The sequence below is a fragment of the Diachasmimorpha longicaudata genome, chromosome 2 (assembly GCF_034640455.1).
Source record: "Diachasmimorpha longicaudata isolate KC_UGA_2023 chromosome 2, iyDiaLong2, whole genome shotgun sequence".
Classification (NCBI taxonomy): Eukaryota; Metazoa; Arthropoda; class Insecta; order Hymenoptera; family Braconidae; genus Diachasmimorpha; species Diachasmimorpha longicaudata.
This window is the reverse complement of record NC_087226.1, coordinates 4,661,055-4,805,233: the sequence shown is the minus strand read 5'-3', so window position 1 is coordinate 4,805,233 and position 144,179 is coordinate 4,661,055. Positions and strand designations below refer to the sequence as shown.

General features: G+C 37.0%; 1 protein-coding gene and 4 long non-coding RNA genes across 5 annotated transcripts; 3 read left to right on the top strand and 2 right to left on the bottom strand.

Moving 5' to 3' along the window:
• Nucleotides 1-22,171: 22,171 nt before the first annotated feature.
• On the top strand, nucleotides 22,172-28,890 carry LOC135172645 (uncharacterized). The gene is made up of 2 exons (XR_010301154.1): nucleotides 22,172-22,345; nucleotides 28,787-28,890. It is a non-coding gene; the product is annotated as an uncharacterized LOC135172645 (long non-coding RNA).
• Nucleotides 28,891-51,273: 22,383 nt separating this feature from the next.
• On the top strand, nucleotides 51,274-53,211 carry LOC135172731 (uncharacterized). Its single transcript, XR_010301165.1, has 3 exons — nucleotides 51,274-51,572; nucleotides 52,058-52,194; nucleotides 52,271-53,211. It is a non-coding gene; the product is annotated as an uncharacterized LOC135172731 (long non-coding RNA).
• Nucleotides 53,212-61,490: 8,279 nt separating this feature from the next.
• On the bottom strand, nucleotides 61,491-142,044 carry LOC135172636 (uncharacterized). Its single transcript, XR_010301141.1, has 3 exons — nucleotides 141,767-142,044; nucleotides 135,468-135,510; nucleotides 61,491-62,106 (listed from the first exon to the last, which is right to left on the bottom strand). It is a non-coding gene; the product is annotated as an uncharacterized LOC135172636 (long non-coding RNA).
• LOC135172818 (uncharacterized) lies at nucleotides 96,278-103,584 on the top strand. The gene is made up of 3 exons (XR_010301180.1): nucleotides 96,278-96,379; nucleotides 102,596-102,752; nucleotides 102,835-103,584. It is a non-coding gene; the product is annotated as an uncharacterized LOC135172818 (long non-coding RNA).
• LOC135170299 (uncharacterized) lies at nucleotides 118,936-123,800 on the bottom strand. Its single transcript, XM_064136007.1, has 6 exons — nucleotides 123,542-123,800; nucleotides 123,234-123,449; nucleotides 122,354-122,527; nucleotides 122,052-122,246; nucleotides 121,366-121,808; nucleotides 118,936-121,134 (listed from the first exon to the last, which is right to left on the bottom strand). The coding sequence occupies exons 1-6, from the start codon at nucleotides 123,798-123,800 to the stop codon at nucleotides 120,784-120,786; spliced, it is 1,638 nt and encodes a 545-aa protein (XP_063992077.1). The 3' UTR covers nucleotides 118,936-120,783.
• Nucleotides 142,045-144,179: the final 2,135 nt, after the last annotated feature.

The following is a 144,179-nucleotide window of genomic DNA, read 5'->3' as shown; positions in this document are numbered from 1 at the left end:
TCCATTATTCCTTCGGGAGATAGCAAAGTTTTCCTGAGTAAGAACGATATAACATCCGCATTGTCCCCAAAATATGATGAAAGCATCAAAATTGATTTCTCTCCGCAAAACCCAAATCTAGGAAAAGTACAAAAAATTGTGAGCAGGCAATTTTTCCGAGAATTTTCCGATTTTTCCTCATTACGATTAAAAATTATCCCCTGAATTTTCCTGTACACTTCCCGGAAATATTTAACACATTTAATTTCCTTTCAAAATTCAACATTTGTCGTTATTGAAAATCCAAAAATTCCAGGAAAACTTATTGATGACGATAAATTCCAATTTCAGTCCTATTTATTTCAGAAATTACCGAAAATTCAGTGCAATTCGTCGCGGAATATGTGAATTCTCTCAGAGATTCCCACCGTCCGAGGAATTCTCGTTTCCATCCTATTCAAAATTCCAGGACTTCCTCGAGTCTCCACTGAAATCCGAAATTTCCCGATCCCTCTCCCCTGAAATCCTATTGCGTTTCCCGAACCTCAAATTTCCTTTCTGATCCCTGAAAATTTATTTTTTCCAACCCCAATTATTTATATTTTTCCCACTGAACATATCAGGAAAAATATCATCAATCCCTAGTATTTTGTCCTCTGTTTTTTATTATCCATGATATTTCTCTCGAGAATTTGCAGTTCTAGTGTGCTGGAGGAACATTAACCCTGGCAGCCTCATCATCAATTCCCTCCGCTTTTCGGTGGGGGTTGCACACAGCCAGAGGTATTGCCTGAAACCGAGCTCTCCCGCGGAAATCAATAAACTCTCCAGGCATGTCTCTTGCTCATAACCATTCCCCAATATTTTTCAGTCCAAAGTTCCGGATGACATCCCGCCAGCGCGGTCTCTTTCCTCCAAAAATCGCCGCTAAATCCCAAAGAAATCGACTGAAAAAAATCGTCATGAAATAATGTCCCAACAAATTATAACTGAAATTTCCACCCCCAACTAGCTGACTCATCACTATTCTCCACGATTTGACGCACTATCAAGTGTATGTCTCAATGGCCTCGACTGGACAGTCCGAAATGTCTCTAAAAATCGCGTAAAAATGAACGTAAAATAATGGGAAAATTTTCTCTGCCGGAAAATCATCCCCCGGGGAACGGTGGCGTCATCCTACGAAGGGTGGAATAACTGTGGAGAGTAGCCGACAGCCCTCCTGCATCACCGACCGAATCCACTGGCAGACAATTCGCCAACCCTCCCTTACCCCCGTACACCCCGGTGAATCTCACTGAAAAGCTCTCGTGAAATACCGTCAGAGGTTCATAGTTCACCGAAATCTCACCAGAGTGGGGCTAATTTTTTAGTGATTTTGCCCTCAAAAATTATGGTTTTTCGTTAGTTACGAAGATGGATAATTTAATTTATTGTATCTCTAAGGAAATTTATTGTAAATTCTTGAGAAAATTTGTGACAGGGGATCGCGTGCAGGCCGTCAGTCAATTATTTAAATTTTGGATAATTAATATTAATTGATTGATATAAAAAAGAGAAAGGGTAACGTTGGTCGTTACGTGTTTCTTTGGGGAGATTAAATATGATCAGATGCAGGTATTTGTTACCGAAATTGAGGGTGTGGAGGGGTGGTAGGGTATAAAAGATGAGTGAGCAGGGGTAGAATTTTTTTGTTGAATAATTTTGTTTAATATAATACAGGAAAATTCGGGAGAGACGAAAAATTTTGTATTTGAAAGATGACAAATATCAAGGTCAATGAGATTTCAAATTAATTGAGATGAGGATTCAAATTAGGGCGCGAAGATGTTAATTGAGATACCCTTGTCCTTTTGTCCAAGGACTGATACAAAGGACTATGTAAACATGAAAATTACAACTTAAAGTTGAATTGCTCTGAATATTTGTTAACTTAATTATTTTATTTTTAAGTTATTTTTATGGAGAAACTGAGATAAGATTCGCATTTTGTATTGAACTTCATTTCCTGCCATAAATTCATTGTTCATCTCTTCATTAAAGTTTTTTCTCTTAATGGACTAAAATGTAACAAAAATATTAAGAACATTTTTCGAACATTCTGAGGAAAGTTTCGATGCAGAACTCTAGAATTTCCTGCGATTTCCATTGTAATTTAAAAATTTCAATTTTTTATAAAATAAAACGCCCAAATAATATCTTAAATTGAACAATGCACACATTAATTATCATTATCATATACTTTCCTTCAAACTTCTGAATTCAAATTTAGAGATTCCCTCGATTTTTACAGCGATGAAATACTATAGTAATTAATTTAATCTAATAAACGAGCAACACAAACCAAGTAAACTCATACAACTGCAAAAAACACAAATTTGAATAAAAAAAGCATATTTTCCCACCACAATACCAAAGAAATAGTTTTCATTGCATTTAAATTCTGAATAAAAATGTAGGGCATCAATTCGATTGCGAGAGCGAATCAAATTAATTAGAACATGTCCCGCGGTGAGAATATAAAACGAGATTGAAGATAATTTTTATGTCAAGAGTTTATTACGCATCGCAATACCCTGGATAAGACCGGGAAGACGTAAAGAAACCAATGGGACTTGTCCGAGTCTTTTGAAAAGTTGCAAATGCGCTTGAGCGCTGGGCGTGACATCTTCCGCCGATTTGCCAAAGCGAATTCATGAACTTTGCTCAGTCAACAATGCAGTTCGTAGTCTAATATTCAACTACATAAACTCTTATTGGGAGAAAAAATATCGCAGATTAAACGAAATATATCTTATTCGATGAATAATTTTTTACCAAAATAAAATTCTATTGCATTCAATGGAGCGCAGCTAATAAAATAGTCCGTTGAAAATGGGTGATTACTTCATTAAAAATTTCTGGTGGAAATGTTCCATAGTAATCATTATGTGCGATTAATAATTATTCTGGAGAATAGTGCTGGTGTCTTAATATAAATAATCGTATTATATATGACACGAAGGGCGTTTCTCACTTGTTACATTTGATAAGTTGTTTATTGCTCCCCCGTTTAAAAAATTAGCGCCCAAGATACATCCTATCGACAGAGGAAATGATCATGTTGGAGACGGTAATTATCAGCGACTGAAATCGAATCAATTGATCGGAACATATCATTATGAGCTGATCCAATTAGTCGGGCATTGGCGGCTTGTTGCTTTTATCATTTCATAATGCTCATACTTTATCGGTTCATAAATGTATAGTGTACCTTAAAAATCGTATTTACTTCCACAAAGTATAACATTTTTATCGAATTTTTCAACTAAAAGTGAAACATTTTTATAGAATTTTTTAAAATAAAAGTAGAATATTTTTATAAAATTGTTTTTTATAGTTTACAAGACACAAAAATACTAGAGAAAAAAACCCTTTAAATGATTAAATAAATCTAGCATTCTCCAGATCTCCCAGTGTCATATGATAATTTAATAATAATTTAACTGAACTTTTAATTTAGGTCAGTAACAATTTATTTGCGAAGACGCAATTCGAAGGCCTTGTAACATCACTCTATCTTCCTTTTACTCTTTATTCACATTATTATTGTTAAATCTACCTCCAAATTCGGACCAAATGTCAACTGAAACAATTTCCGCGAATTCCACGTTATTTCACACATCTAAAAATCGAGTTCTCGAATAATTTCATCGAATCGCCTCCACTTCACTGTAATTACCGCCAAAAACTACTTCGAATACGAAGGATAACATAATTAAATGTTACCAAAGGATAAAATCATTATATTTCAGAGTCACGAATGAACCCCTTTTCATCCTGAATTAATAAGCATTAAACGACTGTGTACACCAAAAGCTGGTAGTTTTCAACAGCTATATCGAGAATTAAATCGAGAAACTCAACTGTAACCGTACCTGGCCGTGAGATCGAGCGTTGGGTAGAGTTGAGAAAGCAAATTTGCTTGAGTTCTAATTTATGAAATCCATAAATTATACCCTTGTGTTATCCACCCGCCGAGGAAGGCTGTATCAACTAAAACCAATAAAATATCTCCCTCATTCAGGATCAACCATTGAATCAGTCCTTGGAGATGCCGTCAGCTATAGTCAGCCATGAGATCATGATCGTATTCAATTCAAGTTATTACAGACTGGCTAAATTTCTGTCCACCTCCTCTGGACATTCGATCCCCGAGAGGTACGGAAAAACTTATTAAAACATAGAGTTGGTGGAGGGGGAGGAGAGCCTATTGGGTGGTCTCAGTTGCTATTGGACATTCGTAGTCACGTGTCTAGAAATAATTCGACGACTATTGTAAAGACGATGAAAAAAAAATTGTGTGTCGAGAAAAGTTGAATAAAAATGACATAAAATGAGTTTCCACTGATTTTTTTGATAATTTTGAACTTTCGGTGAAGAAATTTAATAAGTTTTGGAAGGAGCTACTGATTGATAATAAATTGTTGGAAGGATACCGCGAAATTCAATGAAAAATTCATGTTTTCAAAATTTTGCGAGAAGAAATCATTCTTATCATCTCTTTTCATTAATGATTTGAGAATTTTTGAAAATTCTAGATCTTGGAATAAAAAAATTTGGGAGTTCGCTAAATTATTAGAAAAATGACAAAAAATGAATGAATGAATAAAGAACATTTTAGGATATGGAAAAAAAATTCTGAAGTGAAATATAATTGACGGATAAACGACTGGGTTATAGAAAATATTCCGCTACTCGTTCGGTAATAGTACAGTACGCAACAAGTGCGGTAAAGGTTTTGGGACGAGTGCGACGACCGGAAAATATGTATACGTCGTGCGCAAAAGCGAATAACACAGCTGCCAGCGTGCGTAATCGGTAGTTTCCTACACGGAGTGACATCAAACAAATAAATAATAAATCAAATTTATCATTCCCCCAGCGTCAGGAGAAATTGCATATTTAAATCCACCTGTACGGAAAGGGAATACTTTCCACCCAAGAACGTAAAGTTCTCTCTTTCGTTTCACATTCGTTTCGGGCAACCAAATGCCCCAAATTACGAAATCGATTTCACTCCACAATTGCTTGACTTACTCAGCAATTTTTTTCCAATTTTTTTTTGTTTCAAGCCAGAAATAATTTCACTGGCATTGCCAAGGGAGGAAAAAAAACTCTAGTTTCTCGAGTCCGTGATTTTGTAAATTACCGGTCAAATGCCATTAAACGTTATTTTATGCCACCCTAGAATCCTGGCAAACCAAGAAAAACCTTAAATGCAAATGTAAATCGTCGAATATTGCTCCAAGTATCTTCTCTTCACCAGTTACTTTCCACATCTTCCCCTCCCCTCCCCGCCCCTCCCTCGCCACTCATAAACAGCAATCAATACGTGAGAGAGTTCTCGTGGGAAACTAACTGCGGTCACTTTTATCTCATAAATTGCATTGCCGAGCTGCATACCAACGAATTCAATATCCACTAGTCGTCATTGAAATCAAAAGACCACTCGAAGACGTGTACAAAACAATTCGACGGGTGCTTTCAGCCATCCTGGTCACGATTCTGGTGGGTGTTGAAGTTCAATTGCCTCTAAACGGTCTACAATAAGTTGAAAGATTCAAGAGTATCATTGGACCAGGGCCAGCGTCCAGAGGATTTATGTCAGCCAAAAATATCATTAGAAGAGCCTCAACAATTCTGTTGCCATCACCTCCGCATGGGTCGCAACGGCGTTCAATATTCAGGGAAAATTGTTGAATGAAAATCTGTATCAACCTGTCTTTGGAGAAAAACATGGGGGTCTCGAGCGATCGGAACTATAGCTGTTTTCATGAGTCAATGATCGTGCACTGAATTTTCTTGAAGATCGCCCAAGAAGTAGAAGAAAAAGGCGCGGAAATAAATTTTGGGTAAAAATTAGACCTTAAGAGGGTGAAACGTGGGACAAAATGATAATCAACGTATTTTAGAGCCAAGTTTGGTTGAAAAATGAGAGTTGGGAGGCTAATTTTTGAGATAAAAATAACCTTCGTCCCTCCTTCCCCCCCCTGGAGGTCTAATTATTACTTAAAATTTCTTTCCATGTGGGTGTTATTCCCAAAAGACGAATGAAGGAATGAAAATTGTTCTAATAGTTGTGATCTGAATATTTTTAGTCTTTTAAATTTTGTAAGTCAATGGGATAAAAAAAATAGCCTCTATCGGGAATATTTGGATTAAATTTTCCAAATTATTTGGATTTTCGCCAAGTTTGATTTTTTAAAATAATTAATAGAACTAGTCTGCACTGCAATTTTTGGATTTATTCATATCTGCAATAATAATGATGATAAAGGTGTACATTCACCCCCGGAAATATTCATTTCTGTGTTTAGATTGTTGCTACCTTATGAACACTCCCCGACAGGTTTCCCCGAAGATGAGAAACGGGTCACTACTGGCTGACAGCTGGCCGAGTGTTGGGCCAAGACTGCCAGCTCCAACTCGTTCCTGATCTTGTACCGATCTTCTATCGAATTTCGACATTCGATATCTCTAAAATACCGCGCCCCTTTTTTTCATAACTCTAACGACGTTTATTTTGCGTTTACTTTCTCACAAATCAATTATCAAATCATCGATTATGACTACGAAATAATCGATTATCGCCATGAATCCGCCATATCCGCGCCATCTTCCTCATCTATCGACATTTTTTATCGATATTCTCGTTAAAAATGGAACTCACTTCCGTTCAAATATAAAAAATACTCCAAATAAATATAAAAAAAATTTCTTCCACCTATTTTTTCGTGTTTCCACCCCTTAAAAAACCATTCAATCTCCCCTTAGTTTTGAAATGTTGCGATTTCCACCGACAACAAAAAATCAGTAATTGTTATCCCAGCTCAGCAAGAACAATATCTCCAGCTCTCATTGCTCGCAACTTCCCTTTACATAATGCAACGGTTATCGTGGCTAACCGAAGCCCCGGGTCGGGCTGCGTGCCTCTTCCCAGACCATCATCAAGTGCCCTGAGATGTTGTATGCGTGCACAAACAACATAAACCCTCCCGTCTCCGACCTCTCTGAATGTGACATACCCTACAATGACACCAATAGCAATAAAAACATCCTCATCATCATAATCATTTACCTTGTCTCAAAATACTCGGAGACAGTTTAAAGGTGTCACTCATATCCTCATTATTCCTCCCTAAATGTCGAATGCTCGACAAAAATCTAAACGTGACCAGGGTGAGTGTAGCTATAAAAAAAAAGAGGGCTCCCGACGGGTCGTGGCAGTTACGACAGTCAACTGAGTAAAACGACGAGGAAAAGAAGTTGCCGACGAGGGGGGTGGGGAGGGGGTGGAAGATGACATAGGAAGAAAAGAGATGGAAATGGCGAACGGTGGCAGAAGATGTCGATAAGGTTGGGAACCCCGGGGGATTTACGATTCTAGCCGGTGGATGATTACTCGCGATTGTCGTATAATGCACGGCCTTGTGTCGTAAAACGACACTATGGACACTGTTGAAAGTTTCAACATTTTGTGAGTCGGTGAATTCGTCGGTTGGGATAAGGACATGTGAGGAACATCTTGACTGTGTCAGTGGGACATGAGCTGGCCACATGATGACACTTCCGGATCGTCAAATGGAAGGAAGACGATGGTGGAAAAGAAGGGGAAAATTATAATTCGGAGTGAGGGGAAATATCATTTTGGTTATATCATCATTTAAAGAGGAATACATAATTACGTGCGTGTTGTGTAATGAGATAGTCAAAACCATATTCGATCAAAATTACGGAACAGTTACGCACTTTTTCAGTGAATTGTCAGGAAAAAGTCCAGAACGTTCCGAAATGGATGGAACGTTCAGTGAAAACATGTGTCAATGTTTTAGGTAATTTTTAGTGAATACTGTTTTCACTGGTAGATTACGGAATATTGTGTGTGTGGTGTCACACGATGGGGAACGTGGTATAAATTTCCCGCGTACATGTGAAAAATGTAGAACGCCGATGGCGAGAAATAATTCAGGAAAAATTATGAATTTTCTGTACATTACGCAACAAGTGCGGTAAATGTCCGACGAAGGCGGCTCGAATGACTCCGATAAGGCTCGAAGAACGGATGACAGGTGCTAGATGACAACGTGCGCAAAAGAGTACTAACGCATGCGCTTGTTATCGCAGGGAGTCATGTAAAATACATAACAAAATTTTATGAAAATAAACAAGAAAGTAAACATTTTATACCAATTAACCTACGGTCAAGGGCTAATGTCCTCATCAGATACGATTTTTCATTTAAAAAATTACATCTGGAGTCTCGAAAAAGTTTGAAAATATAATGTACTTAAAATATAATATAATATAAGGGCCTCAAGAGGGCCAAAAATTTTTACCATCGGGTCCCAAGCAGCAGGTGAGGCTAGAAATGGCTTCACAAGGATATAAAATCGTCGCATCAATTTTTTCATAGCTTTAAACAAAATTCCAGTTTATTATTTTTTTGTTAATTCAAACCATACTCGAAACAATTTAAATCGATCTATTTTTGATCGAAGACCCCTGCAATCGCTTTTGATTGGTCAGTGTCACTTGCACAGGTTAACCGCCTATAAACGTTATATTTGGATGAAGTCGAGTAACTAAACTTCATTGATCAGTCATGAATCGGCCAAATGGCCCTCGTTTATTATTACCACTGAGTCAACACCGGAACGTGTCAAGGTCGGGGCTTTGATCGTCACTCTTCGGAAGTTTAATTCGATGAGAGAGGGGAGGGCGTAAAATATACGGTTGCTGAGATGTTTTTATGAGTTGAAATAAAAGTTGTTCAAACTGCTTTCCTCGGGGGGTAGGAGGGTGTACACTTGTACTCGTGTTATTTCGACGAGCGTATTAAATATTATGATTTTAGGGTCGTCGTTTTAATGTAAATGGTGACAATAAACCAGTCCCTGTAAAATTACTCAACATTGCTGAGGAAAAGTGAAAACAATTATTTTTCCATTTAGTTTTCCAATTTTATGTCTTTAGTTTATTAATTTTTTGTTGATTTTTAATATTAAAGGATAATGTATTGGTGTTTTCAGTATTTTGGAACGAAATGTTTTCATTTTTACTGAAAATTTAAATAACCTGAAATACTGAAAATAAAAAATAAATTAACAACTGTGGAAAAAATAGGAAAATTTGATGGAATTCGGAATTGTCACTTTCCGAAGTTATTTTTTTTCTCGAGTTGGTTATATCGATTTCCCAACAGAAGAATTTTCAAATACTAGGATATGTCCTAGTTTCTCCTGTAAAAATCAATATTTTTGTTTTTAGTTAATAATAAAAATATGAATTTTTCATCATTTTTATGCAAAAAAAATGATTTCAAGACTTCATAAAAAATAATCCACCTTTTAACAGACAATTTCTAGTGTTTATTTATAAGAAATAAATGTTTCAGTGACGTAAAATTTCTTTTGAATTGATTCAACGCAATTCATTTGCTAAATTAAAAAAAAATTAAAAATATGCGAAAATCCCGTAGCTTGTCCACAGGATAGTCTTTACTAACAATGTGATATTCCATTCATTTTGTGAATATTAAACAATTCATAGAATTTATCCAATTGAATCTAAATACTAAAAATTTATGAACAAATTCTCAAAAACACGACCTCAAACCATTCAATTTTAACAACAACAAAAAAAACAATAAAATTGTAGAAATATTTTCTTTTCTATATTATTACCAAATTGTATTGAATAATCATGAAAAAATAATTTTTTCTGCGTTAAAAAAATACAAAAAATGTTGAAAAAGTTGAAACTTTATGGCAGCATATTTCCTTCGATTAAACGAGAGAGAAGAGCTGGAGGAAAATGTAGTCTGCAGTCCTGGGTTCCGTTGAGTTGTACAAAGAGAAAAGGAAAGGCCGGGTTACCGGATTGGGGAGGTTGGGCGTGGTGCTACGGCTTTCCCCCTCTTCGAGGCACGTTACCATCTCTGTCTCACCCAGTGGGGAGCCCAATAGGGGTTCCTCTCTCCTCTCCCATCGCCCGTTGGTCGATACTTGAGACTGGGTGCCCCGACGGCGTCGCGACGCTGGAATCCAACGTCATGGACTCCGTTGTGATAGCTTCCCCCGAGACTTTCAACTGACCCAACTTTCCGTTAATACATTCTGTATGAGCATGGGGAGGGGTAAATGTGGTGAGTGATGGGATTATCCGTACGTTTTGCGTTGAAAGTCTTTTTGGAATGTTCGCAGATAGTTTCAGCACTTCTATTGCGATAGTTGATGAATTCGAGATTTACTGGCTGCGATGATGGATAAACGTTGGGCCTACGGTGTGACGTAGGGGTGGCAATGCTGGGGGGTAAACATTCAATAAAATGAAACTGTCGCGGAATTTTCAGTTCGCGATGTATTGGAGTTTACATTTCGAATGATTGTCAAAAATTAATTTTCAAATGGAATGAACAGGTCTTTGTACGATTAGTATTTCTGTTATTCTGGTGTTTCACTTGAGAGTAGAAAACATTTTTATGAGAGAAAATTCTAGGAAGTTTGGGGGTGATGTGTATGCTCTGTTTTTTGAATGTATACAGAGGTGAGGCATGAGAGGGACTATTGTTGATGAGAGACATCAGGTCCAGGGTGTTGTATCCCTTTAGTCTTTAGTTAGTTCCTTTAAGGAGACGAAGCAGAGCGGTTGTGCCTTTCCAGCGTATAAAATAAAAGAGTTAAAACGGGATTCACACATCTCATTATTGAACCATTATCATATTTGCAAAACGATGAAAAAAAATGTGGCGTGAGCCGGAATCAATTAATTTCTGTAATTCTATTTTCGTAGTGTCTCGAGTATTCCAAATACCGGATTTCAAGACAGATATTTTCTATCGTTGTACCTCATAAAATTTTAGGACAATTCTCGAACCTTCGATAAATGGAGGGATTTAAACTGGTGCGCTACAAGAGAGTCTAACACATTCATTCGATGTAAACACATCTTACATACGAATAAATATCTTTATTTGGATAATATGACACTGAGTCCCATTCGTGTTTTCAGCGGAGGATGCGAAGATAAATAAACGCATTAGCCACTATAATAGTAGTTACGTGGAAAAGTAATTTAGCCAAGAAGAGTAAGCCGATGAATGAGACAACACAAATGGTGGTATGCAATTGTGAGGTAGAGCATAGTCTAAGGTATCATATTAATGATGATTAGGAGGCAACTTAGGATGCTTTTTTTTTTTATGACACCGAGTTATAATTTCCCCCAACCCGTGACGAATCCCACAATTCTGTAAAAAAAATGAACCAGAAGAGGACTTGGGCTGTGATTTTCCCGAAAAATGTTTAAAAATGACATAGAAATAAAGAAGAAGGCGGAATAAAAATTCTGGCTGATGACAAAAATAATTTTGGGGCGCATTTGTTTACCCCACGGTCGTTATCAAACCCTATAGCACGAATTTAATTCTCCATTTTCCGGCCGGGGCCAATAACCTGCGTTTTCCTTTAACGATTTTTTTTTTCATCATACAGAAATTTTGTTTGGCCCTCTTTTTCATTTCTATTCATTTTGAAAAATTTTTCAGGACAAACCATTACAGAAAACTTTTTCTTGTCGCATATGTTACACAAAATTGTTTTCCTTTTTTCAGCAGATTTTATAGATTTTATGAAAATAACAAAAGCTTTTATATTTCATGGACTTTGTTTTTATTGGAAATGAGTTATTTAAAATAATAACACTGGAAACAATTGTAACTTTTCTCTACTTTATTACATAACTCAAATAATTATGCTTAGAAGACCTATTCGCTCAGTACCAATTCCTTAGAGGAACGAACTAGATTTACAAAGGGAAACAACACCCTGGACCTTTTAGTCACATGCTCTCAAAGAGTCCTATTCATTCCACTTTGTCTACATACTTAACTTCAAACCTAAACACCATACCTCATATTTGCCAGAATTCTAATTCAAAAAAATGTTTTTCGTTTTGAAGCATAAACCCTCAGAAGAAAATGACATTGATTTTTGCTTTCTATTTATTTATTTCATGAAAAATCCAACAGTTAAAAAAAATTTAACTTAAAAATCAATTGAACCTATTTAAATCCACTGTTGGTAATATTTCAATGTCGTACGTACATTTGAGGCTCCAATTCGGGTGGGTCAGTGCCGCCAACCCCATCAATTGATTCTCCCAATTTTATAATGTGAAATCATGAGAATGAGAATGTGGGCCATTGCTATGTACATATTTTCTTAATTATCGATCCGAAAAATATGAGAGATGTTCCATTCAAAGGACCATAGACGCGTTTAGTACGGCAACTAACGGCAATATTCTAATTTATTGTCTCTCGCTCAAGATAATATTGAGTGTGCTTGACATGTGTGGACAACAATGACTCGTCTGTCTATATCTGTTTTCAGTCGATCTCAGTATGTTATAGTTTTTATAGTTTTTCTCTGAATAGTACCGAAATGTTTATAATGGTTTTAATAAATAGAACCAGAGAAGAAACAGAAAGGAATGAATGAACAAGGGCTTTTAGTCAAATGGGTCTAGAGGGTGAAATCTTTGGTCACTAAGAGTCAGTTGATCTGGAGACATCATACGAGAAAGATATACCTTTTGCGTGCGATAATAAAGAATTAAAGTTGATAGTTAAATCGTTTTTATATTATTGAGACAATCCCTATCCATAATCCAATAGATAACTATTAAAAAACATTTGGAGCTAGTGGAGGGGGTAGTTGTGTCGTGTATAGATACCGAGCAGCACTTGGCCTGAGTCGGCTAGAAATGGACCTTGTGAAGCGGAAATACAGCATTTCGATCACGTCCTATGGCCTCTTCTAACTGATTTTAAAATAGATAAGAAAATCTTTACCGGAAGTGTTTTATTTTCGGACATTTATGAACCAACTTAGCGTCTTAATCCCGGCTTTTCTGCATATTAAAAAAACTATTTCCCCTCCTCCTTCAATTCCGTAAATACCATTTGAAAATGATATAAACTCATAAATGTTCTCGCACCAACTAAAAATTCACATCTCCACAGTGTCGCACAACGATAAAAATCATTCAACCAGCAGTTATGACAATTCAACTGCCTGAGAACATCCAAACTAGTGTAATTTAGATACCACAAATTGTTATGTCGTCGACTGTCGCCTCGAGTGCCATCTTATTACCCGTATATTACAACAAAAATGACATACGAGTAAACAACTTTAAAAAGAGAGATAAACTTCTTGGAAATAAGACGGTGGGAAGGGAGGGGGTGGGGTGGGGGATCACAATATCGATTCACGGTTCATCGAGCAATGATAATTTAGCAAAAACCCTCGTTCTCGCATAATTCATAGACTTCATTAAATTCATTGAATTCAAGTAAATCGGAGTCATTAGCACACTTTCGCTCATTTCATCCATGTAAAGCATAAATCACGGGATAAATGAAGCTTTAAGATACCGTAATCGAATAAAAATTGTGTTTGTCAGTAAACAAAGTACAAAATAATTTAATTCATTGGAATGGTCGATAAACAGGTGAAATTAATGTCTTAAATGGCCTTAATTAACACCAATTCTGTGGCGAAGTGGTAAAACGAGATAAGTCACTTTTGACTGTTGACCAGTTTTTGATGAATATCGCGGAATCTAGGGGAGGGAGGAAAACTGTTATCATAACCTTTTTTGTCGGGTATATTGAGCACTATAACAAATGTTATAACAAAAAATCCGGTATTTCTCTTAAGCTCGGAGTTATTGCGCAAAAACTAGGCTCGGGGATCAGTCAATTTATCTCGTTCTGCCGGTGCAGCACTGAATTGCTGTCGTTGAATTGAATTTTTTTTTCGAACATTTCAAATTGGAGCAGAAGATAAATGAATGTTGAAATTTATCACACCCTTTGCAGATATTCTTCAACCCTCACAAGATCAATTTAAGACAAAGTCGCGCCTAATCGTCTTAACTCGTGTTTGAGAGTCAGGAACATTTTTATGTTGTCCATACTCACTAGAAAAAAAATATAAAAGTTATGTAACAGAAACAATCAACGAAAACTGTGAGGGAGAACTGAAAATCCCATTGCTCGTAAATTCTAGAATTTCTTTTGGTAAAAATTATCCACTAATCTGATAACCATCGCTCTGGGGACGCCAATTCTTTGCGTCATTTTTCCCAAACCATTTAAAAATCCTCCTAAACTCGCAGCTCATCAAATAAATACAAATATTATTACAAAAATATCCGCATAAACAATAAATCTATTTACTTCATTTTTTAATTCACCTCTACTTCAGTAGAAGTCATGTGAAATCGTGTGAATAACCTCGTCTTTTAAATTTGCCAGTATTAAAAAAATATATAAAACAAAAATAATGTCTTAAAATTGGCTACATAAATGTCTCGGAACAATTTTTCATGTCCAGCGTGGTGAACACGATTGTAAATACATCTCAGTAATTTACTAAAAACCATAATGTCCATTTGATATTCCCCTGTCAATATAAAATCGAGGAGACCGTGCACTTCATTCACAACATTGATTCACGGGCCATCGAGTAATGATGATTTACCATAAACCCCTCATTCCCGTGTAATTCATGGATTTCCATTAAGACATTTAATCTCTGACGAATGGGGTCATTCCCTCCGATACAACGAGACCATCTTGTGTCAATAACAGTAAAAAAATATCGAAAACCCGAGAGTTGTAAATCAAAAATCATTGGATGACTTTCGTGAATTTTCTACGTGCAGAGCACAAATGACGAACAACCAATTGTTTGAATACGAAAATTCGCGGGAAATAAATCACTCCATGGCGCATGGCAAAACTAGAAGGACGAAAATGTGAGAGAGGAAGAGGCAAAGCAGAAGGAGGAGTCAAGTTGTTTATTTGATGGCGCCATAAAAGGCCTCTTTACGTTTATCTCCCGTTCAAAACGTTCCCATAAAACCGACTGCACACACAAACCATCAAATACACATAAATCATCTCACGAAACGGGCACACGCGGACTCTCTATTTTGTTCGCGTGCGCAATCTTCACTTCTTGGTGAAGATTCCCGGAGAACCGACGGGAGAACATCGGTGCCTGTCACAGATGAGGTGTCACAAGGAAGTGAACGTCTTGGGAGAAGGAATTTTCAGTTGGTTCAAGGCTTGACCTTGTGTGGAACAACCCTTCGGAGGGGAAAAAAATTATCTGGCGCGAGAAAAAAATTCGACGCTGAAGGGAGTCGAATGGAGTTGAAAAAACGCGGTTGAACCGGACGAAGAAGAACATCCGAAAAAAATTACGAATCTTTTCTGTAATTTTTGTGTAACTGTCCCAAAATTTCTCTTAAACATTCCGTGATTTTCATGTGGATGGACTCTAAAAAAATACTGTCAAGTAAATTTCCCCCAATCGATTCCGTAATCGAAGAACAAATTGCGAGGTCTGTAATTCTGACTGAATATTTCTGGTAATTTAAGGTTTAGATGAGTTTGTCGATTAGGAATTGTAAAGTTTCATGCTATCGGTTTTGAAAAAATTACTTTGCCCCACTAGAGAAGGGGTGGACGTTCCCCAGCGATTCAAATAAAATTATAATTTCAATTTGACAAACCTCCACTAATATAAAATCGCAGAGAACGTGCACTTCAGTCACTGCATCTGGAAAAATCAAGTTTCGGAGAAAAAAATATCAAGCGATGGGTCTAGGGGTTGACCTTGCACGGAGCAACCCTTCGCAGAGGGAAAAAAATCCTTTGACAGCACTTCGACAGGTAAAAAAATTGAATATCGGGAATGGCCTTGTCGGGTTGTAAAGCCGTTCGTCGTATTTACGGAAGGAATCGTGTATTTTTTACAAATTCCATTAGTCGACAGGTAGGTAAAAAAGTGAATACGGCCTTGCGTTCAACGACCGCATCACCCCTTCACAGTTTTTTACCCAGCAATGTCCTTGACTCGTCCCAACCCTTACCTTGAGTGCTTCGAGACTCACTGGAACGTTAACGTTGTAACAACTCAGTGGGGGAAAATTATCAGTTTCCAGAAACCAATCGCTGCACCCAAAAAATTGATTATTTTTCGATTCGAAGAGTCACTTCAATTTAAAATTCAATTGTCAGTCCATTTCGGGATAATAAAAAGGTTGTGTTATCGAAATTGCCCTTAAGGAGAGTCTTGATTTCAATAAAGACTAACTTCAATAAATAAAGCAGTTAAGTAACTTGAATAAGTAGGAGAACTGACTTTAGTGATCGCACATTTAAGTTTTTATTTGCATCTCATTAAACTTTAAATTTTGTGATATTTTAATATGTTAATTTATCATTCAATTATTATTTTCATTTGATTTTATTATTCAAATTGAATACACGTGAATGTAAATCGTGATATGGGATCGTGAGACAACATTTGGAAAATTAAAAAAAATTTAAAGGTCAATTTTCACAGAAAATTATTGAAATGCTTTGAAAATTGGCATTTTTTACATTACGAGCACTTTTCATATATAATAATTTATAAACCATAGATTAATCTCAAATGTAATGAAAAACAGCATCCGAAAGTGTAATAAAATATAATTATTTATTTATAAATATTAAACGCTCAAAATAAATAATTCTTGAACCCACCACCTCTTTAAATAAACGACGAAATTTTTTGCTGTACCTCCAATTATAGTAAATTGACGTAGAAATCTCCCGAATGGGAAAATTTTCAGAAATTTGAAATTAAGAAATTTCCGGTAAAATGTAAAAACTTTTTTTTCCTCATAGAAGTACCTTGGAATCCTCTGGCCACCTCGTTTTCTCATAGCCCCGAGTTGACTTGACTATATAATATTATGAATTTATTCGTTGAATTATTCCTCGGGGTGCAACGAGTACCACTCGTACCGGGATTAAATTGGACGCACGCGGAATTTATCCGATATTTTTTCTTCGTTGTTTTTCACAATTTCCCCCTTTCGCCCGGTTTTCATCCTCTCTTTTTTTGGGCTCTGGTTCTCTCGCGCCGCGACGACGACGCCACTGAATATTCATTCGCACGCTTCGTTTCCCGGATTTAATTAGATTTCACGCGTGAATTATTTCTCGCGCGAATCGGGATGGAATCTCGGGGGGAATAGAGACTGCGCTGGAATTCAGAGTGAGGTTATATACAGATTTTCATTTCAGGGAAATGATCGCCGAGATGTGCAATATTAATGGCTTGAATATACTTCAATTGAGATATTTCGCCGACATTTGTAGTTCGACGATTATTAACCCGTATTCTAATCTCTATTTTCATTATTTAGTTTTTAGTTTTTGTGACCTTGTGGCATTCATTCTTAGACCTTATTTAGCGCTTATTGTCCAGCCCTTATTCTATTTCAATTTATTTTGTTGGTTATTTTAAAATCCTTAGTCAATTCTTTTTCAGACAATTTAGTTTCAAATCTTAATGAGGTCCTTAATTTAAACCCTTATTTCAGATATTACTGTGACCTTTTTAATGTGACCTTTACTTCACACCTTTTGTAACCTTTTTTATCCTTTTTCACGCCTTATTCTCAGATCTCATTCATCCTTATCGTGACTTGGCTTCGAGTCTCAACGAAGTTCTGAATTTAAACCCTTATTTCACATATTATTCTGACCTTTTCAAACCTTGTGACCTTCTTTAGCCTTTTTCGCGCCTCATTCTCAGATCTTATAGATCCATATCCTCCCTTACTGTAACCGTTTCTGGATAATTTAGCTCCAAGTCTTAATGAGCCCCTGATTTTAAACCCTTCGTTCACCTATTATTCTGACCTTTTTAATGTGACCCTTATATCGAATCTGCTGACTTTTCCTATCCTTTTTCGCTCCTGATTCTCAGATCTCTGGATCCTCATCCTCTCTTACTCTAACCTCCCCCGAGTCTTGACCTCTTTTTCTTGAACCTTCGACCCAAACTCCTGCACGAAGAGAAAATTGACACAGAAATTACCCTATCGTTTTACAAGACCTTATCATAAATAATCGTGACCTCATTTCTATCCCGAAAATCACTAAAAATTAGTGTATAATAATTATCCGAGAAGATCGTAATTTTTTTCTCAATATTTCGTCATTAAATTCCAGCCTAGCTTCGAGAGCTTAGGGATTTTATTGTAATCATTATACTATTTTTTGTAAACAATTTCCCTCTTTAAATTTTCACTTTCTGAGTCACAGGAAATATTCTAATTTTCCTCTGGATTAGTCCTTTATTTAAAAATATTTTGAGAACAGATTGTTTATGAGGAAAAAATCTGCCTCAGTGCCACGAAAAAAAATATTACTGAGCCGTTAAAGTTAAAATCGAACGCAAGAAGCCAAAAAGCACCAACAAAAGGTGGTATATAAAAACTTTGAGTTGAAATAGCTCCAATCTCATGGAATTGAATCGGGAAACTCCACTGGTAGTTTGTGTGCGCACGAAAATCCCGACTTTAGCGGGGCAATTACTCGAAGCTGTGAGAGAGTAGTTACCTCTCGTATGCTACGGCTCGAATGTATAAGGAGTCGAAAGTCATGCTGCGATCATGGAGCTGATACTAACCATGCAGGTGGAGGATAAGCGGCACATTTTAACGAGCAAAGTTGGAAACTACTCGGTGAGTTAAGAATATATCAAGACGAGGGTCAAGCGGATAAATTGGATTTTCGGTTGGGTGATGGGAGACAAAAATATTGTCACTCCGGGAACGAGCTCAGCCCTTTATTATAAATACGGAGAAATGAAAAATCAGGAATTTTCAATAATTTTATTTGTCGGCCTTTATTTATCGTATTGATGAGTTTAATGAAATATATCAATTTTTATGTGAAGAAGGAGAAAGCTGATTTTGATTTATTCAATTGGTGGAATTTTTGAGGAAATCAGACAAATCAAAACTTATGCAAATGACTCGAATTTTTGGTGGGTATTTACCCACCAAATCAGACCTTTTTCCATCTTTGGAAATTAAAAAAAATCGCCTTTTAAGGGATTTTTCAACTAGTGAAACATCGTTAAGTTCGACAGGTTCCTGAATTCATTTCCCTCTAAATAATTTCTCCCAAAAAAAAATTCAGTACAATTTTCTTTCTCAAAAAAAAATCGCTAAAGAGGCCGTTATAGTCTGTAGACAAAAAAAAAATAATTTCTCCAGAAAAATATAAAATCGAATGAGTCATCCTGGGTAACATTTATTATCTCAAAGTCAGCGATTCCTAAACATTCTGAATAATTTATAAAAACCTTAATAAAAAAATTTGTCACCGATAAAGAACCTCCGAGAAGAATTCTCCGCAGTGAAAATTGGCGACGGCAAGCAAAGTCACACCGATAGGCTTCGAATGACTAGTGGAGAGGTAAAAATTCCAGGGAATTTACCCCAAAACCTTACCAGAAATCCCCCGAAATGTCGTCTTAACAGCCCCAGATCCTCTCCAAACCGAAAAATTTTTTTATATTCCGACACCCGAAGGATTAACATTTTCTCCAGTCCTTGAACTAGAATTTTCATAAAATTTTTTTTTCAAAATCCCAGACCGTCTCCAGAGTGAGCTCATCCGCGCACCGACTGCCATCAATTGCCCCAATTTTTTCACCGCCTAGACAACTTCAAAACTGTTTTATCTGTGTCTTCCCTCTGTCACTCGAATTCATCAGCAGCTGCAGAATTTCGTAGAAATATCTGGTTTATAGCCCCGAAAAATAATCCCCCGACACTTAAAATTAGCCGTCACATGTTGCCACGTCGCCGCTGGTCGGTTTTTTTTCGGAAGGACTTGGTGGCCACCAAGGTTACCACCGTTTCAATGACGGAACCCTTGCTTTTCCGCATCCCTTCGACGGCCTTCACGTCATCCCGAAGGGTTGCTAACTGTTCCAACCCCGAAGGTCTCCTCGGCGACACTATAAACGCATTTTTTTTTTAAGCATTCCATCCTCAGGTAAGAATAGGACAAAAAAAGGAGTATACGCACGTTACCGGAAGTTTTTACGACGGGTTGAAGTGGGGGCGGTGGAGCCCCAAAGTCCCGGGACCTTGGTGTGCCATAAAAGGGGTAATCAGCCCCCATCGACCAAGACCTTGACTGTAATGTCTCTACTCCTAGCGTAAACCTTGGTATCTGTCTCTGTCGCAAGGCTAACTACTTATCTTGTCGATGTGAGGAGACCCTACTAGGCCATCCCCAGCTGTCATTCCATCCTCAAAGTTTGTCTACGAAACAACTCACCCACGCGATCGTCTCCTTCTGAGATTTGATACACAAATTTCGATGGCGAAAGTGCTTCGTAAGGTGGGTCAGTTTCCCGTGACGAAGAGCGCGGCCGGAAAATGTGATGGTGATGATGTGAATTGTGTTTTGTGAATATTTGTGGAGTATTTTATTGGCGGATATGGTGGTTGAATTGAGGATTTTTTGGGGGTTTTTTCAGAATAATTTTGTGCAATTTTTGGGAGAGTTTGTGGGCAGAGGAAATCGACTTTTCAAAGGGGGAGAAATATTCGGGATAAAATTAGGGGGATCGGAGGGCGCTGGCCTATCATTGAGGTGATGGGGAAATTTTGGGTGGAAGTATAATGATTTTTCATGGAAAATGGTGGCAAAAATTACGGAACTTTCAGTGAATGTTCTCTGAAAGTTCCGTAATTTTCGGTACAATTTTGGAGAATTGCATTTTGTGGTGGAATTGCGGGGAAGATAGGGAAGTTTGAGGGAATATTTATGTGTGTTGATGGAAGACTATTGGACAAGACCTTGGTTAATTAATCAGAGGGAGTAAAAAGTTGAATTCGCATGGAGAGGCAATCGAAGCGGTCGCGTAATCATGATTTTGTGAAGAATTTTTCTTCGAATCTATTCGATATATTTTATATATTCTATCATTTTACGTAATGAGAATGGATAAGATTGGAACTCAGGTTTGAGGGGATGATACCGAAGGGTCGTCGACTTTTAGTTTTTTATTTATAGATTTAAAAATGTTTTCAATGTTGCTTTGACGTAAATAAAACAAATAAAACTGACGGCCCTTCGGTATGATGTTGTCATTTCTAGGCCTGAATTGTAGCCATTTTTATTAGATAGAACGGAAGCAAAATGGTTTAAAAAATCATAATTATGTGACCGTTTTTTTACTCCTCAATAAAAGCTGTTTTCTCCATTTTCTTTCAATGATTTTCCATAATTTCTTTGTAGGAATAAATTTTCGAATTTTTCAGCACTTTAATGACGGAAAACGGTGAAAGAATTCAATAGAAATTTTTTAAAAGTGATTTAATATTTTCTAGGAATTAAAAACTATCCAATTAAACTTGAATATTTTCATGATTTAAAAATACTACTATAACCGCGCAATATAATATACCAAATTGAAATTTATTAAAATTAAAATTTGAATTTATTCTCTGAGATGAAAAGATCGTCGCACAGCAGATTAAATTTTTCTCACCAACAGTTTAAACTCTTCAAAGCTTTTGAAAATTATTGTTACATTTTTTGTGTCAAATTCTGCAAATTGTTATTACATTTAAATTTCACAGCAATTTGAAAACACCATGTTACCAAAAAATCCCAATTTCTCGTGATTTACCAGTTAAATTATGTACAAATCAATTCAACCCTTCAATATTCACCTCAATTATCTCCGAAAAATTCTTAAAAACTACTAAAACCCCCGGAAAATTCATGTCCTTCTATTTCCGCAGCTTCATACTCCCCTACTAATCCAATAAAGTTCCAAAATTTTTTTCACTAACGCTGAAACCCCGTGAATTCCCTCCAATTCCCCTAAAAACTTCATATTTCATAACTCTGGCTCCACTAAACCCACTCCAACATAACATTCACGAGAATCCCCCCGCGGTTTCCCTAAAATTTCAAAAAATTCCGCCGATGTCTCCGTATTTATGAACCCCCGAAAGGTCATTCTCGCCCAACCCATCAAATTCTAGTTCCATCACTGCCTCAACCATCGTCGCACACAGTATTTTTCTCACCAAAATAAAATTTTTCTCTAAAAGAAATCTGTTCCGAAAAAAAAACCACCAAAAACACTTTGAAATCACGAAAAAACATTTTCCCCGTTTAAAAAATCGTGAATATTCCTCAGTGACTCAATAAAAATCCTAATGCCCACCGATATGACTCCACAAATATAAAACCAAAGTGAACGTGCACTGGGTCGTTGAATCAATAATCGATGGGCCGGCCATTTTGAATCAGGGATTCCTCAGCGCTGGTACGGCATATGTGGACGATTCACGTTGCGCCATCGACGCTCTCCGCCATTTAAAGCAGTTCCACCATTCTCTCACTCTGGAATATCAACAAAAACTTTACGAGGTAAATTCTTAATACATTTTTTTTTTCATCCACCAATTTTTTCCCCTCCCCCATTTTTTTTCCCTCCGTAATTTTTTTCCCTCCGCGAATTTTTTTTCCTCCAAAAAAAAAAACCACATTTCTCCAACAACTGGAAACCCCATTCATCCTGTTTCACTGGTACTTTGCTATCGTAACTCGGGTGCCAATGGTTTTATGTATCTGCAGAGAACTCATTGCGGTTTACGTTGTTTGCGCTTGAATTCCTCTTAACGCTCCAGTAAATAGCTTGCTAAGCGAATTTATCAGCTCGGCGAACGAAATCTCAAGTGATTTCAGGAATTTTTAGCTACTCTTTCGACTGTTCTTGGCTGTTTTATTCTCAATTCCCCGGATTTTTCCACTGTTTTTATTCGAATATACTGCAGTGCATAAAATACTTTGGAGTGAAAAGAAATTCTGTAACGGCTCATCGTGGGCAGTAACAACCGGCCGTCTCTATCTGACAAACTTCTCGTCTCTCATTCGTAATGGTGAAATTATATTGAGAGCAATGTTGGCAATCGACAACATTAAGTTTTATTTTTTTTTATTCTGCCGGACTTTTTGGTCTTGAGTGGGGTTTTTTAATTGGGTGAAGATATGGCCGAGTTATGAAGTGCGATGAAAGATGCCGAAGTTGTAATCTTTATTGATTCGTTGACTTAAATCGCGTCGATTTGAGGATATCTAGTACTTTGACTAGTTTACCTCTGCATCCCATAATTTTCTACTTTTTGAGTCAAATGCGTAGCATTCGCTGAGTCCCTTAAGCTGTAATTTTTTGAAAATTTTGGGATCAATTTTTAGAACGATTTCATGAAAAATTTAATTTCACGCTCCTGACACGGATTTTCGCCTGTGACTGTTATTATTATTTTGGGTGGTTTGGATTAGCGTGATAATGCGAGAAAAAAGGTGATGGGCCCAGGCCCTAGTCCTGCAAAAATTTAATTTATTTATTTACTTTCATCGAAAGCTGTCGCAAGTCCCAGGGAACTCATAACTGGCCGTTACCTGGGGCCTCTAGTCAAGAATTTTATTTATATTTTTGACGATTAACAATTAATAGGAACGTCTCGATGGCGGATAATGACATGAAGTTTTTAATGTGCGGTGTCATATCATTTTAGTTCGTAACTAATTATTTTGGGAATGTTAAAGTCTATTTCAACAATTTTATTACTGAAACTTTGCACATGTGCTTAACGTGTTATAATTATGTGCAAAATGGGAGTTTAATGATGCTAAATATTCGGTTTAGTCGCCAAAGTTAATGATTGAAAAAAATTTAATTTAGGTTTTATGCGATAAAGAGTAATAGAAGCGCTTCCAAAATTATAATTTTCAACATAATAATTTTTCTTCGATTTTATCGATTGAAAATCATCACAATTCTGATCTGGGATTGAGAATATCATAACAGAGGGACGTCAACTTATTTTAATTTATGGGCGAGACTAATTTCCTACAATTTTTTCTTCCACAAATAAAAAAAATACAAAATCAGTAGCTCAGTGGCAAAATGAGATAAGGTGACTTATTTTTGATTTCAGTTGATGAGCAATATCTCCAAATTTAAGGGAGATAGCAAAATTTTTGTTATAACCTTTGTGGTAGGCCTCCCTTCACTCTACAAAAAAGGTTATGATAAAAATTTTCCTGTCTTCCATAGATTTCGAGATATTCATCAAAAACTAGTCACTAGTCAAAAGTGTTTTGACCTTCATTAAATTGCTGTGAATCGCTGATCAAAATTCTCTCATTTCGGGTTCAAATGGCTCATTTGATTCTAACGAAGTGCACTCGACTGAAATAAATAATTTTTCTGAGTGCAACATCTTAACTCGAGACGCTAAAAACGGCTAAAAGTCGCGTTCACACGTCTGGAAAAAGGAGAGAAAGGACATATCATTTTAAGACGTCCTGAATTAAGCCCCGAGTCATAAAATACTTTGTGACGGTTGCGCATGGGCAGTAACAACCGGTCGTCTCTATCTCAAATCCTTCGCTTTTTCCTCTCAACAGCGAAAAAAAAAACATTGAGAGCAACGCTGAGTCATCGGAAACATTAAAGTATTTCTTTAACTTTATCTGGAGTATATATTCACGGGCATTTAGTGACACTGCGGTAAGGTAACGAGCACGACAGGCACTGTAATAATAATGAAAAACTTATTTTCACCACTTGAAAATTACTGGGGTTGTCGTGATGATAATGAGCGAGTCGCTCTCAGAATGCAATCACTGGGCATATTCCGTCCGTCGCGTCGCGACGCCATGTCGTGAGACAACGAGCCACATACCCATGAGGAACCAGTGTCTCAGGTCGAGTGTACGTATATTTCCAGTTTAGTTGTCCCAAGAATAAGTTGTGAAAATGGAAAAATTATGACGCTAACGTACCGAGTTTATTGAATTCATTGCAGATTATCTGGTACAAAGTTATTCCAACCGCCAGCCGACCGTTAAATTAACGTGTTTTTTTTATTGAGAGTTATTAATCGGGTGATTATTTCTGTGATTTGACTTGAAAAAGGTCCTCCTTTTTCAAGGTCTTAATTTAAGAAACGATTGGTGAGATAATATTTGACAATTTTGGGGGAATTTTCCATAAGCGAAAATCCATTCGTCTCGAGATTGACATTTCAAAAGAGGTTTTCAGGTCTTAAAATGGAGTTTTTTTCTATTTTTAAGACATTTAGGCATCATAAATCACTTGTAATTATTATTCATTAATAAAGTTATCAATTATTATTATCATTTATAATTTTAGTATGTGAAATCATTGTGTGACGTTAGCACGTCTTAAATTAGGGCATTTGGAAACAATAGCCCATTCCAAAGATCAATTAGTTTCTAAACAACTGAAAATTTATGAAAATAATCCAAAGATTAAATATCACTCGCAAGAAACCTAAATGCGTCGACTTTTAAGACGTCTTAAATTAAATCTCCAATTCAAGAGTCTCTCCGGAGTCAGTTTGCAATGAAGGCACCATAAAAATACTAAAATTATCAGATAAAAAAATTAAAAAATTAAACAAAATTATCAATAATTAGAATCAAAAATGTAAATAACTCCCAGAAGTCGACTTTGAAAAAATATTAAATTAAAAACTTCCAAAAGCCGTAATTCATAAAGCGATCAATTATATTCCAATTAACATATCAGCGATTTATTGCAATTATCCCCAGTCAGAACGAAAAATAATAAAAGTATCTTGAATTCCGGTAAATTAATGGCCAAAGATGTCTTAAAAAAGGCTCTTGGAATTTACGATCCTATTTTCATCATCCATTTTCCCGTTTTCAACCAGTGCGTACATCCAGTGAGTGCTAATTGCGCCAATATCACTAACAAAACTCGTAAACTTGTGCAATTAATTGAGCAGTCCATACCTCTTTTCCAATGCTAATCATGAGTGGTAGTTGAATATCCCGACGATTGAGCTGTAATGAATTCTATAACGTTCCCACAAAATTCATGTCGATAGGCAATAATCCGATAATCACATATCGTACAGTTACTACCACAGATGTGCAGTGGAAATTGTCATTTCGGTATAACGTCACTGGACCCTGACACGATAATCGTGATATAAGACGATGGCCCCCATGAATAACGAGCTGCTGTATCATCCCATGTCTTCGTGACAATGGGGTCAGTTTATCCGGTAGATGCGGTCTGATTTGATCGACTTACGTGGCGTGAATAAATCCTAGTTGAATCATTGAGAATAACGAGGAAAAATTAATTCGAAAATCTACAAACAAAATATTTGCTGGTCGTCGGCCATTTTTGGGGTTAACTATGATTTTCATGGGTAATAAAGAAAGGGAAAGATTAGGCTGTCCAAGAGTTGAAAAATAATTGATAATGAGAAAATAATGAGATAATAGCAGGGGAAATTATAAAAATATTAAAAAGTTATAAATCACATAATGAATTATATTATATTAAATATATGATTTATATTGATATATTTCATATGTAATATAATAATTGAATATTTATGCACATATATTATGTATATCATATTATATTATTTGTTTATTCTTCGTTGATATTAAAATATTTTGAAATTAAACTTGTTTAATTCAGTTTCAACCATTTTTATTTTGAACATTATTGAACATGGATTAAATAAGAGGATCGATGGATCGATGACTAAAGAAAATAATATAGAAGTATATAAAATATGAGTTGCACTGGATTTTTTTACAGGGGGAGGACTCACATAATTGCTCTTGTGTGGAACATTTCAAATTTGATTAGAAACTTATTTCAGTTTTTAATAAATATCTCGAAATCTGGGGAAAATAACAAAATTTTCATTATCACCTTTTTTATGGCGTAATTTCAGAGCTACAATAAATATCATTACAAAATTTTCGCTATCTCCTTTCAATTCGGAGATATTATACAAAAACTCGATTCGGACATGAGTTAACGCGCCTTCTTTTAATTCAGAAAACAATAGGAAAATATTCTGACCACTTTGAACCTTGTTAAGTCATTAAATAATGACAAAACAAATAAACGTTATATTTTTTCAAGTCAACCCCATTGTAAATTCGTCAGAAAAACGAAGAAAAACGGAAAATTTGGCGAAGAGAGTAGAAAATCCTTAAAAGTTTGATATTCTAATCATGAAAGTGTTAATTAAACTCATTTGTCTTTGAAAATATTATGAAGATGCCTCACCTATCGAATCCCTTCGCAAGTAATCATCTTGTCTAACGTCCTAAATTAAGACACAATTTTTTTACTCCGCATAGGAGACTCAATTCTCCGCGTGCAAAGGCTCTAAAAAAAGTGCGAAGTGGGGATTTAATGTACCGGCTGTAAACTCACTCAGAATGTTGTACACTCGTGCTGCATAATTTACACGTTTTTACACTCTTCCACCCACACCGACATTTTGGCAAGAGTATCAGACACTCGCTAATACAATATAAATGGAGTAATCCAGTCGTCACATTCAGTGCGGATAAGAACAGTGTCAAAGTTGTAAAATGATGAGAGAAAAAATAAAAAGATGACGAGCAATGAAACTAAAATGTTATGAATAAAATAAACAAATAGACGTTGTGGTGATAACAGCCGTTAATGTCAGGCATAACAGTGAGCAGTTAAACGCTCGTTGAACACTGATTTAATGGGCAATACAGTGTGGCGTTATGGTTCTGCCCTCGGTTGCGTGGTTCAACGTCATACGATTTGGTAATTGCTGATTAATGCCAAGAGGTCGTGGCACACCTTGCTGAACCATCGGAATTACCTATAAAATTATCCGACTCTCTCGTTATTTTATGCATTTCGAGGGGGATAATAGGGGGAGAATGGGGCTTTTAAAAAAATTTCCTCTCGAACTGGGTTGGAAATTGAACTTCTATTAGGGTTAGATGGAATTCTATGATTTCATTGACTCACGGACTGACTAATGGATGGAGTTTTGAATTTACGTAATTGGTTTGCGCCACTGGAATCTGGAATTTACGTCTGCATGGAGAGAAATTTCGTAGAAAAATTCGGCACTGCACGGGAACAATATTCAATGCAAATTGAGTTGCATTTCCGTAATTAAGGAGCAATATCTAGGGGAGGAAAAATTTAAGGGATTTTATTGGGAACGTTTTGTAATTTTTATTGAATATTTCTCGTTTCTACTGTTAAAATTTCCCAGGAATTTTCACTCAATGGCATTAATTTTTTTTATAACTAAAGGATTCCTTATTTTTTCAATAATTTTCATAGAATTTATATAGATAATGTCTGCTCGTGTTAACATTTAATCACTTCTGCATATGCAAAAAATCGTATGACTATTAGTTTCCTCGAAAAAAAATTATTTTCCTTGTAAATTTCAAATAGAATTTTCTTTTCTTTGAAAGCGATGTGGAAAATTTTGATCTTGCATTTCCAAAGATTTCGTTTGTTACTGCATCTATTGTATTTTCATGTATAGTTTTTATCTAGACATTTAACAGACAATGTTAATATTGAATCAATAAAAGATTTAAGATCTGAATTGATTGCATTCTCTCCTAGAATCACCGAACATCTTCTCCTTTATCTGCTCTGTTCCTTCGTTTGCTGGACCAACCCAAAATGTCAATGGAAACATCAAATCCTTCGGTTGAAATCTCAGAAATTTGTACAATGTTGAATTGTTTCAACCAATTCGCATCGACATTCAGACGAAAGGGTCAAATCGTCCGGATAAAATTGGCCGTCCATTTATTTTCCGTGAAATGTATCAGCCAATAAAAATTTTATAGGCGACTAACAAGCTAAACACCTTGGCAAGTGTCTCCTAAAGTCCATTAGCCTCCCTCGGACACAGAACATTTCAGTCGAATGATTCATTCGACTTTACAAATACCCCCGTGGTTGACAAGATTTACGATTAATTTCAGGTGCAGATGATGGAATAGTTTTGGGATTTGGAAAGGAAAGGGGCTGAGAATAGAATGGCATGACATCTACGAGGATCAGTAATTAAAGTGCAAATTTTGACGGACATTTACAGGCTTCAATTAATTATTCTCAAACTATATCAAAGCCAATGGCCACAAAGGTGACGGCAGTTCCTGGTTTCTCCTTTGGAGCATTTCTGTCATCCGTCAATAAAAAAATCAAATGACAGCCCTTTGCTTTGCGAACCTGGCGCATGTTCTTGGTCAGATGGAGATAAGGCTTGCGGAAATTCTTCTCGTGTCTATCCAGAAAGGAAAAATTTCGATTTTCAGTCATTTATAGTTGAAGTCAGCATAATTGTACTTCAATCGAATCACATCTTTTTTTTGCAAAAAATATTGATTTTGGAATTTCGAAAATTCGATTCTTTTCGCAATCAACAAGAACATTTGGGAAGATTCGTTTTCTGCCCTTTTGCAATGATAAAATGTTGATTCGCAGATTTCCTAGAATTTCTACTTGAATTGCGTACTTACGAACCGATTTTCATTGTAAAAACATATTAATTATTGAATTCCTACCCCAGCGTAGGTGAGAACCTTCTCCTTCACAAGTTGATGATTCCATCTGTTTCGAGGCTAATCGACCATCAGAACCCAAATTCCTTTTAGTATTCAATTATCCCGAAATTCGGTGGCTTCCGAAGTTCCTCAGTCCTACAAACTCAGGATTACACTTCAAGAACTCAATATTTCTTCATATCTCTCTCCATTATAAACGGCTTCAGTCCTCAGCAGCTTTTGACGTTATGTTTCAGAGTTTTTGCTGAAAACTTCTCGATAAAAGTAGATTAGAAAACTTTGTATCTTCGATACTCAGACTCTGATGGTCCTACTCTAGAAAGAATAACCATCGATATTATCGATGTCTCGAAAGTCTGTTTCGCTGATTTCTCATTGGCGCACAGCTGCCTAAGGCTGATTTCAATTTAGAATTCATTCAATTTCGAAATCTTCAATCATAATTCCTCATCTCGCCTCTCATTATTCGCAGCCTTAAAGTAAAAAAAAATACAAATTCCTCTCCCTCAACGTCTCAACATCATCAAATTATCCATAACAATTACCCATAATAACAATAGAAACTAACTCCAAGTGATGAGTAATATCGTCCTCAAGTCACAAAAAAAATCGACTGACATCATTTGGAATTTGTCATTACCGAAAATTCATCTCTCCCAACCGCTTGTTCCAACTCCCCAATTGTTAATAAACGAGATCATTAATTTATTCTACTCCAAAAAAATTCTCCATCGATACTATCGATATCTGACAAATCCAGCCCGCTGATTCCTCATTGGGCCACAACTTTTAAAGGCGTCTCATTTAAATTCAGAACTCATTAAAATTTGAAATTTCCAGACATAATCTCTCCTTTCGTCTCTCATTATTGGCAGCTTTAAAGTAAAAAAAATACAAATTCCTCTCCCGCAACGTCTCAACATCATCAAATTATCCATAACAGTTATCCATAATAACAATAGCAACTAACTCCAAGTAATGAATAATATCGTCCTCAAGTCACAAAAAAAATCGACTGGCATCATTTGGAATTTGTCATTACCGAAAATTCATCTCTCCCAACCGCTTGTTCCAACTCCCCAGTAATCCAATAAACGAGATCATCAACTTATTGGATTTCAGCCTCCAATTCAAGGAGGAATGGTAGGCACGATGGTGGCAGCAATGGCGGAAATGCAATGGGGGACGGTCAGAGATATTCTGTAATTCCCCATGGGTTATAGAGTACAGTTTGGATTGTGTGGTATGTCGAGCTGGTGCTCTTTGGTAGGATTTGCCTTCAAGCTACTGGGGATGGGCTGACCGCATAGCCATTACGAGACTGGCCTGGGTATCATAAATTACGTTATAGCAATTAGTGCACCGTTGTCGTATATATCTCCGAGTATATGTATAGCTGTTATACATAGGCGCGGCTGTACCCTACAATTCATTCGCCTTTGCCACGCGTTCTGAATATAGAATTTGCACAATAATCGAGATTACGACTTCTCTGTGGCTCTCCACTGGCCTATCGTTGGCCATTGTGAGACGATTTTCGCATAATGCAGAAAGTTCGCCATTATTGTAGGTACACAAAACCGTCTCAGGGGAAATATCGACCGGGTAAAGTGATCCTTGGTGCTTCACGGAAGGAGAGAATAATGCCATGAAAATCCATAAACATCAGTCTTTATGACATTTATTGGAAGTTCATACAGACCTGGATGTTTTTTCAAAGAGTAACGACTGCCTTTCAATTAAACTGAACATTAAAATGTCGGTTTAATGGAAATTCAGACGGAAGAAAAAATTTCCTGATAATTGGAACACTAGTGGAGTTTATAATTTTTAGGTTTACTTCGATATGTGATGATTATTACTCCACATCCTCTATTTTCCTCGCATTTAAATGGTTATTTAGAGACTGTGGGGTAGTTATTTGAACGCTAGGTGAGGTAATAATCGTAGAATTTTGTAATGTACGATCGATGGAGGTGAATGGAAATGGAAGTGAGAATCATCGGACGAGTGCTTTTATCTTGGAATTCATTAATGGTGGATGAGGTGGATAAGAAATAGCGCGTGATTAAGAAAAATAATTAATAGGGAAGAAAATATTAGCTTTCGTGATGTTTGTTGTGGTCTTTAAAATGGCGAGATTATGGATCGAGGAAATAGCTCGGTGGAGGGGGAAAAAGAGGAGATTTCGCTAATCAAAGGTAATCATATTTTTAGATTAACAAAAAGAAGAGCCTTATTTTTCTGATAAATGGAAAATAATTGTTTCTTCTTTCATTGCTAAGAGTCTCGGCTTTGTCTGATCGCATGATCTATAGGAACTTCTGACGGTTTATGTTTACAATAATAAAATATCTGCAACTTCTCTGGGAATCTTCGCCATTTCTCCTCTTTCCTCTGCACTTCTTCCTAGTCTGTGGATCGTTTTCTCGCAACTGCCAGTTGCTCGTAAAATCCTAAACACCAAACCGATAAATTTAGAAAACCCATTTGCTGGGTTCCTGCAAATTAGAGAACGCCGGCAGCCGTGGAGTTCATTCGAGATGCTCGAGCTGCTGGAGATCGAAATCATGAACGAGTTGACGAGACATTTATGGTGCAGAAGGATCAATGAACATCGTACGATCATGACTCTATATCGTTTCTGTTGTAGATGAAATAAAGGTTATGGTTTAGCGGAACGATTATCGTTGAGGGCACATTAAAAATCATGGGATTAGGGCGGGATTTTTTTTTATTTAGAGAAGGAAAAAAAATTGGTGATCAGGAAAGCCATCAATTTTTCACTTTTTCGTTAATCCCATGAACTTTTGAATTTTTTGTCGAGTGTCAGGTGACGGTGGATATCAAAATGGCGGCTTTAAGATTCTCACAGTGGAACTACGAGAATGTATTCCAAATTTCTGCATTTATTTAGCAAATAATACTATGAGATCCTTTTTATCTGGTCTTTGGTAACTTTAATCTGAAGGACAATTGACGCCCGCCATTTTCCACATCAGTGGGGACATTTTAGGTCTGCCATCTTTGTTTGCACTATTGCCATAATAATATTGACTTGACAACAACGAAACTCAATTAACAACATTTTTAATTATTGTCTTTGTTTATTGGTAAAATGAGATAAGTCACTTTTGACTATTGACCAGTTTTTGATGAATACCTCGGAATGTACTGCACATAGCAAAATTTTCCCCATAACCTTTTTTGTCAAGCAAATCGAGTGCAACAACAAATGTTATAACAAAAAATCCGCTATCTCTGTTAGTTTGGGAGATAGTGCTAAAAAATTCAACTCAAAGATGACTAAACTTCCCTCGATACACCACATCCCCACTGAATTATTCGGTATCCTGTCAAGTTAATGATCGTTCAGCCATAATGATGCCATTCTCAGTTATTGATACAAATACAACTCTCATTGCATCACCTCAAACGTTCGCCCCTATTTCCCAAATTATTCATAAACCGCATCGGCCAGATAAATAGGACTGGATTATCTATTAACGTCCCATGATTCCAACAATTCGCCATGCATCCTGTGCATTACCAACTCCAGATAAGCCAAAATTATTAACAGCCCAGACCTCTACTCTCTACATTCTCAATCTCGTTCCCAACATTCCTAAGCTAAAATCCCCATCTCCCTCTCCCCAACAGCCTTCATCATTCCTACTTATTTCACTCTGCATCCCTCTGTCCCATCGACATCACCTCGAAGAAAACAAAGAGAACCCGTTGCAAACCAACTCTGCATCCAACTCATTTTCACCTATGAACCAACAAAAAAAACACCACTCCCGTCAAACATCACCAATAAACTCAATGTTTTAGCTCTTTTTTTTCGTCTCGGGTACCGCCCGTTCCGCCGAAATGACCAGACCATTTGTTCCTCCTTTCCTGTTACAGTTTTTCTGTATCTTGTCTAGTTGATGACGTAGGACAATAGCAGGTCGGATACTCTCACAGCGAGGATCTACGAATGACGATGAAATATACGAAAAAAAAAATATATATAAAAATAAAATACATTGACAGCATCTCTGAGAACATGTTTGTATTGTGTGTATAACCAGCGACCTCACCGACACGCCCGAGTTTCTTAATGTAATTTCGCCTTTTTTGCCTCCCATTCGGTTTACGAGCGAAACTTTTGCCCCCTACCATGACTCCCTGCCGGTTGGCCTCTTCCCCCTTGGCACTTCCACCCGCCCTTCATCTTCCCCCTCCTCCACCCCCCGCCCTCTCATTCTCTCTCCCTTTTTTTTTCCTTTGCAACATCATCCCAAAGTTCTGTCCCTCTTCGGCTGATGCTTCTCTCTCCCACTTGTTCGATAAGTTTGATGCACCTTTCGACCTTTCTGCGATTCGCGCGCGATTTCTCGCGGTTGGCAATGTCGTTTTCACAGGGACGCCGGTCGCCCGTTACTTCGGTAAGTTTACGGGATTTAGCGGGAAGTTGGGTAGAACGAGTTGGAAGAGGAGTAGAATGATCTGGGAAAGGGGGTAAGGGTGAGGGAGAATGGAGGCGAAATGAGTAAGAAGGTTTTGGATGGTGGACGGAAGAATATACGTTTGGATGTTTTGGGGGTTTATGATTGTCCTTATGTTTTCGATGTATGATCTTGTTGGTTTGTTGGGATGATGGTGGACACTGTGCAGAAGATGATCTTAACAAGTCTTCTTGGTTGGGGATCACCTGGAGGTTTTGAGGGTCTTTAGGATTGTTTGGTAAACCTTAACAGGTTGTGATGTATTGTCCTTGGGGGGGGGGGGGGGAGTTGTGGGTTATTTGTGTTGTTAGGTGATTCGTTGATTTGAATCCGGAGAAGATCTAATTGCAGGTAGAAGTGGGAAGACCAATCGCTGCAGAGACCAATGAAAGAGAACGAGGAGTAAGGATGAGTAAGGATTCAGGTGGTGGACGGAAGAATGTGCGCTTGGATGTTTTGGGTGTTTATGATTGTCTTTATGTTTTCGATGTATGATTTTGCTGGTTTGTTGGGATGATGGTGGACACTGTATGGAAGATGATCTCGATAGGAATTTTTGGTCGAGGTGCAGTTGGAGGTTTTGGGAGCCTTTGGGATTGTTTGGTGGAGATTAACAAGTCATGATGTATCGTGTTAGGGTGGAGGGGGAGGGGGAGTTGTGGTATTAGGTGATTTGTTGAGTTGAATCTTGAGAAGATCCAATTAAGGGTAGAAGTTTGGAGACATATTGCTGCATAGACCAAGATAAGAGAACGATTTGCATATGTTGGCAGTCCAGTTATCTTGTTGGTTTTGCCTGGCATTGTGACAGATACAAAGGGTAGTGTTAATATTCTTTTTGGACGAACATCAAAAAGGGATTTTCATAGTTCTTTCATTTGCCTCATCGGAATTAACCCTACGAAACGATGCTCTTTGTCAATCATCAGAAAGACCTAAAATAGGTTTAAAATTGTGACACCATCAAACGTTGAAATGTCCACAGACAGAAATTGAACCTCAAATCGATCAATACAGCTCCCTACGATTATTTCTCCTACCAAATCCTTTCAAACCAAAAAGTTCTCGAATTCAGATCCAACAGCAAAAATAGTTTCCCACTTCTTCACCATTAAACTCTTAAATAAAAAGTAAATGTCAGCTGCGGATGAACTTTCCGAGAATTCTTTAAACTCCCTCGAATAACAAGCGAATTCTTCAGCAATCAAGGGCTCCAACGAGAACACCTAAACCACCGAGTTCATTGCTGGCATCTGACAGTCGCACAATTTTTTCAACTTCATAGGTGAAAATGACCTCGGCATATACTCGCACTCCAACGGGTTCTCTTTGTTCCCTTCAAGGTGATATCAACACAGCTGGATTACACAGCAAAAAAAATGAATAACCGGGGGTGTTTGGTAGAAGGGAACGAAAGGGAGAATACGGTCAAAAATATGGGAAGTTGAGGTATTTTACCTTGAGGGTACCTGGTCCAAGATTAAACAAAGGAACAGTCTGAGAGTGAGGACGAATAAGTGAGGGGGATAAAAAAAAAGACAAGGATGTGAATTTACTTTGGCTTGCGCTGTACTTGCTGAATATATACGTATAGAAAGAGAGGGTGGTCTGCATATAAAGTGGATAGAAAATGAGCAGGGCAACAGGGGGAAGGGGGTGAGGGGGCTTCTCTTCTCTGCTGTATGCTGGTGAGAGAGTTACTTTTACCTGCAGTTACGCTCTCGGGTTATGCTGCACATAGGACTTGTACATAGGAGAAAGAATGGGGAGAAAAAGCTTGTTATGAAACGACACAATATTTTTGCCGGTATATTGGGGATATACGACGGGATTGCATATATGAATATATTTTATAATGAAAACGGGAGAGAGAGATAAATTTGAGGAGCGATGAAAAAAAAAACGAGTTGGTAACAAAGATCTACATGTAGATGATTAGAATTGCTTTTGCCAGTGAAGGGATGTTGGTGTGGAGTTGTACTAGACGAGTCAACCCACGCGTTTAGGGTTGTTAAACTCTGGTGGTGCGCAGGGTGCGCTAAATCACCGTAATTTTCAACTTTTGCCATTGGTACAGGATCGTTGATGGAAAATGGCGAATCTCGATGTACAAAACGAATGAGAGAACTGTTCAACCCCTTCAGTGAAATTCTTTTCTTGTCTCAGACGGGGGAAACGTTGTTTCAATATCGGATAAAGTGATCTTCGGGCAATTGATAAGAAAATTTGATCGTAAAGGGAGGGAAAATTTTCTGTTTCAGTGGAAAAGGACGAAGTATGAAGTCGTGTTTACTTTTGAGTCTGTTGGGGGGGGGGAGTGAAGGGGATGAATAGTCAGGGGCTGTTAACAGCAGACGCCGTTGAATAGCAGATTGTGATTCATAGCGGAGACGGAAAATTCAGGGGTTGGAGGGGTGATTCAGGGGTAAAGCAGTTGCATGTGACAGCTCTTGTTCGTCTTGCATTAGGTAAATGAACATCAGAGTTTTAACTGGCTCGTTTCGACGGAAAATTGGGGAGGAAATCAATGTAGAAAGGTGAAGTGTATAATTTAAGAACTGGAATCTTCGAGAGATCTTCATTTACAGTTCAACCAAAACTTCTTTTCTCTCGTTTCTATTGTTAATTTATTGATTGTCTGATAAAAATGACTTTTTATCCGAAATGTCAATGAGTAAAAACAATATTTTCTGAGGGAAAGGGCCATTTGATTCGACTATCTCGCGATCCGATGGCATCCATTTTCAAGTTTTTGATTCTTCCATTTTCTCGAAAGAAAAGAATTTTCGATGGGATTTGGTCTCAATTATTCTCAAAGTGCTATGTTTTTGGGTTTAATGATAAAAAGGTTAATTGTTAGTATTTGTGTTGACTATCATCAATTACAAAACTTTCTTGTTGTTCCATATCTGGACACCTGGACGCTATTATGCCACCTCAACTTCACATGATCACATCGCACCATTTTACTCCGTTAGGTTTTGAACTCCGAACCTTTCGCATGTGAGGCTTATCGACTTATCGACTGCGCCAACTCACCAGAGATGTTTATGATCACTCATCAGGACATTTTGAATCGAATATTATGCGAATATTATTCTCATAATTTAATGTCGCCGACGTTAGAAATGTTATGAGAAATTACAGTTCGCCTAATTTTCTCGTTTCATTATCACGACCGTTAGCAATACCATCATCACGTGAAATCCACTCTGCTGTTAATTATGATTAACAAAAAAGAATCTAATAAGCTGAACGTATAAATGATTAACGATTCTGGGGGACACTTAACGACTACAGAAACGAGGAAGCCGCGTCGTTAATTTATTACGACTTTGATGGTTCGGCACCACCTCTCCTCGATAGTCCCATGGTGTGGAGACAGTCAGTGTACAGCAAAGGGAATAAATAACGCGTGACAAATGGGACCATCAATCACGGTACTTTGATGGTTTTCAAGTTAATATCCATTCTCGGTATCTCTCGGTGTTTTCGGGGATATCTGAGGAGTCAATCGATCTATTAATTTTATTGAATATGATTTTTGAAGGTGGGGAATTTGAGATTCAAGGGGATAAAACGAAGACGTTGGGAGGATTGAATTATGGGAGGAAGTTATGGGTTTAGGTGCGTTGATAAAATCAATTGTAAAATAACTGGAAAGTTACGGATTTGATGGGCTTTTATGAAGTCCACTTAACGGACAAAAGAGTATAGTTTGAATATAGTTGTAGACAGGGAAATAGATGAGTTGCAATTGATTTGATTGTTTCAATCAGATAGATCGGAGGAAAATAGAAAATTAAATTTTCTATTTGATCGCACCATGAAACAGCAAAATATATCGATTTATTCAGATATCAATAACAAGCAATATCGATATTTCAATATACGAGTTGTGATATGCAGAAAAGTAGATGTGATTTGAAATTCCAAATGAAGATTTGGTCCTCGTTTTTATGCTGAAACTACGAGATGATAATATTTTATGATCGAAATTATATTATTAACGTGATTTGTTCCGCAACTTGTGCGGAAAATTTAACAAAACCCACAGAAATCATACCTTAAAATGTTTAAATTTTTACGCAATCTGAAGATTATAATTTTGATCCCCCTGATTGGCCGAGAATTTTTGTGGAAAATTTCTCTCTGTGCAGTGGATAAATTTCGATCGAGAATGATTGCGAACAATTGATTGAAAAAAGTCATAAAATCACACAGGAAAAAACCATAATCTAAGGCCATTGACGCTAGTTGAATCAAATTTTTTTCCCGTATACCCAGCAATAATGGAGGATGTGACTGAGTTATTTACGAATGCGGACGAACGGTTATATTGGTCGTCACGAATATTCATCGGTCTATGTACAGAGCAGCACGCCTTTTCCCTGAAAAAGCCTTTTCAAACATATACATTCGCATATAGCAATAGCAAGGTGGGTGACTCGTCCGGGAAATGGAGCGGAGTGCTCGTAAAAGTTGCTATCGCCCAGACGCGATAACGACAATACCGTTAGCGCGGGTCCCTCGATGGAACTCGTGCCCATAGTTGAATCGGATTCCGGTGAATACACTATGCGGCTCCCTCTTTTTGGAATATTCTTCGTCTCTCATCCCACCCTCGGGGTGAGACCCACCTTCCGAAGCCTCTCCCTCGTTCCTCTTTACCGGTTTCTGGTAAAGGAAGGGCGCCATTTTGGCATGTGATAACGGCAGATTTCGGGGAATTATTTTGCGACTATGATTATTCGAGAATATTTTGATGTGTCATTGAGGAAATTTGGTTTTTTAATAGAGATTTTTTAATGTTTAGTTGGGAGAAAAATTATACATAAAATTATGTGTAATGATTATTTTATTGGCAGTTTAAGAAATCGATTTTGTTGCCCATCTCAGAATTTTTGCGTTTTTCAATTTTAGAATTTTTTAACAACTAGAGAGAAATAAAAAATGTGATAAGAAAAATATTTTCAAATTTCATCGATCTATTTGGTGAAAAAAATAGTAATTATTGAATGCTAATTGTAGAATTTTTATGTAAGAAAGGAGAAGTTTTTTAAGACCATACGTTTGTCTTTGATTAAAAAAATATTTCCCCTCTGATTTTTATTTTATTGAACTGATTTCAAATGAAATTAAATTAGAAAATTAAATGGAATATTCTATCGGTATATTTCTAAAAATTAACAATCAAATATCCTATAAATCAGTTTTCGATTAATATTCACTCGTTCCTTTTTAATTTCCTATTAATTTCCAATCAAATAAGGGATAATTCAGAATGACTCGAAAAATCGTGGTCTTTAGAAAATTAAAGGAAGACATGTGAGGAAATTTGTTGGATTCAATGACCCGAAGAGACTTGGAATGCCCACGGAGATAACGGAGATACTGCAAGCATTTCACTCGACATAAAGCAATCCAAACGCGTCCCATCAGTCCATTAGTGTTATTTTATTTCTTAATGATCAGTCTGGACTGGCGACTCATTAGAATAACGAAAATAACTTCGTCCATGAGTAGAAAAGAGAGAACGTTTTAAATATTAACAATGTCGTATATATGGGAAGACGTGTGGTATAAAAATTACCTCATAAACTCTGACAAATTTGATCCTGCGAAAAGAAATTCTGAAGCAAAAAGTAATTTAATAAGGAAATACTCGTTTGTAATCGTTAGTATAATATAATCATTTGTATATTATATAATAGTTTATGGCATGGGCTTTGGTTCGACTATAAATTTGTGAATTTTTCATAATCATTTTTAAAGGTTAATCGCCTTTAGTACCAGAAAAATTCTGACAATTTACAAACAATAACAGAGTTTTAAAATAACCAAAATTAATTCAATTGATTGAGTAAGAGGTTCATATAGATTTTTAAAAAATTAAAACTATGTTAAAAAATTGTTTAAAAATTCCCGTGAACTGGAAATTTGTCTCTCGTTGGAATTTCGCATAAGTTTTTTATTTGTAATTTAATATTAGCTTTTTTAAAAGTATACCAATCAATTTTCTTTGTGAAAATTCTGAGTGTGACTTCAGTTTAATCGAATAAAATTGATTGAAGTGAAATTGATGGCGCGAATCGCGGTTTTAATGGAGAAAAAAAATTCCGAGTGGAAATTTTTTTCGTGGATACCGAGGCACCTGCAAGCGATCGATTTTCCCAACTTTATTTATCCATTCTCCGCTTCTTCAATGAGCCCAACAAAATATGCAGATTCTCTACTGGTGGGTGAGCACCACCCTAGAGATTCCAGGGGAGTCAAGGGGAGACTGGTCGTTGGTGAGGGGCGTGAGCGAGAGAAAAAGGTAATCCTCGCCTACGGGAGATTGTGGGAGGTCAAAATAAAAGCAAGGTGAACGAAAAACTCCAACAAAAGCGGAGAGAGGTGTCACATATGCATGCGGTTTTACGAGTGATAGAATTCGTTAATATTCTCATAGAGCGCACAGGGGAGAAATAATTTTTCCACGTTTTTATTAAATTGAATTTTTTTTACACGAAGAGAAATATTCTGTAATAATTACGGAACTCAAGTTTCATTACGAATTATGGATATCGGTAAGAATTCCAATTACGGGAATTATTCACGGAAAATGCAGATCAAAAGTACGAAATATTTTTAAAAATCTGTAAGTTACGGAAAAAGTATTTTTTAAAACGAATTTTGTTCCGGAATCGCCGGAAGTAAATTAACGAAAGTTACCGAAAAAAATGAAAATTAAATTCTGATAATGATCATGAGACAACAATTGTTTGATTGAATACATCGACGTAGGGGGAATATTGATTTCGCGAAAAAAATACCTCGCAAAAATTATCTAGTTCTCTCAAAATTTTAGGACAGATGAAATTTTTCTATCGGTATATTTGATAAATATTTTAAGATCTTCATTGCAAAAAGGCACCTTTCACATCGTGTCCGTTAATAATTAAATTTAGAATATGAAAAAGTTTAGAAAAAAAGAACTGCAATTTTCAAGTCATCAATAATACGGGGATAATGTAATTAATAATTAATAAATGCATAAAAATTGACTCATTCAACCAAACAATAACTGAAATAATTTTCAACAATAAAAATTGTGGCAATCGCCTGTTTCATTAATCAATCAAAAATGATTAGTCCACTGATTAATTTAAAATAAATAAATGAATGAATACAAATCACTATAATGACTCTATTGAAAATTCTCATTAAATCAGCCTCCGCTCTTCATCGTTCATTAAATGAAATTAAATCACAAATTAACTTAAACTAAATTAAATCATCGAGATTGTGATGATATTTAATCACAATCCCAAACAAATTTATCTCCATACGACAATCGTTTCCCTCTCCAGGACTTATAACAAGTAATTTCATGGCATTAATAGTGTATAACGAAGATAAACGAGGGTAATACACCGCATCCCACCCCAGTCATATTTTTTATTATTTCCACCAACACCCCCGGTGCTCGTACTTTAATAACCAAAGCAATTTCACGTTTCTCCTCGTCTCCCAGCACTTTGCACGTCTCGCAAATGTACATTCAAGGCCGCGGTTGTTCTTCGCACGCTCTTCCACTCACGATCTTACTGGTTGCCCCGTTCCCCAATAAGCCCGTGGGACAGGAAGAAAGGGAGAGGAGACAGACACCAGAGAACAGGTAGAGGTGACTACAATATAACCGAAGCTGCACTCAGTTACATGGCATGGTCACGAGAAATGGACTATCCCCTGACACCCATAGACTCCTCTTTATTTTCACCTCCGTCGATACGTTAGTCCTTCTACCTCACCTCGTCGCCATTCTGGTGCTCATCCCCTCGTTCCATTTGTTTCGCATTTTTCTTCATTTGTGGAGACCAAAGACAATTGCGCTCTTGAGGAAATTCCGCAGGGCTCTTTCGGGTCCTAAGGAGATGAAGTGCATAGAGACTTTAAATTTTCATAATATATTCTTCGAATGATGATAATTATCCTCCCGAAGGACGACGGTCTCATTGAAGACAGTTTAGGTTCAAAAAGTCATTAAATCCCCGATTTAATTACAAAACCCAATGAAATTCTTTACCGAATATTTATATTAAATTGTAAATTTAAATTGATTTGGGAATTCTCTTGTCAAAATTATTATATTTCTTAAAGTTACGGGATTTTGAAGAAATTTCTACACCTGGAATTTCTTAAATTTTCAACTTCAGACATTGACAGTCAAAAATGTAAAAAAAACTGAGAAAAAAATCAGAAGTCAAACTAATTATTTATCATTCAATCAATAACTTTGATGATGAAAAAATCTTTGAATTTATTCTGAAATCCGTCCGAAACTGTAAAAGAATTCCGAAAATTATACGAAGGAAAATCTTTCAAATTTAATCGATTAGCGCACGTTAAATTGGATAAAAATGACTTGTCCGAAACAAATATGTGTCAGACATTGTAAATTTCTTTTTTCCCGGCACATCAGCTCCTTGAAATTGCAGCCTAGAAGGCAATCAAAACAGAAAGTAAGGATTTAAAAAAAATAGTCTGATAATTGCTTTCAGGGCGGAAGGTATAATGGCGGAACGAGGGTGAGCTCCCATTGGGTCTCTTCAGCTCTCCGCGGCTGTAGCCGTGATTGAGGTAGAGGGAGATAGAGCAGCTCTGTATAGTGCGCTCAGAGGGTGGCACGAGAGTGCGCCGGGGGGATGGGGTTAGGTCAAGAGGATAGGGAAACACAAGAAGTGTGTGTGTGTGTGGGGGTGTGTAATGTGGAAGGACTGGATATCACCCGTGGGCTATGCAATCGTCCCTCCGATTCAGCTACGAGAGGAGAATTCAACCTTCCAATTCCCGTCGTTTCGTGACCCTCCCCCTGTTTTAATTAAAAGGACGTGTGTGCACCACGGTACATGGAAAATTGATGGATCAAGGGAGAGATCATGGCGTGAGATTCTCTCATACTATTTCCACTTTTTCGATGGGATTATTTAGTCTATAGCGGGGTACATAGGTTTTTAAATCCTTTGAATTACGGGGAAAATCTATATTTCATCGCGAGAACGATGGCACGAGTTTTTTTTCTAATTCTAATTCTCTTAGATTTTTTTTTTAATACAAAAGTGATAATACGATAGTAATAATGCATTTTTTGATAATAACTGTGAGGATTATAATTATTGGTAATATATAAGAAATAATAGTTTTTTTGAAATCACGAAAATTGTTATGAATATCATTAATTAATTAATTAATTACTGAATGAATATTAGGATTTATGGTATTTCATAAATTAATGAGAAAAAGCAGAAGTTTAGTGATATTTTGATTGTTTTAATTAATTTAATTAATGTTGATGAGCTCCCGTTTTTCCCAATTTGTTGTTCATTGAAATAAACTCGAACAAATATAAGATTTACGTTTTGCAGAAATTTATAAAAATTCAGAAAAATGGGAAGATATCGACTATTACTCCTTAAATTACATGAGCAAAATGTAAAAACAATGCAGCCAATCAGCAGTATTTCAATTAAAAATTGTAAACCATAAATTTTTTTCCTAAATTTTCTGTTCTTTTACATAAATAATAAAAGTTGTGGTCAGCCCGGTAAACTATTTCTCATAAAAAATCCAGATTTTCCTCTCTATCATGATGGTTGAGCTACTTCAAACAGAATTAAAGATTGATGAAACACATAAAAAATTAATCATGAACATTAATCAAGAATAAACTTGGAAAAATGTAAAAATTCGTTCATTCGATGTTCCTCGCGGATTAAATGAATAAATATGAACTTAGGAGGAAAATAAAATTCAATTTAAAATAAGGGAAGAACACAACTTCCATCCCGAGTGCACACAAATACATGATACTACATACATGATACTTATGCTCACAGTCCGGAAAAATGAAGCAGGTAGACACGCGTGAAATTGCCTCCCCGCAGAAATTACATCCTCAGTGTCCCGAGTCATTCGATTCATTCAAATTAGTGTATACAACTGAAGAGATTGAATCGCATCCGGTGAAACATCGTCCAGCGTAATTAACCTCTCCAGTGTTGGGTTACACGGAAAAAATCAGGCTTGTGTGCCCAGGCATAAATGATCCGATACAGCGTGGTGGCCATTACTGTGCGGGGGAGGAAGAGAGAGACAGAGAGAGAAATGGCATCGTACAGGCGTGGATGTCCATTTCAAATTTTACCGCTTGTAGTATTGTGGGGTCAGAGAAACAAACCGAACGTTTCAGGTACATAAAAAGATTCTTTGCACAATCTTGAAGCTACAACATAAGAATTAAAGTTTTTTCTGCCTTTGAGAAAAAAAATGGAATCTTCGGGAATAATCGATAAAGTTGGACACCTTTAATCAATTAATATTGACTTAATATTTAATCATTACAAAATTATATTTCTTTCGAATGTTAGGACAGAAGACTTGTTGATTCAAACATTTGTCATTGACCTAAGAATATGTGAAAATGATTGTGAAACTGAAATTATTTGTTATTTAATAACCAATAATATTACTGACAGCAATAATATTAACATTAATATTTTATATCCTTTGCAAACTCAATTTTCCCTTTAGAAAGTTGTTTATGAAATAATTTTTGCGAAACCGTCGACGTGGTAAAACGAGATGTCGATCTATCCCTGAGTCAGGTTTTTAATCGATACCTCCAAATCTAATAGAAATATCGAAATTTTGGTCATGACATTTGTTATAGCTCTAAATTCGCTTCACAAAAAAGATTCTTATGAAAGTTTTCCTATCTCCCCTAGATTTCAAGATATTTATCAAAAACTGATCAATAGTCAGAAGTGACTCATGTCTTTTTACCACTTCCTTACTATTTTACAAATCAACTGTGTTATGCTTTAAAAAAAATATTCAAATAATGGAGTCATTACTCCCCCAAAATGCTCTCACACAGTTATGACGATTAATCCCGGCTCCCCAGAAATTCCACAATTATTTTACTATTCAAACTTCTCACCTCAAATCTCTCCAAATTCACCGATCAATAAATATTCAAAAAATCTCCCCACAAATTCTGAAACTCACTTTCGAAAGAAAAACAGTAAATTAATTAAAAAACTACGAGCCTCCTCCACAATTCCTATGAACATAATAATTTAAATTATTCGAATCTTCAATATCATCTGCACCAAACGCTAAAAACCACCTCAACATTCCCAGCACCAGCAGATTAGTTCTAGATTCCTCGAATTTTTCGTTTCCTTCGAGTCAACACTATTGCAGGGAAGTCATATACAACGACAATTACAACCCCAGGACAATGTCAAAGCCACCAAGTTATAAAAATCCCCTGAATATTGCGATATTTCTCGTTGCCCACGCACGCCCAAAGTGAGAAAGGTGCAATGTTTAAGAACAACCGGATACTGCGTTACGGAATAAGATATTATAATCTCACCAGCAGTCATAAATATTATTGCGGTGACGCTGCATTACCCGGGCTCGTAAAGACGTGAACGTGTTGCCCAGAGGGTAGAAAAGAGGTGGGACGAGGGGGGTAGGTAACACAAGCAACCCCGTAAGCGTTCTGTCTGGAGGGGCCGAGGTGATCACAAGCAAACCACCGGGTATAGTGACATTTTAGGAAGCCACCTCGGGCCTTATTACGCCCGTAAATATCATTGATATCCACGTTCATGTACTCGTAATCGCAGTGAGGTACCCGGTATATACAGCAAAGCCCTGCTTCTAAGTACTGTCTAACGCCGAGAAAGATGGAGAGTGAGAGAGAGTTTATTATCAGGGGATATGTCAGCGTGAAAAATGTTGTGAGTCAACAATGTTAGTATATACAGGAACCGAGACAAGATGATGAAATTTATGGAGGATCTAATTAGGAGAGAAGAAGAAATTCCTTCAGCTTTTTTTTAAAACTGCGTTAACGACCTTTATCTGGGGGATTTTTTAACGCAGGGACTCGTGGGGATGAACGTTGTGGGTCACATGTCACAGGAATATTTTTAGTCTTGTAGTTAATGAGAAAAAATGAGGAACAATTTTATTTCGCCCTTGGAGCCCTTAGAGGACATGGGTATGGATGGTGAGGGTGGTTAGAGAGGAGTGGGGGTCGTTGGGGGTGACGTGAGGAACATTGCAGGTTCGATGTTGAGTGTTGAAGGGGTTATTTGATTGTTGGCGGTAGGCCCTTATGACCTTGGAGAATCAAACGTTAATGGCTGCATTATGAATTTTATCGGAATTGCAGAGGGTAGTGACCGTCATAGTCCGTTTTGACCTTCAAATATTGTGAACGTACTTCCTTCAGTTCTGCCGCGTAAAGGTCTGAATGCAGACCTCGATGTTTGGCTCTTTTTATTTCTAATCCCAAAACCGTATTCAACAAAACTCCGCTCCTCTCATAGTTAACCGTTAACCGCCCTTTACGAGACCCATAAAAATAAAATATTTACTCTCACGTTGAACCTCCCTCAAAAATCCTGTCGATACGATCACGATCAGTACAAAAATGTTGGCCCTTACGGACCTCCCGACTGGGCCCCGACAACCCCACCAACCTCCAAACATGAAAATCAACCCGGTGACCCTCCCCATCGCTATCATATCACCTTGTCCGACGGCACCCTATCCTCCCCCCTAAACCCTCATCCCCCGTCGCCCAGGTTAACTGAAATCATTACCCCTCACCCCTACCAGCATACCACCATCCCAGACCCTCATAAACAAATGCCTTCACTCAAAGAGCCCCAACATTCTCAAAAATATCTCCAGTCGAAATTTGCGTTTTCTTTTCTCAACAGAAACCCCGTCATCCCAACCAGACGTTCAACAACATCTATCATAATTTCACATTATATTTTCATTTAAATAAACAACCCAAACACACACACAGTCATTCCAAATTCCACATGGCGCAGCAACGATGGCGCAGCGTTGCTTTTTTGCCTATCCTGCCGTGAAATGAGACTGCGGCGCGCCGTCCGCCCAACTTGAATGTTTTTTTCCTTTCATTCCACCACTTACCGTTCACCCCCTCCCCCCCACACCATCACTTCCAGAGAACCTCATCCCCACCCAACGAAGCCCCTTTGTCGCCGGTACTGTAGCTTCGCCAGGCGTCCCCCCCACTCCAGGTTGACTGTTCTTCTCCCACTCTCGCGTGACCCCTCTCTCCGTCTTCCTCCGTTGCACGAGTCACCCGTGCTTTCCCCCTCTACAACATCTCCACTCGAATACATATTTTACAGACATTCATGATGGCCGCCGCGCATCTGTGCGGACCTGTCTGCTGGCTCCGGCAGACTCCCCTCCCCCTCGCGACGTCCCAGCCCCCCCTCACCCCTCACACCCCCGCAGTTTCCATATAACAACATTTTCCGTCCTTTTTGACGCTTTTTTTTGGTTCTTTTTCCGTTTGTTTTTTTTCCCCCCAGCGTCAATGTGAATGTATAGGTAATCCTACACATGAGGGCGTGTAATGCCCGGTACGTGACACCATGGGGCCATGGTCCAGAGAAAAATGTGTGTTTTTTTTTCCACGAAATTTACACGGGGATATAGAATAGCGGATTGGATGATTCAACTCGTACCACTTTTGTCAGGCCATTTGGCGTGAAGTTACCTGATCGAATACGATGAAAAGAAAAGCGTACTTTCTATCTCCCGTGGGAGACATATTTTTTTCACCAACGATATTGCACAAATATACGTTCACAAGTGTTTTTCTTCTATTCGTCTTGGTGGTGGAGTATGAGATGTTGAGGTCGTTGAAGTCAGTGAGAATGTTTCACAAATCATTGTTAATGTTTTGGGGTTGTGTTGGAGGCGATTTATAGGTGAGGTACAGAGCCCGCATGATTGTTTTACCTGGCATTAACTGATTTTCTACTAATTTTTTGTTGAAAATATGTCACTGGGTAGTTATCTTAGCATCTTGGCGACTGGTTTATTAGGAGATTGGTGGAGAAATGGGTCGATTGTAGTTTTCTTTGGGATTGATCAGTTTATTCTGTGATTAAAATAATATAAAAGTCATAAAATGTTCAAAATTAAGGAGCACTAATGAAATCCAGGGGTGTGAAACCACATATTGTAAAAAAAATTGCAAATGATGCGGATCATCAATACGTAGACGAAAGATATAAATACAAACCGGTAATTTTCAGATTCAAAATGAAAATTCTATGGAACCCACGTGATGTATTTAAAATGGATTATTGCCATAATGTATTCAGAATTCGGAAAATTGAGGTTTCAGAATTTTGAATAAATAATACAAATCACTGATGTGATTGCAGATTTTTAAAAATGAGAAATTTCGAAAGAAAAAATTCTTCCAATTTGGAAAATGACTGAGTAATTGATATGATTCTGATATGCTTCATTTTCCCATTTAAATAAGTCTACGGAAGAGTATTGTTGTTCTCGAGGTAAAGGGCCTCGAAAAACCTGAACTCTTTCGCCTTTAACAAACAGAAGTCCCAAATCTATCTGCGTTTAATTCATATAAAAATCAGCCAAGTACTGAGCTTCATCCGCTCCTTAATTAATCCAAAACCTTTCAAAGTCCTCCTCACTTCATTAAAAAACCTCCAGAATTTATGATGGAACAGCTACTGTCCTGCCCACATCTGGCTCCAATCTCCAGGACTCCCAAATTGCCTATTAATCAGGTATTTGGAATGACTATCCCCAGACAACATCATCTCATCTTCTAAATCAATCAATGAAAGGTCATTATAACTCTCAAATTGACTGAATTCAGTCCTCCGGCAACCGCAGTCCCCCCGGATCATACCCAGAATGGCCTCGGGACACCTACAAGTCTACCCTGCCCCATTTAACAGACAAAAGTACGTAATCTATCTGTGTATAATGCAGCCAAAATTACCCAGGTAATTCCATAATGAGGGGTACCCGGTCTCAGTACTCACTGTACCCCATAGATTATTACTTGCCAGTTTTTCATTGTAGAAAGTCAGGTATGTCGAGGATAATGAGTGTATACTTTGTCGGTACATGGGTACCGATTTTCCTCGGTGTTTCAACATGAGACCTGACTCTCTGCACAGTCATTATAATAATTATCAATGCCATTTTGTATGGTATCCAATGGTCACTATGCCGACGGTCGACCAGCAAGGACGGCCCTCTCAATGGTTGAATATGTACGTGGAAGCACACACGGGTGCTTTACGACTCCTTGTCACGGACGTTACGTGCCAACTTTACTGCCAACGATTTTATAGGCCAACTTGCCCTCTCGCACACGACTACGTCACTCTTCAAGAATGACGAGAGGGAAGAAAGGGATGACTGGTGAATACCGGTGAGTCTTCGTGCAATGGCCGTTCATCGTCAATTTCTTCTTTTTTTTCTTTCTTTCTTCTTCAGGATTTTTATATCCAACGAATTCTCGGTCTCAGTCGCTAAGTCCACTGTAATCCCTGCGTAATGAACTAGAAAGGCGGGGATAATGTCGTCTACCTCTTGGTGGAGAAAGAAGTTCGGGATATCTCGAAGTTTGTTGAAGACATGAGAGCTGGAGTTTCCGAGAATTAACGAAAAAAAAAAACTTGTGAAAAAAATAAAAAAGTCGGGAGTTCGAGGAGAGACTGCATAGACCCGTTTTTCATTACTAGACGGTAATTGCAGGAATGACTGCTGACTTCTTTGTATGTATCTGCTGTCGATGCTTTGTTCCCAAGTCCCGCCGAATTGTCGAATTGTCGTTGAAGTCATAAAAACTCAGGTGCCTTTTTTTTTCACTTTATTAGTCGTCCGCACTAAATGCACTGTTACTCGAAGGGCTGTAGGGTTGGCTGACTTCAATGGCTTTACGCCGGGGTATTATAAAGAAGTAAAACGTGGGTTTGAAATTTTCTACGATTTTCGGTGCCCGGATTATAAGAAATTTTTTGAAGATTTTTATGAAATTATTTTACGACCTGCTATCAGGCAATTGCCTTCAATAGCATTTTTTTACTAATATTATTGTCTTTGTTGCTTCCACACGGTTTTCCATGAAGATATGGACGGAAAATCGTCACTTCCCTGACCGTCGGACTCACGAGGGACAATGATTTCCCAGGACGAGACCGGCAGTTCCTCGGACCGCCTCGAGATGGCATCAGTCAGCAAGCACTTCCATTTCAATGATGAATATATCTGTTCACCGGTTAATTCTCGGCTTATCTCCACGGTGAGGTCATAACATGAGTACTAAACAGACGATTAAACTAAAAAAGTGATTTCTCATGACAAAAATTGATAATTGAATTAACCCATTTCAGAGTGAACGATGTGCCTTCCACGATTAAGCTTCAGCTTGACATCTGATCCTCTTCACCAAAGCCTATCATACGCTGACTAGGATTCTGGTAATCAACATTCAAGACACGAGACTCAGTATCGAAGGATTTAAATAGCTCTGAGAAGTCTACTGACCCAACGATGGCAAAAATCATAAAATCATGGTTTCACGACACGTCCGAAAAAGCGGCCGAGGCCCGTTTGAAATCCTGTCCTATACCAACAATTTTCAGACTACAACACAATAAAATGTAAGACACAGGTAATTATCCCATTCATCCACACTGATAATCTCATCCTCACTGTCTTTCTCTCTCATATCGCTGAATAAAATCGTTGATGGTGGTGAAGGTTGTGAAGCAGCTCGCAAACCAGCCAATAATTTCATTCTCCAAAAGGACGACAACAAAACGCAGGAGCAGGAGGAGAAAAAAAAAACTAAAACCCACCAGGATTGTGTCCAGTTTTATCCTCCAACCCTCGGGTACAACAGATTCCCCGGATTACCCCGAGCGTCTCTCCCTCCCTCGTCGCAGTTCTTCGCAGGGATCGAGTGCAATAAAAGCTCAGATCGCTCCCCCGAGCAGCTTCATGGCGACGGCGCAGGGTGGCGCCAGGTTCCTGCCACTGAAACACTGGGGGGGGGGCCACAAACACCACCACATCTACACGAACAGTTCAATACAAAAGCCACCTCCAGGTTGATCTGAGCACCCACAGGGGGTTGGGATATGAAAGTGACTCCCTTCACCGTGAGAAAGAGACAGACACAACGTTTGATGTGCTCGCGCATCGTTCCAGGGACACGAGGACAAGAGGGGGTTGGAAAATTTTCATCCTGCGCATAATCCAATGCTGCCCCTCTACTGTTCACTTTCATCCCCCGCAATGCTCACCCATCGTCCCCGGGGGTAGTTTTTTCGGGGGTGCATTCTAGACAACCAGCATAACCAGATCACAGAACGTCACCGCGTGGCATTCAGCTACAAACAGTCTCTTGTTCAAGAACAAAGTTTCATCATTCCTGTTTATCCTGGTGAATTGTCATCCGGAATTTCTTGAGTCTGTTGAGAGGATATCATCCGCGTTCGTGGCGAGTGTGACGGTGCTTGAATACCAACGCATCCGTACTCCACTGGTCTGGCCAGCAGAGCGACTGTCCTCCCAGTCGGACACCAACCGCGGAGCTGAACACGTTGCACAACGCAATCCTATTATTTTCCATTTTTAATCGATCTGTCATCTCGAGAATGACATCTTGTGATGAATCGAATAATTGAGGCCTTCGTAAATCACCTCACGCTGTCAAAATTTTCATCGCTAGACGAGGGAGAGGGACTGACAGACTAGAGAATAGTGGGGAGACATCGGCCGAACAGCCTTGATCCACCGAGATATCTCGATTGGTCAACGAGGTCAGTACAAAAACCCTTTAAATATCCAGTGACAATCGTTGGAATTCGGTATTTTTGAGCATGTGTTTGGGTTGGTAGTTTGGTCGGTATCGATCGGCTGTCACTTGATGGGCTCGTAATTTAAAAGGTGGATGGTGAATCCCCCGGACGACAACCGGTCGTAGGCATCAGTCCCCATTGGTCTCTCGGGGTGTCGAGAGGGGGGGGGGGGAGAGAGAGGGGACCATTACCACGATCGTCTCTTTGTCCACCATTTGCCCAATCTCTGTCTCCCTCCACCTTCCCTCGATGTTTTGCATTTCTTGTATCCCACTATCATCCGCTGACCCTCCATTGATTACCCGCTATTTTCTACATGATATTTCTACCCCCACCAGTTGTTAATTCCACTTTTCACCAACACATATTCATAATCATCACACCGACACGCCTATTCGTAACACCAAGGAGTCGTTAATAACAGTGAGCCTGATTTATGTTCACAGGCAGATGTGCAAGCATGAGGAGGATAGAATGTGTTTGAGGGCCTCTGCACGTGCTGCAAACATCAGGGAATTAGATGTCTCGGTCACTCACCCACTGGACTTTGAACAACTCATGCTGGACCAAAATACAATGACCGGTAATGAATAATTTCAGTCTAGACTGGTGGTTATCGTGCTTTGCAGATATTTTTTACGGTACATCTGGTTTTTCAGGTCGTCTTGGAGATTATTGTTTGTGATGATGATTTGGAAATTTTTAACTAATTGCGGTGTCCAGGGGTGACGGGGATGACTGGAGTTCTTCTCTGATGAGTGATGTGAAGCCCCCTGTACGTATACTGAATGTATCCTGAGTGTAATCCTGTCCGGTATACCTTCAGTATACGTAACAGGAGGCTACACCGATCGACGATGATCTTCGTTGGAGCAACTATGATGTTATTCACACTTTAAATCAATCTGTACATCTGGTCTTGGGGTAATTTTAGGATTAGGTAATTATTAGTTACGGTTGGGAAGGCTCATTGGTGTTGGGTAAGAGCTCTTATGTTGGAGTTGTAAGAAGTGATTGTAATATTCCTTGGCTCATATTACTGGACATAAATTTGTTTAGCATTATCGGGGGAGATTATTATAAATTTGTGAAGGGTTGGGTATTAAATAGGTAAAATATTACTGTCGATGCGGGTTTATGTGTGATGGAGGTTGTGTAGGTGATTGAGATATTTGTGGTGTATTGGGTAATTGCTTGGGTTTTATTTTTTGTTGATCACGTTCATTTTGAGTGGATGAAAGGTCGCTGTGCCGGTTGTTGCAATATTTGTAAGGTCAGGGGGATAGGGAATTTTCTTAGTAATTAATTGTATTTTCCAGTGATTTGAATGGGAAAGCGGTGGTTGTATGATATTGAAAGAGACTACAAATGAGATCATTAAATACTAGAATTGTATTTTTTGTAAATAACTAATGTGTACAGAAATAACTATCAGTTATGATTGAATTGTTTTTTTAGTCTGGGAAATCTGTTAGTAATTAAATTTGATCGAAATTGTAAATCACTTGTTTCATTATCTATTTTGACTAATGAAATATTTGTGTGAAAATGTATGTTTTAATCCCAAATAATCATAAAATAAATCAAATTTGTTTTGCAACTCGACTTTTTTTTCCTAGACAAACTTCAACAAATACCCAATGTTCAAAGGGAAATTTCCCAAGTTTTTGGAGTAAAAACTAAAAAACAAATTGAATCTACACAAAATTTTCTTAATCAACTTTTGTTGAGGGTAATTAAGGGGGAAATTATTTCGGCGGATAAAAATAGTCAGTGAAGTCCCCGAAATATGGCGTCATTTTATAAATCTTTCAAGGGACCATCTTTGAAAATTTACGAAGAGAGTTATGAAGGGGAGAGGCTGCCAATGGTTCCGTAAAACTTTCACCCAGACTTTTCTCAAGAAGGGTTGCGCGTCAATGGTCACGACAGGATATTTTGTGCTGCCAACAACTTTAAAGGGTTTTGTGAAAGTTTTTCCACGGCAATAAAAAACGAAAATTTTTTCGAAAGTTCCCCCAGAAGGGTTTACAACCTGTAAAGTGTCGGGAGTAGGGGTAATTTTTCACTTTTCCCTCAATTGTCAAAGACTTTCGTCAGTTTTTTTTCAACTCTCGGAGGACTATCATCGAGACTTTAAGATTAGTCAGGTTAAACGTGTAGTGTGAGGTAAGTTAACTTTATGTGGTGTTATAAAATGGTTTATTGGCATGATAAAGTTAATGAGGGATTAAAAGGTAAAGTTTCTTGCTTGGGGTGTGTTGCTCACCCTGTTGACTTGGAATCACTTAGTGTACTTGAGGTATATTAAACATATTGGCAACTGTGTCCTTTAAAAAACGGAAATTGTCGGTCAATCCCGCATTTGCTGCGGAAAAACTTTTTCACAAGAGGAAAATTCATTCAAAATCGATGGGTCGACTGAACGAAGCGGAAAATCTAGATTGGAGAAAATCGAGGAAAATGGCTGATAAGGTCAGGATTGTCTAGTTAGTAATAAGAGATTATTAAATTATAAAAACAATTATTTGGAATTCAGCCCATGTCTTATGGCTTTTGTTTTATTCTTTGGTTTTTAAGCGTAGAAGAGGCAGACGCTTTTGGTCATCTTTGAAAATTCGAAATGCAATTTACGTTTTTCTTTAAATTTCAATTCTTAATTAATTCGGGAATAAGACACGATAATAAAAATCGAGACATGCAGAAAATTCGGAAATTAATCGCGAGAGAGTTCGAGACTGAGAAGACGAATATAAGATTTAGGGTCAAGAGAGCTAAACATTTTTTTTGGATATAAATAGTCAAAGGATTCCGGTGAATTTGAAGGTCACACTGTTTTTTCTTCACAAACTTACTAAAAATAATTTCTGAGGTAGAATTCATAGAGAAGAAAATGTTGAAAATATTCGGGAATCGATATCAGATGAATTTTCCGGTACAAGGGCCAGAAGGGTCGTACTTGCTTTCCTGTATTTTAAAGGGCCTGAGGGTATTGTGGTTTTTCCTGTCTCTCAAGCTTCATCTGGACCAAACCGCCATTTTGTACGTTTTCGGCCATTAAAAGGACCGGACGATTTCCCTCGCGTTTTGAAGGGTCGAGAGAATCGAACCTTTTATTTTCAGGCTTCAAAAAATTCTGAGGATCAGAAATTATTAATTAAAAACTTTCAAACATCTGAACACAAAATTCACGAGTTCCAATTTTTATTTAGATTTTATTTAGATTAGTCATCGGTTCATTTATCTTCAGAATTGTACAACAAATGGAAATCGATGTTATTTAAAAAAAAAATTGTTCCAAAGTATAATCATTGTCAATAAATAATTAACAGACAACGAATATTTAAAAAAGGACATTCAGCGTAATAAATAATTAGAGTGAATATTCACGATTTTTTCAAAATTCTTTTGACGCAATTTAATGTAAAAATTTGATGGGCCTTGAATAACGTTAAAAAATCGCTGAGGGTGACGGAAACCAGGACAGGTGCATTTACTGGGACATGCACAGTAGATGTCTCTGCAGTGGAATCGTGTCAGTGACACTGGATACCACGGGATGATGGCTCGCGGGGGTTGGTGGCCGGAAGGGAAGTGGATCGCGGGGGGAACGATTGCTGTGGATGTTGAGAGTGGAGCCGGTGAAAGGGATGAAGTGAGACAGTCGATTGCTGGGCGAAAGGTGTAGGTGAAAGGGAGACAGTGAGATTAGTTCTATCCAACCAATGGGGCCGTCGACTCGGTGAGTGGTCCAACCCCTGGGACAACATGGCCGACACGTGGGAAAAGGGAGATTTAGTGAGGGGTTTGGTTGGGTCAGTCCTTTCAGCTCGTGACGGTGAAAACCTCGACGGAGATGGAAATATCGAACCAACGGTGGGACAATGGGGAAAAGCGGGTGGGATAAGGGAGAGAATAAGGGTGAGGGGTGGGGTTGCTTTGTCAGCCATCATGGGAGGCTGCGGTGGCACGAGATGTGACTGCAAACTACCGACTGGATCAGAACCATTTATCATCTATTTACCTAATCCTGGTTGAACTAATCTGATGGCATATCCTCGGAGTGGAAATTCAGATCCTCGACGAGGCACGTAGCCGAGTTTATGCTCCATTGAATTTTTTTTTTTTAATAAGAGATGGCGACCAACCAAAAATTAAATTCCACCGGTTTAGGGTCGAAAATATGAAAAGCCATTTATGAAGACTGAAGGGAAAATTTGTGAAAAGTTTTTCGCGGAATTTATTGGGGGAAGAGAGAACTAATTGGTTGTCTTTTCATTGTAAACAATGAAATTAAGTGAGGCATCATTTATGCTTCGAATAATGTTGATTAAAAAAAAAAATCACCTCCGATGAAAAATAAATGACCCTCGATGTGAGATTATTTTTAATTTGAAAGAAATAAATAAATCGTCTTGTCGATTGGACGACGGAATTTTTTCAATTAAACGATTAAGCCATTTTTCATGACTGAATGGGGAATTTGTTAATGTGTTTCGTGGAATTCATTGAGGAAAATGATAACTAATTAATTATTCTTTCGTTGTAAATAACGAAATTACGTGAGTCATCATTTGTACTTTGATATTGTTTTTAATCGCAATTTCTCAGTCCTTTGAAAAAATAATTAGCTCCGATGTGAGAAGATTATTTTCAATTTGAAAAAAGAAATAAGTGATCTTTTCCATTGGACGACGGAGTTTTTCCAATTAAACGACATTCGGACCGAAAAAAATTTATGTTCGAGATTTTGATGGAAGGCAGTTTCTCGTGTGGGAAATTTTAGTCGATTGGATTTTTAAGTTTGTAATTAAGAGAAATTCCTCCTGTCCGGGTGGGTAGTCGTGCGGTGAACTTTAAAAATATTCGAACTTGGAACATTTTTGAGCATTAACGTTTTCTCCCCACACTATCTCCCATTCTCTCGAGACTCAAACGGGTACATGAGAAGGTAATTTATGGGTTTCTTGAACGGCTTTCGTATCATCTGACAGGCCTGGCATTTTCTGAATTGCTTTCGAGTGAGGCGAAGATCGTGGGTAAAAGCTTAATACAGTACTGATGCTGCATGTGAGTTCAGTATTTATCTCGCACATCCAGGTGCATGGAGAACGAAAATAATTGCATCAACAAATGCCGAATTTATCGTCCCTCTCGGGGAAATAAATCCGTTGAGAGTTACTTTTGAAGATATATTCGGAGACAATGGTACCCAGAAGTTAATCTTTATGGATTCTCAAAAAACTGCTCAATAACTTAATTTACTCATTTTTTACAGACCCTTAAAAACTTAGTTTTTCAATTATAAATTTAACAAATTGGATTTACAGAACATTTTCGTTTGAATTCTGAGAGACGCAATCTAATGGTACAAGACGACATAATCACAAAAATCATTGAATAATTTGCCAAATTCAGTAACAATTTCTTTGAATTTCTAATTCATTGAACTTATCGACATGAAATATTCAACTTTTGCATAATAAAAAATTCGACATTAGTGAAATATTGATGATAATCTAAGTTGAAAGATCTAATTATCCTGAATTATGAACCTGGATAAACGATTTCATGGATAATTTAATTTTAAATTTCTTAGTTAAAAAACTTTCATCCCTTGGGTCCTCTGGAGATTTAATTTCTGTCAAAAGTTCTTTCCGTCTTCGATAATCGCAATAATTTTCCAAGATTTTTTCTCTGTGTCCGGCACGGTCAGGTATTTCTTTTGCAAACGGTTCTCGCAAAGTATTTAAATAAAGTCAATGAGAATTAATTTTATGTTAATATTGTCTGCTCGTGACTTACCGACGTTGTCCCCCAAAAAATTGAATTACTCTTTTTCAAAGAAAGCGAATCAATTATTTTTTTTCGATAAAGAATTACCCAAATATTGTTAATGATAATTATGTTCGAACAACTTCGCCCATTTGATGAAATAATAAATGATTTTAACTTTCAAATTGAAGTCCCAAGTGCTCTCATAAAAAAAATACTACAGAACTGTCCATGAAATTATTATTCCACCTTCAAGAGAGTAATAATGGACTTGTAAGTAGACTGATACGTCCGATATATTATTGAGGCAGTAAAGATGGAGGAATTTCAACGGAATTACGCGTTACTATTAGACCCCCAGTACCGCCCGAGAGAAATGCGGATGGTTATGAAAAAACTGGGACAGGCGACATCAACCGCTGAGCATTATTACCCTGATCCGAGCTTCAACTTCATTTTATACTCTGTCCTCTTTGCACTGCGATATATAGTGCAGCTACCACGTGCTGCGGTGTATTCATGAAGCCAAAGGGTATTATGGAATGCAGCACGAGCTTCTAAAAAATCTGAAAGCCGAGTTCCGCTTCCTCAACTCACAATTTCAGTTTCTGGAAAATCGATTTTCAGATTAAATTCGAATCTCTTGCGATAGAAAATAGACAAATCGAAATAGTCAGAGGTGACCGAAGCAGATTTTTTATGACAACTAAAATCGTTCTCGCCGGAGAGTCTCCGTAAAAATAATATAAATTGATGAACTTTCTGTGATTATTCCTCGAAAACAAGACGGTCAATCAATTCAATATTTTTTATTATATTGAATGATGTCATTTCTATCCGAAATAATTTTGATTTGAAAAATTATGGAGCCGTTGATTTTTAAAAAATTCCAATTCGAAAGGTTCATTTAAACACTCGAATAGTTGAGGAAATGATCAAAATTTTATCTCAAGTTGAAGTCGGACGATTTCAACCTAAAAATTATTATTTTGCAGCGACTTTTTCCAATTTTTTACCATAAAGATATTAACAACAACTGTTTAGTAAATATTTTACACAGTGGAATCGGTTCCGAATGTTTAAATCACCTCACAACTGAATTTTACTTTGAAAATTGATTGAATTTACTGAATTAATTGTTTTAATCCATCTGATTTTCTTTAATAACAATGTTAAGAAATTGAATTGAATATTCAATAGTAATATTTGACTGGAAATACTCGTGAACTACTTAGAATTATTTTTCTCCTTGAAATTTTTCATAATTTTATTATTTCGAGATTGAAATGAATTCATTCGTTAATTAACTCTCCACAATTGTAATTCTATGTAACGAGACATGTACTAAAATGGGCTAGGGGGAAGGGAAACCAAATGTAAAATCCCGAGAGGGTATACATATTGGCAATAAAATATTAATATTAATTAACTGTCAAATAATTTTGTCTATATATTCAGTAAGTCAATAGTCACTGTGAGACTTTGGTCTTTACCAATTCCCGTATTAATTTCACCTGCAATTCATTAAGGCCCCCTTAAGGCCCTCTTGCAATCAACAAACAAAAATGGTGGTTTCACGTGCCCATCGATTAATTACGCCCTGGTACTCACCAATAATACAGACCTCATTATGCCGCGAATACCACAGTCAACCAACTGTAATTACCGATTCTTTGTGGAATGTTGCTTGACGACTAAAGAGGGAAAAATTTTCGCCGGGGGGAACCTCCGAGCCGCAATAAAGTGAACCTCGTTGTTGGGTCCGGAAGAAAAAACTTCGAGGGATTCATTAACTCATAACTGTACCCCCAAAACAGCAATAAACCGGGTGGAAAGCTCAAGTATTCCCTGTAAGGGTTGTTGAAGGAGTAAAACTATTTTTTCACATCTGTGAGTGACGGGAAAATTTCGACTGTTCAGAAATTTCAAGAAAATTTCATCTGTTTAGTGAAGACAAGATCTTTTCATAATTTTTTATGAATGTTTGTTAAATCGATTAGTGATAGAAATTAGTATTACTGCTGTAGAAGTCATTTGGGGGGACGAAGATAATTTTTTTTGATAGAAAGATTTTTTTTTAATTTTCGCAGGGGGAGAAAAATTGAATGAAAATTCCCCCGAAGATCAGGACAAATTTTAATAGTCGAATGGCCATCGAGGAGGATAATTAAAATTCGGAAAAATACTGGTTGTTAGGGGATGTTTGATACCTTTGGATAAAAACTTAGTCCACATGAAGGGAAATTTTTAGTAACAATTACCCGTCCACGCAATTAAGAAGAATTTCTACCGAAGTATTTTTCAAGTGTTTCGAAATGTTTGAATTTATTCTGATTTTCCCGGGAAAAATCTACCGACATTTAATTTGTTGGAATTACTTGTGTAATGGCAGAAGTAATTTGAGGTCCCTAATATTTACGGAATGTTACTCTCAGTGCAATGAAAAAAAAAAAATTCAAACTCTTGTTTGGCTTTTTAAAGTGTTATTTCTGAACAGTAGAGACTCAATAATGTTTAGAATCTACGGAATTAATAAAAAAAAATGACCGTAAGAATCGGTTGTACGGTACGGAAGATTTGGGGGTTTCATCGCATCATAACTGCCCTCCAAAATAGCAATAAACCCCCTAGGAAAGACGAAGATCCCCGTAGGGGTTGTTGAAGAGGTAAAAATATTCTTGTACATCTGCGAGTGACAGGGAAATTTCGATTGTAAAGTCATTTCAAGGGTTAGTCGAGGGTAGACAAGATCCTTCCATAATATTTTATGAATATTGCCGAAATCAATCAGTGCTAGAAAATTTTCTTCCGGTTGTAAAAGAAAGCTCTTCTGTTTTATTGTGGGGACGGCGGTTTGAGCGGTCATTCAGAAGGAAGAGTGCATTTTTTTATGTTGAAGGAAAAATAATGTCGTTTAAATCTGCAAAGGAGTCTACGCCTGTACCGTTTACCTGAGAGGAAATGTCCATTTTGTATCTCGAACTGTTACTCCTCGCATAAAAAAATTCTAGTCTTCTTTATCTATTAAATGCGCTATTTTTATGGAAATTCTGTAAAAAAAAATGGAATGGAACGTGGATTTTTTCGTTATTTCCGAGAATTATCTTGCAATGAAATTTTCAACTGATGGAGGGATATCTCTGGCTAAATATTAAAATTATAATACAATAATTAATTAAAGAGGATTTTTCCAAAAGTTGGTCTGCGTAAATTCCCGAAAAAAAACGCTAAACGACGTCATTTCTTGCAATTTTTATAGGTCATTCATTTTGTTTATATATTGACGATAGTTCTGTGCATATTTTTAAATTGATCGGACTATATTATCGACGATATTGTTCAGAAAAAAATAATTTTCTTAGGAGCATTATCTACTATAGAGACGTTAAATAGTTTAAAAGCGTTTACCTTCAATATGTCCCCTTAATGCTTTTAAAACGACTACAAGATGGCTATACTCTATTTGAACTCTCGATCACCAGCGGGATCTTAACCTCTCATTACGCCGTACGCCCCTGACATTGTTTTGAATGCCTCCATTTCAAGATAGCAGTGTTACTTTTCAGTTTGTTTGAGGAATCAGTGAATTTAGTGAAATAGTTCATAATAGTTAGTAATAGAATAGTCAGTAATTGACGAACTAGAATTATTTTGGAAGTGCCAAAGGTAAAGTTAATGAACAATGGGCGAACAAAGAAAAAAAATACAAATGAACTGGAATTAAAATTATGGCACATGGAGCCATTCCTGAACAGCCCCCAGGGTAAACTCGTTTAGTGATATTTTATTCGAAATTTTTCGGTTATTTGTCAAAAATTGAGGGCACATATTCATAACGAACGTTTTTGTGTCGACGTATTCATAGTAGATCATAAAATAGAAAAATCAATTTCTCGTCGATTTTGCCATTGAAAACTGAATATACCAGAACAAAGTATAACATATACTTAAATGAACTGTATCACACGCACTTCGGACCGAATTTTGCCTCACGAGTTGAGTAAGAGACAGTTAACGCACGCGTTCGCGTGCGTAATCAACCAATTACCGCACGATATGACGTAAAAAAAATTTTAATAACGAAAAAATATGATCAATATTAATAAAAACAGTATTACGAGAAAAATATATTCTAGGAATACACTTTAAATAAATAATCTGCACATCGTTTGAGTTGTTACAGCAATGAACTTTAGATAGAAACCAATACAACAGCTTCATTACCATAAAATTTCACTTAAATTTGAATATCTGAGTGCAAGTCGCCGTAACCCCGCAGTCCTATAATTTCTCGAAATTGTAAAACCTCAAAACCTTTATGCACAGAATAAATAATAGTTACATTTGTTCATAAACATTGAGAATTAATCTAAATTCCATCGAATGTCGACGTTTATGGGCATTGTTGCGTTAAGTAAAATTCATGACCCGGGTTCGCAATTCTCGAGCAGAACATCAGCACCAAATTATCCGGATTTCACGATAATTTTATAGTGATGAAACTGTACAGGTGATTCTCATCGAGGTAGATGAGACTCGAGGTCAGTACGTATAGCACCACTGGGAAGATTATACTTGGAATTATTAGCATCTGGGGATTTCAGACCGGTGTCAATAGTTTAATTGTTAGAGTCTATTATGTGGTATTGCAAATGTATTGCGAGGAATTCTTACCTCTGGAGGGATTTCCAGACTGGCGGTCCAGCGGTGCTGCAGTAATCTGCAACAAAAGAGAAAATTATGCTGTAAAAAATTGATAGTTCAGACTGCAATAATGAGAAAAAAATCTAAAAATTAAAAAAACGTCTTAATAAATTACAAAGTAAATAAATAATGAATGACCGAGATATCAGAATTTAGGATGTCAAGAATTTGTTTTTAATGTAGAATCACAAGGGCGGGAAAGTTTTCAATTGAATCCGTAGTAAAAAAATATTTTTCTTTAAATTTTTCGATTAACGCAGTAAGAGAGGCAAAATAATTCGATTTTTTATTGCCATTCGTTGCTTAATGACTTTAGAACTTTTGTTAAATAATAAAAATGGGCAAAAAAATTGTTCTAATGTGGAAAACTTTAATGTAAAATTTTTTCTCTGAGACTTTTCCCCGGATTTCAGTCAATTCTCGAAGATGTCCGAATGTCTGACGTCTATAAAACTTTTGTAAATATTTATTGAACACTAAAAAACGTCATAATCAAAGAACCTTCCATGAGGAAGCAAAAAAACAACCGAAATTCCCAAATTACGATATTCGCGTATTTCTTTACTAAAAAACTGATAATTTTTCATTTTATTCAGATATTTTTGGAGTAGGAAAAATGTCTGCGAGGTGCGTTGAATTCTGACGTTCATTTCCTCTCCCTAAAGCACCATTTTCACGTATTTTCCATAATAATTTTTTCTAAAAATTTATTCTCCGCAGAAACGGAAAAATTTACAACGGGGAAAGGGTGTGCGACCCCCACAGAGTTGACGCGAAAAAAAAATTCAAAGAAAGGACTGACTGAGATATACGACCCGGGGAGAAAGTCACGGCGTGACTCCGCGTAAAAGGGGTTTAGGAGAAAGTCGCTCATTTATAGCCCCCGCTGTAAAAGTGCCTGAAAGGGTTTTTTTCCGGTTTTCCGGAGGATCGCAACGCTCGAGGTATCTCCCGTCGCTCTGAGCTTTCTCTAGCGACAGTAGAATTTCTTCTCCGGTTCTGTCGCATCTGCGGGTGTGTTTGAGGACTAAAGTGTGATTATATCAGACGAAATGCGACGATTAACAAAATTCCGAAGGTCCCAAAATTTTGTGTTTTTAAAATCCAGCAGTCGAGTTGCGTAAGAACAGTTCTATGAACAATTTTCCGGGATAAATCAGGTGTTTTTATGTGGCCTTGCGGTCAATAATTACTGTCAACCGCTTATTAACTGCAACAATAGTCGAAGGACGTTAATTTGTTATTATTCTTTGCGGTCGGAAATGCAATTTTCATTCCATTTTCCGGAATTTAGATAATATTGTAGGGAAGGTCGAGGCAGAATGCCAGCGATTTCACTGGAATAGTTCTGATATTAATGCGAAAATTTATGAAGGATTTGTTCATTACTATTAACAAAGAATATTGATAGCAAATTGGTTATTTGATTCGATTAATCTCGAGATATTATCGATTGTTTTCAGAAATTCAACTGCAATTGTTCTTGCGATGAATTTATGTTTTTGACGAATATTTTATGGTTTGGAAAAGTTGCTTATTTAATAGTTAACACAATTTATTAACTTTTGATGCTGACTTTTAGTTAATATTTGTCACGTCGAGCGTCGAAAAAACTATATTTTTATGGTGTCGGTAAATTTTGGAGCTACGAAGCAGAAAAATAATTTTTTCACGCTTCGGCTGCCATCTTTCCACTTTTCTAACTGCTTCAAAGCCATTAAAATCAATAATTTTTATGAGAATTTTGTAGTGGAATTTAGGCTCTTGAAATGATAAAGATCGGGATAATTTTGGAAAATGGAGGGGAGCGGATTAACAGCTGCGAGTGGGATCCCCGCCCTCTCAACGGTGCCAGGGAAAATGGCTGGATACCAACAATTTTGTTTGACGATAAAAGAACAATATTTTCAGCTTTTCAAAAAATATTAAAAATACGCGATTGGTATATAACTCCTCGAAATTTTAATAATCAACGGATTAAATGTTCCGTCGTTATAAAAAAAACGTGAATTTGATCAGAAATCCTCTAAAATTATTCAGAAGTCTCTAGAATTTTTACTAGAAATTCCGAAATATTTTAGGAATTGTTTCTCTACAGACGAGTTTTTAACCCTGTACCCAAAGAATATTCCTGAAATGTCCAAAATAATATTCGTCCATCCCCTCACCACCTCCCTTCCCACATGGGATGAGATTTTGGCAGATAAAATCCTTTTTAAAAAAATACAGGTTTTTTGTCAATTTCTTGGGAGCAAAGTCGTATATCAAAGTATATATAATTTATAAAAATGTTATACATGAAAGCAAAATATAATTTTACCAATGATATTTGTTTTTGACACAAAAATGCCCGAAATTTCTATCGGAAAATCCGTTTTAAGTTTTTGTCAGAAGAATATTTAATTGGCAAAACTATATTTTCCTCTTAGTGTATATTATCCCCAGGGATAAATATTATTATATTAGTATATTATATAATGCATGTAATAGATTGAATATTATATTATGACTTGAATTTTTAATTAAAAAAAAATCAGTTTCTGTTCTCTTCTCTTTTGAATTTTACTTCAGTATTTTTTCCGACTCTAGACTGAGATACCCAGAACGCCCCTCATACGCCAGTAATCCATAAAATTTTCATTTTTCTTATAACGGTGTTCATCGATCGATAAAGAGCGAAGGGGACTGACTTTTCATAATACCCCGTCCATACGAGGACGTCTCAAAGACAGTTCAACGAACCAACTCTAACTGAAGTGACCCATTAAACCCGTCGACACGTAATTTCAAATTCTCATTTCGGTCGCTGTCGTTTAACTATTGTTTGTTTTGTGGTCTGGAAATGGAATCGAGGGGGATGAGAAGCAATGTATGCGGTTGTAATGACCGAGTTAGTTGTGCGAGAACAACAAAATGGGGGATAGACACGAAACTCTAATGATTTTTTGACTACATTCAAATGAGTTGCCTCGGAAGGAGCTGAGGAAGGGGTTTTCAAAATATCGATAAATATTTTTTGAATGGAAACAGTGTGAGTTATTAAAAATTGAACACTGGTCTAAGAGAATTTAGCAACAATTTTATTAATAACAGAATATCCTTTATTTGAATTTAACCAATTATTTACTTTATCAATTCCTTCATTTAATTTTTTAATCCCATTTATTCATTTTTATTAATTTTTTTGTGTCACGTGAATTTTTGAGCGCCCAATGGGTCTGTTATCCAACTGTATTTTAAATGAAGTGCCTCATTGAAATGAAATGTTTCATTGTTTGCATGTAGGCAAAAAGCTTTTTTTATGTAATAAAAGTATTACCGTCGTATCAAGTAATTCAGAAATCAATTTACTCAATAATATCCAGTGCACTGAACATCTGTCAGCAAGGCGGGGGATTCAATTTTATTGATATCGTAATTTTTTATGTGAATCAAAAAAGTTGTTCATCTGATTTTAGCAGTTATTTAACTCCAAATTACCGCGCGACTCCCATCAAAACTAAAATACGAGTTTGTTAATTTCCAAAAAAAAGTCGATATGAATTTCAAATTACGAGTTTTATTTGCCTCAAATGGGGCATTACCCAGAGACAGATGAAGAATATTTTCAAAGTGTCGATAAATCTTTCTTAAATCCAAATAATTTGAATTATTAAAAAGTGGACCTCTCGTCCAAAATAATTTTGCAACAATGTTATCAATATCTGCAAATCCTTCATTTAAATTCAACAAATTATTTCCCTTATAAATTTCTTCATTAGATTTTTTAATTTTTTTTAAGTCTATATGACGTGAAAGTCCATATAAAAATTACGAGTTTTATTTCCCTCAAATCCGACATTTTCCAAACAACTATTAAAAATTGATCCTTCCTCCAAAACAATTTACCAGACAATGTTATCAATATCTGAAACCCCTTCATCGAAAATCAATCAATTAGTTATCTTATTTATTTCATTCAATTTCTCATCAAAACTAAAACACGAGTTTATGAATTTTTCCAAAAATGCCCATATGAATTACAAATTCGGGATTTTGTCCGATTGAAATGCGTTATCCTCTGGGCGTAGAATGAATATTTTGAAGAATGTAAAAAAAATGTAAAAAATATAAAAACTGTCGTAATTGATTTAGAACTCCATCCATTCAATAATATACTGTCCACATTAATGCAGAAAAAGCCAATATCCTCTCGAACGATACAGCAAAAATGGTGAATCTCCCCGAGGTAGAATGGAAATACCAGGATTTTACCGTAAAAACGTGTGGAAGCCAGTTTTCGTCCCGCCCTAGTAGGGTTATTTGCATAGTCGGGCCGTCCTTTATCGCGAATTGCATTTAAACTCCCTCCGACGTGGTGAATTCTCTCTCCCAGGCACTTTTGCAAAACCGCAATGGCGGCCGCCTTGGTCCATGTGTAAATTGGCAGGCTCAAAGAATATTCTCGGGCCTTGCATGAGCCAACTCAATGCCAGGGCTGTTAAAATGAACGCCTTATGAGGCACATACGGTTGCCAGGTTTAATGCGGCCGCTCTCTTTCAAAAATCCGATAAGCCGAGAGGCCTCGTCGAAGCGTATTTAATGGCCAGTTTTTCGCAACATTTTATTCAATTTCAGGGATGAAGGGTTTCTTTATCGCGTGTACGTGTGAATTACCGGATATTGGTGTGGGCGCTCGGCCACCACCGGGGATGAATTATATTCCGAATAATTTCAGACAATTTAATTAGATTCCACGGAGAATCTCGTTAATTTCTCGTCTCTTCTAGGTCATTTTCAGAATGGGATTTTTTCAAATCGACGGCTTCTTTTGCTCTGGAGATGAGGAGAAATTTAGGGGATGGAGGGGACAAAATGTCAGTCGGAATTTTGTCGGGTTGGGAGGAATTCTCTGGAAAATATCGGCGACTTTGATGTGTTGTTATTAATTTAGGGTGGAAGGCAAATAGATTTTTTGGTTTAATTGGAAATTCAAGAAATGTTGCAATTTTTTACAACGGGAACAGAGAAGTTTTATTCTTTATATGCATTTTCAAGTGAATATTGTAAATGTAATTGAAATTTTTTGGGTTTTCAAAAAACATTTCTGGGGACTCCTGAGGAATTTTTCGGAATTTCTGGAAAAAATTCATGTATTTTCTCGGAAGATTAATCACTTATTCTAATAAATTTAGTGATTATGAAAATTTAACGATAATTTATATCGATCGCGTATTTTTTATATTTTTTGAGCCGCTGAAAATATATTTCTCCGATACTCAAACAAATTTTAATGTCAAATTCCATTGAATTCTCACGGAATTTCTCAAATTGTTCTGAAACTCTAGGAATTTGTTAATTTTCCGATGTTTTTATTAATTATTCGAGACAACTTGAACTGAAATTCCCTATTTCCTCGTATTTTATCTATAATATCCCTCTCAACTATTCATTTCCACCTAAAAAATTCGTCAACCCTCGCCAGATATTTCCAAAAAAAATAGATACGAATTCTTCGCAAAATCGTGACAAATGTCATTACACAACCGACAATGACAATTCCCAAGTGTCATCAGAACGTGTGGGAGCGAAATTAATCCCACTTTCTCCGGTTTGGGCTTATGAGCACTCTTTTTCTTCTACAGTAACGAGTTGAACCAATACCAATATTTTATTTTTGCAAATCATCCCCCGAAACCAGATATAATTTAAAAAATATCCAGACGTAAGAACTAATAACGAGACCTCGAAGATGGTGTCAATCAGAGTATTTATTCCCGTAAACCCGAGATTACCCAGAATAGAAATCGCTGATAATTTTCAGAATAAAATCAGCATAAATTTTTCGACTATCGAATGGTACCAGTCGCATCTCCCTCAGCTCTCTCTCCATTTCAATGCACGATTTTTCGATAAGACAGATAAGTCGATGTAAATACTTTTTCCAGTCAACGTATATTGAATATTAAAATAAATATCGCGTGCTGTTGTGACCATTGGCGAGGTTTACAGTCGATTAATTAACATTTTGCAACCACGTGTGACTCCTAGTTCTCCCGTTTGAGAGATTCTAATCACAAGTCGTGCGAGGAATTAATGAACTACACGAACACGAGTCATACATTACCAAATATTAATGCTCTTTTTGTCCAATTCATACCGATAACAACTGGTTTTCCCTTTCATAATTCTCGTCACCATAAAAACTTTGCGTTATGAACTGTAAAAATAAAAGTAAATCATTTATTTATTTATTCTGAACTTGTAATTCCCGGACGAATTGGTGGACACGAGTCGGCGATATTATCCAGATATTACCAGCGAAAGAAAGAATAATAGATACTACAGAGGTTTTTTTTTCTCATAAATAAATTATACTCGGAAACGATATAAAACGAGTTTAATTCACTTTTACTGCCTCATATAATCTGGTCACATAAATTTTACTCTCGGCGTTGGTCTCTCTTCCGTGTCGCATATTCAGGACGATTCTTAGTTGGAACCGCGGTGGATGAGGAGGAAATAAAAATATTGATTTTAATCTCGTATTTATGGAACACGCTGGTAAAAATATTCCACTGCAATATTTTTGCCAGTTCAAAATACTAGAAATATCTGACAAATGACATGTCCTGAAAGTACAAAAAAAAATCGTGATAATTCATAATTGAGTGAAAAAATGTTCCACTGCAATATTTTTGTCAGTGGAAAATATTGGAAATATTTAACAAATGACCTGTCCTATAATTACAAAAAAAATCTGGAATATTGACAATCGAGTAGAAAGATTTATAATTGAGTAGAAAAATATTCCATTAGAATATTTTTACCAGTTAAAAATATTGAAAATATGTAACCAATGACATGCCCTGAAATCACAAATAAATTCTCCTTGAAAATTTATAATCGACTGGAAATGATTTATTTGGAGGGCAATAAAATGGTTTTGAATCTCCAACAAAATTTTTCTACCACCCAACTAAATATTTATGTGATATCTAAAATTTATTATCGTTTGGAGATTGTAATCAAACGGAACATATTAGATGAAGAAGGGGAGGGGAATAACGAGCTTTGTCACAACCGGGTGATTAATAATATCATATATAATATAACATATAATTTTATGTATATGTATTACATTATATATAACATAATTTATTCTCCTATAATAATTAATAATATGATAATAATTCAGGACTGGAGCGGAAAATGAATATATTCCAGCGTTTTAGGGGATTTTATCGCTTCGTCGGGTGGAAAAGTTGATAAACATATTTTGAAGAAAACTTCAGTGAAAGCTATTGACAATGGCCTTTCTAAAATTCATGCTTTCAGCACTTCCGCTCCTCGGAGGAAGCTCCATGTGCACAGTGGGGAGTCGTAACTGGTTCGTAATACTGGGATACGAATGGATCGTCGAGTAAGCGGCCATTTCCTAGACCTAGACATCCACTCCTGCCACCCTAGAAATACAGTACACAAGAACGTGAAAGTCTCCGGTTAGATTTATTGGCGCGTTTCAGGAACACCTCTCGTGACCGAACCATCCCCATTGTCACCCTGGAGTCGATCTCCCGATCGATCTTTCTTTACTGACGGAGGTGATGTTTACAAAAGTACAGGGAAAAAGTTTGAAAAGTGTTGCTGAGAAAAAACAGAAATTTTGAAGTGTAAAAATTGTTTTGAATTGAAAGTACGATCGATTAAGGTCGCGCTGGGGACAGTCTCTGTAAAGAGTTTGTGCGTTGGGAAACGGCCGAGATTAGAGCGACATGGGGATTGCCACGTGATTGATTGTATTTGTATGAATAGGTGACTAATAGTTAGGTATTTTTTATTGTAAAAATAATTAATTATTTGGGTTTATGAATTTTCCGTAATTTTTTCCGGGAAAACTCAACGGTCAATCGATTAAAATTTTTTTGGGTGGATTTGGTGATACGGCTTCTACTCCGAAGAATTTTTATTTGAAAAACTATTTATGCGGGTGATTATTAAAAAATTCTAATTCGTAACCCATCATTTAAACGCGCGAAAAATTCCTCAAATTTCAAACTCTTCGATCTCGAGTTTGAAACGGAAAATCTTCAACAGAAAGCGATCATTGTGCAACCACTTTTTATAAATATTTACCGTGAAAATTTGAACAAAATGGCGCCCCATGATGGGTTTCCAAGGTGATGTTCTAGCCACTTTTTATATTATTTTTCGAGAAATATTTTCCGCGAGGTCGTCGGGGTTTTTCATATTCAGCACAACAGCAGAATATTTTTATAACGCAATCCACATCAGGATGACGCATCCCTCATTCGCCTGGCTTTTCCGGAAGTTCGTGAGGTGGGAGTCTAGAAGAGATACGATACATTCAGCACGTTCCAGGGTGTCTGATAAAAAAATCCAAAGGAAGAAAAAATTCCGAGATATATTCCCAGTGCGTAGCCGACGGTCCACGGCACCTGATATCAATTGCGTCGTCTGTTTCAAGAGCTTCACGATTGGAGAGGATGAGTAATAACCATTACTACCACCGGTTCATATCGATTCGTGTTCATGAATGAACATCCTATGCGTGGGGTGAATTTAATTCTAGGAAGGAGGATATATTTTTTGCGACTAGTAGAGAGAGGAAAGAATATCTTATTTGGTTTCGGAGACGACTCTGGACTTTTGGAGACAATTTATCGGTGACAACCAATTGATTTGGTTGTTAATTCACTACTAATTAAAATTTATCTATTAAGCCTTCTCTAAAGTAAATGCATCTTTAACAAAATTATTTTTTTTCGGTGAATCTCGGAGAAACAATTTAAACAAAATTTTTTTCTGCCCAAAGTTGAGGTATTTTTCAAGTTTTGGGAACATTCCCTGTCGTCTGAACTTGAAATTTTGAGTTCTTTCCTTTGCTTTTTTTTGAAAATTAGAGAATATATAAATTTTTCAGAAGCTGCAGGGGAAATGTCGTAAAAATTTGTTTACTAAAGAGTAATTCTAAAGATCGTTTAGTTACTAATTGGAAGACAAATATTTTTGTTTTTTTTCCTTGAAAATTCGAACATTATTTGAAAATAGACCTAAACAGTCGTAAAAACCTTTCGGGGAGGCACGAGAAGGTAAATCTCCACGTTTCAGACGCTTCTGAACCGTCGTACCCTAACTCTCAGCGTCAATTATCTTTCAATTTTTCTAACAGTCAATTAACATTTTTTTATCGAGGTAAGGATCGGATAAACAATTCCCCGAGGGTAAATAAATCTCCACCTGTCCAGATATAATTTCTCCCGCTGGAAAACGGGGAATTTTCAAGAGGAGACCAATTCCTAAATCTCTAGCAGCAAAAAAACTCCGAACAGCTGTCAAATATTGGGCTGAACAGATTTAACAGCTGATCGATCTTGCCCCCGCCGAGGTTACAGCGGAAATCTCAAGCTCCCAATATTTTCAATCACCAAATTAAAAATTGAATTAATTTCGAACTACTAAAAATTGTAAAATTAAATTAAAAATCTTCTGTTTCTCAATTTACATTTCAAGTCTCCGACATCTTTAGCGGATCCGTCGATTATAAAATCGAGCAGTTCAGTGAAAAATCAAATACCTCTCTATCTCGATTTGATAATCAACAGTCGATTCAATCTCAAATACTTAATTAACCGAATTCTCACCAGTTTCTGTTAATTAAATATTTATTTCTTCCAAAACCTTCACAACTGTATAAAAAGAATTAGAAAAGCTCTAAAATTCTCAATATACAACAATTAACCCCCAAATTGAAAAATTCTTCTTTATATGCAGTTGTGGTATTTCCAGCTCCAGATATTTCCTGATAAAATTCTCCATCTGATCTGAAACCTCGGGATCGCATAAAAATAACTTCCATAAAAGTCGAGAAATGAGAATGAGATCGAAATGCGAGAGCGAAGAAGCAGAATCAGGTAGGAAGATATCAGTCTCCATTGGAGTAACCATCAGACATGTTTACCGAACCTCGTGGAGGGTTACTGGCCCCCTACCCCCATCCACCTATCCCTGTGTGGGGGTTTGTTTGTCTCTCCGGATCCCTCGATTTTCTCTGCAAACCCGCGCTGTCCGCTTTCTCCTGTCTGTCGTCCGGACGAACAAAACGCCGGGAGCGGGCATCCCTGGAATAATCCAACGTAGAAATTGGATTACCCGTCGGGGGGGGGGGGGACAGGGTAGAGTATGATACGATGTTAGCATGAAGTCCAAAATGCTGATAGGACTGAATGCTGGGTCGTGTCATTTTGAACGTGGATAGAACCTCGCGTGCCCAACACGCTCTGTCTGGATAATATTCTAGTGCGCGAGGAAGTTGAAATGGTCTTCATGAAGTTTGCAAAGGTTCATCGTGAAATTGAGATGACGGGAGTTGTTTTGCACCAATAAATTTGTAAATTCAGGAAATTTTCTCGCATCACTGCGACAAAGTCAGTTGAGAGGCGGTAAAACGATTTGACAATTTCTGAATCTGAGGGGGAGAGGAGAATTTTTATAATTAATTTCTTTTAAAGTTGTTGAAGGGCTGAAGAAAGTCATAAGGAACATTTTTTTATCGGTATAAGATTATAAAATAGTGGGTTTAATTTTTTATCTCTTCTGTATTAAATTGTAATAATTTGTTGAATTTTGTGAAGTTCATTCAGGGAATTTTGACTTGTTTTCAAAAAAAATATGGCGATGTAAAAAATTGATTGGGGAGAAATTTATGTTTTTGAAATAAGAAGACAAACCAGGGAAGTACTCGGGATATGATAAAATAAATACGAATATTCCCGTCGGAATAATTTTTCCCACTCCCGTGATACCAATCTTTATATATTATTATTTGAAAAGTAGTTTGATTAATGAATGAGAAGACCTGAAAAACTCAGAAATTTCATGAAGGCAAGACTGCTGGATGTGATGTTTACTTCCCACAAAATTTAAAAGTTTACAAAAATATTACAAATCTGGTCGCCAATATCTTTACAAAATCCATATTTAAGTTTATAATATACTTCACTGCAATATCGACAAAACAGAATCTCACGACCCCAATCACCGTCAATCCTCCCTGAATCCAAGAACCCGAACAATCTCATCGTAAGGGCTGACACAAGCCCTCGTTTCCTCCGAATTTCCTCCTAAAATTATCAACATCTTTTCACCTCACCGATTCCCACCGCCGTCTTCTACCTCATCAAGTGTCCTGATTCTCCAAAATACAAAAAATCTCAAAGCTATCCTCTCTAAATTTTGAAAATCTGCGACAAAAAATCTCTAAACTCCAATCCCAACCTACAACCTTCAGCATGCAACACCAACTATGACATAATTCCAACCAAAAACCAAACAGTGACCTTCCCAACCATCGAGTTCATCAAACGCATGTCCAGGATTTCCATAGCCGGCCAAAAGTAGTATAGAAAAATCCAAAAACTCCAGTTGGATTATCTCCCAGACATTGGAATGGCAAAAGTTGTCCGATCCCCCCGACAAGGGATGGAAAATGGCTGAGGGAAATACTCCAATCCACCGGCATCAGAGGGAGAGTAATAGGTGCAGACGCAGCTGCAACTCTTTCGAATTGTCGATGGAAGGGGTTGAGGGATGGAAGATAAAAGCGAAATAGAGGTATAGGCAAGTGAGTGAAGCAAAAACGGATGAATTGGCACGCCTTCCAGAGTGCTCCAGAGCCCTCCAGCCACCCTGCCTATTCTGGAATATCGTCGTAATGGCTGGCGTTACCGTGGCCAGGGAGATGCTCGTGTGTGCGGTTTTTGGGAAAGGGGTTGAAAGGGTGGGCGGGGGAAGGGGAGGGAGGGAGAGGGTAGTACAAGGGGACAGGTCGATTCGGGTGGTTCGCGAGGGGATGCGACAACGACCGAGGCGCCGCCGGTGTTTCTCTCCCCCGTATTCCCCTCGGCTAGTCTCCAGCAACGATCGATACCAACTCCGGTCGACACCCTGCCAGACTGGTCCCTCCAGCTCCAGTTCACAATTCCGAAGCGCTTTTGTTCTTCACTACTTCGGTTATCTGGGCTGATGAGAAGAAAAGATTTTTATTGAGATGTTTTTTTTTTTGTTGGGAGAAGTGTCAGTTGCTGGGGTTAATTTGAAATGCATAAGATCTTACGGGGGAGGGTAATTATTTCTCGAGGGGTGTGAGGGGTATTTACTTGAAGGGAATGAAACGGGTCTTGGAGTTGAGTCATATGAGTTCGGGGGAAGAATGAAGAAATTGATTTTTTTTAATTCGATATGATCAGGAAATAAATACCTAGATGAGGAAATTGAAATGAATATTTGGATGGGGCAATTGATTGGTGTTTATGGGGATGATGGTAATCTTCGAATTGAGGTTCTCATTCGTTGCATTGAACGAAGCTTGGAGAATTCATATTGGAGTTTACATTTCGAATGTTTATCAAAAATTAATTTGCAGAAGGAATGAATAGGTCTTTTCTAGGAAAACATTTTTATGAGAGAAAATTCTAGGAAGTTTGGGGGTGGTGTGTAGGCTCTGTTTTGTTGAATGTATACAGAGGTGCATGCGTGGGACGATTGTTGATGAGAGGCATCAGGTCCACGGGGTTGTATCCCTTTAGTCTTTTAGTTAGTTCCTGTAAGGAAACGAAGCCGAGCGGTTTGCCTTTCCAACGTTTAAAATAAAATAATAAAACGGGATTCACACGTCTAATCATTTACAATTATCCCACTTCTAATAATTCAAATTAGTGGATCATTACCGTAATCTGGGATTTCGGTATTGGGGGTGAAATGTTGTTGGTCGGGGGAGGAAATATAAAATTCTCCTGGCTTGACGATATCTCGTTACAGTCTCAAGGTTTTTTTCATGTAACAATATCCTCACTGATTCACCGGATCAATTTCTCAGTTCAATTATAATTTATTTGAAAAAAAACGGGGAAACGTGGTGATTACTGTAACCACACATTTGATATTGAGAATAATTTTGGTTCTCAAGTCCACCAAAGATTTTCTCCAAAAAAGAAAACTTGTGGTTTGCAAGAAATCAAATATTTTTGTTATTATGGTAAATTAAAGGAACTTCAATTCTAGAGAAGTTCCATTTCATTTAATCAAGTTTCATTTAATCTCAATGGAGAGATGACTGGTGTTCAATGTAGAATTATTTTGTTTGAAAATTGGCACCTAATGATAATTGGTCCAGACGAAATTGTCTTGATAAAATGAATTTTTTTTGTCAGTATAGATTAGGGGGAAACGCCTAATAATTTTCAGCAATTTAATGCAATTAGTGATTGATTTACGTCATCCAAAGTATTTTTCTGAATGGAATAATATTTTGAATCGCAGAATTTTTCTTAAAAAGTGAAAGAAATTCTAATTTTCCTTCATTTTTGCTCCAGTCGAACTAATTTCGTTATTTAATAAGAATTACTGACTAATTATACCTTATTTAAGGAACATGTTTACTAATTTTAAAGAACGTTAGGTTCTGGACATCAGAGCTTCTGGGTTTTTCAAATATGAAATTGTCCTTTTCCTCTTTAACAAACTCTAAATTACATTTAAGGCCCCAAAAATCAATAAAATTAGTAATTTTGCTAAAAATTCATACAGAGGCAAATTTTACAATTTAAATCAATTTCCCCTCGCATTAAACTGTCAAATTCCTTCATTTTTTCGCGAATTTTCTAAAGATTCAGACGACAATTAAATCTCCAAAAAGATTCATTAAAATTTTATAAATTTGTTACACTTAATTACTTCTCAAAATCTCAACCGTCGAGACGTCAACTTTAACGCATCCACCAATTACTCGCCGCTAATTCCCAAACCAATTACCGAAAATATCCACAAAAAATGTTTCCCAGTATCTTTAACTCCCCCCCTAAAAAAATTTCAAAGATATTTCCCATTACATCCATCGATATTTACGTCCATCCCTCTATACCACCCCTAATCTCCACTAACTCGGATAAGTACGACAATCGTCCCATAAACTCTACGTTATTTAACCTCAAACCGATTGGCGAAATGTTTGAAAGACTCGCGGATCGCCCATATTCGCTAATAAGACGCTTCATACCATCGCCATGACTCTCCTCATTGAATATCTGTCGGTCAGATGGCTCTCCACCTCCCTCACCCCACCAACCCCACAATTAAGGACTCAACTTCTCCATGTACACTCCACCATAAAAGTGAATGACACCATTATTTTTCCTCTCATTTCAGTCATTCCGGTGGTATGTACATTACCATCAGTCGGTATCGCATGCACGAACGCTGTGAAATCCATTACCAAATCAATTCCGAGACGCCTCGAGAGGTCATAAAAGACAATTCAACCACCAGAACTATCGATTCACTATGCTACACTCGAGTAAACTATCACGACTCGTCCAATTTCCCTTCATGTCCTGTTTTTCAACCATAATGGAAGTGAGAGACGGTGAATAATAGTTTGAACAATTCGTGCTAGTTGTTGAAATGGAGGAAGTCAAATTTATGGATTCAATATCGTCTGGGATTTTGCATAGTGAACGACCTCGCCCACCCTATCCGAAGACTGGAGAGCGTCTAGGCCTCGCCTCATTTTCCCTCCCCCTCGGCCCCGTAGAAACTACCACAAATGGATGGTCTTGCCAGCCACCCACGCTATTTAGCGATAAAGACGGATCTATATAGTCGGCTGGATGGAGAGTGAGGGGGAAATTATGCCCGATGGATCTCTGACACTAGATCACGATGGAACGGCCTCAATTTCATCCCACGAAATGGTCTATAGATGAGGCATTAATAATCCGCTGGGTGTAACAAGCTCAAGTATCTTGTTTTCAGGGTTTAACAAGGCCATTTGATTTTTTAACGGAATTAATGTTAATGAACTCGGGAAGTCATTGTCCTTTGGGGAATAAAGGAGAATATTTGGGATTGAAGATGAGGACTCGAAGACCGCTTTCATGAGTGGAATCCGTTTGCAGTGAGATTTAGGGGAGGTCTGGTTAACAAATTGAGGAGAATTAAATATTATTGTGTGATCAGAAAGAATGAATTATTGAGGGATGAGCCAGTTGGGGAGGGAGTGGAATAAGTTTTTTGTCTTAAGGTTGTTGGGGCGGGATAGTCTCTGTAGAAAGTTTAGGCGCTTGAAGACTGATCGAAATTGGGAATAATAGTTTAATAGTATTTGGTCTTAATTGATTGATTTTATGGTGGATGGAGAGCTAAAATATAATTATAGGTTTCAATTGTAAATATTTTTAATTATGTAAATTTTGGAAATTTCTGTAATTATTGTTTGACAATGAAACAGTCAATTGATTCAATTCTTTTGGCTGCATTTGGTGATGCGGATTCAACTGCTAATAATTTTGATTTGAAAAAATATGGAGCTCTTGATTTTTACAAAATTCTAGTTCCATATTCTCTATTTGAAGTCGTAAAAAGTTAATCAAATTCGAAAGATTTCTATCGCAAGTTCGAACTGGACAATTTCATACAGAAAGTGATCATTTCCCTGGGGTTTTTTGAACTTTTTACTGTAAAAATTTTGACTGAAACTGTAGAGTGAATTTTCACAACAACCTTAAGGATGTTGAGATCTTTTCAGCATATCTACCTTTTGGGGGTTCAAGAACAATTCTATTGTTTAATACTATCAACAGAACATAAGAAATTGATTTTTTTGATACCACAAAACAATTAATCTCAATGGTATCACTAAAAGCACAAAAAAAAATTATGCATTAGCTCTGGTGGAGCTTGTATTAAAATTGATAATTCATCGTGTAGACGACTAAGTAGACAGGAAACTTCAACAAAAATTACCCAAAAACTTCGAAATTATCTGGTAATTTCAAAGAAAAGTAATTTTCAAAGGGTCAAAATCATTTTTTTTTCAGTGCAACGATCGGTATCCGCTTTTCTCCCCAAAAATGATCGCATCTGCATCACAAACTCAGTCAATATTTAGAGAAGAAGTCCCCCGGGTTTCATAGCCACTTCTCCCTAACTCAGAATCCATTTACATGAATTACGATGATGAAGTCCGCAACTGCAACCTCCGAAGAATTTAGCGAGTCCAGACTTTACGTATCGGTGATACGTTCCAAAGTGATTACCGGCGAAGGGTGAGTTCCGGAAATTCTGGGAAGCGTATTAATAAACTTCTTTAAATCCCCGATAAACACGATTTTCCTTAAATTTTACGAGGAAGTGGATAAACAGAGCGAGATCGTTCGATATTGTTAGGTATCTTTTTGTGCTGTTCAATCATTTTTATGTTATTTTTCATGCTTCAGCATTTGACAGATTGAAGAGGTCGAGATGCAACTTCACATATGTTCGGAGAGGATGTATTACAAGCTATAAGAGGGTACACGAGAACCGATGTAAATCACTCTATCGTGGGTATAAATAGACGAAGCCTACATCATGGAATGAGGAACCACAGTCATACTTCTGGCATTCTCCGGACGGTGTGAGGGAGGGCTGCGAACGAAGCAATAAAAACATCTACTTGACACGCTGAGTGATCTCACAGATTGCATGTTCAATCTAGCAATTTTTCTGGGATAAAATGGTTATACCGTATTTATTGATTACAAAAAGCGAAAATCGCGTTTTGATCAAGAAAAAATTCGGAAACTAAATTGACTCACCTTAAGAATGAGTCGGCTTCAAATAGTCCAAAGAGTATTTTTGGGTGGGGGTTATCCAGTTTTTATTGATTATAAAAATCAAACATCGACTCTTGATGACGAAAATTTAGAAAGAAAATTGAAACTGACCTTAAGAATATGTCGACTTCAAATAGTCCGAAAATATTTTAATTTGATTCGGATTGAGTTGGACAATCGTCAGTTTAGTATTTTTGATTTTGTCTTAAGGTTGTAATCACGCGACAGTCTCGGTAAAAAGTTTGTGCGCTATAAAACGGCTGAAATTGAAACGCATCTTGTGATGGAATGAACTTTCGGTAATTATTTCTCGATAACCAAAGCGGTCAAGTGATTCGATTTTTTTTCCTAGATTCAACGATGCGACTGCTCCTTCCAACGATTTTTATTTAAAAAAATATTAAGCCATTGATTTACAAAAAATTAAATTCGGTGATACTTCACTAAAATATGTAAAATCATCTAAATTTCAAAAACTCGTATCTCAATTTCCAGACGGATAATTTTAATTAAAAATGGATCATTATGTCACTACTTTTCTAAACTATTGACCGTACAAATTAAGACAAAAATCGTCCAGTAAATATTTTACACGATAACAACCTTAAAAGGTAAACCCTAAATCTGATGTACAATCAAAAATGTCGAAGTAACGCTGGGTCTTCCGAATGAATAAACTTTTCGAGGTTAAAAAAAAGCTCGAAGTCAAGACAAAAAACTCAAAATCTAAAACGGTAAAAATTGTCAATGTTAGATAACTTAATTTTTCAAATTTTCAATTCATTCTTTGTCGTTACACTCCACAACTCAACTAAAGTTCATTCAAACAACTTGAATTTTCTCTCATGATGAAGTGGTGTTGCCCACACGAATGACGCCAAGGATGTGTCTCCTTGAAATCCAGAACCACCATATTATTAGTTTAATACTCAAGGTGTATAATTATTCATACTGGAGTATTTCATGTAACAAAAACTTTTCTCCAACTTCCAAGAAACTGCGCCACATGTTTATTCTCAGAAATTAGTACATCTCTAATTGCACGTGTCTTAGATTCAAGTTGAAAAGCATAAAGTCCCTTCAGTCAAAGTAATTTATTTAAATTACGAAACACGAATTGCCAGCCATTTCCAACTTATTCTCATTTCCCCATTTTCGACCCTTAATTTTGTATTCGTAAAAGGGCAGGAGGGGAGAGGGTTATTACCACTTCGATGCAAATATATTTGATAAATATCTGACTGAGTACCACATTTTTCTCACTTGTTTCTCTACTTTTGGCTCGTGTCCGATTCTAAAAATATCTTTTCACTTCTCGTTCTGATATGAAAAAGAAAATATGGGGAAAATTATTTTCGACAAAATGCAGACAGAAATAAATATAATTTTGCAAAATATTTATTTTAACGTTCCCCTCGGAAAAGTATTAATTTTTTCATTACGATTTTCCCCAGCTGAGTCGTCATTAGAGGAGCTTTATTGAGGATCAATTATGTCAATTACGTTGTTCTGGAAAATTGTTATGTCATTTATGACTTTCAGAGATCATCTTCACCAATTATCCGCATCAGATAAATTTATCGCAATTGTTTCCCGTTTCGAAAAATAGACGGTAGAAAAATAAATGATGAGTAAAGGGGTTCGTTCAAGGTCGTGTCACACGATTGTCGTAATTGTCACCTAACCGGGCCTCTCTCTGAACGTTAAGTGATAAATGATTAGAAGTTAATTGAATTGTTTATAAATTATTCAGCGCGAATGTTCAAAGTTATCTGACATCGCAATCAATGAATAATTTTATAAACTTTCTACAACTTCTACTCGTCCATTGTATTCAATTACAATTTAAAGTGACGTCAATTCGAATTGAATTAATATTTAAATTGAAACCTTCAAAGTTTAACTACTCAAAACATATCAATATTTTTGTTGGTTTTATTTCAAATAACCCATTTCCAATAATTTTCGAAAACTTTCAGTTATTTAAAGTCCAAACGAAACTTCATTTGTTCGACGCCCTCAAACATTCCAAACTTCAGATAACTTTTTATTCATCAAACGCGACCTTAAGAAGACAATTCCAAGTCAAGTCAGTGAAAAATATTCGACCAACTCAGACCATTCAATGATCAATAAAATCCACCCCTACCCACTAATTAACCCCCCGCATCGGTCCAAAAATTTACCCTCCATTCGAAAACGCAGTCATTCCCATTCAGCTCTACAATCCCTTCCCCCCACCCGCCCCAATGATGTAATCCAATCATCCCTGAATTAAAAATTGTGTATCCAATAATTATCAATCCATCAAGAAGACAATTACCTACTCCAACTCGGGCTCCAATAGAACTCCATAAACAGGTCCATAAAATAGAAAAAAAAATCGAGATTCTTACATAGAACTGAACAAACAATGACTTCCTGTTGGTTTCAAGTTACTGCACTCTCATCGCGGTATTTTTTAAACATAAAAAAAGGAGAATAAGTAAAAAGTCAAAGTGGTTATACCAATTGTAAGGTGATATCACTAGAGGTAATGTCCCCAGCCCTGTTACGACACTCCACTCCCCCTGAGTAGTTTGAGGACGAGCTAATTTTCTATGTGGATGAGTGAACATGGAAATGCCAATAGTCATGGACACACGCCCTCGCATATCCATAAAAACCTTTCATTTATATCTTTGGGCGTTCTGCGTTCATTTGCACACACCAGCCATTTTCACATCTGCTATTCGTATTTTCATATCCGCAAATGGAGCCAAGTGGGAGGTTAGGCACATCAGAGCCGGTCTCGGCATCATTCAGATTAACCAAATGGAACAGGTTGTAGTACGATATCTATGTTCATCTGTAGATCGTTATTTTTTGAATGTCTGTGAATTTATTTGGGATTTTGGATTTCGGGTGTTTTTGATGTTTATGAGAGTGAGAGCGCTATTAACCTCATTCTCGGACTATCATTTTGATGCATGTGATCGGTATTTGATGAAACAGGGGGGGAGGGTCAGGAGGATTATGGATGGTTCATTGGGTTTTGAAGTGCAGGAGATAATTTATAGTTTAGCTTATAATTTAATTTAACATTAAATTTATCATTTTGGGGGATAAAAAATGGGCGTCAGTCATCGATAATTAACGAAATTCGTATGGAATAAATAAGTTAAGGTAAAATTTCGGGGAGTTTTTGAAAAATTTTCATAGAAATTCGGAGAAGATTTTACGTTTAATGCAATACAATTTCCACTGGAATTTTTCACAGAAATTTGTTTCCATGTGAATGAATTGAAAGTTTGTTGAAAATTTCGGAGATTTTGTCTGGAAATTGTCCAGATAATTTTCCAATTGTGCTTTGAATTCGAATATTGTAGTGTCTTGAAGTTGAAATAATTGGGAAGTAACAAAAAATGTGACTTCTCGGTATAAAACACACCCTTTGGTCCCACATTTATCCATAATCACCCTTTCCGTATCTCGGATATTCCAGTACCCCAGTACCCTGTCAACTAATCCACCTCATTTCCATGTTAATGAAGGCTTGTCATGAGCACAATACCCTATATAAAAAATTTAACTCATAGGAAATCGTTTTATCCCAGTTTCAAGTATCCACTCGGTAATTTTACAGCGTCATAAACGACGACTGGATACACCTGAGCTCACTCGCGTGCGGATTCAAGTATCGAGTTACGTCGACGACCCGTCGTCAAATTGTCCTCTTTTCCACAAAATCCGGGGATGAGAAACAAATCTTGGAATGCGACACAATCCCTCGTCATCGGTAAATGAAATCCCAGCTCTAGAAGTTTGTCTCCAAAATTGAGAGCCTGGGCTCCTTAAGATGTTCAGCTCTCCAAATTTTGGGCATTTTTGGAGGCTCAGCTCGACTGAACTTTTTTTATTGCATTTTTTGAACTTTAGAAATATTTTTTTCATAATTCTCTGAAGCGGAACTTTTGAAAAATTGGAATTTTTGAAAGTTTCATTGATGGAATTGGTCACAATTTGGTAATTGAAGACTTCTGCTATGTTCAAACTTTATTGCTGTCATCCCTCAAGGTCGTTATCGTGTAAAATCACCAGCAAAGTGGTGAATTAATCAGTTTTTGATGCATATCTCCAAATCTAGGGGAGATAGCAAAATTTTTATAATAATCTTTTTTCTTCAGCGAATTGAGTACTACAATAAAAGTCATTATAAAAATTCCGCTATCTCTCTTAGATTCTGAATTATAGCGCGTTAACGAGACTCACAAATTAATTAATTTACCTCGTTTTCCAACTTGGCTACGGAAATATTTATTTGACATTTTTCTTTTTAATTTTTATGGTGAGACTTTAAACTCAGTCAAATCTGTTAACTTTTGAGTTATCTAGCCATTCAAGAATAATCATCCACTAATTAGCTAAGAATTATCAACCGCCTGCGTAAATTTCCTCCAAACGGCCAAAACACAGCGCGATTACCAAACGGTCAAATAATTTCTAATGAATTTTTTTCTCATGTGGAGATTCTCTCTTTGTCTTCCTCATCTTAAATCGCCCACCGAATCCAATCAGCAAAAAAACATCTTTGAGAATCGAATACACTTGTGATCCCTTTCCCATGCAAAGACGAAAAAGTAACGTATGACAGCATTCGCTGCTCAGTTGGGGGAAAATAAATTGAAACCCGGGCTGAATGTGGACGGACCGGCCAAGCCTCTTCATTCTATCCACTTCATTTCCAGCAAAAAAAAAAGGGCGCCAAGGGACCTCACGAGTGAACGAAATAAAAGGAATAAAAGGATGTAAATCCCTCGAGAAAGTGAAGTTGAAGAAGAAAACAACGAGTTTATATTGCAGAGGGCAGACCAGCGAGTGGTGAATTCCATTGCCGGGAATTTCTCCACTAAATTACCAATTCTGGGGGATAAGAGAGAACTACATGTTCTTCGTAAACAGATGAACACGGAATGAACAAGCACATGTGGATGTTTAGACGATTTGCTGAACTGAATGTTGTTGGAATTCACAGAAGAGGCAATTCAGGATTTCACTTGATTATCTCCATATGCACTCGAATATCTCCAATTGATTATTCAAGGAATGATGGATCAATGGGTTTATTCATCTCCAGAAGACTTGATTGCTTGATATTGAAAGGAAAAGACTTGGAAATGAGTAAGAAAAGTTAATTTATTTCAGGTTAAAGTTTAAAATCTACACAGAGAGAAATATTTGATAAAAATTATGGAGATCAAGTCCGTCTGCTGATTATCAAAGTGACCAGAAAAATTCAGCCCAGGTGAGAAATGTCCATCCTGATGATGGAAACAAGGGAGATCTAGGATTGGAGATGGAGCCTGAGGGATCCAGCGTGGAAGCGATCTTGATTCCATCGCTGGATCTTGCATAGATCCAACTGGAGCCGTATATGCTCCTTTGAATCTCAATCCAATCTTGAAAGAGTCTTGATCTTCCAGGCTGGAGGGTCCAAATTCAAACGTAAATGTTCCATTCAGCTCATATAATTATTAGGTTGATAAATGACGTATCCCAATGTACTCAATTATGTTGCACTAAAGTACTTCAAGGAGTTATTAATGATAATTAATTGTTGGGGAATTATAGGCTAATTCGAAGGGTTGATCGAGGATTGACGAACTTCATTCAAGCCTGATTTAACCTTGAGATTCGAGGCTGGATTCATCTGAGTGAATTCTCTATGAAGATTGATCCAATTTTCGTTTCATTATCCATTCGCATCTGAGAAGTGTCCCATTTTACCACAGATTTAAGGATAAAATAATGCGTTGGATTTAGTCATTTAATTCTTAGAGCAAATTCCATTGAATCGTCATCATCAGCAGCCGTTAAGATCCTGGTGGACCGCTATGAGATTCTCTTCGATCCAAAATAAAATATCATCACCAAACTCTAGCCTATGTAATGTCTAAAATAAGGATGTAAAGCAGGGGATGTTCAGGAGACTGATATGTAACGTGAAATTATCAAAACGTGATCGGAATTATGTCAAAGCAGTCGCTCCGGACAGCGAAAGAAATTTTTGTTAAAAATTACACCTCCGGAGGGAGAAACGTGGGACGACGGTTACTTTTATCACGAGAATTAGACTCCCAAGTCTCATTTTCCCCACAAAACTTGACTTGAAAAGTAGCTGAATGTCATTTCGTCCCACATTTCACCCTCTGGAGCTCTAATTTTTACCCAAAATTTCGTTCCTGAAGGAAATTTCACATTTACCATTTACCCAACGAGACATAGAAACCTCTTTCTAAATGGAAAATCGATTATTTCATAAATCCTCTCTCAAGAATAAAGCCAATACCGAATGGAGAATGAAAGTATCGAGCAAACCACCCAATGGTAATATTCCAATAATAATTATTCACAACAATTGCTCCATAATAATTGTTTCCATAACCCATTGAATTGAGAACCATTTGGCTTCTCAAATTAATACCCCTCGCATTCGTAAACTAATCCCATTCAAAAGGACTAAAACTCCCAAATCATCGGCCATTATTTAACCTGAAATTGAGTCATGTGATATCCTTTTAACAACAAAAGACTCATTCACCTCTGAGTGCATATAATCAGTCGTAATTTTTCCATTAAACAACCGATCCTCTGAATAAAAGAGGACATCTCTTTCTCATTAAACCGACACATTGAAAGGACGAGAATGCTTAGACAATTTTACAAGCTGAATGTCCATTGGACTCCAGAGGAGAGGCCATCGTGAATTCCACCTGGTTTTTCCCTCTCCCATTCACCTGAACATCTACCTGTTTGATTTTTCAAAAACTGGTACATCCTTTAGTTGACTTTATTGGCTACACCCGCGGCTTCTCCCCGTACGCCAATAAACTTAGTAACGCGATTATCTGGATCCTTGAATTTGCAGTCATGGAATTTGAGCAATGAAAAAATACACAACATTCACATTTTTTTTTCTCCACATTTCGTACGGTTACACGAATAGCCAGATGACATGGAACGTAGATTAAGGTAATGGCCCTGGTAGTCTTATAAAGAAAGGCTCTTGCATCCTGAGAAATCGCTGTGTAAAGATTTTTTTCTCCAATGAATTATTCTCCCAACTCTGTAGTTTCAGATAAGGTTAACGACATTTTGTTATCGGCTTACTGGCGATATAAAAAACTCGAGAGATTTTTCAAAAATACTACAATCTAATGAAACAACTGATTTGTATTTTTACTGCTGTTCTAACAATAAAATTTCATTCAATGTCTCCATAAGAAATTTCTTCATCGCCAAAGTTTTCTACATCACAGTTTCGCATTTTCCATGACTAAAGTCCATTTTTGGAAGACCTTCCCCTCTTTTCAGGGCTTTTCGAAAAATCGGAACAACTTTTCTCTATCTTAAGAGCATTCTTCTGATAAACCGTCAAGTGGTACACGAGGGGCTTTTCGAAATCCTTGAAACAGTGATTTGATAAATGCTCGACTATCGACGGCAGCAGAAAAGCAAACAATCATCGAGGGTAGGGGGGATGATATCTGGTGGCCCCATGGGCGGAGATAAAAGCCTCGCCAAAAAGGCTGATCCTTGTTCGGCGATGGAGCGACATCTCTGGAAAGAACTACGAAACCTATTCCCACACGAGTAACTGAAATTCCCGCCAACGCGCAGTCACCGCCCATTTCATAATGGCCGCCAGTTAGAGGGCCCCGATTGGTCGATAACCCGTCGGCCATCATGGAAACCATCATGGTTATGCATAATGAGGGGAATGATGGCCGCCGAGGGAGCCAATGGGATGACGGGGCGTGGAACATTCCAAAGCCCGGGAATTTGAAAATTAGCATTTGGGGTGGGACTAAAAGCTCAATCGACAGACTGTTACGCCCCCTTTGTATCCACCCCCACCAAATTTTTCACATTCACAACTATTTAAAGGTCCCAACACGTCAATTAGACATCACTAATTACCATGATCTATTTATAAATTACTGATACCACTGATCAATCATTAATTGATGTCTTTGATCAGCTGATCATGAATAATTTCGTCCGACTACTTCATAAAACCCACCATAAACCAGCTGCTCATCAATCCATAAAAATGAAAGGATTCAAATGTTTAATGACGTGAGAAATTGTGTCACTTCCGTAAAAGGGTGAAGGGGGTGGGAGGGGTGGTGAGACACTGAATGGAAGGTCGTTGGGAGGCTGTCGTACGCTGGTGGTCTAGGCCCCCGCGTAAAATTTTTTATGATCACGACCAATAAAGTGACGTAACAAACCGTCAAGTGGTCTGTAGGTGGATGTTTTTGTGACGTCAGTGAGCGGAAGTCGCGCATAAATGCCACGCAAACTGATAGACCTGAGGTGAAGATCATGGGTGGGGGGGGGGGCATTTTGCAAGGCTGAGGGGGTTTACGGGGAAGACCAAAGGGGCTTTCCCCGGTGGGGGGAGGGAGACGGGGAGAGGAGTTGGTCGATGGTTTACGGCATTCCGTTGATGGTCGTAGTGGTGTAGTAGTGCCGTTGAGCCCATAAAAATGTAACGAGCCTGTAAACGTTCGTTTATATTGCCTCGCTTTTACGCCCGTCTGGATTGGGGTAGGTCGTGTGTCTCTGCCATGAACCTGACTGACTTGTCACGATACCCATCAGACACCTCGTGGACAGGTTCATGCGAATTTTCATTCACAAATCTGGGAATTGATGGGTTGGTCACGAGTCAGCTGATTGAAAATGATTTTTAGGTCTGTGATTTGTCGTGAGGAGGGGAGGAAGGGGACTCTGAGGTCGTTTTGTTTTGGAGATGTTGATGTCTGAAGGGTATGATTGGTCAAGGTCAAGGGAAGGTGACTTGTGACAGATGTCTAGGTTCTTGATTGCTTTTGAGTACTGGACAAAGGTTCGAAAAGACCGCGAGAGCCAGAGGATTTTATGGTAATTGGGACAGAAGCAAAGTTGATCGTCACCAGCACCAGTTACTCATCTTCAGAAACGTCATCTCTATTGATGAGGTTTCAGGTTGAGTTTCTACTTAAGGTGCAGACGACAATCCACTTAAATTTGCAGAACAAACCGCTCACGATTGGTTCGTGTTCAAATAAAAAATGACTCGGAAACCACTTTGCTTGTACCTCGCCCCAAAAAACCTATCAAAGCGCATGAATTGGGGGTGAGTTTGACAAGTTTATGAAGAACTTCTCAACAAATAAATGAAACAGCCCCTGAAATACAACCGTGACATGTGTTAATCGCTGAGTACTCCTTCACGAGCAAAAGTAATCGTCTCATTCACGCTATTAACCTTCCTCATGTTCTCCGAAACAAGAAACCAGTAGCCAAACAAAGCACCTGTTACAGAAACAATATTTCCCGAAACATAAACCATAAAACAATACCTAAAAATATTTATTTCCCAAGTACCTCCCCTTCCACTGTTATCGCAACACGTCATAAACCATAATATCAAGTTCCCCGATAATCGTCGGGCTATTTACCAAAAACAATTACAATAATTGGAATATTTTTATTCCAGTGGCCAGAAGAACTTTACAGCCCCGATAACTGGAGTATCAACTCACTTTTTTCATCTGCTACACATTCCTTCACGTAAAGTTTACGCTTTACGAGCATTACGCAATGGTAACGGTCTCGACGGCATTATACGACGTCATTCGAGACACGACCTTGGCATGATTTCTTCAGTGGCCAAGTGTGCAGTGATTCACGGAACTGTTGGGATGGTACCCTGGACCTTCAGGTGTGGTGGAACCCGTAAATTCACCATCCATCGTCCTGGCCAGCATTCATAGTTCCAGAGGTGGCACGCGTGCCCGAGAAAGATAACCCCTAGCGGTATACTATGTGGCTGTCTGGGCATTTTACTAACACTTAAAACTTTATTGGCAGTCGTAAAAGCGGACATTCAGCTCCATTCGGGGGTGCTACAACGTATATGGATTACGTGTCGTATGTCGTCAACATTCCGTTGAGATTGCAGCTTCTGCATGATGCACCTGCTTGATGTTGATTTGGGTGGATCCCACGGGGATCCGATGGGAATTTGATCGTTCTTTCATCACATTGATTGATAGGTGATGGAAATATTCTGGACATTAACTTGAATAAGTGACCGAACGTACGTACTCCATAATGTGCCAGTCAGAAATATATTCGGTAAATTTACGTAACAGTTACGCACTTTTTTAGAGAACTTTTCTTGAAAAAGTACACGACGAGAAATATTCCGTAAAAATTAGGGAAATCGCTGTTCGCTCATCGATTATGGATTCGACTGGGAAATTTTACGCGACGGTATGGTAATTCTTCAGAGTCGATTCAGCCGAAAATTACGGAAATTTCAGGAAAAATTCCTTGGCAGTTCTGTAAAATTTTAGACAATCGCATCAATCAATCACTGTTTTGATTGATAGATTACGGAGCAAGCACGTAATTTTTAAAGAATTTTTCTCTCCTTGCGGAGAAAAATATTCCATAAAAATTCCGTAGCTTTCCGTAATTCCGAAGCGACATCTAGTAGAGAAAAATTTTACGAAACTATTACAGATTATTTCGCAGCCTTTCGTGATTTTTATCCAAATTTTCTGTGAAAAATTGCGATATCATACGTTCTGACCCTGGAGGCCCCGAGGGCTTGGACACTCTCGAACGATCTCTGGAGTGGACCACGTCGGATTAACAACTTATCTACAATTATATCGAGTTCTTGATTAGAATATAAATGTTAAAAAATCAATATCGAGGGGTGAAATTCGATAGGAAGAGCTCATTGTTGTCCATAAAAGTCTGAAATGAATCTTCCAATTATTGTTGTTGGATTCATTGGAACCCAGGTCAATAAATAAATGTTGAGATATTGAAAAACAATCTTCCAATACAATACTCCATATTGTTGATAAGGCATAATGTGTTGAGTAAATGGACGAGTGGATCTGTGCAGATTGCAAGAGGAATCACGGTATGGGTCAAGAGAGCGGGGGCACGTCATTTGCATCTAGGGGAGTCTTTTGCGGAGATAGGGGTAGCTAAAGGCACCAGCGTGGAAGTGTGGCGTTCCCTCTGAAAGCTAAAAAAAGTTCTTTACCAGTTTCCTCCATGAAAATGTCAGAAAAACTCTGTGGGATAAATTAATCCCCAAAGGTCTTGTCCCCCATATTAAATGACATATGTTTCTGAATGTGTTAATGATGATTTGCTCCTAATTTTGAATGACTTTCCCTAGAACTTAAAAACGTGAGCCTTCGGTTAAAAGTATTCATCGATCTATTCAGAACAATTTATCATATATTATAACAAATTTAATTTGTAACATATCATCTGTACTTTTTTCGTATTTTTTTAAACAGAATAATCGTTCGATTGAAATTCAATAAATAGAGGAGAATAAACTTTAGTTCATTAAGACGCGTTCTGGAAATTACAAACACCATAGGATCGACACCGTAGTTTCTTCACCTTTTTCTAAACCATAAAAATCGTCATAAACCTTCCCAACTCTCAAAAAGACCAAAATATACTAAATATTGTGGTATAATGACCTTCGTAGGTCCGAAAACGACATCATCCGGACTTTTGCACACTGATAGAACAATTCATTGATTCCAAACACAATTAATTAACTGTTAATGAATGCTAGAGTCGACCATGACCCCATGAATATTCATTACCAATTAAAGTCAAACAAAGTTCATCAAATATTTATTCATTACCTCCTAACGAACAAACGTTTGACGTAACTAAATAGACCCAACTTAGTCCCAAAATCCATTAGTTAACAATAAAAAATCCCTTCAATCAGTGGCACTCAACCCTTCAACAGATTTTATTCCCAAAAAGTCTGATTCAGCGCATGAAAAATTCTCGTCCCCTCTATTTACTCCACGATTACAAAAGACCAAGCGTTTAACCCCTCAATAAGTGAGTACATGTTTTTACCATGCCATAAACCATCGCCATTACGCGAGAACGTCAAGACGATTGTGGTAGGTTAAAAACAGCCATAAAGTTATGTCACTCGAAGGCCAATAATTTAGAACGTTTGCGTGCTTGAAATCATCACAAAACCAGAACGTTAAAAGACTGCGTACCAGTAGTTATAATACATCCAGGTATCGTAAAATTTTGGTATATGTGTATGTGATTTTTACGCTTGTATTTTCATTCACTTCACATGGTGAATCATCACATAGAAATGATTTAGCGGAGGTGGATGATACCGTGAATGGAGATATGTCGTGTGTGGTTTGAAATCCATTGGGCTTGTGAACCTGGCGGGACGCCGACTTTATTAGCCACATCAATGTCATCATTGGGGTCATTGGATGGACCACACAGGCATAACAGTGGTTAACACTCTCGCTGAATCGTTGTCTGGGGACTGTCTCACTAAACTGGGATACTTTGCAACGATCGTAAAAACCGACACTCTTGCGTAATCATTCATTGCTTTTTCACGTTCTCTTTCTGGCTCTTTTTGCTGAATGTGTTGGTGCATTTTCATTCAAGGGAACGACACTGTCACATCGCTATTCGATACACTTTCTTGGGACTTTTTAGGATTTTTTGGGACCTATGATAATCGCGAATCGTGGAGAATTGGAGGGAATGATGATGAGGATCTCCATTTGGAGATGTTGGAGATTCCTGAGGGGATATCTGGAATGGCCGATAGTCCGCCGGGGATTGGCCAGCATTCGCCGACATTGGGCCAGGGTTGGTTGAACGGTGGACTTTTGTCAACTGCGGTCAGGAATATTGCGACAGCGTCCGACGGAGACTGGACGGATTTTTAAAATAATTATTTCAATGGAATTGATAGATTTTGCAATTAATTTCATTCGGAGAGAAATGTTGTATACAAGTTATGTTTTGTTGTCATTCCGGGAAATTTTATGGAACTGTTGAGGGATTCTCCAGGATTGTTTTGGAATTTTTATCGAAAAATTCGTCTGCAAATAAAAAAATTTCGCTAAAAGGAAAATATACATCAATAAATCGCAAGTGATGGAGTGGAATTTTGCAATTTATTTTACTTCAGAGAGATTTTTTCGTCTTCAGGTTGAGATGTGATTCGTCAAAATCGAAGTGTTTCGTCGGCAAATATCGCATGTCAAAGGCTGTTCTTTATTTCGTCAGTTTTGTCGCCAGGCAATTAACTGTTATTCTCAATGAGAGAAATATCTACGGTCTGAGAATTTACCCTGCATTGGCTCCTAATTAGCATCGCAAGCCTCTCACGAATGTCCCAAAAATATGTTAAAATTTAAATTGATGTTGTAGATTATGAATTAATCCTGTGAGATTTGCACAAACTTCACGTTCCGAAAGAAATCATTTTTCTATAACTACTAAACACGAAATACACCATTAGGACTCTTTTGCGGATTTTTATTTGTTAAATAATTGAAGAGAAAGAGATGATTGCTTACAATGGACGTCGTTTCTTCTGATTTTTATTAAAACCCCAATATCCAAAATATTTAGTGATAAATTGAAGATAAAAACCTCTTTTCCCCCGACAGTTATCAACCCGAAAAAAGGCAATTCTCATTTTTGGAATAAATTCTTACAATCGCTCGGTTTTTAAGTCACAATAATTCGGGAACGGGAGAGTCAAATCCCACGATTATCTCCTCATTTTCGAGATCTCCTTTTAATTTTCAAAATGAGATGTGGCTCGTCCAACTCGTATCATTCGGCCAAGAGATAGCGCAGATTGAAAACATTCCTTTCCTTTTTTTGAATTAACAAATTATTTTTTCAATCCCAGAAATACCACAGATTTGAAATTTTTCTCCGCCTTAGCTTCCCCTGAATGTCCCCCTTTTTTTCGAATTATCATCCCGAGCCTTTTAGAAATGTGCAAAAAAATAATCCGAAATTGAAATTAATGCTGTAGATTCTCCATAAATTCTACGACATTTCCAAGCGCTTCGTACATTTTCCATATTTTTTTCCCGTCACTATTGGATACAAAATAGCCATCGTTATTTTGTCTTCTTTATCATCCATTTGGGGGAGAACGTACAGTCACCTGAATTGCCTCAATTATCTGAAGGAAAAAAATAATGGTGGACCGCGTGAGAGAATCAGGAAATGGAGAGAGGAACGAATGAGAGGAGAAGGCGTCGAGCCACTCCCGAGGCGCAGCCGTCGATAATGGCATTTGGCTGGATGATTGGACTTGGAATGTTGCCCCTTCCGAAGCCTCCAGATAATCTAAGCTCCTTTCATTTGGCACCCCGACCACCTGAATTATTCTTCATTTTTTTTCCTAGATTTTTTTTTCATGCATCCGTGCGGCGAAAGGAAATTCTCGTTTCTAGGAATAACTTACTGGATCGGGTACAAAAATTCCAAAAAATTAGTACTCATAACACTCAGTGCAAGTGAAACAAGTTATTACATTCAATTTAAGCGCTTACATTTCGTTCGAGGTAATTTTTATTTGTTAGTTTAAAGGTTGTTAACTAAGGACTTTCACGTTCTTACAATCTAAATCAGGTTTAAACTGTTTAGTAATGTTTATGGTGGTGCAGGTATATCACCTGATTTTAATTAATGAGGAATTATTCCGCCATTTTATTGCTTTTGAATGAGTTCGATTGAGGAACGCGAAGGAGTTGGATTCGCAAGATTTTTTTGAGAATATCAACTTGGGAAAATGCAAAGGCTCTTTGTTTAAGAATTTTCTTCATTTTTGATAAGCATTTTTTTTAATAGGGATTTTAGTGAGAAAAATTACGTATCTGTTTCATGATTCCAGAGTAACATCTACTGGAGGCTAATTTTACCGTTGCCAATTCTATTCGGAGCGTTCCGTAATTTTTATCTCAATTTTCTGTGAAAAATCACGATATCGTCAGGGTAATTATCTTAACTACTTTTTTAATCGGTAAGAAAACTTAATGTTGATAATTTTTACTGCGTATTTCTGTCTGTAAAGGAAAACTACCCTTAAATACTGTGAAAAAAAATGATTGTTATCAAATACTCATCCACTTGAGAGAATTCTTTATTTATCAAAAATTATATTTCTTGAATTAAGTCATTCCTCGAGGATCTTAATTACCTAGAAAACTTCAAATGATAATCTTATCACTCTTAAGTACGACTATGTTCCACACAATTTCAAATCAAACCCCCTAATAATTTACCATTTTCAAGATTCCTGATTATCTCGAAAGAACAATTTCCAGGAATTTTTTACTCCTCATAATTACTGAAGTCCGTCACTCAAGGTTATTGCTACCATGAACATGTTCTAGAAAAATCTAATCACCATAATTCAAACCTAATGAGTCTCGCTATTATAATCCTCCTGTGAAATACAAAATTGGAAGAATAAATACTTCTCCGAAGTGAATAAATATTTCGCAAAAGTAATTTTTTTTCTTACTGGAGGTCTAATTTTTATCCAAAATTTCGTTCTGTTCATGATCGAAAAACGCCATTACGCCTTCCAAACACCGCAGCATCCATATTCATTTGGGACCAGAGGGGGGAGGGCGGCACAAATCGGGTTTTGAACCTGGCGAGTATTCAACCAGGGGCGGGGGAAGAGGGGGAGGAGAGGGTGGGGGGGGGGAATAAATACACTGGATTATACTCGTCGAGGGAACACACACGTTTTCCCCTCAATGTCCCCGCCCTCCCACCCTCGATACACTCACGTATTTAGCCGGTCTTTTTATACATTTTTTTTTCTCGTCGAGCATGTAATGCTTCTCTTGGAGTTTTGAAACAGCCGGCACACGGATGCCCCGAAGGAAAAGACTGTGCTCGCACTGCGTAGGCTGAACTCACCGTCGCGCCACGTGAAGGATCATAAATATTCCCTCCCGTTTAAACCCATAAAGAAACCGCTTGCGGCTCGCAAGGGTTAAGGCACAGCTCCTCTCCTTGGTTTTATTTATTTATATGTATTTTTTTTTTCACTCGTCCGAGGCATGAGGCAAAAAATGCGGAGTCGAGCCGGTCGTATAAACGGCCGAAGGACACTGGACCAGAGGAGTGTTCTCTCTCTTGGTCCCTTTGACGAGCAAAAGGGTTGCTCTTTTATTTTTCACTGGGACACGTGGGGAGTTCATGGCTTGTTTTCAATGCCTTCAGAAATAGAAATGTTAGGAGATTGTCAACAATTGGTGGTGGAGAGTTAATTGCGTGGGGTTCTAGGAGGAGATATTCAGGGGAGAAATTATTCTAAGGAGTGATTAAGTAGTTGTAAGAAGTTGCTTTGTTAACTTGTTTTGTCGGACTGTTTTTAATATGATTAGTGGAATAGTTATCTGAGGAATTGGATTTGTCAGTTATTTTCTAGCCTCAGTCGAGTTGCCCATGTGGAGCTGAAGTTCAAGACGTGGACTACTTTGTTTGGAGGGTCCAAAATGCAGTCAACACCGGTCAGACCTCTTCAAGAAACTGCGGTAAACAAACTGCAATAAATATTGTACGACAAAAAAATTCGCCGTTCCGATTTTTTTTTTAAATGCGAATTACAAATCTAACAAATTATGGATTATAGGGGAAATAAATGTATACAGAAAAATAATGTTGTAGAATGACAGTGTAAATAACCTACATTATAGATTCCATCACTATAAATAAATAAATAAAAAATTTATCGAGTACTGCTAAAATTCAGCTGATTTCATTAGTGACGTCTACCCAATTCTTCACTGTGGCGAAGAATAAATTATCAAATTGTTAATAATCTTCACAAGTTTATGGATAAGTAAAGGCTCAAGGGATTTCCCATTAATGATACATTTATTTTTACTTTACCGACACAGTAACTTCCTTCTTTATCATGAGAAAATTTCTCTAACCTAAAATAAAAATTCACTAGCCTCGATCGAAATTGGGTCATCAAACACCAATTTTTACGACGTGTCTGGACAGAAGTGAGGTAACGACACCTCGTCATTCACTTTTATCGAACAGTAGAGTAATTTTTACTGACAAATTCTCTCCGTGAAGTCCTCGCCGAAGGAAAAAATGAAAAAAAAATACAACGGTTCCATTCGGATGCAAAAAAGGATTCTTTTTCTTGCGAAAATCCTCTTCTCAGGAACCTTCAATATTCGTTCCCCTCAAAATGTCTTAAAACAACGTTTTGCGTGCGCAAAATTTAACTTTAAACGCGAGTGTGGAAATCTCCAATTTTCTTTTTCAAATAGAAAACAATTGTCCTACTTTCTCAGTGGCTCTATTCACCTCGAATGTTCTTCCTACTTTAACGATACAAATTAAATGGAGCATTCTATTCAGGTCCATCAAGGTCACAGTCACTGAACAATCAGCGGTGGTGAATAGTCGTGCCCGCATCAACTGCACGCAATTGATACACAGTATGACGGCCATTCGTTTCTCATCTGTTTCTCAATAGTCCAGTAATAATTTCATGGGGTCGAATGTATGGATGGTGGGTTATCCATCGATATGACGGGCCGCCCGCAGACGAGCAACGAGACGCGAAGGGCATACGTGACTGCCTTCATTGACTTTACGAGCCAGTAAAACGGGGCTTTATAGTTTGTGGGGTCGTTTGCGTCTCATGGCGTGTGGATACACCCGAGGACTGTATTTCTAACGCACCGACACGTATAAGAAGACACATTGATGAGGTATTTGTGACTTGAGGAGCTACCTATTGAGTGTAAACAGTTGGTTCTTATCTGTGAGGTCCTTTTAACTGGGGGATGAAATTAGTTCTAATTGCGTCATTTGGGGCGCCATTATTTCTTCATTTGAAACGTTACGATCGGTAAATTGATGATTATTCAGACGTCTAGGTGGTTGTGGGTAGTTTATTATTCGATGGGCTTTAGTGCATGTTTTTATTCCAATTTGAGAGAATTGAAGTTGAAATGAGAAATAAGAAATGTTAATTGCGATTTTTATAATTAGGGTAGTTTGGGGGACAAGTTTCGATCGCAAATTAAACGAAATGGGGATTGGAAAGAAGAGAAAAATTGTGAATAATATTTTTATAAAAATAATAAAATGGATGGAGTAACGTGGAATGAAAAAAAATGTAAAAAATTAATTAATTATGCGTTCGATCGTCGCCGTGCGATCATTTTCTTGCAGAAATCGCAGATTTTATGTTCCAATCTAGAAGATCTGCTCCCATTTCATCGCATCATTCCCGATATATGTGATTTTATATTTAATTATAAGGAACGATAAAAAAACGCGAAATATCTTTCTCCGAGATCTCCATCATTTAAAAAAATGGGTAACTCCATTGACTGAATTTAATGATTAATTATTCGATCATTAATTAATCCAAAACTGCAACATTTACAACTGTTTTATGTTCCCAGGATAACAAAACGGAATTTTTTGTCTGGAATTATTAATTACGAAACAGTTAATTCAAATACATTTTTCACATCAAGAAAAAATCTCATGGATTTTTCAATGTCCAATTCACCTGCAGTTTTTTTGTTATTCCAAGAAGAAAATTTTACGACCGAGGGAAATGGGTTTCCGACCGTGACCTTGGAGCAGCCCCTGGACGACGAAACTCTTGCACTACCCCTTTCTGGTTATAAAGCAATAAACTCCCGCAAAGGGTTGTCGGTCGTTGCGTCACACACCTCTTTCAATCTTCGAGTTTGTCCTTCATCTAAACACTGTCTCCAAGTTGTGTATCTTTCAAGGATTTTTGCAGGAAAAAATAACCTTTACAAGATAAACGTCAAACTGCCAGTTGAAGTCAAACCTTTCCGCGCGGTACTTCGAGGATTTCCAAGTTTTCGGGTAGTTCGTCAATCGAGATTATGAGAGTAATTATATCATCAGAAATTATGCGAGTCGTTAAATTCTGGAGTTGCGCCAAGGTGATAATACTCTACGGTCGTGGTTGGAGACGAGGAAGTTGTGGTTTTCACGGAAGTTATTTCATTATTGATCGAGAGTGGAGAGAGAGATAGTGAAGTGAGATTAATAAGAAATCACGAATATTGTGGGAGAAAAAATTATGGATAATGTGGTCTACGTGACAATATTTCCAGGAGTGAAACAGATTTATTTGATGGAGATTTAACGGCTTGGGAGAAGCCAATTTAATTTAATATTTAATTAAAATTACATTTTTTCGAGCCCACGGAAAATATGTCAAGAAAAATTCAACCCGTTGAGGGAAAAAATGGTGCTATATCATGTCGAAATGGAATTTATATTGAAGTTACGGTTCATTAAAATTTTTGAAATGTTGGAAAATCACATATTGAAAACTGAAAAATTGAAAAGAAAAAGAAAAAATATAAATTCATGTCATTTGGTTTCTGAATATTTAATCGAGACGGTAAATGTCCGTTTTATTTCCATTGTAAACCCAGTTATTCCGAAATCTGTCCAACACACACACAAATTACAACTACATTCTTTCCATCAATTTCGTAATATTACTCACGAGGGCAATTACTGCCTCGATAATTATAGTGATTTGAAAATAGTCTTCTCTGTCGACAAACAAATCAATTGACCGCGTCAAAACATCTCATCAGACATATTAACTTCCAAAAGACTTTTTCCAACAGAATTTTTCTCTTCGAAATTTGCGCTGTTAATGCAAATTAAAAATCATGTTAATCATTATAATTTCATAATCATAATTTTTATATTTTTATTATGGCTCCAGTAGAGGAATTAAAATTCTCCGGGATGGGGCCGCCATTCCCGCGCGACGGCAACTTGAAATTCGGTGGGATCAGCGGAGAATAACAAAATGAGCGGCGGCTGCAGGAAAGACCTGCGTAATGCCCCTCAGCTGTTCCCTCCATTGACCCCAATTTTTTATCCGCCAGAAAACCAATTGACAATTTTTTACATTTTCCCTATATCTCCCCAAATACTATAAATTTTTAAAAAATCAAAAAAATCCCCTGAGTGATATATTCTCATCACATCGCGACAAAAAATATTTTTATTTATTGATGCGATGAGTTTTCCACTCGTTTTCATCCTAAGCCGATTTTTTTATCGCAGGGATAGACTTGATGACGAAAAAAAATTGTTATCTGCGTTTGAAAATTAAAGAACCTCAATATTCATAATTTTGAAAGGTTGATTTTTTGAATAAAAAATATGACCGGTGGAAAATGTTTTTTCTTAATGCAATTTGTGACTAAAATCGAATTTGACTCAACCATTTTCACACGACAGAGGAAAACTCCACTTTTATTCTTTCCCATTCTCGCATTATGAAATTTCGAAATATACTTCATACGAAAGTTTCTCCACGTGCGACGTCTCAGAGGTATCAGTATTCCCCTGAGAATCTGGAGCAAAAAAAAGTGCGACATTCAGTCGTATTCCCCCGAGAGGGAATAACAAACTTCTTCCTCTTTATTTTTCTCACCTCTTTCGCCACGATCAAGGGGACATGGTTTTTCAATCAACCCTTTCAGCTTCTGAGACAGTCCCCTGGCTTTTATTACCCCCTTTTCGCCGTTCAATCAATTGAACTTTTCTGTCTTGTTGGATATTTCGCGAGATCAATGTCAGAATACAAATGACAGTATTTAGTCCGTTATTATTACTATTGGCTACCGGGGATTCGCATCGAAATTTACCCCAACATCACCGTTAAAAAATTGGGTCTCAATTTTTCGCGACAAATTGAGGAAATTTTTATGACGTGGAAATTTTACTGAAATCTCAAAGCATCAGGCATAAGCAGATGATAATTTTTTGTGAAAATTTTAGTACAAATGTTGTGAAGGATCACAATTCCTCGAGTGTGAAAAAATATAATGCTCGTTGAGGCGGAATTTCCCGGGATTTCCGGTATAATTTCTGAGAAATTTGAAATTTTTAACAAAAGTTCGGGAGAAATTCACAGATTTCTAGTGCCCGCATCAAATTTCTCCTTACAAATGTCTGTCGGTGTGAAAAATTCCGAGTTTGTGAGAAAAATCGAACAGAACTATAAATTTCCGATCCATTTTCCCCTGAAAATTAATAGAAAAACAGAATATTCTGATAAATACATTATTTAATACAAAGATGGCACTGAATGCGATTCCAACGGGAAAAAATCATCAATTACCCGATTTCATTGAGGGTTTAATGGAATTTGACACCGAATATTCATTTTAGATTGTAAATTTCCATAAAATAAAAAACCCCCATCTTCACGTCTTTTAAAATTCTGGAATTTCACTGAATTGTCACAAAGTTCTGAAATTTCATGACTTTTCAACTTCTAAATCGCATCAGTCCTACTATCCCGGAGTTTAATAACCAACCGATCATAAAACTTCATTTTCTCTCCATGACCCTATTTTATTTATTCATTTTAACAATGCGACACAAGTCCAGCGAACTTCTGCAATAATTACTTCATTAAATTGCAGTAAAATAATCATTTTATTCACAATATATTTTTAAAACCACATTTCCCCCTGAAATTAATAATTTCTCATTGAACCCCTCTCCAATCCAATTATCGTAATCATCCAGTCTCAAAAAATCATTTACAATCATTTTGTATTCCCAATGTAAAATAACCCACTAATACAAATTACAATATTCCCTCCTAATTATCGTCCCATACGACAGTCATTCGCATCGTCACTCGTCAATATCCACATTCAACTGCAACAAATTCCTTAAATGACCCCCCCCCCCGATTCAAAGTTCTCCAGACAATTATATCACTGACAAAACATAAAAAAAAATTCTTAATTTAATTTTCCCCTCAAAATTTTGTCTTTACCCACCGCCCCGTCCTTCCACTCCAATTACCGTAATTAAACCGGCCTCCAAAAAAATCAATTTCCATCCCGCCCAGCAAAACAAAATCTCCATTACCCCGGACTGAAGATCCCACCGACCTTCGTAATCCGAGATAAATTAGTGATTGTAAAATACTCGAATTTATTCTCATTACCTCCCCGGGCTTCAATCTACATAAATTCCGTCAGTCATTAAAAATTGAGACGTAACCTTTTTTGCATTACAATCAATTAGTCCCACTCCAACTACTCTGCAACAAACTATCACACACCGGATAATGGAAATCAGTAAGACGGTATTAAATTAAGTCGGCGAAATTCTCACGTACAAATGGAACCGGATCTGGGTAAAAAAAAAATAAGCGTCCAGTGTATTTATTCGCGATGCTAATAGTCAGTGTCTCGCCATCAAATTCCAAAATGTATTTCTCCGATAGCCGTGAGGATTTCTCGGGGCAAACCGATTGTATAGATTGCAAAAGGTAATGAAATATCTCTCGCACACCAGAAGCCTCGAGGGAATTCAGAATGAAGAGGCGCAGAAAATTCCGAGGAGACGGAGTGAGCGCCGGGTGCACGGCCACCTCTCGAGTGGTTATATTCATTATATTATAATACCAGGGGCTGAGGGAAAATGTATGGCATGAGGTTGACGGCACTGGCCACTTGGGTGAAATTGCCCCGGCGGCTAATTAGGAGCCGATTGCCACTCACCCTTTGCTGCGTGTGTTCAGACAGACTAGAGACACCTCCCGAAATTTTTATCTCGGTTGGAATTATGCCGCTCCCCCTTCGGGGTCTGAATAACTTTTTTTATCCGACCCATTCGGAGACTACAGACATCGGCCACGCCCTTTTTTCGGGGATTCGATGGCTGATTACGCGGAGAGAAATATTCAATAAAAATTACGTATTTTCTGTAATTCCGGTGCGGTATCTGGGGGAGGAAAATTTGACGGAACTGTTATGGGGTTGTTTCGGTAGGTTCTGCCATTTTTGTTTACATTTTTGGTGGAAAATTGCGGTCATTTTGAGAATCTGTAAGCGAACTCAAGTCTCGTAGATACGGAAAGTAATTTTGGTTAAAAATTAGACCTCTAGAGGGCCAAAGGTGGGATGAAATGACAATTAACTACTTTTTAGGTCAAGTTTTGTTGGAAAAATTACACTTGGCAGCGTAGGGTAATTTATGTGATACAACTAACCTTCGTTCCTCGTCTCAGCCCCTAGAGGTTAACTTTTTGCTGGAAATTTCTTTCGGTCTAAGTTTTACTGAATATTTTTCGCAGTGTAAAGGGTGAGTGTGATTTGGTCAGGGGCGTTTTGAATTGTCGTCGGTTCTATTTATTTGTTGTTCATATTTTTTTATTTATTGAGAAAATAGATAGGCGTTAAACTCAATTTTTTTCTGTTGTGGAAAAATTGTCTTTACGATGATTTAAAAAAATATATAATAAATTCGAGATGAGTTCTGGAGAAGAATTTTTGGTAAAATTCCATAATCTCAGGAAAGAGGACGTAGTTCTCGCACACATGATTAGTTAGTGATTTATGCAGATTATTTTTTATCATTAGGTATTCATTTATTCATTAAAAAAGAATTAAAGTCAGCGTTGATTTTTAAACGGTGGTTTTATCACGTGAAATTAGATCGATAAAATTTGAATGTAAAAGGTTTAATCACAAGGGGGACTTTTGATCAAGCCGCAGAACCCGTAATAGCTCACAATTCTCACAATTCTCTTCACGGATGAATATTGAGGGAAATAACCGAAATTTAGAAAATAATTAAATTTTATAAATATATAATAATTGATAAATATTATAAATACACGTCACATATGGTGATACGTATAATAATTGTTACTTGTTCCATCATTTCATGTCTATTTGTATAAGAAAAAGTATATTTTATCCACAAAATAAAACCAGTTTCAGAAATATGTCACTGATTTCCTAATGAACGTCATAATTTTTCCAAGAATCAGCTCCAAAAAATGAAAATTACATGAAAGAAGTTCTCATTTTATTCAAAATTATTGTTGCCTTCATTAAATTAATTGACAGAAATCCTTTAAATTCGTTCACAACTAGCGGATAATTATCCGAATGTTAAAAGACGAACGACGATGAAATTCCGCGACCCAATGACGCCTCCAGCACTCAAAAACATGATTTCAAGTGATCTCTGATGAACGTCCATCAGCTGATCGTGTTTTTCGTTCCAGAGTGACTCATGTGGAATATTCGGGTGAGTGTTCTTTCGGAAAATATTGAACGTCAATTTCTCAAGCTGATCTTCCAAATCCTTCGTACATTGTATTTATTCGTAGACGAGCTCCCTGGGGATGATTGTCAACATGAGAGAAGACGTTGGCTCTAGACATTCGCTGAGTGGAGGAGAATGTGAAAAGCGGGTGACACGAGATTTATCTTATGATCCTGCGGGGACGAATGCCGAGGGAATAACTGACGCATGAATTCTTCATTTTTGGGATTCACATTCAAATTGACAGCTCAATTCCATTCTATTGGAGTACCAATAAATAATAGCTTCAATACTCATTAAAAAAAAATACTAGTGAATAAATAAAATAATGAGTCGCTGAATAAAAAACAAATTTAGAAATTTTCCATTTTATCCAGATGAAATCTGTCTTCATTTACCTTCCGATTTGCGGGTCGTAGTCTTTCCGATCAAATTCATTATTGTTATTGACAGTCCTAGTGGATAAATAATGCTAATTAATTGTTATGGTAATTCGTATGGAAATTTTCTTGTTGAATAGATCGAGGTCTGGGTTTCAATTGAACTGATGCCCTCTGGACCTTTTCAACGTTTCTGACGATTTATGTTGTATCGATATTCATGAAGGAATCTTTTGTTACGGATGAACTTAATAAATTTAGTGTGATAAAATTTATCACACGCTGCGGGTACGATATTCAATGGAACTTTCTTATCCTCCATGCGTTTTCGTTTTTTTTTTATTTCTCTTCTTTTTTGCTCATTATGATTTACCGCCGCATTCCGATAAAATAATTCATCATTTCTAGTCAAATGTATTTCATGAATGAATGAGATCAAGAATTGCTTAATTGATAATAAGAATTATTTATTTTTATTTTTATGTATTGACAGAAACGAATTCTGCATTGCAATAAAAATGAAATGAATAATTAATCAAGAAGTAATAATTAATTCTTGTTAGAGATAACAATTACCTCAATGAATAGAAAACACTTCAATATTTGTGATAATTTATCCTACACTAACATTGAGTTAAATAAATTAACTAAGAGAAAATTCCGAATGTCAAACATTTTAATTGTTTAATTTTAACTTAATCCAGAAATCTTTCGTTTCAATGTTTTTTACGATTTATATCACATCAATTTTTTTTACAACTTTTCTGTCGAATTAACGAACTAAATAAACTAAATGTGATTAAATTTATCAGTCGCAAGGGGTAAGATACACGAGGAAACTTCCTTATTTCCTGTAATTTCTGGCTCTTCATCCAGCCAAGGACGATATCAGTTGGAAATATGAAATGCACCTCTGGAATAATCTGCACTCTCTTGAACTCACGATATTTACGATCCTAGTACGGGGTCATAAGCCGTGAAATGCACTTTACTCGAACCTCGTCGACTAAATACCATCGGCCTCAATCCGGCCGTTCATCTCGAGTCATACGCACGCATACCGGGTCTCTATCTTCTCAACATTACTCGCTGTAATGCCGAGGCAGAAAATACCATATTTTTTCGACAGTAACGCATTGGAAATTTATGGAAATATTACACTCAATTTATACCGATAATATAATAAAATCATCGAATTCACTTTGTATGGGGATCAACGAATGGGAAATAAATTTGTTAATGTCGAAGGGAATATTCACGGAATGCGAGAAATTGCTCGCGCGAATATTCAATTGCATTTGCCATTATTTCGTTATCAATTTTTTTCTGAGGGGAAAAAATATTGGAAGGAACATTTTCATGTGCTGTTGACAGCAAATAAAAGCTCGGTAATGGAGGGAAGTCGTATACAAAGTTTGAAGATTGCTATTTTTTCGTAATATTAGTAGAGTAATTTGAAATTTTCCATAGAAAGTACTTTGGGTACAGAAAAAAAAATTGATTAGATTGAATCTTTTGTTCGTACTTTGGCAATTGTTCGTTAAAAAAATTCTAATTACTCAATAAAAATTCCAGAAATCCATTTCATTGAAGTATATGAGTTATAGCTAATTCCCTTATATGCCAACGCTTGCTAATAATAAATATATGAAGATCAAATTGAATTCTTCCTCAGAGAAATGTTATTTTAGGTTAAATCCATTTTATCCCGATAAAAATGAAAATTCCTGTACCGATTGAGTCAAATTCCCATCCATCTACAGTTTCCCTTCCCACCTACTTAAAAATTACCATAGAAGCCGGATAAATATCCCAATCCATCCAAATGAAAAATTCCCTACCCTAAAAAAAAGTTACTAAATCACATCATTCAAATAAATCCCTAAATTATCAAAAAACTACATTCCACTAAATTACAGGATAAAACTGCGATATCGACAACTCCCGCTACACTTTTCCAGACCCATCAGCGAACTCTTACCCCAAACTTCTCTTTCTCTCTCTAAACCAATCAAAACCTCAACTAAAATTTCCAATTCAATTCAAAATAAAAAATTATTCCCCAAACCCCCCATGAGCTTCACCCCATCCCAATAAATCATCGATCCTCGTATTTTTCCCCAACCAAAACTGAACACATCTCCCAAAACAATAGTGTCAGCAGTGATAAGGAGTGTCACCCAATGACTCCTCATCCACCAAGAATTCCTCGGGATTCTAACTAAGTTTGTAATGTCCCTCGTTCACTAGTCCTCCATGTTAAATCGAATAAGTTAGAAATGCCCTCGTCTAGATATATTCTAGTGGTACTCGTACGTCAATCCATGTAATAGTCTTTCCGTGAGTGGGAGTCTGGGTTACCCAGGAAAATGTGATGGCACTTTTACCTCCAGAATATCAGAGTTTGTGGAGGTATAGAGCACAAGGGGTATATCACTGCGACGTTAAAACTTTTCTCATCTTTCGTTAATCTGGAAAAATAGACTCGTTCTGTGAGTTGGAGGGGGGGGGGTGAGAGTGAGGGGGCCACCCAAGGACGACAACGATATCATTCTCAGGTATGGCTGTATCAAACATTGGGGGCTAGTTGGTAGAAGAACGTTAGCGTCAACTTGGTTGAAGGAATTACCCACTCGTGGGACACGTTAACTCAACTAGAAGTGAGATTTTGTCTAGTGTGTTGTGACAAAGTCGTTGAATTTTACTGGATGAATGTATATGACATAGTTGTACAGTTGTCCGCCCCTACCACTCCCTCACCCCCCCCCCCCTCCTTTCATTAATGATCTCCTGGGAAAATGATAATATAATTTAGGAGACAAAGTTGGAGACTTTCTCGTCAAAATACGTATTTTTTAGTTTAGTAAATAATAAAAAAAAGATGAAGAATATGATGTATTTCGAAGATGAATCCACCCCTGACTCACCACCCTGCTAAAATGAGAGTCCGTATCTTTTTATACTTTTGTCTCGCTTTTCTCGTCTAACAAATGTTTAAATGTTTTTAGTGTCTTTTTTTGTGGAAAAATTGGTTATTTATTTGGTAAACTATTGTCACTATGTTTTGATTATTCTCGATAGTTTTTATTCATATTTTCATGTGACTTAAATGATTGGAATATTGAAAATCGATTTGGGGAGGAAAAAAACGATTTTCAATAGCAATTTCTCATTTTTTAAACAGACGCAAATACATATAAATTTATAGTTCATTAATTATAATTCATCAATTATTTGGAAAATATATGCAATAAAATACACAACTGTAATTATGATAATTTTAAATAAAGTAAAAACAAAATTAAAAAGAGAATAAATTGTTTTATCCGAAGATGTGACTTTTTGAAAATTATTTATTCCCCTTTCTCGTCACTTCTTCTTATTGTATAATATTGCTGTCAGCGCAAAACAGATGATACTCAAGATTGGAGAATCCAAACAAAGAAACTTCAAAGTGTTGAAAGTTTTCACGATAGTGCAAATATTGTCCAATGAAAAGAGAGATACGCCATTGGCACTGAGACACCAGGTGTACGATACTTTTTTTTATAGGGTAGAAACGCAGACGAAATGCATTTTCGAGAATTCGGGTGGAGTTTCAGGAATCCCCCTCCCCCCATCACTCCTCTGTAATCGCAATCAAGCGACGGATGTACCGGAGGGTGGAACATGGGGTGAGAGATGGGGGAGAGATTGTACGGATGACGCGGGACAACTGCCGTGGGCGGCTTTTCGTATCGAACAGCTGCGCGCGCAAACAAGAATGTGAGGATTGAGGGTCACGATGATGCAAATAAAAATAGTCATAGTTAACTTGACATTTATCTTTCTAATTTTTTTCACTAAATTATTTTTTCCAGAGATGAAAAGTATGAGATGTGATTTTTTTAAATTTTGTGGTTCGTTTTTCTTTTTTATTGGGCATAATTGAGTCGTTTGGTTCATTAGAATATGGGATTATTTAAAAGTCTGAGGAAAGATGAGAGAAGAATTCAGTTAAAAGATCACATGTTCCAGATTTTTGGGATTTTTTTGGACTTCACAATAGCGGAATGCAAAATATTGTGTATTGGATCTGCTAATTTTGTGGCGAATGAAATTAAAAATATCTTTGTAGATGGAATTTATTAATGAAGATCAATATTTATTTAACCGTTCAGCGCTTGTGGGGTAAGCGAATTTTAATAGTAAGATATTCTTCATAAAAAAGTAAAAAAGCGCTGAACGATTACATTTTTGATGAAACAATTTGCCGCAATTTTCGACGTAGACATTCCTTGAATTTTATTATGACGGAGAGGGGATAATTTATGAATTGACGCGCAGGGGTTTGCACTCTTCATTGGAACATTAGACATTGAAAGAGAAAATTGGAAAATAATTGAAAAAGGAATACTGGCGCACACAATAAAAGGCACCTGAAATTTTGTTGTGAAAAATGAAAGGAATTATCATCAATTCGAAAAAATTTCATGTAACTCAACCCAAAAATTCCAATTTTGAATCCGTTTTATTGATTGACCCAGTAATTTTCGAGAGAATTGCTAAAATTCATTGTAAATTTTTCAAATGTTTCTATTGATTCAATTCATCAATTTTATTCAATTCTAAAAGGCAATTATTTTTCAAGAGCGGTCCACCATAACAACATAAATCGTTACCTCATTTCAACGCCGAAAATCCCCAGAAATAAAAAAATCATGATAAAAACTTATTCCAAATTAAAAAAATGTTATTCTGATCAAACTTGAAATCGTCGTAATTTTTATAAAAAAACAATTAAAATTTTTCAATTCTTTCCAATGAATTTTGCACTTAAATTTTATCCGTTCCACAGGAAAAAAAAACGTCCAAAAGAATGTTCTTTTCCAAGTTACGAAAGAACATTTTTTTTCTTCGTTTTTTGACCTCCCAAAAATCCCGGCCCGGTCAATTGCCCCGACCCTCAAGTTTATAACCCTTTAGTCGTGGTCATCCACGGGTAATTTCGTCCCAGACCAGGAGGGATATCCCGCCGCTTACCTTGACAATAAACTACGCGAGAAGGGTTTTCCAAGCCAGGGCCTACATAGTGGTGCAATAAAACGTTTGTAAATGCCCATAGCAAAGTGCCGAGACGGAATACTTGGCAAAACATTGTAGAAAGGTAAAAAATCCTTTTTTGTCCCTTATTTTTTTCACCTGAGCTCTCAGAAAGGGGTGAGTCCCATTTTCACTGTTATCTAGCGATTCTCGAGGCCAAGAAAACCACGAAACTGGCAGGTGAAGACAGTCTGCCACGTCAAGGTCCTCAGAGAGCTTGAGCAATGAGCTCTCCTCAAGGTGATGCGAAAAAAATTCTTTAACACTCGTGGAATTGGCGGATTATTCACATTTTTTTGGATAAACAAGGTAAGACAATTTTTATCAAAAAAAATCCGGGCTCTCAGAGATATTATGGATTGTTTAAGATTAATTTTTATGTTAATTTTAACAATATTCGTACTCGAAATTAATTAGGGTAGATGAATAGATGGTTTCGGCTCCTAAATCGAATTTAAAATAATTGTAAAAAATATTGTTCATGAAATATTTATAAAAAAACAGTTTTCTTAATGGCAGGGGTAGCAAAAAAAAATATTATCAATTAAAAGAACGATTTCTTTAGTTGTTGGAAATAATTTCTAGCAGAAACTTAATGGAAAATGAAGTATAGAAATATTTTGGTGAAAAATCAAAGTTTTCTTACCGAATTTGTCCCAGCAAAATTAATATTTTTATTCTAAAATGAACTACTTTATGTGATTATTATATTCGAGGAATGTTTGCCCTTATATATAAATTATTAAACGTCTGCCGGAGTACCCATTATCCTCAAAAATTGTCATAATTTCACCAATAACAAATGCGCTTTAAAAATATTTCGCATCACAAACTCATTATTTTCAAAAAATTCGTATCAAAAAATTCAAACTAAACTCTAAACTATTCATAGCATTTCTGCTCCAATTTTTAAACAAATTCTTCAAAGGTCATCGCCCTCTGCCACTCCAAAAACCCGTAGATAACCTTCCATTTACCTCCCAAATAAATAACATAAATAAACAATTCCGTAGCGAAGTTCCAATCTCGATAACGAGTCTTCCCCTCGCGGCCACTTTTAGACCAACATCTCCAAATCCAACCCAGAAACCGTAATTTTTGTATCTACATTAATTGTCGCCCTCAGCCACCTCAACAAAAAAGCTATCAACAAAAATCCCTCTACCTCCCCTAGATTTCCCGATATTTCCAAAAAACTTCAATCCTCAAAAGTGACTTCTCTCATCCCCCTTCGCCGCAGAATATCTTTTCTAATTTTTCTTCCAGTAGTTCATAAATTTTTATTTAATCACAAAATATGGAGATGAGCAGTACAAATACGTTCGTTAATCACCCAAATTACGGGTCAAAGCACCGCAGGGGGTGCATTTGAGTCTATTTTCCCATAAACATCACTCCCGAGGTCATCACAAACCCGTCGTCTGATAATAACCATTTGTCTTTCGTATAAATACCGCGAGTCTAGTTACAGCCTCTTCGTGGCTCCCTTTTTCCTTCGACTCTCCCAGAGGTCGAGTTTTCCACGATTACCTCGAAACATGAGTACCACGGTACCACGTGTATGGGATATCTGGTACGCGCGCGGCAAATTCAAAAGAATATCCAACGGTGAGACAGAAACATCATCGTGGGGAGTATGTTCAAACAGTATATGTACTGGATGGTATCCGTAATATAACCCAGAGTTTATTACAACGTTCGCCGTGTTGGCAATCGAGGGTCGTAGCATTATATCCACTGCAATATGGCCACAGGGAGATTGCCTTCGGGCTGTGCGATGTGAAGAGAGAAATTGATGGAATTTAGGAGATGCGGAGGGAGAAGCTTCTTTGCTTGAATTGCAAATACGATGCTTAATTCAAAAAACATTTTTTTTTTCTTGACTGACCATTTTGGTAAATTGAAGGTGGCAGGTGCAGAGAATGTGGTGGGGGAAATTACCACACCGGTTTATGGGAATATCGATGTACTTCGATTTTTTTTTTTTGGAGGGAAATTCTTTGCGTTACGGCCTCTTTTCCAGTTTCGTTCTCGTTGCTAAGGACTGGGCGTGGGATGACTATTGTGGGGATTATCAGCTGGTAAATTTTTATTGGATTGTAAATTATTGTGGGGCTGATTGGGGAGATTTCGTGTTCAAATGCACGGAGAGAAATATTCAGGGAGAATTACGGAATTTAAATTAGGGGAAGATGGAGAGAATTGACAGGATCAGATCGCGATTTTTTGCAGGAAATGGAGATAAAAATAGGGGAACGCTCGGAAAAAATTCCGGGAAAATTCTCTTCACTCGATGTGGCTACAGAATTATGGATATATTTTTTCGCGGGGAATGAAATTTGATTCGAGGAATTATTGCTGAGATCTTCTCATTTTTAATGTTTTTTTTTCCTAGGGTAATGGAATTATGAATCACATGGACATGAACAAATATACAGGTTTTAGGTTTTGTTATCAGTGAACACATTAGTGACTCACAAAGTTTCGTAGTCGTGGAACTATTTTTGGAAATTTTTTAGAATTTCTAGGAAAATATACTGGGAATGTAGGAAAATTATTCAACGGTAAGGGAACTACGTGAGCCATTAAAAAATATTAAAACCTTTTGCAGAATTTTATCTTTAAAAAACCCAAAAATGAGAAGATAAGAACTAGAATCCTTTAATGAATTCATCCTTCATCTCATAATTCTTCATCACATAAAATTCCCCTCCCTCTCAAAAATTCTCATCTCATTCCGAAAAATTGGGAAATGTCGCAAAATAATCTCGCGCCAAATTTCCTCCGCCATAAACTGAAATATCGGTAATTGTCCCTGAATCGTTCAAATCCCCATTCTCACTCAAAAAATTCAAAGTTCAAAACTCGCGCATCATCAGAAATCCCTCCAAAAAGACAAAAACTTTCCTCCCCGGGAAAAACATTCCCAAGCTATTGGAAGTGAAACGAGATATCCAATTCTCCGTATCCAGAAAACTCAAAAGGAATACCAAGTTCAATTTCATTCAATGAGGCAGCATAATCTCACTGTTTTCGTTCCCCCTTCTTCCGTATTTTCATTTTTCGCCTGACTGTGTATACACTCAGTGACAACATCCGGAATATCTCGTGAGGGCGAAGAATCGAGGGTCGAACCAGTAACTGAAGATGGCGTCGTGACAAACTCAATGGGGTGGCCATACACGTACCATCAATCCCTTTTTCACGGTTCTTCATTTTCTCTCACGACTTCCTCCGTGAAGTGAACAAAAACTTTTTTCGCAGAAATTGCTTCATTCTCACTATTTTCCCTCTACTTCGATATAATGGGATCTTGGAACCATCCAATTTGTGGAACGGAGAATTTTACGGAATTTATAGCTTTATTTATTTATTACCTTCAATTTTTTATCCATTTTTTTCACAAATATAAAATAAAAATACAATTCAAGAAATATGTTAAACGTATGAGATCGGTATGATTTTTATGTATTTTTCTATTTTTCAAATGTTGCATTTTTTGTGAGATTAATTAACTAATAAATTAATTATAATTATTATTATTGTCCGAGAGTTGATCATTGAAATGATAATGACGATCCTTTTTAGTGAATGGATGATAATTTCTACCGGAAACTACGATTTTTGTTTAAAAAAAAAGATTTTCGTTTCATGAATACATTTATTAACGATATAATTTGTTTTTGGTTTAAAGTGCCGGAACCTAACAATAGGGTTAGTTACACTTTTTACATCTTGCATACATTATCTTCGCTTAAAATATCAAGTCATATGTAGATATACTTTGATTGTTGCAAAAAAATATTGAATTAATTAAATAGTTTCGACTGAATTTGTTACTCTTCATCTGATATTTTTACGTGAAACATAGTTTTTCGTTGGAATAATATTATTTTCTCTCGATGCATCATTTTCATTTTATTGTAAACGTTATAAATTTGATTTTCTCCTATTTGGGAAATCGCATATTAAGTACAAACCAAAATTATTGAAATGATGCCAAATTGGAATAATTCAAATCTTTTAAAAATAAAAAAGTAACTTATTTTTCACTTTTCAAGAACACTCTTCAATTGTTTATCACCCCCAACGTATAAACAATCTTCTAAATAGCACCATGCTTCCCCTATTCGCAGAAAACGATTCAAAATCATCGAGGTATTTTGAAAAGTGAAAATAACGAACCCCCAAATGAAAAACACATCATCAACTTTCCATCGATAACAAATTCTCATAATAAATCCATTTCTTTCTCTCCGCTATTCACTTTCGTAATTTCTTTACGAGAGCATCCCCTGTAACCTTTGAAATAAACGACAATACCTCCATCTTGGCGCAAAAAAACCAGAAAGTGTCTCTCAAATAAATGATCCCCACCTAATCTCTAGTGTCCTCCCAAGTAATAATTAAATCATTATAAATTATCACGGAGACGTTGAGAACTCCCAGAAATTTCAAAAGAAATTCTCAAACCCACAGCGGAAGGGGAAAAAAAAAATATCACGGATAATGGAAGCACCTAATGCATTACAACCCCTCCCGGAATATCCGACAGAGTAAAGGTACAGTGATGAGGTTTTTGTTGTCGAAATGAGGGAGGGAAAACAGCATGCTGCATCAGCCGGTGACTGTGATGCATTGCAAAGCCACCCTCAAATTCCGCTTCCATCAACCCCTCGGTAGCATCGTTCACCCCTGCGTGCGTTCGTGTTCGTTGTGTAGCAGTTTTCTGGTGCAGCCATGAAATCACCCATCCCTCCGGGGGAGAATAAAGCATCCGGAGGGAAGAGATGATTTTAGCATAGAGCCTCAACACGAAAACACACTGACGAGAGAAAACGAGATACACAAACAATTGGGGGCGATGGAAAGGGGGTAGGGGGATGGGGGGGTGCCCGGATGAGGGTTGAAACCGTCCGGGAGAGTACCTGCAAACCTCATCTCGCGGATGCTTTCCTACAGCCGGCATTTCTCTATTTACCTCCTCCACCTGTGCATTTTACCTCGCGTTAAAGTCATTTGTACGATATACTGTTGCGATACGACAGCGCAGGATTAAAACTGGGAAAGGGAGGATTCCGTTCTCCTTGAGCTGTAATGAGAAGAAAGAGTGAGTGCTCCGGTGTCTGAGGAGACTTCGTTGATAAAATTACGGGTTTGTTCTCGAGGAAATTGAAATTAAGAAAAAAAGTTATAGGGGAGGAACAAATTTTTGTATATTCATCGTCTGGAAAATGAAGGGAGAGCTTAAAAAAAAATTTGGTTGTCATTTTTTGAGGGAAACTGAGGAAGTTTTTAGCAGATGGCAATTGATGGGAAATTTTAGATCATTGTGGGATTGAAAATTCGGGATTTATTGGAAAGGTCAGAGAGAAGGGGTACATTTTGGTCCATTTACTCCTGGAAATAAGTAGAAAACCAAAAGGGCCTGGTAAATATAATCAATATAATTAATAAAATATATAATATGTTGAATATATTTTTGTGGATGAGGACAGTCACAGCCAACTTCCAGTAATTTAATTTCTCCAGAAAACTATGAAAATTCGTCACTTTCAGATTTTTTTCTGCTGAGTTTCATGAAATGAAGTGACTCTTATTGAAAATATCTAATTTTCGATCAATTGCGATTTTTTTCTCCTAAACTGCAATCGAATTAATTTTTTATGAATTTCTCAGTGGTTTATGTTGACACCGAAAATTGTCCCAATGTTATCAATGTTATCAATGTTGCCACACCAGTAACACCCAACATTGCTGCAACATTGGCCAAACAACACTGTCTCCGCATTCCCAAAATTACACCAACACTGAAAGCTCCCCCACAAGCAGAAAAATATTAAACAAAAATCACTTATTTCTCATATAATTTCTTAGCAAAAAAGTTTGAAAAAAATTTCCCCGAATTTAATCTGAATCTTCTGCAAATAAATCCGATACTGCGCTTTTAATTTCCCTAATCTCTTCTGTAATCGCTAATCGAATTTCAGTTCCGCAATTTTTACTACATAAAATTCCTTCGTTGATTCGCTCTCCTGAGTCCAAAGTTATCAACTAATAATTCTCATGAATAAACATGATTCATTAAATAAAAATAGAGAGCTCCGCTCATCAAAACCCAAAGATTAGACCTCAGATTTTTTTTCCATCTTCTCTCGACAGAATTTCATTTCAGAATATTTGATCCATTCCAATACCAGATGGAACCGAATATCCGTGAATTTTCCAAGGTACAGCCATCGCATATGGTCCCAGGATGTGTCTGCCGAATTGAATAACTTATTCCATTGCCTCGTACATTTTTCGAGCGGGAAGAAGCTCCCAAACGACGACATGCACAGGAGGAAAAAAAATAGTCGAGGGAGAGAATGACGTGTATTTGGATGCCGGGAGTGTATCTGTACCAGTCATACAAGATACACTAGAGAGAAATACATGAAATATCTGGAGACATATTCGTGTAGGCGTCCCTTGAGAGAACCGTATTTTTTTTCCGTATGCCACCATTGCCAAAAATACAGCCCTCATTTTTCCGTTGCGGCCATCCACTTGGACTTTTGGGTCCCCAATGGTGTCAGTCTATTTTTGATGAGTTGCAATTTGTAAAGTCTCTTCACGAATTTATTTTCCCCTCAGACATATTTTCCTGTCGGGGGAATGTCCTTGAATTCATTGAAATGATACACCACATACGAGGATTATCTGCTGTGACCTCTACGTGACCGTTCGTCAGACGCAGATGTCAACACTGGACTTGGATGTGTGGATTTTGGGACTTGAAGCGATCCTTGACTCAGTTGGTAGCACACTTGTCTTCATAAACAAAGTCGCTGGAAACGCACTCGATTCGAATCTGCTTTCGGCCATTTTTATAGCGAGAAAAAAATCATTCGGTGGGAATTCCGGGACTGAAGGCCTATCAGTTAAAGTCTTTGTTGATGATATCACAAATACTATCAACTAAAAATGGAAAAGTCCTTCTGGGATAACGACGCCAATATTTCAGTCAGTGCTATAAGAATACCACACGAAGAGATGTTTCAATTCTCCAGAAGCGGTCGTCGCCTCTTCTGGAACTTTTACAATCGTCAGATAACAATTTTGCGATTGTGACCGTTGTCATTGCTATTGTTGATAAAGTTTTGATTGTTGAAGGATTGTCCAATGGGTCTATCTGTTGTAAGGTCCTCACAAGGGTTAATAATTACAATTGAAAATATATCATTACATTTTACTGGCTCATAAACAATGCAATCAATCAAGTGACACCACATACTGTCAAAAGATTACACGTCCCTCTGGGCCCTGTTGCAGCGCATAAACTCTTTACAGAGACTGTCGCGTGGCAACAACCTTAAAGACCATTTTTGTCGCATTCGGACCATTGTACCCCCACCTTTCCCATTTGAAACATTTCAAGACATCATAATGTCGTTCCGAAGACTAGTTCGTCCAGTGCGTCACCAGTGAAGTTAAAAATTCCTGAGCGAAAAAAAAATCTAACGAACAAAAGAGATGTCTTTCATGTAAAGCGACTCTCCCAAGGGCGTGTTCAGTGTATTTTGGACCGCAGACGCTCGACGAATACAAACCGAGTGCTTTGTAATTCCTGCCCAAAGGAAATTCCCTCGCAAATATGCAGAATCCGCTCTCACTCTCCTTTGTATACCGAAACTTTATATTTTCAACCGAACGCTAAAACGTAGTGTCGGGTGGGCGGGTGAGGATAAGGTGAGAAAAACGTGGGCGCTAGGAGCGAACGAATGCCGTCGGACGCGTCGCGTCTCGCATAGCTGATGCGATAGTCCCAGCTGTTGGGATTATTTCAACGGATGAAAAATTCTACTACGTAATATTCAGCAGCATCTGCGCTCTGTACATAAGGAATATTCGTTTTTCACGGTAGAAGAAAATATGACTATCCCGTTATTTCGTTCCACAGCATCCTTTCCACTATTTTTCCCCTTTTCCTGTTTTTTAGTTTTCATTTTTTTTTCACCTTCGTAACTGGAGGAATATATTTCGCTTCCGGCGAGGAGAACTTATTTTTTTAAATTGCAACGTCCGGGAATGTGCAAAATTTGAGACACCAGATGGTCTGGATTTTATTTAATCCCTTAAAGTCCTGAAGGAAATTAGAATCTCAGAGAGATCTTAGTGATTTTGGAATTTTTTTCAGTGGGTCATTGTTTAGTAGTTTGGGGTTGCGAATATTATTTGTAAAGGAGAATTATTTTTGAAATGGGGAGGGTTGACAGGGGTGACTTTGAATGAAGAATTTGTATTGACAGGATTTAGGGGAGAAATTCTGTGGCAAATGTGGTCAGCGATTGAACAAAAATTGGAAAGTGAGGACTTTGAAGATTTTATGGAAAATTTAAATTTTGCTGTTTTGGAATATTCTTTCAAATATTCAAATTAATAAATTTTTACGATTTTGTATGGAATACGCTTTTGGCTCACCAATTTTCGTCATCAAATTTGGGGACTTAATTACGTGGAAAATTTTTTATAAATATTCAGTGTCATTCACATGATATTTCGCCACTTTTATTTTTTTTAATTAGTTCTTAAATAATAATTAAAATTGCTGACGTTCGGAAACTCGATCTTAACTCTGAAATCCTTTTCTTGGGACATTGTGAGTAGGAATGGATTTGGAACGCTTCCGAAACAATAGTTTTTGTGGCGGAAAATGGATTGTTTATAAAATGTTTATTGTAAAATATTCGTGACTAATCATTGTTAAACATCGATATTCAAATCGACCAATATAAATCGATAAATATGAATAAATCTGTTAATTAATCAACTCCGAAGAAATGATTTTTGTGGCTGAAAACTGATTATTTATAAAATATTTATTATAAAATATTTATAATCCATCATTGTTCAACATGAACATTCAAATCCAGTGCTACCAAAATAGACGAGTATTTCCCCAGCGAGAAAGTAGTCCAAGTACACTCGGATCTCCTCGATATGTGAAATTCGGTAATTTTAACCAGAAACTAGAAACTCGTTTCCTCTGTATTATTTTCTCCCCCATTGGAAGACGCAGTCATGCTTTTTGTTTCATCGACGTTTCCCTTCATCAACTACCCGAGCACAAGGTGATTTCAGCCAGTAACTTACGATGAGATCGTACCATGCCTTTTGATTTTGTTATTCCACTCGTTTACGGATACAACGCTGTAGAGGGCTATAAATGAAAAAGGGAAACGGCGGTGTTATAGGGGAAGGAAAACCCGGTCATAAAGGGCCATCGTCTCAACGAGTTTAATTAGGGGTAAACTGCCTGAACCTAGTCATTCAGACCCTACTTAAGAAGGTGTTGTAAAATTTTTACAATAGTTTTTTTTTCATCGCAGTAAGAAGTTATAAATTCCTGGAATAATCTGACGGTACAGAAAAATTCATCTCTTCCTCGTTCAATTTGAAAATTTATTATAAAAATAAAAAAATTTGGGAGACCAAGAATTTTTAACGGATTTTCGAGGGTTCGCAAGGTTTTCCTCAATTCTAATTTGTCCTTTTTTTTACCAAAGGAACGAGTTGTTTCCTTCGTATGAATTATTCTAGAATTTAAAATTTGACTCAACGTTTTTACAAAACTATTCATCATTTTTGTGTTAAAAAAAATATTATTGTCTTGCTAGTGGATTTTTCCTCTGAGATTGAATAATTGTTGAACAAGAGATGATATTTTTTCCTACCAAACGTGCAAATTATTCCAATAACTAAGTGGTAAAAGAGATAAGTCAACTTATAGTGACAGAAAAAAGCGATTTTTATCGCGATGTTTTTCTCAAGACAAATATCAATTACTAGAACTAATTGGAAATACATAATATCTCCAGGGAATATCAATCATTTCTCCGTGAGTTATATCGACTTGAATCAAACAAAACAGGTCTTCGAGTCACCTGTATTCACTACACAATAAAAAAGTTGATTATTTTCAACTCAATACGATCTCACCATCAACTTCCAACCAAAAATTCTCCCACCCCTCTCGATTCCAATAAAATTCATCAAAAATCACCGGCTCCTCAAAAGTGCCGCCACCTCATTTCATCCCTTAAACCCTTAGAGTTTCCCTGAAACATTAAATTTCGCTGAAGGAAATCTCTTCCACTCCATCAGACATTCCCGTACCGTACCGTACACTTTTTCCAAATAAATCTCATTTTTTCCCCCACCCCAGGGGCGGGCGAATGTATCATCCCGTCATATCCTTGTTACCCCCTCGCCATACTCGAAATTTTCGTCAGATATGAGCGATGCCATTCGATCATCGTCTGGACCACTCGGCGAAGAGCATCCGCCCGAGTAACCGACCGCTGTCGCCATCTACCATCGAACCGTCCAACTCTCTCGTCGTGACTGTTCTTCGAGGACGTCACGTGGCGCAGTTGTGCCTTCAACCCCCTTTCCCCACCCCCCGCCCCCACCAACCCTCATAATTTTCATTCAACCGTTTTTCGACCACCATTTGAAGCTTTAAACGTCTCACCCCCCCCCCCCCCGCCATCGACACTCGAAAATCCAGTTTTTAAAAATCATCCGAAGACTTATCTGGTCCGTGTGGGTTGTTCCTGTCCATCGAAATGAAGTTCTCAACATGTTTATCGAAGTTATCCTAATCAAAACTAGTCAATTGATATTCAAATGTTACAAACTATTGGCAACGAAAAAGCCACACACCCAGGTAGGAAAAAACGAATGGGCCAACCTTGGTACAAGCACGGCCGCCGAGCTGCCGTAGCTCGGCACCCGGGCTCCAGCCAAACTCGCGCCGAACTTGGCTAGACCCTGGGATGATAACACGGGGCCAGGCCTGGGACCGAACTTTGGCCAGACTTCGGTCGCCGTACTTTGGCCGCACTCTGGGCTTACCATTCGGCCCGAAATTGGCCCAGGCCTGTTGCCGAACTTTGGCCGCACTCTGGGCTTACCATTCGGCCCGAAATTGGCCCAGACCTATTGCCGAACTTTGGCCGCATTCTGGGCTGACCATTCGGCCCGAAATTGGCCCAGATTTACGACCAGAGCTGTGGCCAGGCTCCAACCGTTGCCTGTATTGGGTTCAGAATCACCAATAAATATATGAACGGTATATCTGATAAGCAGACATGTATTTATTACCTTCAACATTATACAGAAAACAGTTTTATTATGTGACAAAACTTATATTTAAATTTATTAAATCTATTGACAAAAAAACTCAGCCAATCAAAAACTTTTTTCCTCCTATCGACATAGTACATGTTTTCATCCGATTTTGGTTGAACAGTTAAAGATATGCAGTGTTTGTATCTCCAATTTTCATGAAAGATAATCACAACTATGAGATTTTTCCGCGAACAGAATATGAAAACTCAAAAAAATGATTGCAGGTATAAATTGTAGAAAAATCTTTTGTGGATTATTTTCATCCGCTTTTAAAATAAATAATCTACGTAGATCATTTGAATCCGAAATTTAATACGACATACCATATTAAGTCTTAATAAACTCTCTCTTACAATCTAATAATATTAGCAGTCAGTCTTCAGAATTCGAAGATTGTATTAACAAAATATCCAACAAAATAACGCACCAATGTTATTTTTTAAATTAGTAGTTTAGAATTGATAAATTATCGTGCTTCAATTCAAGCATGAAAACAGTCATTATAATAGCAATATTATGGATAATTTATTCCGCTATGGATGATAAGAATTAATTCTTATATCCATAGACAATTGCTGATACGAATTATCCTGATAAGAATTATTTTTTCATCTCGGAAAGACGTCCTTTTTTTACAATAATGTCTTCTCCATCTGCAACTCCGGAACATAGAATGATATTTAGTTGCATTGATTGTGTGCTAGTTCTATATAATATTGCTTATTATATTCACTCTTTCAAACAAACTTAGAAATATAAAAAAGTCTTGGATAGGATTACATATAACTAATTAATTTCAACCCTTAAATTTGAAATCTTTGGGGAATATGGACGCAGTCCGATTGTGAAACTTCAACCTTATAAATATTATTTGACTTGAATCACCAAATACTGAAAACAGCTCTCAATGGCTGAAATTACTTTCATTAGAATTTTTCTTAAAAATTAAAAATCCACTTATTATTTTTCCCTTTAAACTTTTGGACATAATATTTAATCCCTGAACCAACAACGGATATTTATTCCCGTGATCTAACTTATGAGGAAATGACATAGAAAATACTTTATTATGCTAAGATACATCACATTTTCCAATTGTTATTTCCATCTTCTGGATTTCCGACCTCGCCAGGAGAAATATAATAAATATAATTAATACTTCAATGACAGCCGAATACTAAACAATATTCATATATTAATATATATTCTGCCCAATGAAACGCCTCGCGATAAAAATATATTGATAATATAAACTTTTCCTATTAATCGTACCTTTTATCAAGAATATCACAACTAATACAATTACGAAAATGAATTAATGGAGTCATATTAACACAGTGATTTTACAATTCCATTTATCCCGGAAAAATGAAGTATTATCGATTGGTATCAAAGGAACAAACTGAATTATTCTCGTTATGATGACTTGACCCGCGTTGTCGTTCCTTACCCCCACCCTCTCGATCGCCAGAACGTGACAACCAAGTACTTACTTCTGACATTATCTTCTTCTCATCAGTGCTGGATCCTATTACCTCAATTATCACATCAATCAGCACTTTGCATACTGTAGTGTTATAAAAATTTTTCTTTTTCTTTCCGCCAGCTTCCTTTCCGTAACCAGAATAGTGCAGTGACACTGTCTTCCTCAGAACCGCAGATAGGATAGTGGAAACACATATTTTCATCTCTTTTTTATTGCTTATCAAAACTCTCATGAATAATCGCTAAAAATAAAAGAAGGGAAATTTTTTTGAATTTATGAACATGAGAAGACATCTTTGGGCTCATCGCCAGCGGGTTGGTTCTATAACCAAAGCGTTCCAGTGACGTAGACTTGAGTCCCGGTGATGAAAGATTTTTTCATCACCAGAAAACGAACCCAGTGCATGTGTCACCGCCCAATTTATTGATTTTACATAAAAAAGAAGAAAAACGATCAATTTCAGATATATTACCAGTGTTTCTACGAGATTTGGGTCCGTTGTCAATATCGCTTCGTATTCCTGGAACTTATCATCCATTTCAAATGGTAGTGGCGTAGACATCTGCTTCTGTATTTCAAGCAAGCTAGGACCAGAAGCTGGGGCTAGATTAGTGCCAATGATTGTGGTCTTGAGCTCATTCATAGACTGCTTTAAATCGTAAGCCATCCTGCGTCTTAAATTTTCGAGCTTTTCATCTAATTGCTGATCAAAGTAATCTCGAAGGGAGTTCAGGATTCGACGTTCATTATCAGCATAATGACTAGATGACAACTGGTTTTGTGGTCCCAGCATTTTTGGCATCTTAGCAGGGTGTACCATCATTGATCGTGAAGTTTTTGGAGTTCCTGGGCTCACAATCGAATTCAATCCGTCTTCAGCGCGTGTAGTAGACGATGCACGCCTTTTTCGGTTACCTTATGAAATTAAAGGAGGACCAAACGATATAAATTGATGGGTAGCAGCATCAGATGAAAAAAAAACTACCCAAGCCCCCACCAAAAATATATAATATAATCTAATTCTATATAAGTTCCGAATTTTGTAAAGAATGTTCAAAATATAAATTGGACCATTTTCAAATATTTATAAATATAAATTTTTTCATGCGGGAGGAACTTGGCCGATGATTGGTCATGGAATATCCGAGCCGATTTTACCTGAAGCGTTATGGACTAGTGGTGAAGGAGGTGTCAAATGAAGTTCTTTTCTTGTATTTCTCGCTGAGTCCATCGATTTTGTAGGTGACTGCAGAATTCCATCGGAGGAATCATTGCTCTCAGATTCATCAGTTTCGACGTCTTTAAGCAAAGTAATATTCTTCCTTGACCGCTGTTTAAATGATAAACATGCACCTGGAAATTATTGAAAATGATGATTTATCCCTGCCCGGATCATTTAATTAACACGAACTTAGAATTACGTGCTACAGTCCCATATTACCTCAAAATTGATTTATTACCTGTTGGTACAGATCGCGATTTACTCGACATTTGCAAAAAGCCAGAATTATTTTGAGCCTTTGAGGCTCGAATCTCCTCAGGATTAGCTATAAGACAATCATGATTTTCGTCTTCAGAGTCAGATCCACTCTGGTAAATGCTTTGAAATCTTGTCTTTGGTTTTGCTTGTATACCTACGAAATTTTACAAGTTTGTAGTGAAGTAGTAACACAACGTAAGTTGTCTCCAGCCTTTGTTTTTTATAGCTATTTCAAAGTGGGGAAAGAATGCATGCATTTGAAAAAATATTTTTTTTGTAGAACCTATCGCTCCTACAAAAAAGGTTTCTATCAAAATTTTACCATTTTCCGTAGATGTTCACTTTGATTTACCTCTTCACAACAGAATTATAATGCTTTCCTACATAAGAGATGGTGGGGAAAAATGGAACGTTTCTCGTCCCCTCAACATTCCAATGCTTTTATGTATAAACAATCATATCAAGTGTAAATCATAAATTTTCCACTTTATCTTGTTCGCACGTAGTGATTTCTGTTAGCGACTCAATTTTTTGATGAGTAAAGAATTGCAATAAAAAAAAATAACCTAATATTTTTCGACCACAACATAATAAAAATTTTCTTATAAAATCATTCAATGCGATTCTCTCTTAAAACGATGTTTCGAGACAAATACACATGTAATGACTGCACAGATACATAATTAATATTTATTTTGTAAAAGATTTCAAAAATTCGGTCAATCTAATTCCCAATTTAGGGAACGATGGGTCTTTTGATGTTAAATACGAGAGTTGAATAAATTGGGGATGAATAATTGGGGTTAAGAGTGGTTATAATTGTTGATAATTGACTTTTACTTCATATTAACAGGACTTACCAGACTTTGGAGTTTGATTTCTAGGTGGAATCGGGATTTTAGTACTAAAGATGTTGTTTAGTTGAGACTTTGATGCAGTTAAGGGTTTTGCTGAAATTTTTGCTTTCGAGGAAGTTTCGGACCTCCCCCCCTTTCGATCATTTTCACCATCGGTTGTCTCACAGTTGAGAGTTACTTGGGCCTTTTTTAATCTTCTGCGACCCTGATCCAAATCAGCTGAACACAATCAACATATGATCCTTTAATATTGAAATGAACCCATCGAGCAATTCATCAAGTTATAAGTGGAGTCATTTCAATTTTTGTACCTGCTCCGGTGATGAAGCAAAATGGATAACTTTGCCAAGAGTCCTTGGGCGAGTGCAATTTTTCCAAGTAGTCGTCAAGTAGATGATATTCAGTTGTCGGTGGGAATTTACAGGTGTCTTCTTCTGCACTATTAAACCATTTTTTCGGCACCAAATCAATGCATGGTAGCCCTTTTTCGTTTTTCTCGAGAAATTCGATGACTGCGAATGGTTCGCTGAGATTTTTTGGATCGCGAGATGGATGTGAGGTTTCCGACATTTTAGGTTATGAAAAAAAATCACGATTCGTACAATTGAACCTGGTGTTTTCGAGTAGTTTCATATAAACTGATAACTTTGCAGAATGATGCATATAGCTTATTATTTAACAGAAAAAATTGCGTTTCTATTTCCATGTGTTTTGAACGGTTTTTTGTCATCACCCCACTGATGCTTCTTTTTTAGCGCCACTATTCCTTCAAAACGATTATATCACAAATATCTGTCAAACACTTAACACACATTTAATTCACATTAAATTCTCACTTCTTGTAATTTACCGTCAACTTAGTTGGTGAAATCCGAATTTGAGACAAAAAGCCCGATAAACGGATGATACGAGCAATTATGAAAGGTTATGTACACGGACGCCAGATCTAACCGATTTATGTCCCACTTGCATGTAACGACTCCACTATTGAAATTTTCTAACGACCTCGATGATCGGATTTTCATGTCGATTGTTGATTTAAAACATAAAATTGTTTGTTTCTTCCACAATTTTAATCACGAGTTCAACTAAAACATATACCCTCATTCATATACCCTCTTACCAAAAAAAAACTGCATTTCACAATGCGAACAATTTTTACGTTATTTTCTAGTGGAGGAGGGATATGGCGTATTGTCGTCCAGTTACATTTAATAAAGCACATTTGTGTTTAATTTTGTGTGCCTTCTTACATGTCATTTCAGCTGCCCAGGACTTAATGTAGAATATTCCTACTCGACTGGAAAAGTCTGGATAACTAAACGCCTCTTCCCTACTACTTTCCTGGTGTCCGAAAATATATATACCAGTAAGATCATCACAAATTTTGGATTTTCCTGATTTAACGAGAATTTGTGAAATTACGAAAACTTTCTCAATATCTAGGAGTACCACGTTATTTGGATGACTTGTCGTCAAGGTTAGACCATTGATGTTGATCATATTTGATGTTAAATGAATTTCCCCATCAATTATCATCGTTGTAGGCTTTCTCGCGATAACCCAATCACTCAGTATGTGTTTCTGATTAATTACCATGGTTCCTCCAGACTCCATCTCAGTTAGTCTGTTGATAATTTGTGTGAGTGGTTTTATCGAAGAATGAACGAGTTTTTTAAATAAACCAATGTAACTCTCTCCCCAAAACGCTGAGAGCTCATTCAGAGGAATTTTAAAGTATTGGGCATCATTAGCAACGTGGATGATACTATGCCAACTGAGAACTTGAGCCCCTTCATCATTATAAACATCAGGTAACGTCTCGAAACAAATTTTTAGCAGAGATCCAGCATATTCACTCAAATCCTTAACGAATTCCTTACTGTTTAAAATTCTGCTAGCAAAGACAAATAATGAGAAATGACAACGTAAAGGTTTCGGTAAGAAATCTTGTAACACGACGATACCACAATAATTAAGGAAAAACTTGAATTGTGATGCTTTCCATCTTGAGATATTATTCACATCAAATTCTTTCCTTTGAAATTCAATAGGGATATCGGCTTTTAATGACCTCATAATACCATCAAGCCGACGAACATCAGCTAATTTGATCCTCTGGGCTGAACTTCTCGTTAGCCATTTATCCAGCAGCCATTTCATATTACCAGAATAGAATAAATGCATTAAATCTAATGGCACTTGTTTTGTCAGATCGAATCTATCCAAAGAGAGCAGCGGGGACACAGAACCTTCATAATGATGTTCTGGTTGAACTCGCGTCTCGTAGGATACTTTAGTGCGTAAATTTGCATTGGTCACTGGATATATGCGTTTTCCTCGTCTTCCACAACCTACTGTAATGCCCTTGGTGAAACACCTTCCACAGGCATAGAAGGCTCCAGGAGCTTTGTGGCAGCAAATGAATGCTCGAGCTGGCGAATCAGCCACTATTGCTACAATTTTCACCTCAAAAACCTTGTCATCAATGCGCAAACCATTTTCTTGGAGTTCATTGGCCTCTTCAACAAAATCAGTCATGAATTCTGTGGCTGATAATGGTTTCCCATCCCCACAATAAATCGCGGCAGCAAAGGGTTTGGTAGTGTAATTTGGATGCTGTATTTTTATTGAAATTGGCCAAATTTCCTTCTTAGCATTCCGGTATACCTGCATACCGTCAATATGAACCAGAAGAGAAATGTCGTTTTCTCGATAAATTTGAGTTGAAATTATTTTTCTGAGTCCCGAGGCGATTCCCAAATAAATGAATTCACCTGGAATCTCATGAACTCCTCTCATGGTTGTTAGGTGTCTGCAATGGGGAGTTTGCAAAAGCTGCCGTGTAGTCTTGGGTATTGATGTGTAACCTTCACTTCTTAAAATGGCTAACAATTCATCGATTGCTTCTGCTGTTGTAGCTCTTCTGAATTTCACTGCCCATTGATTAATTTTTTGCTCCATTCCCCGCGGTTCCAATTTGTCCAGAGTTTGTGTATTCTTGTCTCCAATGCTGTCAGTGAATACTTTGTTGAAATCATTGTCAATGTCATCTGAATCACCATCACAACCTGAGCCCCCAAGAATTGGTTCATCCCTGTCTCCAACGCTGCTATTGGATTCACTGATGCAATCATTAAGATGCTTATACGAGCCACAATCACCATCACCACCCGACCAACTATCACCACAAGCACTAGCATTATCATCGAGATGTCGAACATCGACATCTCCACTAATTTGATCCACAATAGATCCACTACGGATAGTTATTTCATTGGCTGTTGGCAAACTAACCTCTTCCTCATCGGCATTATTGCGTTCACTGTAATCCGGAGTTTTTTCTTTAGCGCCTTCTACGTTTACAGATTCTTTTTTCTTCAGTTGATGAAAATGTCTGTATTTTTTAACCCGTGAATATGAACTCTGAGACATATTACAATAGTAAAAGAGTAATATTAAAATAATAAATTGCCGCACACGACACTCATGTCTACTGCCACAATCAGACTACTCAACACGCCATCTTACGGGCTGTTGTCATAGAATGTGTGGTATACGGTGATATCCACGCATATTTTCCCCTGAAATAGTATGTTCAGAAGAAATAATGGTACCTTCGGAAGAAGGAGAATCAAAGGACGAAAAATTTAGTGAAGGAACATTCCCCATGAGAATTCAATTTTTGGAATGCTGTTCCATATGGGACCCAAGCCTGGCAAACCATGCCCCTTGTCTGCCTGGCCATGTCTCGGGGCAAGCTTGGTGACCCAAGCCTGGCAAGCCATGCTCTTTACCAGTCTGGCCATACCTCGGGTCAAGCGTGGTTGCCCAAGCCCGGCAAACCGTGCTCTTTGCCAGTCTGGCCATACCACGGGCCAAGCTTAGTGACCCAAGCCTGGCAAGCCATGCTCTTTGCCGGTCTGGCCATGCCTCGGGCCAAGCTTGGTGGCCCAGATCTGGCAAGCCAGTCTCGTGCCAGACCTGGCCCGTTTCGTGGACATTGGCATTTCCTACCTGGGCACTGATCATAAGCCAAACGACAATCAAAAAAATCCAACGAAATGTAAATGTTTAACGCGTAAAATATTGGATTTATGGATATGCGAGATTGTTGCCTTGTGGTCACCGATAGGTTTTCAAATATCAAGATAAAAAATACAACATGATATTTGCCATCGTGATGTCCATAAACTTGACACTTTATGGAATGATTTTTGTCCGGGGGAGGTATTATAATACTGTCACGTTTGTCCAGCAATGGCTAATTAGCGATCATGCGGGCACATCGTCGTCATTGAATATATATATATAAATTTTTTTTTTGACTCTTGGGAGAAGAAAAGAAGTTGAATATATCTTCGAAAATTGAATGGACCTTTTCTGAACATACTTTCACATTGATAAAATCTTCATACAAAGTATGTAATTTGGAATTCGTGTAACCTGCTGAGGATCGATACAAAGTTACGGGTGGACGAGGGACGAAGAGGGGGAGGGTGGTGACAGGGTGGCCCCGTCCCACTCGTTGCCATTATCAGCCCCCCTGTCTCGCCTGCTGTATCCCCCTCTCTCCCCCGGCCTTTTCAACTCCCCTGCCCCGCCGTGTCTATGTAACCCCTCAGGCGATGGACCGAGGGGGAATTACATGGGGCTCCTGACGAGAGATGGCGCCAAACGTACCGGCAGTCACGAAAATCCTGCTGACGGGAATATGATCAATATTCGGGGTTTTTTGTTTTGAATTTAGAGTGAATTTTTTTTTCATGATTTTTAGGAAGAAATATTTTGAGTTAAATTGGTTTGTAATTTTGGAGGTAAAATTGGGAAGTTGGAATTTTGGGAGGATGTGAGGAATGCGCCGATAGTTTGCCGGGGATGGGCCAGGCGTGCCCGACATTGGGCCAGTATTAGCCGAGTATTGGCCGATGATGGGCCAGCATCAGAGATATCATGGAGATCATGGAGATGAGTGAAGATTGATCGACAGGGAGTCAGTATTGGTTGACAATTGGGTAAGGATGGGCTAGGGAGGCCGAAAATGGGCCAGTAGTGGCCGATTGTTGGCCATTCTCTGTCTGCTACCGGAGAGGTTGGTGGTTCTTCAAGTTTAAGGGAGTGTTAGTTGAAATCTGCGAGTTATAAATTTTTTAATTGAACTTCAAGTTTGAGGATTTGAAGTGGACGCAGGTGGGGAGGGTTCTATATTGAGAGTTTCAAGTCTCGTTTAGGTAGAAATATGAAAATCGTGATTTCCAATTTAGTTACCTCTCGCAGAAAATTGAAAATTTCAAGTAGAATCTGCGAAAAACAAAATTATAACGAAATTAAAATTTCAACTCAAAGTTTCAGATGTTTAAAATTCCTCTGAGTGCACTTTAATTTTCAAGTTTTGTCTTGACCGAGAGTTTGAAAAGTTTAAACAGAAGTTTGAAATCCCATTCAAGTCAAACTTGAAAATCTCGAGTTAAAACTTGACCAGAAAAGTTTTAATTCGAAAGTGCACATCCAGATTTACAAAATCCTCAATACCAAACGTTAAATTTATTTTGGAAACTGTTTTCCATGGACAGAAAAAAATGTTCAGTAATTCCGGAGCGACAATTAATAGCGGAAAATTTTCCGGAATTTTCACGTAGCGTCTGGCAATTTTTATCTAAATTTTCAGAGAAAAATTTCGCTATCATCAGCCTAATTTCCTCAATCCCTTTTGTAACCGATCCACGAACTCAAGTTCTTCAATTTCCCCGGAATATTGCTCCCCCTGAACCTCTACCAATGGATGCGCTATGTTTACCGATCTCCCCTCCCGGATCTAGGTCTCCGCATCTTCACCTTATTTCGACCAAAAAAAAATTTTCAATTCTCTCCAAAGGAAGACTAAAATGGTTGCCATGAATTGGATTCCCCTATTGTGGCACATCCGGTTGCATAATATAATAACTATTCATTGTCACGTTCACATCCTAGAAAGTTATGCATCGCTCATTGTTGCAGCTGTATGTTATCGAAGTATTTATCACTCGTTTATATAGTGTGTAATTACGTATGAAACAAGGAATCCTTCTGTGGAGATGAAGCTCTTTTTTTTTGTTCGAGTTAGGGAAAAAACTCATGTGTATGCTATCCACAGAAGAAGATTACCATGAAGATAAGCATTAGGTTTTTTGTTGGAGAGCAAGAAATTCAGCTAGTGATTGGAAATATTTTGCAACCCCAGTGCCTTGAGGGGATTCCACTATCTGCAGAGACCATCCAGCGTGGAAGGGTTTGCAATGTTGGTGCAGATGCCGACAATTTATGCATGGGAGTGGAGCGATTCCTTCAGTCTAGTGATATCAGAGTATGTATGGAGACGACTCATAAATTCAGCGGTCTTCGTTTGCTATTGGTCGGTGAAATTCCGATATCGGAGAGATTTGGATGCAGATGGAATGAACTTGTTGTCAATTCCCAAGATACTGCCTTCCACGTCAGACATCATTTTTAATTTTTTTTCTTCAAATTTATAACTTAATAAAGCAATGAATGGCGGATAATTTCAGCCGATTTTTTGAGTCGATTCAAGATTTTTTGTTCCGGTTGATTCAAACCGATTTTATGATTGAATCAAGCGGATTTCTTTGGCTTCATTCGAGGCCACTTCAATTAAACTTCGCTCCAGTTGAATGAATAGTAAAAATCGGCGCAAATCAGGTCAAAAATCGGCGTAAATCGAGGCGACAAATCGACGTAAGTCGAAGCGACTTTACGACTTGATTCTGATCGATTCGAGCCGGACATCAAACCAATATCCGAACCGGTCTAGCCCGACTCGATCGACTTGACTCGACCCACAAATCGACGGAAGTCAAGTCGACCTAGGCGTGAATCAATATTTTTCGTCCTTAATGTTAGTTGATTGCGAATCCTTCTCGTCTTAATTACCTTCTGGTCGTCTGCGTTCGAATAAATCGGGTAAATAATGAATGATCCAAATCACTTGCGGCATGAATTATAAATCAATTGATGCCATCCTTTTCATTGACTTTAAATTATCATGTTATGGTCAAAAATAAGAGGAGGAGGTAGTCATCTCATATCGATTTCTCAATTTATTACCGATCATTAGACGTTCGTCAATGGCTATCCAAAAAAAAACATTCGTCACTAAAAAAATGAAGTTATTTTTTTTCTACGAGTCACTTTGAGAGTATCGATACTATCGACACCATTTATCCTCCTAATTAGAGCCTTGGAAGGACTTCCAAAATACTTCCCTTGAAGTGAGAAAATGAATAATTTCAAAAGCCGATCTCACTCTATCGTTCGTTGATTTCAGGCTCCAAAATTCAAATTTATTTCTCGATAAACTCCGAATTATTCAGAGCCGAAATCCTCGAGATTTCTCGATTCAGAGTCTTAAATTGATCGTTATTACAGAACCGAATCTTCGAATGATGGCTACCAGTAGTGAATACCGATTATCACACGCACTAAAAGGGAAAACGTGTCAAGTTTTTAATAAATCGAAGGATCTTGTGAAAGCTACTGGTCGTGGATTCCGCAGAATATCGAAAAGTAATGAATATCGAAACGGTTAGCAACGCCTTTATGCAAGAATGTAACCAATCATGTGATTTTTCTCACTGGCGGTACATCTGCCGGTGAATACGATCACTACAGGGAGATTCCTTTTCACGCTTGTGTGTATGCGATTGATGAGAGAAGCGTTAGAAATTACGTATGGCAATTGAAAGAGAAGGGGGCATACAAGACCCTGCTTAGTGATTAAATAGCAACAAAGAGATGCCGACTGACTCTCGCATTCCTGATTACCATATGCCGTATTATGTAAAATATAATATCGGTTTCAATGCCATTGCAGAACGTGAGGTATTGAATAATGGTGAGGTACAAAAGAGGATGTGAGGGAATTTTTTATATTAGTATTTATCAGCAAGATGATGTTATTTTTGTTGGGAAAAAAGAAAAAAATATTAAACAAAATCCGTGTGATATTAAAATTGTTTTCTTTCAAAAGGAAAAATCGCCGATTTTGATCTACTGATTTTCGATTTTTATTTACAAAACAAATGGTTTTTGTTGCAATAAAAAAATCATTATAAGTCGAAGGAATTGTCAAAAAGAATAATGAGATTTTATTGGTATTTTTTAACCAAAAAAGAAATTCATTTTTTTTTAATTTTCTTGGGGCTTAAACAATGAAATTTCCACAAGACAAAAAAATTAAATTATGTTATAAATGATAGAAGAGACTCTTCAGAATTGATTCCTTTAAAAGAAAGAATCCCATCCTCGATCTGTAGAGAAAAGTAATTTCTCTGGTTTCATAATTCTCGAGATAATTTCTCAAATATTTCTGAAATATAATAAGTCTTCAATCCAAGAGAACTTTTTCCCTAATAATATTTTCCATCCAACTGTTCCATCATTTTCCGTACAACTCAACAAAAAACGAACTTTCACTTTTTTAAATTTTATTATCACGTAAAAAAAGAAATTTCCCCGGACAAAAAAATTCAACTGCATTATAAATAATGCAGGAACCTCTCTAGACTGAATTTCTTCAAAACAACAAAACCATTCCACTCCCTTTCTTCCCAGAAACCTAATCTCTCCAATTTCATAATCCTGAAACTAATTTCCCTCATTTTCCCGAAGTACAAAATCTTCAATTCAACAGCATTTTCCTCAAATAATATTTTTCATCCACCAGCTCCAGCATTTCTCGGATTACTCAACTTTCCCAAGTAACTTCAGATTCCAAAACTACGAACTCTTGATTACATCCATTGATTAATCCCGAGATTGAGCTATGGTTAGCTCGAAAATATCACCCAAGGACACGATTTCCATTTTCTTTCCCGGGATTTCGGTGAGCTGGTTCTCTCCCTCCCACTGTATTCAATTTGCCAAACCCTCTCTGTCCTTTGCCCTCCTTCCCTCACCTCCCCCCACCCTCATTCCATCCCCCTCCCTCCACCCAACAGGGGAGAAACATTTCTTAGCCCTGTCGTTGCCCTTCCTCCCACCCGGTCCACACGACAAAATACCACATTTCGGCGAGAGAAGTTCCGAGGAAAGGATCCCGGATCTTGTTGGCCAATCAGAGGGAAGCTTTTCTCCGGCTGCCGATCAATGTAAAGCCCTAGGTACCGATGTGCCACCGTGGTGAGTAGGTAAGGTGGATTATATCCACACAGCCAGAGCAACGTTTACTAGAATTCGGATAGAATGAGAAAAGGGAGGAGAAGGAAGGGGGATAGAGAGAGAGGGAGAGAGAGAGAGAGTAAGGGAGAAGGGGATGGAAAAGGGAGAAAGAGAAAGATGTCGAGTCAGTCCATGGTCCGCCATTATGCTCGTTCGCCCTGGCATATGTAGTTGCCAGGATGAAGCCGATTCACTTGGCTGGGATTCATCAGCGCAGCCGGAATTCAGGGCTCCGGATCGACGATGAAAATTAACGCTCATCTCCAGAGGCGAGAGCCCTTTGAGATAGTGTGAAACGTAGTCTAGTTGGTTAATTGCATTTTTGTTGGGGGATAGAGGGTAGGGGGTGATTTTTGAATTGTTGGGGACGTAGGGGGCTGATTAATTAATTTTTGATTGGGAATAACGGAATTGGGTGACTCCGGCTAACCCATATTCCCAATAACGGAATTGGGTGGTTGGTTTTGATGGGAATGAGGGAGGGAAAAGGGGGAATGGGGGGAGGGGCGAAGATGTTGGCAGGGGAATAGGGAGAAGGTCATTGACTGGAATTTTTAATCGAATGGCTTTTTGGGATTTTGGATGCTGGGGAGGGGTAGAAATTTTTTTTTTAATTTAAAAATTTTTTAAAAATCATTGATTGTTGAAATTCAGTAAGTTTTTTCAATTGGATCTTTGGGAAGTTGGACAAATTTATTTAAGAGTCCAATCCATCTTCTTGGATCTACCATAGATAGACAGATTTGTAGAGGGAGATAATTAAGGAATCGTTTGGAGGATGATAAGAGAGTTGTTTTTCGCGGAAAAGGGGAATCGTAATTATTAGAAATTTGTTAGTAAATTTGGTGTCTCGAAGGAAGGGACAAACATTTATTGAGAAAATAAGAATCGATTGTCAAAGGGAATGAATTCAGTTTATGGACTGTTATTAATTAGTTGTAACATTTTACAAACTGGTTCGTGAAATTCATTATAACGCGATTACCAAATGATTCGATAATTACTACTGAACTTTTCTGTCTAATTTTAATTCTTAATTTTCTATGAATTAATTATTGAAAATCAAATTCCTCTTCATATATTGTTACTCATCATTCAGTAATTTCTTTCAGAGTGAAGTCATTTTTTTCCTCGTTTTGTTGTCTTTTGTGATATCGGAGAGAAAAGCTCAGTAAAAATTTCCCGGCCGTTTGATAATGGTGTTATGTTTCCGTCGTTAGCGTCAAATTACCGTACCGTTCAGTGAAATGTGTTGACTCCGTAGAACTTTAGTAATTAAAAAAAATTATTTAACAGCTAGTTAATTTTTTTTTATCAGTACATCACTTTTACAACGTAGCCGACAAATTTTACTGAGTGGTAATTTTTTCGCGGAGCCAAAAAGACATAATTACCACGCGATTAGGTAATTTCTCCTGATTTTTTTGTCTCCGGTCAACGTGAGAAAGGAAAATTCTTTCATAAAACTCAAAATTATGTACCACTTCTAAATTCATTATCAGCCGTGATACCAGACTGTAGAATGGGCACAAATTCCACCCGAGTGCGTCCATTGGTACAAACTTCTCCTAAAAAATTTCTTCAGATTTTCATCTTCAAAAATAACGGTACGTTCCCCAATTATTTTTCACCCGGAAATTTTCCAACTTCACAGTAAAGTTCGTGAATCGATTCATTTGACATCGATTTCCGTGACAAGAAGAGTGGATACGATTAACTTATTTTAGTCCCCTTTATTGATAGTCCCTATGAAGAAAAAGTGGAAAAGACTTTTCCACCGAGTTCATGTGCGATTTTACAACCACTTACCTTTGTTGGAGAAAATTGAATTCTCCGAGTTGTATAAAAACTTCAAACATCGGTTTTTCCACTTCTTTTTAGAGAAGTCGAAGAAAGGATAATGTAATTCTTCTGTTCAACAAAGAAAAAAAAAACCACCCCCTTTTGACTCACGCATTCTCGAAATTTCTCTTTCCAAATGCAACTGTGGAAGTGATAAGCGGAAGGAAAATATTATAAATCTCATTGCCTCACGTTTATGATAATCTCTCCAAGTGTTGAATAAGCACAACCGACTGTTTGCCGTTGGATTTTGTCGTTTCGCGGGGATTTGTTGTGATGGAAATTCGCAATTCTTCGAGGTTATTTATTTATTTTTTGTTTCGTCGCTGGGTATAATCAAGCGCAATATTTTCCACTGCGCAATGACTACATTTCTTCATGATTTGCTGGATAGTGCAGTCGTGGAATGGAGTTCAGGTGAAAAGAATTTGGTATTAAGACATTACGTCGGAAAAAACGAAATTATTATGCATGTCAGGGATAAATTGGAACGAAAAATGTGTGAGGAGAAAAAAGCCGGAGAAAAATGACCGAATTACTCGAGTTACCGCGGAGTGAACTCAATTGTACAGGACTTTTTCATCCTGTCAGGGACGAAATGTGAGATATGGAATGACGAGTAGTGGATGTCTCTGTTGACTTCAGTGGAGAGAAACTTTTTTTTATGGAATCGTCACGGATTTTTTCCTGAACGTCCCGTAATGTTTATCTGAATCTCGTGGGATAAATTACGATTCTGTCATAGGGGGATAAATGTAAAAATTACGGTTCAGTAAAAATTACGTATTTTTTTCGTAATTCCGAAAGAGAGTGCTGGTGTAGGAAATTTTCGGGAAGTGAATCTTTTCGAACCGGAAAATTTTCTGAGTGCACTGTGAGTTTCGTAATTTTTACTGAATATTTCTTTCCGCGGGGGAAATTTACCGATTTTTATGGTTTTTTCCCGAAAAAATTGATTCAGTTGTCTCTGATTACATTGTTTGCGGTGAATTTTTTTACGGAGCTCAAAATAATGGGAAATTTTAGAGAAAATTAATTTTTGAGTTATTTTTCTGATTTAGAAAAATGTGAGGAGGGAGATGATGCAATTAAAAATGATAAAACTAATAACGCAAAGGTTCTACGCCCTTCACTAGTTGATTTCTAGGAATTTTGATTTTTCAAGAAATTTTGTCTGCTCACCCATTCACCGCCGGACCGCCATCGCTACATTCGTCTGGAACTTCTGTAACAAAAATGATTACGACCATCAAAAAAGGTTTTAAAGGCCACAAAATTGTATAAAAAATTCGTGGATGGAAATATAACCCATAAATTCTCATGTGGAAATTTATGAAGACGTGAAACGAAAGATAAATATCTCCCGTATTGTTACAAAAATTTCAAGTCCTCCGATTCTTAATTTAAATTTTCTTGAAATTCTCGGGTGTGAAAAAAAATGATAACGGTAAACTAAAATTCCTCGAATTTTTCACGATTTCCGACAAATTTTCACGGAAGTTCGGGGAAGAATTTACGCTCGAGCCAATAAAATTTGCAGTGCCAGCACTGGAATTTATTTCTAGCCCTCACTTTCCACCTCTTCCTCCCGATAGCACGAGAATTTTCCTCAGAAATTTATCGGCGTGTACAGTAGCACTCAAAACTCACTGTTAGACGAAAAATGAAATTTCACTATTCATTTTCAGAACACTAATACTGAGGGGTTACAGTAATAAAAGTTCAGATTTTACTGAAACTTCCCTAAAATTCCAGAATTTCAAGAAACATGGAGATAAAAATTCCAGAATTTCCTCAATTTTACAACCCCATACATCCATTCGCTGTAAAATTACCCAACATTTTCAATGAAATCCTCAATTTTCAAATTTTTTTTCTTCCATTCAAGAAAAAAAATCCCCCAAACCCCCCCAATTTCGTTCACTTCCCCCCAAAAGTGAACCGGAAACTGCCAATCCCTTTCAATACCTCCCCAAAAATCTAAATTTTCAACCCCAATTTTTTTTAAAATCTCCCTCCCATGACGATATGATGAAAATGTCCAAAATTTTCTGCGGAAAATTTCTCAAAAATTTTTCTAACAGTGCTGCATTGACCCTAGAACCTCAATCTTTTACCTTCGCAATAGTACCCCCCCCTCTCCCCCTTGGAATCATAGATATCGATGTTCTCCATCAATATCCATTTACCTTCCGCATACGTGATGTAAGTCTATCCACATTCCGTCACCAGTAGTCGCTCCAACGCATTTATGAGATAGCCTTTTTGCTCTCCACTCACATATATCAACTCGTGGGGTGGTTGAGGGTAGATGAAGGGGGGTGAGGGGGCGGTGGAGCAAGGGGATGAGGGATACATATCGCTCCACTCCCCGCATTTCCAAAGGTCGAAGTCATCCTAGCTGTTCTATCTGTTCTCATTTTTCGTAAATTGTGTAAAAGGAAAGTATGTATCTATCTAATCCCGGTATGTCGTCCCTTCGGCACGTCAGAGAGCCCTATCACATCGCACACAACTCACTCCACCTACTTTACCTGCACCCCGCCTAGAGAAAGCTGATCACACAAAAGGGACAATACCCCCGCCGGCTTGATGGAAATCCCCCAACCCCTCCCCCCCTTCCGCTCACCCTTGGCCCAACGGTGGGTAGAAAACGTGTTGGTGAGAACAGCCACTCTATTGGCTCTCATCATGACGCCATCATTTTTTTTTCTCATTTTTGTCCACCCAAAATCGTTCTTAGTGAAGGAAGATTTGGGGTTTTCCATTAACAAATTTTTTGAGCTGATTGGGAAGCGGAGGGTTTAATTAGTAAATTATGGTGATGAGAAATTTTTAGTTTTAAATATTTGTTGATGGGAGGTGTGTGGAACGATGAATTGAATCGGAAAATCGAAGTGGAGGCGATTTTTTATGAATGAGAAATTTGCAGAGGGAAGCGACGAAAAATGTAGCAGATTTATTTGTAAATATTTGAGAGAAAATTGGTTAGTGTAACGTTAATGACAGTAAATAATTTATTGTATTGGGTACACGACTTTAAAGAAAAAAAACAAATTTCACAGATGAAAGCTATTAATTTATAAAAATTGTTTCCTTGGATTTTGTGCATTTTAATGGGAAAATTAATTTTCTTCAGAATTCAGGGGACAGTTATACTCGTTGTTAATAACTTGTTGTCATAAATTGGAATTTTTAAGGGCTATAAACAAATTAATTTATAATTTTTCCTTTCAATTAAATTTTATGTTGAAAGCTCAACTGCAACTGTCACTGAATCAACAGTTAATAATCACCGCGACCATTTCAGATGAAAAAACTTTCTTCTAAATTATCCAAATGAGGCAATTATGTGCTAAAAAGTTTGCAGATGCAACTGATGAAAACTATATCAAATTTATTTGTAAATATGTAAAAAACTTTAGTGGACGAATGTGAATCAAAGTAGAATAGAAGGAAAACAAGTCACATCGACATTTGAATTTGATATTCAATGTATTTCATTAATAAAAAATTAATTAAATAAATAAATCCAACAGAAGGTGACAAGTCTCAATGAGAAAATGAAACTTTCGATGAGTAAATGAAAATAATAAATTAATAAAAAAAGAAATTATTCAGAAATATTGGTGAACCTTTTTCGTTCCTTAAAAATGAATAAATTTTCATTAAAAATTTTACGGTTTTTCCCTCGTACTATTCCATCAAACTTCGTTACTTCAGTGCCAAGAAATGTGACAAATTGTCAATCGGCGAGTTGATAAAATTACCAGAGACGCAATATTTCTCTTGGCATCCAGAAAATAGAAATAAATAACCGTTCCAGCTATGTTTACCATTGTGACACAAATAAATTGTAACAAATGAACTGGCTAACACGAAATGACGGCTGGAGTAACACTCGACATATACATGTCTAAGAGAACATAAAATGATCAAGGCGTAAAAATATTACCGGACTAGACGTTTCTCCGAGGTTGAGAATGAAGTGGAATTGGCTCAATCAAGAAAATAAAAGTAAAAAACGTGAGTGAAACTGCGTCGCCATCGTCACCCTTGAATGCCCGTTGGTTGTATTCCTCTCAACGATGAGAGAAAAATTATTTCGAAGTATTCTCACTGGCAATACAATAATCTCGCTGGTTTATGTAACGAGACGAGCTGTGCCATTACGTGGAAAAAAGACGACCCATAGATTTTAACCCGGGGTAATTTATAAATGCGATTCTTTTTTTTTCGTCGCCAGTTGTCACATTCACGTGAAAAAAGCACTCGGAATTTCATGGAGAAGAGACTAATTGGTTTTTTAATTTTAAATGTAGTGCACAGAGAGAAATAGTTTAATAAAAATTAGGGGAAACTATCGGAATTTTCGAGTGAAAAAAAATCACTCGGGAATTACGGAACGCAAATTTGTTGAAAAATGACAGAAATGTGTGCGGAAAATTTACCCTATTTTTGTGGTTAAATTTCGTATATTGTAGTAAATTTACCTTTTATTTTACTCCCACGTGGAAAATTTAATTAAAAACATTAATTAATCGTTGGTAGTCAGAAAATACCGAAATTTTCCAATGAAATTGGCCTTGAAATTCGCCGGTTTAGATTCTCACCGGCCAACTCGACCTTGTTCTAGGATTATTTAACGCTGAAGAATGCAATTGAACGAAAAACACTTCGATAGAAACCCAGAGGTCAGTTTACGACGAGAATAAGGGGATATCCTGTAATTTACGGCTGGTCGCAACAAACTAAGACCGCTCATCCCTCAGATTATCCCGGAGGGAAGCCCATGTTGATTGGTTTAACCCCGGGCTAGAATGACCGGTTGAGCTTTGTGCAATCAGTTCTTGATTTCAATTCGCTCGTTGATGATATCTAAGTTTTTTCAGCAATTTTGCGCCGCTATTGCTCGAGAGTTGGATGGATTTAATTGTCAGTATTGTCATTGACATTGTCAGGGGATGAAAAAAAAATCCTTTTGAAACAATCATGTGCTGTTTTTTAAAAACTTTTTGAGCCCATAGCTAAGCTATATATATATATTAAAAAATATATATTATATATTATTATAGAAATATGATATGACTTTTGAATTTAAAAAAATAGTATTTTTCTCAATTATAATTATTGATTTATTGCCAAAACTTTTTTTATTTTAATCCTCAATAATTTACTACAACTTTTTGGAAAGAAAATGAAATATAAAACTTCAAGGAAAACATAAAGAACAATTTTATTTTATTAAACATCAGTTGAAATCGGACGGAATCGATTTGATTATTAATGTAAATTTGATTGTTTTGATTAAATTATCATTATAAATTTTTGTGAAATTCGGAAATTTTTCTTTAAATCACAGCATTTCCTGTTTGTCAGAGATAAATTTTTCTACAAATTTTCTCTTTTCCATGAGATCTTAGATATATACTTCCAACTCTACTGCCCATATTTTCCCCGAAGTTCTTCACTCAGTCTATTCCTCAAAATTTTTTTCGTTTCTTCAAAATCGATACAGGTACCCCAAAGAGCATAAAACCATAAAAAAAGGGTAAAACCACCGCGACGCGTCAGGTTTCCAACAATAAACGAATTGAAATTCCACTCTTTCGAGTGACAGTAGTAAGAAGTCCCAGGAAGTCCCGGGGTGCGCACAGTGAGTCAAAGCTGACCATGGCCCATCGGGGGATGCGGTAGCTCCCTGTAAAGGACCGAGGAAAATGGAGCAAAAAAACATCACCGCCATATAAGCCTGAGCCGTCCCCCTGGTTACCTGACCGCCGTCGTTGGAATCACAGCTCGACGACAGAAAAAAAAAGGGAAAAGTGCCTCGCAAAATGCGCGATACCGTTAGGTCAATTCCCTTTACCCTCCCCACGGGCCTTTTCTTCGCTTCCGTAGTTTTTGCGCGGCTGCCGGCCGATACGGATCGCGGACAAACAAAAAGATTTCTACTCTAGGGTGAGACCAAAGCAGAAAATCGAAAAAGGCGAGAGGAGAGAGTCAAGTCGAACACGAAATTTTATTTTCAAAGGGGATAACAGTAATCGTTATTTTACGTAACGCTAAAATCATTTAAAAACATATAAGTTCATGCAAATTAGACTCCCTTAATATTTTTAAAATTATTATTAAGTTTGAATTTGAAAAAAAAATGTTTGCATTAAGGTTATTGCCATGTAAATATTAACGTACAGTTTTTGTTTATATTTTTATGGGGATTAGGTAAAAAAATACCTTCAAAATGGTCACTTTTTGTTCGAGATTGTCCGTTTTGAAGGTGGGATAGAAATTTTTGAAATCTGGATAACTTTTGTCGGGTTGAAATGAAGACTGACGGATTAGATTTTTGAAAAATCATCGCATCGATAGTTTTTTCAATAAAAATTATTTGGGGCGGAAGCTTTATCTCTGAATAAAATCGAAAAAAAATTGAGTCGATTGACCGTTTTGTTGTCAAGCAATAATTGCAAAAAGTTCATCAATTTACGCAATTGTTAGAATGGAATATATATAGTTACGTTTTGGCTCGCCATATACAGTGTAATAAGTCGAGTGACATTATGTACTATCAAAAGATTATACTTTAATCCGGGCCGTTTCACAACGCATTAACTTTTTGCAGAGACTATCGCGCGAGCACAACCTTAATTACTATATTGATTGGATTTCTTTGCAGATGGCGGTTCACAATTTATAAGTTTCTATAAGTCTTCCTGAAACTACCCTTTCCCATGGTTTGTTCAAATGTAATTTCAAAATTCAATAAAAAATGCAAAAAAAATTTTTTTCTGTTATCACTCCATCGAAGAACTGAGGAGAGAGATAGAATCGCGATGGAGATAATCAATTGTACACCAGAGAGCGTCAATAAAAATTATGATGATGTTAACACTTAATTAAGTGCACGATCCGACAAGACTAATCCGCAAAAAATCTTAATCAACTTAACAAAAACAAAAAATATTTTGAAAATAAATGAAACGAAATAAACAAAATAATGATAAAATTTAGAATCGTATGGATAATTTATTTAATGAAATAACAATCGCATCTATATATTATTCAAGAACCCAGTTAATCATCAAATTTAGGGGCTAGTCAATTTTCAGAATTTTACCCTCAAATTTAATAACTAAAATTATTAATAATCAGAATCACATTGGTACATGCCCTTATCATCAAACAATCCATCACTGAATTACATAATCTGAATGCTAATAAAATAATGAATGCATAATAAATATAAATAACAATAAAATAAATGAAGATAATAAATAATATTCTAATAATATTAAACTTCAATAATAAAAATTACTGATAATGAACGTTATTGCAATTAAAACAGACATCATCATCAATTAACTGGAAATAAATATTCAATCGAATTTTTAACATTGTTTAACTCTTTAATTAAATTGAATTGTTTAATAATAATCGACTCAACGTTATCTGTGTTATTTTTTGTGTTTCCAGCTTACCCCTGCAGAAGGCGAATTATGAGAAAATTATTCGGATTTGTTGGAAGAAGTCATCACACTCTGGTGCCTGAACAACTCACTGCAGTTGTTCACTGCAGAAGTCAACCTCTTATACAACCAGGTATGGACTTAATTTCAAATGCATAGTTTATTACTCGCCGATACACATTCGTGATAAACATTTTGTTCCCCCCGATGGCTTGAAAACTCTCCTCTCACGAGGGAAAATGTGTGAAACTAGACCGATAATAACACAATCACTGATTCAATCCAAATGGTCTCGGCCAAATAATAGAACTCGCGTCGCACGTCGATTCGAGGTTATCGATCCGATCAGTGTTCGAATACTGCGTGTTTATTGTGATTAAATTTTCATTGAGTTGTTGTAGGTAATTTTTCGGGTGAAGTCAGCGGTAGTTTCGTCAAAGTGAGAGAACAGCGAAAATTTAGGGAATGACAATGCAATTAAAGGGAGTTATATTTGTGGCAAATTTTACTGAATGAGAGAAGTGAAACGAAGCGCAATTTATTCAGAGAAAATTATTTTATTACGTAAGTTTCTCTATTACGTAATTATTTATTACGTAAGATGGGGGTAAAGGTCTTCTTTTTGAATATTTTTATAGGAAAAGATTTTGTTTCGTGACATTTTTTACTGAAAAACTTCCTAAAAATTTCATTATAATTTTTTGCGATTTTTCCCTCCGTAATTGATGCTTCAATTTTTAATTTTTTGAATATTATTCTCTCAACATCTTTCTCATGTAATGATTTCAGCCCTTAGGGACCGATTTGTTGGGATTTTTAAAGATTTAAGTGGTTTATGGGATAATTAAACGGACATTCATAATTTTCATTCATGTCTTCATAAATTTGTAATTTCAGAATTATAAAAATTCATGGAGTACTTCAGAGGAAGTCACTCGATACAGTAAGAGATAAATTCAGGAAGTTTCAGCCAAATATTTTTAATAACATTTCAATTATCACTTTCCACAGAATTCTACACGAAGAGGAATTCGTGAGAAAAAATTCCAGTGGTGCCACTGAAAATTTTATTCGGTTCAGCGAGCTTTCTGTCCGAAATTTCCGGAAAATTTTCTTAGAAATCCCTAGAACTTGTAACAGAAATCCGAAGAGTTTTTTCATTTAAAGTAATCGGTATTTTCACAACCAAAGAACTGAAATTTTTTTTTCGCACTCGTACTATAATTTTTACAAAAACACCTCCTCCGTACATCTCATCACTTATATCGACACAAAATACATTTACATTCCCCACACATAGAAAAATAGTTCAATAGAAATAATGCGAAAATCTCCTAATTATAAACATTTCAAAGGGTCCCCTAAAAAGTGTGGAACCCTCCGTGAAAATTACGTAACTCGCCTCGTACTATTTACTTCTGCGCAATTTTTCCCGAATATTTCTCTCCGTACAATGATCACGCATTGAAAAATAACTGGTTTGAATGGAAAAATAATTTATTATCGATAACCCGATGGCAATCCAATTAAATTCGCTACGGGGGCGAGCATAAACCTCGTTTTGCACACACAACTGAGACTGTCAATATACCATTCATGAGGTCGTTTTTATTTTTCACATGCCACATGTACACTGTCCTCGTGAACTGAGATGTTAGCTAACCTGCAAAACAATAGACCTAGTCTTTCAGTTTATAAAAATGTCAAAATATCGATTACTCACACGTCCGATAACTTTTTCGACCACTCAATTATTTCAATTAACCAATCAAATCGATCATTCATATCATATAAAACAATTTTTCATCGATTCTGGAATGTTAACTATACATTAAATTGACTATAAATCGACCCTGGGATATCCCACTCCGCGCCATTTTGGGATAGTGTGAATGCACACCAATACTCCCCTCACTTCGAATAGGCGGTTACATCTCGATCAGCTGTTGAGTTTCCCCTTTTTTCTTCGTTTTTTGTCCAAAAAATATTTGAAGAAAAAGTACAAAAAACCGGAAGTCACAGGAGAGGAAGTTAATATTTTTTTCGTCAGTTCTACACAATAGTTATTGGGTATTGTAGAAAATTTTAAGATGAAATTATCGAATAAATAGCTTACTTTGCATTCAAAAACATTATTTATTGCCATGAAATAAACTATATATTTATCATGTCATTGATCTAAAATAATTTTTTTATCGAAGATTTTCTATATATTTTTCTTGCAATATTTATTATCCGAGCATTATTTTTATTATAAGAATTTACTTCATTTCAATAAATATTGCAAATGAAGATTCATTATGCAATAAAATCAACAAATTCACCAGTAATTGCAAGGGAAAATTCAATTTTATTAAAGGAATTATCCATTTTATATAATCGAACCACTGAAAGTCAAATTGATAGACAATTTAATTTTTTTTTT

What these genes read in the sequence shown, in the direction of transcription:
- LOC135170299 (XM_064136007.1), bottom strand. Translation starts at nt 123,800, where the DNA reads ATGTCGGAAACCTCACATCCATCTCGCGATCCAAAAAATCTCAGCGAA. An exon ending in AAATCAAACTCCAAAGTCTG is followed by an intron (nt 122,528 to 123,233) that starts GTAAGTCCTGTT and finishes AAAATTTCGTAG; the next exon opens with GTATACAAGCAAAACCAAAG. An exon ending in CAAATCTCGTAGAAACACTG is followed by an intron (nt 121,135 to 121,365) that starts GTAATATATCTG and finishes TTTTATTTTTAG; the next exon opens with CGATTATTCATGAGAGTTTT.